Source organism: Bos grunniens, chromosome 9, assembly GCF_055505025.1.
Source record: "Bos grunniens cultivar Pamir isolate PY7600 chromosome 9, Bosgru_T2T1.0, whole genome shotgun sequence".
Taxonomy (NCBI): domain Eukaryota; kingdom Metazoa; phylum Chordata; class Mammalia; order Artiodactyla; family Bovidae; genus Bos; species Bos grunniens.
Window position 1 is genome coordinate 24813162 of NC_141173.1, and position 144179 is coordinate 24957340.

General features: G+C 39.4%; 3 protein-coding genes across 12 annotated transcripts; 2 read left to right on the forward strand and 1 right to left on the reverse strand.

Annotated features, from left to right (window-relative positions):
• Nucleotides 1–26396: 26396 nt before the first annotated feature.
• Nucleotides 26397–79522, forward strand: ECHDC1 (ethylmalonyl-CoA decarboxylase 1). Of its 9 annotated transcripts, none has more exons than XM_086316314.1 (7): nt 26397–26668; nt 48187–48405; nt 50888–50961; nt 53080–53222; nt 57895–57947; nt 62998–63078; nt 77888–79522. In XM_086316314.1, exons 4-7 carry the CDS (start codon nt 53085–53087, stop codon nt 78294–78296), a joined length of 681 nt encoding a protein of 226 aa, XP_086172440.1. In that variant the 5' UTR covers nt 26397–26668; nt 48187–48405; nt 50888–50961; nt 53080–53084; the 3' UTR covers nt 78297–79522. The 9 variants fall into 9 exon arrangements, with proteins under 9 accessions (XP_086172440.1, XP_086172444.1, XP_086172435.1 ...); XM_086316315.1 differs by lacking the exon at nt 26397–26668 and adding an exon at nt 36891–36939; XM_086316318.1 differs by lacking the exon at nt 62998–63078.
• Nucleotides 79523–79982: 460 nt separating this feature from the next.
• On the reverse strand, nt 79983–107267 carry RNF146 (ring finger protein 146). Of its 2 annotated transcripts, none has more exons than XM_086316308.1 (3): nt 107197–107267; nt 98853–98955; nt 79983–81693 (listed from the first exon to the last, which is right to left on the reverse strand). In XM_086316308.1, coding segments are annotated over exons 2-3 (1044 nt in total). In that variant the 5' UTR covers nt 98855–98955; nt 107197–107267; the 3' UTR covers nt 79983–80651. The 2 variants fall into 2 exon arrangements, with proteins under 2 accessions (XP_086172434.1, XP_086172433.1); XM_086316307.1 differs by having other exon boundaries at nt 98853–98960.
• LOC147365696 (uncharacterized) lies at nt 105572–107723 on the forward strand. The gene is made up of 2 exons (XM_086316319.1): nt 105572–107100; nt 107502–107723. Exon 1 carries the CDS (start codon nt 106567–106569, stop codon nt 107035–107037), a length of 471 nt encoding a protein of 156 aa, XP_086172445.1. The 5' UTR covers nt 105572–106566; the 3' UTR covers nt 107038–107100; nt 107502–107723.
• Nucleotides 107724–144179: the final 36456 nt, after the last annotated feature.

A 144179-nucleotide genomic window follows, 5' to 3' on the forward strand; every position in this document is an offset into this window, starting at 1 on the left:
CTAAACAATTTTGTTTACTTTTTCAACAAAGGTCTGTCTAGTCAAGGTTATGGTTTTTCCAGTAGTCATGTATGGATGTGAGAGTTGGACTATAAAGAAAGCTGAGTATCGAAGAATTGATGCTTTTGAACTGTGGTGTTGGAGAAGACTCTTGAGAGTCCCTTGGACTGCAAGAGATCCAACCAGTCCATCCTAAAGGAGATCAGCCCTGGGTGTTCATTGGAAGGATTGATGCTAAAGCAATACTTTGGCCATCTGATGTGAAGAACTGACTCATTGGAAAAGTCCCTGATGCTGGGAAAGATTGAAGGCAGGAGGACAAGGGGACGACAGAGGATGAGATGGTTGGATGGCATCACTGACTCAACTGACATGAGTCTGAGTAGGCTTCGGGAGTTGGTGATGGACAGGGAGGCCTGGCGTGCTGTGGTCCATGGGGTCGAAAAGATTTGGACATGACTGAGCGACTGAACTGAACTGAACTGAAACCATTTTTGGATACACAGCTTTTAAGTTATTTAGATTTTTCTTCACACCATTTTCTTTCACATCCAAAAGCTACATAAGCTGGAAATGACAAGTGTAGATGGATCCAGAAGCTTTATAACTATCATCCTCAAGCAGACTCTCTGTCCAGTGGGTGCATCCAAATGCCCAGTGTGTCCCCACTCCATCACACTGTGGGCTGCCCTTACCTCTGCTCAGGTTTCACAAGGCTCTAAGCAAATGGGGCCTGTTGCCTGTTTGTTCTCTTATAACAGATAGGCTTTGTTCACTCCTTCTGTGTTTCTATCACCCTGTCAACAACAGCTCCTGAATTTCTTCTCTCTAAAGCAGAGTATCTTTTCCAGATCCTTTACTCTGGCCAATGGGATGTGAGTAAATGTAAGACAGGAACCTGAAATGTGTTTGAGGAGGAAGATTTACCCTCTTGCATTTCCTGGATGGCGCAGTGGTAAAGAATCCACCTGCAATGCAGGAGATGTGTGTTCAACCCCTGTGTAGGGTAGATCTTCTGAAGAAGGAAATGGCAAGCCACTCCAGTATTCTGGCCTGGAGAATCCCCATGGACAAAGCAGCCTGGTGGGCTACACAGTCCATAGGGTTGTAAAGAGGTGGACATGACTGAGTAAACTCTTATTATGGGGGAGAGTTTCTCTTGGTCAGCTGCTGCCTCCTTTGCCTGGAACCCAGGATATGGACACAGGAAATGACACTACAGCATTTGATCCATGGATCCAGGAGTAAAGTAAATGTTTGTTGCTTTATGCTATTGAGACACTGCAGTTCGTTTTTCTATAGTGTTGTAGCAAAGGTTGGCTGACACTAGGGGAACCAACCCATAACACCTCTTTTTTCACCCTAATTTCAGAATCAATGGAAACAGAGAAAGAGGTAAATAGAGATAGAAAAGGAGGCTGAGACAGAAAGAGAGAGTATTACCGGGGTCCAGCCCCGGTTGGATCCAGGGATATCCTCAGGAGGATGGCGTTGACGAAAGGATAGTTAAAAGGAGAAAGAGACAGAGGCTTGATCTGACTGGTTTACATCGGAAACCAATAAAGTTCGTGACACCGAACTTGCTCTGACCGTGGAGGCCGCAGGAGCCCTCTAGAATAGCTGAAGGTGCCCCACCTTAGGCACCTTCTTGAGTGGGTCTTAGAAACCCAGGCAAGTAAGTGGTCTCAGAGAGCCCCCATGCTCCAAATCAGTCATCCTGAAGGAAGAACAGAGAAGAAAAGGAGAGAAAAGGAAGCAAGAACGACACGGGGAGACCAAGCCTGATGAGCAAGGCCTGAAGCTTTATTTTCAAAGGGAGCTTATATACCTTAAGTTGTGCATAGAGGATAATAGGGGGTGTAAAGTCATGCAAAGTCAGCAGTCTTTGATCCTTATCTAGACCAGGCTTTCTTTTCTGCAAACTTATCATATACAAACGCTTTAGGTGATTTACATCATCTTCTGGCCAGAAGGCCTATTAACATTTTATGACTCTTTGTTCCAATAAAGGTTAGTTAACCAGAAAACTTGTTTTTTCTAAGAGTAATTATTTTAAAGTTTGGCGCCATCCTTCGAAAGTGTTAGATAAAGTTGCATTCCTATAGGGCAAAGGTGCAGTGGGCTTACAACAAGGCAAGAATTTATTACCTTAATGGTCTAAAGTTGTTAGCACCAAGGCCACTATTTATGTTTTCTATATACCAACTATATTAATTAATATACTCCCAAAGACACAATACAGAAGATGTGGAAACTTGGCAGCAAGCATTGGCTCAACAATGAAATCTTCTACTAGTTCTATTCTAACAATTTCAAACTCCCCTAGAGGCTCTGTACTATTTGAAGTACAGAGTACTTAAGGGGAAGTACTTAAGCTTCCCGTGCCTCTCAGGTTGGGAGGCTGTAAACAATCGTATGCGTAGCTGTAGGAGTCCGGATAAACCTGTCAGGCAAGTTAGAGAGCCATCTGAGGGGTTTGGATTGAAACACTCCTATTATGCCCAGGAGGCTAATTAACTAGAGCTCTAAGTTGATTTTCTTCAAAGAAAAGGTGGTCAAGGATAGACCCCCGTTAATGTCAAAGGAGTTGGTGAAAGTCTTAAAATAGTAAAACAGACAGATTCTGGTTTGCGGGTAGATGCTTGAGCAGTTCCAGGGGGTCCCTTGAGTCCTGACTCGCCTTTGCATGTCAGGCCTCTCTGCATGACCTTTGTCATGGGTGGAAACTCCCATGCTGGCTCCCAGCAGAGTATGAAAATCAGTCAGACGGACTCACTTTGGAGGATGGGGCTTAGAAGTGCTTGAATCCTGGCTTCATAATACCAACCACTGAATCACACAGTGCTCCAGAGCCAGCTAAGGCAGATTTGGTACACAGAACTGTCTGTTCATTGAAACTCTGAAAGAAGGAGGAGGGCAGAAGGGCTGTGTTTGGAGGCAGATCCCCATAGCAGAAGGATAGGAAGGGGTAAGAAATGCAAACTTAGCTTCCACTTTTGGGAAATAGCAAGGGGTTGAATACAGAGATGAAGAAGACGGTCAATTATTCAACCCACCACTAAAATTCTCAACAATTGTAATCCAGAAAATAGAGAAATGCAGGCAGCTAAGTAGGCCTTGAAGTGTCTGTTATTATCCCCACTTTGACTAAAGAGCCTTATTTCCAGCTTGCTGCGTGAACCACACGGTTGCATACTTCCATATCTTTGCACACGCTGTTTCCTTCCTGTTCAAAATTCCTTTCTCTCCAACCTTTGAAATCCCTTTCTCTCCAAGCCTAGTAAAATATTACAAATCTCTCAAGACTTGGGTCACATGGCACCCCCAATTTTTAGTTTTCCATGATTTCCTACCTTGGAGTAATTTGTCCTTAAAAATCAATTTTCTTTACTACATTTGTAGCTCATAACACTTGGAAAGAAACTCCAATTCACAAGGTATTTTTACAGACTGTATTTCACTGTATCCCTACAAGCACTCTGTGAGAAAGTCCTAAGGTTAAAAGGGTCACAGAAATCTCAGCAACTTTGATTGTGTTGTCATTTAGCTTCATGAACCCACCAGTGTGAATTTATCCTGTAACTTACCCACTTGCATTTATCTGTAAGATACTCACCTTGTAAGTGTGTATACACACACACATGCACACATGCCCACTCTTAAATATACATTCTAACTAAAAAGAACCTGAATTGCCATCATCTATCATGTTCTGGGTATTCAAAAGTTTTTTGATGACTTTGTAAGTCAAAACAGTGAAAGTGAAAGTGAAGTCGCTCAGTCATGTCTGACTCTTTGCGACCCCATGGACTGTAGCCTACCAGGCTCCTCCGTCCATGGGATTTTCCAGGCATGAATACTGGAGTGGGTTGCCATTTCCTTCTCCAGAGGATTCTTCCTGACCCAGGGATCAAACCCAGGTCTCCTGCATTGTAGGCAGAGGCTTTACAATCTGAGCCACCAGAGAAGTCCAAAACAGAGCCAGGAGTTATTACATTACTTCAACACTTTAAATCTGTTCATATTTGTCTGGTTGTTATATTATGGTAAATATGTACTGGACACTCTCTTTAAAAGACAACTTTAATAACACTGCTGCTGCTACTGCCACCGCTGCTAAATCGCTTCAGTCATGCCCGACTCTGTGCGACCCCATAGACGGCAGCCCACCAGGTTCCCCGGTCCCTGGGATTCTCCAGGCAAGAACACTCGAGTGGGTTGCCATTTCCTTCTTCATTGCATGAAAGTGAAAAGTGAAGTTTCTCAGTCGTGTCTGACTCTTGGAGACCCCATGGATTGCAGCCTACCAGGCTCCTCCATCCATGGGATTTTCCAGGCAAGAGTACTGGAGTGGGGTGCCACTGCAAATAACACTACATAATATTAAATACTTTTTTTTGACTGTCCTTCAACTGCCTCATCCCTCCTGTTCTAAAAGGTGCCACATGAGGGCTTTTTGCATGTGCTATGCTATGGGTCTGCTGTTCTCTGGGCTATATACAGCTCACCTATTTCAATTTTGTGTGTATATAAGCATACCTTGGAAATACTATAGTGTTGTTTCTGGCCACCACAATAAAGTAAATGTCTCAATAAAATGAGTTACATGTATTTGTGGTTTCCCAGCACATATAAAAGTTATGTTTACTCTGTACTTGCAGTCTTTTAAGTGTGTAAAAGCATTTCCTGAAAAAAATGTACATACTTTAATTTAAAAATACTTCATTTCCTAAAAATACTTTTAGTGAATTATTTTGCAGTGACTAGAGATTTCTTATCATAGAACCCCATAACAAATATAATAATAATAATAATAATAATAATTAATAAGTTGGAAATATTGTGAGAATTAACAAAATGTGATACAGGGACACCAGGTGAGCAAAGGCTATTCGGAAATGGTGCCTATAGACTTGCTTCACACAGGGATGCCACCAACTTTCAATTTGTATGAAAACACAGTATTTTCTATGTGTAATAGAGGTGAAGCACAGTAAAAGAAGATGTGTCTGTATTTTAAATTTAGACAACAGCTGGAAGTATTTTTCCCCCTTACCCTAAATTGAGCATAAGAACATCCCAGAGTAGCATTTTAGATATATTCCTGACAGAAGAGAATTTGGATTCCAGAAGGATATTTAATGTTGTGCAGTTTCTTTATACAAAGAGATCGTTTCCAGCTCATTGTTTGTTGATGTTCACCAAATGATTGTGGCTTACTCAGTATTGCTTCACTTTCTCCCACTTAATTTTTGTAGGAACAGGCTGCCTTTTTCACAATCGTGGCCAGCAGAAGACTGAGTCGCATCTCCTTTCCTTCTCGCACCGTGAGGCCCTCCTGCTGCCCCTGTAACAATGGAAAAGGGAGCAGAGAGGATCCTGGGATCCTTGAAGAACCCAGAAGCACTGCTCACATTGTACTTCTGGAGAGACCACATGTGACTTTGAACTCTGACAAAGTAACATATCTTTTAAGATTTATGAAATTTTAAAATAAATTCTTCATCTCTTTCCTACTAAATTTGGTAAATAGTAATATCATTTCCAACTGTTTGAATCACTGGTGTGACTCAATCAAATTCAAATCATTTGACAGGTAAAAATGACAGAAAGAGATAAGTTCCATGTTAAAATAAAACTAGTTCAGTGCTCACTTGGTTTTCCTCAGGTCCTATAAAGCTATATCAGGTTAAGCTTTCTCTCGATCAGCTTCTTGAGTGAGTTTCATAAACTTTTTCTTTTTCCCTTTGGTACATTCAAGTAATCCACTCTCATTTTAATTATTTGGGCAGATGTTATTTGATTTTTGAACAAACTGACTTTTCTAGGTGCTGGAAAGATATGAGGACATGCCATCAAGTATAGCTTTGCTTTGTCTGTTAGCAGTTTATCTTATTCTTCCAAGGCAAGAATAAGAAATGAAGAGGTGACTGAGAAACTTTCAGGAGCGAAAAACTACCACACATCTTATCTATCCGTTCATTCAACAAATAATTATCAAGCACCTCTCATCTGGTGATCACAGCAATGCAGAGCTAAAGGAGACAGCCATGATCTCTGCCCTCAGAGTTTGGCTAAGAATACATTTATTAAATATATAATTACAAGCACACTGAACTTTGTCATGGAGTACAAAGTATATTGGGTATGTGTAAAGAGCTCATCAGGAAAACAAAAACCCCTTGAGTATTTAAAACAGTGGGAATTTATTGCAAAGGAATGGTGATAAAGGTGATGACAAACTGAGAAACCCAACAGAGAACTATGAGGCTATCAAGTCAGAGGCTGGAACAATAAGAACCCATTCTTCTCCCACTTCAGTCTGAAGGGACATAAAGGAAGAGGTGGCATTATGAGAACACAGGGGCCAAGGCCAAGGCCTCCTGGAAGCTGGAGTCTCATTAGGAAGCACAACTGCCACCGATTATGAAACCATGGGCCAGGAGATGGGGAAACACCATTGCTCCTAGCTTCTTCCCACCCTTTAGTTTGTCTACAGTAATCATCACTGGCAGTGAACCATCTCCTGTCATTATGTTTGTGTGTTTGAGTGCTCAGTCGTGTCCGACTTTTTGTGACCCCATGGACTGTAGCCCTCCAGGCTCCTCTGTCCATGAGATTTCCCAGGCAACAATACTGGAGTGGGTTGCCATTTCCTTCTCAGGCCTGCCATTATATACATCTCTAAATGATGCATCAGAAAATCTCCTTGCAACTGAGTCTTACAATTTCTCAGTCTCCACAGTTGCGAAACCTGTCTCCACTTCACCTCTGTCACAGTCTTACAGATCTAAATTGCTCCACATTGAAGATTAAATCCCAAGGCTCCACTTCTATCTAATCTTTCCTTCTTCTCATATTTGTTGCCACTACTCTTCAAGACCTCTGGTTTCCTTTCCCCTTCTGTATTCTTTTAGTACATTAGAGCCCCTTTTACTTCTCTTACTTTTATATTTAGCCTAATTTCATGCAAGCACATTTCAACTCTGCCCTTTTTTCATGCATGCAGATTTTAACTCTGACCTGTTTTTCCCAGTGCTTTTAAATCCTTAAACTCTAACCTTCCATCAACATACAAAATCAGGTCAAAAATCTTGATAACTGCCAGGCCCATACTCTTCTTTCCCTTAGAATGCTTGATGCTCCTGTATGTCAAAGATGATTCTAAATCATATGGATTCTTAATTTTCATCTCAGTTCCAGGAACCTTTTAATTCATTTCTTGTAGACTCAGAATCATATTTCCCAAGGTGACCTTAAAGACCATTTCTTGTCTATGATTTTCTAGCAACCCTGTGTGTGTGTGCGCTAAGTTGCTTTAGTTGTGTCCAACTCTTTGCGACCCTATGGACTGTAGCCCATGAGGCTCCTCTGCCCATGGGATTCTGCAGGCAAGAATACTGGAGTGGGTTGCTGTGCCCTCCTCCAGGGGATCTTTGCAACCCAGGGATCGAACCTGTGTCTTCTACATTGGCAGGTGACTCTTTACCACTAGTGCCACCTGGGAAGCCCTATAGCTACTCTGCTGCTGCTGCTGTTGCTAAGTCACTTCACTCTACCTGCACCAAAACATCTAAAAGAGTAGTTTCTAGCCTTTGCTTTCACTTCATTATCATCCTTTGAGTTTTTAATCAGTTGCACTGTTTCTTCCAACCTTAATGAAAACTGGTCTCTCAAAGGTAACCAATTTCAGGACTCCCACTTCTAGGATGGCAGCATGAGTTCTACGGGCCCATTCCCCAACCAAATAAGCATAATTAGTAAAAAACTGTTTTTAAAAGACAACCATTTAATGTGTGTGGAAATTGGCATAAGGACATGCAACAAATAAAGAAACATTTATTCAAGAAAACTACTAAGTGCAATAAGAACATTGAGAATCTGGGCCATTTGAATCACAACCTATTCCTCTGTCCCTTCCTCTGTTCCAGCTCAGCATGAAAGAAACTTCATTCCAGACAAATGCAGCCAAGAATATATAGTTCCCTCTCATCTTTAGTGCTATGCAAGGGACAGGCTGCCAGTGTTTATCAAACACCCCAGCTACCCTTTTTAGACGTTAAATTCCAGGTGACTGCAATAGAGGTCACAGGCTGTCTTCTTTCACCTAGCCTCAACTCATAGATCAGAGGCTCTACTACAAGCATGGTAGGCTGAAAAGATTAGGACCTTGATTTCTCCCATGCTAGCTCCTGTGGAAGTGAGAGTTCTACTATAGGCGAGGCAAGTCAAGGGGACCAGAGGCTGCTGCATACACCTTGCACCCTCCTCCTAAAGGAAGAGAAGTATGTAGAGAAGTCCCCAGCCTTTGTTCCATGGCTCAGAGATTTATTTTCTCCTCGGGAGGACAAGTAGGCCTTTAGAACAGAAAGTTCTGAAGCTCTACCAAATGGACTAACTTTATATGAATCAGAGTGCAGGCAAAGGTTGAACCTAAGTGTGCTCTTAGAAATAGTGGAGCTGTTTGTTGGGAGTGAGAAAGACGAGCTAAAAGATTGACCAACAAGTTTGTTAGAGGGAAACAGGGGAAAAGTTACCTAAGGAAATCACTCTTGGGGTCAGAGCAATCTTCATACGCTGGCTTCATACATTACCCTTGTAATGAGGCCTGGATTTAACTGCATCTAACTGTGGCGCAACTTATGCCCAAGGGCATTATAGAAAAATACCGCAGATCAGCCAGAAATTAAAGGAGTCTGACATCTGAGTGTGATCAGGGAAAGAGACAATCAAAGAGAGCCCTGCTAAAACCACTATTATCCCAGGAATTGTTTGCAGTACCATCTCCAGACAATATTAGAGTCTCCAAACTAAAATAGTAGCACCAGTAGCTAAAGAAATAAACAGGCAAACAATGAAAAGCACCAAATGGGTGGGGGCGAATCATATGCAGAGTTGCTACAGTATATTGTCTAAATGTAAAGTTCGGGACTTCCCTGGCAGCCCAGTGGTTAAGACTCTATGCTTCCAATGCAGGGGCACAGGTTTGATCCCTGGTCAGGGAACTAAAGTCCCACATGCCACACCACACTGACAAAAATAAATAAATAAATAAATAAATAAATAAATAGAATTTAAGACTAAAATGTAAATTTTAAAATAATGAGACATGCAAAGAAACTGTAAAATGTGACTCATACATTTTTTTTTTAAAGCAGACAATAGAAACTTTATTTGAAGGGGCCCAAATGTTGACAACTGTAAAGACTTCAAAGCAACTATCACAAATACCTTCAAAGAATCAAAGGACATCATCATGCCTAAGGAATTAAAGGAAGGTACAGTATTATGATACCTCATCAAAGAGAGAATATCTAAAATGAGAAGAAATTACAAAAAAGCAAGAGAAATTCTAAAATTGAAAATACAATAACCAAAAGAAAGAAAAATCACTACAGGGCTCAAATGCAGAACTGAACTGGCTGAAGGAAAAAGCAGCAAATAAAAATAAAGGTTGACAGAGATTATGCAATCTGAAAAAAACAGAGGGGACAAGAAGAATGAAGGAAAAATGAACAGAGCCTAAGAGAAATGCATAATACCACTGAGCTCACCAGCATACATGTAATAGGATTGTCAGAGCATGGAAAGGAGGGAAAGAAGCAAGCAAACAAAACTACAAAAATGTATTCAAAGAAATCATAACAATTTATTATATTTCATTAAAAAATTATCCAGGAGCCTCAACAAACTGCAAGTTGGAAAAACGCAAAGAGAGATTACCCAGAAACATGGCAGTTAAATGTTCAGATATTTTTGTCTAAAGGGAAAAATTTGAAAGCAGCACAATGGAGCTCTAATAAACACAATGCCAGATTAACAAAAACTGAAAAAGATTCATTGGAAGTCCATCCAACTAACATGAAATACTAGAAGAACTTCTTCAGCCTGTAAACAAGTGACCTCAGACAGTACTTAGAAATCATATAAAAAATAAAAGAAAAGTAAAAGATACTGGTAAGGATAATTAGGTAAGGAAAAAAACATTGAATCTGTATTGCTTCTCCTTTCTTCTCCTAGTTGACTTAAAAAGCAATTATGTAAAACAACATGTGTATCAGTTCAGTTCAGTTCAGTTCAGTTGCTCACTTGTGTCCGACTCTTTGTGACCCCATGAATTGCAGCACGCCGGGCCTCCCTGTCCATCACCAACTCCCGGAGTTCACTCAAACTCATGTCCATGGAGTCGGTGATGCCATCCAGCCATCTCATCCTCTGTTGTCTCCTTCTCCTCCTGCCCCCAATCCCTCCCAGCATCAGAGTCTTTTCCAATGAGTCAACTCTTCGCATGAGGTGGCCAAAGTACTGGAGTTTCAGCTTTAGCATCATTCCTTCCAAAGAAATCCCGGGGCTGATCTCCTTCAGAATGGACTGGTTGCATCTCCTTGCAGTCCAAGGGACTCTCAAGAGTCTTCTCCAACACCACAGTTCAAAAGCATCAATTCTTCGGCGCTCAGCTTTCTTCACAGTCCAACTTTCACATCCATACATGACTACTGGAAAAAACCATAGCCTTGACTAGATGAACCTTTGTTGGCAAAGTAATGTCTCTGCTTTTGAATATGCTATCTAGGTTGGTCATAACTTTCCTTCCAAGGAGTAAGCGTCTTTTAATTTCATGGCTGCAGTCACCATTTGCAGAGATTTTGGATCCCCCCCAAAATAAAGTCTGACACTTTCCACTGTTTCCCCATCTATTTCCCATGAAGTGATGGGACCAGATGCCCATGATCTTCGTTTTCTGAATGTTGAGCTTTAAGCCAACTTTTTCAATCTCCTCTTTCACTTTTATCAAGAGGCTTTTTAGTTCCTCTTCACTTTCTGCCATAAGGGTGGTGTCATCTGCATATCTGAGGTTATTGATATTTCTCCTGGCAATCTTGATTCCAGCTTGTGCTTCTTCCAGCCCAGCATTTCTCATGATGTACTCTGCATAGAGGTTAAATAAGCAGGGTGACAATATACAGTCTTGACGTACTCCTTTTCCTATTTGGAAGCAGTCTGTTATTCCATATCCAGTTCTAACTGTTGCTTCCTGACCTGCATATAGGTTTCTCAAGAGGCATGTCAGGTGGTCTGGTATTCCCATCTCTTTAGAATTTTCCACAGTTTATTGTGATCCACACAGTCATAAGTAGGTCTATAGCATATAGAAATGTAACATTTGCCAATGACAGCACAGAGGAGATAGGTGGGAGCAAAGCCACACTGGAATAAAGCTCAAATTTTGAAGACAGCCATAAATGATAAACATGGTTTATATAATAAGTGCTATAAGTATATATTTGTTCTTCTCTCTGTTTCTTTAAAAGATATACAACTATGTAAATTAACATGTATAACAACGTAATAGGGGTGTGTAACATTTGTAGATGAAATGTGTAATAATTATGGAACCAAAAGGCATAAAAAAAGGACTACATAGGAATAACATTTCTATACATTACTGGAATGAAGTTACTATAAATCTGAAGAAGATTCTGATAAGGTAAGATGCATATGGCAGATCCTAGAATGACCATTAAGAAAATAATCCCCAAATAATGAAAAAATTGTAAGCGGGAAAAAAAAAAATGTGACAAGAGAAAAACATTCATGAATGTAAAACTAAGAAGTGAAGGAAAAATGAAGAAAAAAAAAGACATGAGACAGAAAACAAAAGGTAAAATGACAAATGTAAATCAAATATATCAATAATAGCATTAAATGTGAGTAAATGAAACAATCCAATAAAAGGCAGAGATTGTGACACTGATTTAAAAAAGCAACAACCAAATATATGCTGCTAGAACAGACAAATTTAGACTTTCAGGTACAAATAAGTTGAAGGTAAAAAGATGGAAAATATGTATCATGTAAACAATAACAAGTAACCTAGACTGCTTATTCTAATATAAGGCAAATTGGACTTTCAGAAAAAATATTATAAGAGACAAAGAGGGATTTTTAAAAATGATAACAGTGTCATTCTTAGAACATTTGTAACCATGTTTATCTAAAATTAGAGCCAAAACTGCAGGAAAAATTCACAAAACTGAAGGGGGAAATAGACTTAGAAAAACACAAATTCAACAGTAATAATTCAATATTACCCCACTTCCTTCTCTGTCCCCAGATTTGTGGAAGTATATTGACAAATAAAATTCTATATACTTAAAGTACATAATGTGATGTTTTGATATATGTATACATTGTGATATGATTGCCACAGTCAAGCTAATTAACTTATCTATTACTTCATTCAGGTATGACTTAAATCAAATCCCTTATGATTATACAATGGAAGTGACAAAGAGATTCAAGGGATTAGATCCGATAGAGTGCCTGAAGAACTATGGAAGGAGGTTTGTGACATTGTACAGGAGGCAGGGGTCAAGACCATCTCCAAGAAAAAGAAATGCGAAAAGCCAAAATGGTTGTCTAAAGACCTTACAAATAGCTGAGAAAAAAAGAGAAGCAAAAGGCAAAGGAGAAAAGGAAAGATATACCCATTTGAATGCAGAGTTCCAAAGAATAGCACGGACAGAGAAAAAAGCCTTCCTCAATGATCATTGCAAAGAAATAGAGGAAAACAATAGAATGGGAAAGACTAGAGATCACTTCAAGAAAATTAGAGATATCAAGGAAATATTTCATGCAAAGATGGGCTCGATAAAGTACAGAAATGGTGTGGACCTAACAGAAGTAGCAGATTTTAAGAAGAGGTGGCAAGAATACACAGAAGAACTATACAAAAAAGATCTTAATGATCCAGATAACCATGATGGTGTGATTACTCACCTAGAGGCAGACATCCTGGAATGTGAAGTCAAGTGAGCCTTAGGAAGCATCACTACAAAAAAGCTAGCAGAGGTGATAGAATTCCAGTTGAGCTATTTCAAATCCTTAAAGATGATGCTGTAAAGGTGCTGCACCCAATATGCCAGCAAATTTGGAAAACTCAGCAGTGGCCACGGGACTGAAAAATGTCAGTTTTCATTTCAATTCCAAAGAAAGGCAATGCTAAAGAACGTTCAAACTACTGCACAATTGCACTTAACTCACATGCTAGTAAAGTAATGCTCAAAATTCTCCAAGCCAGGCTTCAACAGTATGTGAACCGTGTACTTCCAGATGTTCAAGCTGGATTTAGAAAAGGCAGAGGAACCAGAGATCAGATTGCCAACATCCTTTGGATCATCAGAAAAGCAAGAGAGTTCCAGAAAAACATCTACTTCTGCTTTATTGACTATGCCAAAGCCTTTGAATGTGTGGATCACGACAAACTGTGGAAAATTCTGAAAGATATGGGAATACCAGACCACCTGACCTCCCTCCTGAGAAATCTGTAAGCAGGTCAAGAAGTAACAGTTAGGATTGGACATGGAACAAACAATAGGCTGGTTCCAAATTGGGAAAGGAGTTGTCAAGGTTGTATATTGTAACCCTGCTTATTTAACTTATACGCAGAGTATATCATGAGAAATGCTGGGCTGGATGAAGCACAAGCTGGAATCAAGATTGCCAGGAGGAATATCAATAACCTCAGGTATGCAGATGACACCACACTTATGGCAGAAAGTGAAGAAGAACTAAAGAGCCTCTTGATGAAAGTAAAAGAAGAGAGTGAAAAAGTTGGCTTAAAACTCAACATTCAGAAAATGAAGATCATGGCATCTGGTCCCATCACTTCATGGGAAATAGATGGGGGAACAATGGAAACAGTGATAGACTTAATTTTGGGAGGCTCCAAAATCACTGCAGTTGGTGACTGCAGCAATGAAATTAAAAGACACTTGCTCCTTGGAAGAAAAGCTATGACCAACCTAGACAGCATATTTAAAAGCACAGACATTACTTTGCCAGCAAAGGTCTGTCAAAGCTATGTTTTTTCCAGTAGTCATGAATGGATGTGAAGAATTGGACCATAAAGAAAGCTGAGTACTGAAGAATTGATGCTTTTGAACTGTGGTGTTGGAGAAGTCTCTTGAGAGTCCCTTGAACTGCAAGGAGATCCAACCAGTCCATCCTAAAGGAGATTGGTCCTGAATATTCATTGGAAGGACTGATCCTGAAGCTGAAACTCCACTTTGGCCATTTGATGCAAAGAACTGACTCACTGATGCTGAGAAAGATTGAAGGCAGAAACAGAAGGGGATGACAGAGGATGAGATGGTTAGATGGCATCACTGACTGGATGAACATGAGTTTGAGCAAGCTTAGGGAGTTGGTGATGGACAGGGACGTCTATTGTGCTGCAGTCCATGGGGTCTCAGAGAGTCAGACACAACTGAACGACTGAACAGAACCGTTCTAAATCACTTCACAGTTATCTTGTGTGTGTGTGTGTTTGTGTGTGTGGTGAGAACACATAATATCTACTCTTTTAGCAAATTTCAACTATGCAACACAGTCATCATGCTATATGTTAGATCTCCAGGATTTAGTCATCCTACATTATTTAAATTTTGTATATTTTGACTAATATCTTCTCATTTTCCCCATCCCCCAACCCCTGGTAACCACCTTTCTAGTATCAGTTTCCATGAGTTTGACTTTTTTATATTTTACAAATAAGTGATTTTATGCAGTATTTATCTTTTTTGTCTAACATTTCACTTACCATATCCTTCAAGATCCATCCATATTGTAGCAAGTGGAATGACTCCTTTCATTCCTATGGCTGAAAAATATTCTTTTATACATCTGTATGTGTGTATATATATATGTCCATCAGGTATAGATGTTGCTATCTATAGAATATATTAATTTATATTTTTAGAATATGCTCATACATTGGCAATTTTCACTGTGTGATGTGACTAGGGAATGTTTTTGTTGCTTTTTAAAATTTGTCTTATGTGCACAGTAACATTTATTCCTAAGCAGAAAAAATAGTTACTTCTTTTTTTCTAAAGCCAGCAGAGAATTACACTGTTAAAAATAGATGGGAGAATACAAGGGAATATCTCTTGCTATCTTGGGAGCGATGAAGTGTCCGAATGAGAGAGAGGGAGAGGGAAAAGCATGGTCAAGAAAGAGGAGAGCAGAAAATGGCAAAGTAACAGAAGTTATAACCGATTGATGCCCCTCATATTTGATAAAAATATCTACATTTATTTCTCAATTGGGCTTCTCTTGGACATTCAGACTCGTTAGAAAGGGATGAATGGTGACTATTCAGATATAAAATTGGGTCAAAATGCTTTTTAAGGTTTCAAAAAGTCTTCTGGGATTGTTGTAAACACACACACAGAAAGTAATTAAGCGTGACATAGAAAAGAAAATTTTACGTGCCTCAAGAGTGAAAGCTATTTTGAGCGAATCTTTCAGAAGAGTAGACACTCAAAAGTCTTGACTGCAGAACATGAGATGGAGTAAAAGGAAGAAAGGCAGTTTAACAGCAAGTCAAGTGAAGGGGGATAAGAATAACTGGATAGGTATTTTATGAAAACTCAGACGACTGGGAAGCCTGATGGGCTGCTGTCTATGGGGTCGCACAGAGTCGGACATGACTGAAGCGACTTAGCAGCAGCAGCAGCAGCACAAGCAGCAGCAGGAAACAATAAAAGAAATAACAAACTAATATTTGCAGATTGAGCCAGCAGTTAAACGTGGACTAGGCACTGACTTTGGCCACCTGATGTGAAGAACTGACTCATTGGAAAAGATCCTGATTCTGGGAAAGATTGAAGGCAGGAGGAGAAGGGGAAGGCAGGAAGAGAAGGGGATGACAGGATGAGATGGTTGAATGGCATCACTGACTCGATGGACACAAGTTTGAGCAAGCTCAAGGAGTCGGTGATGGACAGGGAAGCCTAGCATGCTGCAGTCCATGAGGTCGCAAAGAGTTGGACACGGCTGAGCAACTGAACTGAACTGAACTGAGGCACTGACATGGTAATATTACAGAGCATTAGTTTTTCAGTTTGTGGTTTGGAACAAAGGTTATTGTTATGAAAGGTATATTTACACTAAGTTATATGTAAAGATACACTGAAACGGTATGAGCAAACAGAACACTACTGGAAAACAAAAGAATGAGAAAGACTAGGTCTTGGAATAGAAAGCTTTATCCTACAGGATATGAGAAGCAAGTATCAGATATCCTGGAGTCAGCCTTCCCAGCTCCCACCTTCCTGTCCTTTCAGGACAGTTAAATTCTTTTCTGTGGTTTAGACTCAAAGTAGATCCCAATTTATCAAGGCTAATTACCTGGTGGCTTAGTTGGTGATGAATCTCCCTGCAATACAGAACACCCAGGTTCAATCCCTGAGTGTCACTGCATCACCACACTGACATGTCACTGCAGATTCTCATCTTTTCCAATTACATGCTTATATCTGTGGGTGAAGAGGAACTTCTGTGTGTGAAGCATAATAAGAGAAAAGAAATGCTGGCTAATCTCTTAGCATATTAGTTACAGAGCTGAAATGCTTATGTGTCATCTGTGCTACTTCCCATGATCTTCACTTGTTGCCAGCACAACTGGCCAAACTCCTAAGTGCTTTGGACCCCTTTTGATTATGTATATAATTTTATAACCATATATATTAATACATGTATGAAACTTTACATATTTTATCTCCTCAATTTGACGCTAAATTCTTTGAGAACTGGCAAGTAACCAAATACTCACAGAAAAGATAAGATATCGGATAGACTCATCCTTAAATGAGATGCGTTAAGAAAGAAAGATGCTATCAGGGATCTACACAAGCTGCTGAAGCTGCCAACCTTGGAAAAATGCAATATCCTGTATTAATACACAAAGCTGGTGCAATACCACATGTCCTATACAAATTCATGACACAAACCAGACATCTAGTTACTCCCATTCATTATGCAAACTAGTTAGTGCTCCTGAATCACCTTTAAATCAAGTGAATATTTTGTTCAACAGTGTATAATGGTCCAAGTTGCCCATTTCATATTTACAAGTGTGTGCTCAGTCATGTCTCTTTGTGAGCCCCATGGACTGTAGTCCGCCAGGTTCCTCTGTCCATGGGATTTTCCAGGCAAGAATATTGGAGTGGGTTGTCATTTCCTCCTTCAGGAGATCTTCCCAACCCAGGGATCAAACACATGCCTCCTGCATCTCCTGCATTGCAGGCAGATTCTTTTACTGTTGAACCACTGGGGAAGCCCCCCCCCCCATTTCATATTGCTAGATAGGAATTTACTCATGAGCAAGGAGAGGTGGCCTAGCGGAAAGGGATACAAGGTGACCTTTAAATTCCACCCAGGTACTCCCAGGAGAGCTCACAGATATGCTACAAAAATAATCACAGAGACTTTTCCAACTCCTGCACAGGTGCCCTAAACACACAGAGGATACAAACTAACCACAGCGGCTTCCTCAAGGAACTATAGGCAGCCAGGAGCCAATTAAGGGCTCATAAATAATCTATACATATACACATCTGATTAGAACAGACTAAATTATGGGAAGACATACACAACTGAGCCTGTTGTTATATAACTTGAAATTGTCAATTGGCCTTGAATATATGCCCATCTGCATCTCCTTTCTTGACTGGTGGTGGATATAAGCTCTATTTTGCATAGGGCACAACCAAAAGTAGGCTACGGGAAGTATGAAAAGGGGGATGCCAAGAGGGAGTATGAAGACTATGACTCCTTCAGAGTTGGCCTGCCCTGCTCATGTCTTAGGAAAGGTCTGAGGAAAGATCGGTCTGTTTGAGTTGAACTGTACTGTGACTTGTTTATTGCTTCAACCTCTTTAGTCTGTCATTCCAAAATCTCTGTTGTGATAAGAACCAAGGAAGAGACATGAAATGATCCAATCATATTAAATAGAAATGAAATACTTCCAATAAGAACTTCTTCCTATTGGTTCAATCTTGTTTGCCACTTCCTCCTTATTGTACACATCTTGTTTATCAACCCTGTATTTACTGAGACCCACCTTCAGTTCCTCCTCCTTGACAGTTCAGTTGCTTAGTCATGCCAGACTCTTTGTGACCCCATGAACTGCGGCACACTAGGCTTCCCTGTCCATCACCAACTCCCAGAGCTTACTCAAAATCATGTCATGTCCATCTAATCTGTGATGCCATCCAACTATCTTATCCTATGTCTTCCTCTTCTCCTCCTGCCTTCAATCTTTCCCAGCATCAGGGTCTTTTCCAATGAGTCAGTTCTTCACATCAGGTGATCAAAGTATTGGAGTTTCAGCTTCAACATCAGTCTTTCCAATGAATATTCAGGACTGATCTCCTTTAGGATGGACTGGTTGGATCTCCTTGCAGTCCAAGGGACTCTCAAGAGTCTTATCCAACACCACAGTTCAAAAGCATCAATTCTTTGACACTCAGCTTTCTTTTATAGTCCAAGTCTCACATCCATACAAGACATCACATCCATCCATCTTCTTTGACAAAACAATCCCAAATCCCATTCCTGGAGAAACATAAGCCTCCTTTCAGCCACCTTTCAAAGCATCTCTGATTGGCAAATAACTGTAAGCTTGTTGAGCAGTATACAAACTGCCAACATCCGTTGGATCATCAAAAAAAGCAAGAGAGTTCCAGAAAAACATCTACTTCTGCCTTATTGACTATGCCAAAGCTTTTGACTGTGTGGATCACCACAAACCATGGAAAATTCTGAAAGAGATGGGAATACTAGACGACCTGACCTGCCTCCTGAGAAATCTGTATGCAGGTCAGGAAGCAACAGCTAGAACTGGATATGGAACAACAGACTGCTTCGAAATTGGGAAAAGAGTTTGTCAAGGTTGTATATTGTCACCCTACTTATTTAACTTATATGCAGAGTACATCTTGAGAAACGCTGGGCTGGACGAAGCACAAGCTGGAATCAAGATTGCCCGGAGGAATATCAGTAACCTCAGATATGCAGATGACACCACACCCATGGCAGAAAGCGAAGAAGAACTAAAGAGCCTCTTGATGAAAGTAAATGATGAGAGTGAAAATGTTGGCTTAAAACTCAACATCCAGAAAACGAAGATCATGGCATCCCATCACTTCATGGCAAATAGATGGGGAAACTGTGGAAAGAGTGGCAGACTATTTTGGGGGGCTCCAAAATCACTGCAGATGGTGACTGGAGCCATGGAATTAAAAGATGCTTACTTCTTGGAAGAAAAGCTATGACCACCCCAGACAGCATATTTAAAAGCAGAGACATTGTTTTGTCAACAAAGGTCCATCTAGTCAAAGCTATGGTTTTTCCAGTAGTCATGTATGGATATGACAGTTGCATTATAAAGAAGGCTGAGTGCTGAAGAATTGATTCTTTTGAACTGTGGTGTTGGAAAAGACTCTTGAGAGTCCCTTGGATAGCAAGGAGATCCAACTAGTCCATCCTAAAAGAAATCAGTCCTGAATATTCATTGTTAGGACTGATGCTGAAGCTGAAACTCTAATACTTTGGCTACTTGGTGCAAAGAACTCATTGGTAAAGACCCTGATGCTGGGAAAGGTTGAAGGCAGGAAGAGAAGGAGAGGACAGAGGATGAGATGGTTGGATGACGTCACTGACTCAATGGACATGAGTTTGAATAAGATCTGGGAGTTGGTGATGGACAGGGAGGCCTGGCATGCTGCAATCCATGGGGTTGCCAAGAGTCAGAGAGGACTGAGTGACTGAACTGAACTGAGCAGTATAATGAAGCTTCCTGGTGGCTCAGACTACAAAAAATCTTCCTTCAATGCAGGAGACTCAGGTTTGATCCCCTGGGTCCAGAAGATGCCCTGAAGGGAATGGCAATGGATTCCAGTATTCTTGCCTAGAGAATTAGATGGACAGAGGAGCCTGGCGGGCTACAGTCCATGGGGTCACAGAGTTGGACATGACTGTCTAGTACAGACACACACACAGACAGAGAGACAGACAGATACACACACACACACACACACAATGTCCCTATCACATGTGGTATATATGCTGTCTTTAACAAATCAAAGACAAAAAAACCTCTCTCTGCTCAAGAACGCAGAAAAGATGTTTAAGAAGGTACACTAGTACAGCCACTATAGAGAACAGTGTGGAGATTCCTTAAAAAACTGGTAATAGAACTGCCTTATGACCCAGCAATCCCACTGCTGGGCATACACACCAAGGAAACCAGAATTGAAAGAGACACGCGAACCCCAATGTTCATTGCAGCACTGCTTATAATAGCCAGGACATGGAAGCAACCTAGATGTCCATCAGCAAATGAATGGATAAGAAAGCTGTGGTACATATACACAATGGAGTATTACTCAGCCATTAAAAAGAATACATTTGAATCAGTTCTAATGAGGTGGATGAAACTGGAGCCTATTATACAGAGTGAAGTAAGCCAGAAAGGAAAACACTAATACAGTATCAGATCAGATCAGATCAGTCGCTCAGTCATGTCTGACTCTTTGTGACCCCAAGAATTGCAGCACGCCAGGCCTCCCTGTCCATCACCAACTCCCGGAGTTCACTCAGACTCACATCCATCGAGTCAGTGATGCCATCCAGCCATCTCATCCTCTCTCGTCCCCTTCTCCTCCTGCCCCCAGTCCCTCCTAGCATCAGAGTCTTTTCCAATGAGTCAACTCTTTGCATGAGGTGGCCAAAGTACTGGCGTTTCAGCTTTAGCATCATTCCTTCCAAAGAAATCCCGGGGCTGATCTCCTTCAGAATGGACCAGTTGGATCTCCTTGCAGTCCAAGGGACTCTCAAGACTACTTCTCCAACACTACAGTTCAAAAGCATCAATTCTTCGGCGCTCAGCCTTCCTCACAGTCCAACTCTCACATCCATACATGACCACAAGAAAAACCATAGCCTTGACTAGATGAACCTTTGTTGGCAAAGTAATGTCTCTGCTTTTTAATATGCTATCTAGGTTGGTCATAACTTTCCTTCCAAGGAGTAAGTGTCTTTTAATTTCATGGCTGCAGTCACCATCTGTAGTGATTTTGGAGCCCAGAAAAATAAAGTCTGACACTGTTTCCACTCTTTCCCCATCTATTTCCCATGAAGTGGTGGGACCGGAGGCCATGATCTTCGTTTTCTGAATGTTGAGCTTTAAGCCAACTTTTTGAGTCTCCACTTTCACTTTTATCAAGAGGCTTTTGAGTTCCTCTTCACTTTCTGCCATAAGGGTGGTGTCATCTGCATATCTGAGGTTACTGATATTTCTCCTGGCAATCTTGATTCCAGTTTGTGTTTCTTCCAGTCCAACGTTTCTCATGATGTACTCTGCATATAAGTTAAATAAATAGGGTGATAATATACAGCCTTGACGAACTCCTTTTCCTATTTGGAACCAGTCTGTTGTTTCATGTCCAGTTCTAACTGTTGCTTCCTGACCTGCATACAAATTTCTCAAGAGGCAGATCAGGTGGTCTGGTATTCCCATCTGTTTCAGAATTTTCCAGTTTATTGTGATCCACACAGTCAAAGGCTTTGGCATAGTCAATAAAGCAGAAATAGATGTTTTTCTGGAACTCTCTTGCTTTTTCTATGATCCAGCAGATGTTGGCAATTTGATCTCTGGTTCCTCTGCCTTTTCTAAAACCAGCTTGAACATCAGGAAGTTCACGGTTCACATATTGCTGAAGCCTGGCTTGGAGAATTTTGAGCATTACTTTACTAGCGTGTGAGATGAGTGCAATAGCGCAGGCGGCTGCAACATGGCACGCCATAGCGCGGCCAAGAGGAGCCACCCCACGTCCGAGGTCAGGGGCAGAAGCTGGGAGGACCCTATGCCTGAAGGGCAGCGGCCAAGAGGAGTTACCCCACGTCCGAGGTCAGGGGCAGCGGCCGAGAGTACCAGACTGCGACAGCGCAGGAACAGCCGAGAGGAGCTAGCCTGCGTCCAAGGTCGGGGCGGCGGCCGGGAGGAACTACCCCACACCCCCATGCCTGAGGCCAGGGGCAGCGACCAGAGGAGCTACCCCATGCCCAAGGTAAGAGAAACCCAAGTAAGATGGTAGGTGTTGCAAGAGGGCATCAGAGGGCAAACACACTGAAATCATACTCACTGAAAACTAGTCAATCTAATCACACTAGGACCACAGCCTTGTCTAACTCAATGAAACTAAGCCATGCCCGTGGGGCAAACCAAGACGGGGGGGGGGGGGGTCATGGTGGAGAGATTTGACAGAATGTGGTCCACTGGAGAAGGGAATGGCAAACCACTTCAGTATTCTTGCCTTGAGAACCCCATGAAGAGTATGAAAAGGCAAAATGATAGGATACTGAAAGAGAAACTCCCCAGGTCAGTAGGTGCGCAATATGTTACTGGAGATCAGTGGAGAAATAACTCCAGAATGAATGAAGGGATGGAGCCAAAGCAAAAACAATACCCAACTGTGGATGTGACTGGTGATAGAAGCAAGGTCCGATGCTGTAAAGAGCAATATTGCATAGGAACCTGGAATGTTAGGTCCATGAATCAAGGCAAATTGGAAGTGGTCAAACAAGAGATGGCAAGAGTGAATGTTGACATTCTAGGAATCAGCGAACTGAAATGGACTAGAATGGGTGAATTTAACTCAGATGACCCTTGTATCTACTACTGCGGGCAGGAATCCCTCAGAAGAAATGGAGTGGCCATCATGGTCAACAAAAGAGTCCGAAATGCAGTACTTGGATGCAAGCTCAAAAACGACAGAATGATCTCTGTTCATTTCCAAGGCAAACCATTCAATATCACAGTAATCCAAGTCTCTGCCCCAACGAGTAATGCTGAAGAAGCTGAAGTTGAACGGTTCTATGAAGACCTACAAGACCTTTTAGAACTAACACCCAAAAAAGATGTCCTTTTCATTACAGGGGACTGGAATGCAAAAGTAGGAAATCAAGAAACACCTGGAGTAACAGTCAAATTTGGCCTTGGAATACGGAATGAAGCAGGGCAAAGACTAATAGAGTTTTGCCAAGAAAATGCACTGGTCATAACAGACAACCTCTTCCAACAACACAAGAGAAGACTCTACACATGGACATCACCAGATGGTCAACACTGAAATCAGATTGATTATATTCTTTGCAGCCAAAGATGGAGAAGCTCTATACAGTCAGCAAAAACAAGACCAGGAGCTGACTGTGGCTCAGATCATGAACTCCTTATTGCCAAATTCAGACTGAAATTGAAGAAAGTAGGGAAAACCACTAGACCATTCAGGTATGACCTAAATCAAATCCCTTATGATTATACAGTGGAAGTGAGAAATAGATTTAAGGGCCTAGATATGATAAATAGAGTGCCTGATGAACTATGGAATGAGGTTCGTGACATTGTACAGGAGACAGGGATCAAGACCATTCCCACAGAAAAGAAATGCAAAAAAGCAAAATGGCTGTCTGGGGAGGCCTTACAAAATAGCTGTGAAAAGAAGAGAAGTGAAAAGCAAAGGAGAAAAGGAAAGATATAAGCATCTGAATGCAGAGTTCCAAAGAATAGCAAGAAGAGATAAGAAAGCCTTCTTCAGCAATCAATGCAAAGAAATAGAGGAAAACAACAGAATGGGAAAGACTAGGGATCTCTTCAAGAAAATCAGAGATACCAAAGGAACATTTCATGCAAAGATGGGCTTAATAAAGGACAGAAATGGTATGGACCTAATAGAAGCAGACGATATTAAGAAGAGATGGCAAGAATACACAGAAGAACTGTACAAAAAAGATCTTCATGACCCAGATAATCACGATGGTGTGACCACTGACCTAGAGCCAGACATCCTGGAATGTGAAGTCAAGTGGGCCTTAGAAAGCATCACTACGAACAAAGCTAGGGGAGGTGATGGAATTCCAGTTGAGCTATTGCAAATCCTGAAAGATGATGCTGTGAAAGTGCTGCACTCAATATGCCAGCAAATTTGGAAAACTCAGCAGTGGCCACAGGACTGGAAAAAGTCAGTTTTCATGCCAATCCCAAAGAAAGGCAATGCCAAAGAATACTCAAACTACCATACCGCATAATACAGTATACTAACACATATATATGGAATTTAGAAAGATGGTAATGATAACCCTGTATGTGAGACAGCAAAAGAGACACAGATGTATATAACAGTCTTTTATTTTTATTTTTTTAATTTTATTTTATTTTTAAACTTTACATAATTGTATTAGTTTTGCCAAATATCAAAATGAATCCGCCACAGGTATACATGTGTTCCCCATCCTGAATCCTCCTCCCTCCTCCCTCCCCATACCATCCCTCTGGGTCGTCCCAGTGCACTAGCCCCAAGCATCCAGTATCGTGCATCGAACCTGGACTGGCAACTCGTTTCTTACATGATATTTTACATGTTTCCATGTCATTCTCCCAAATCTTCCCACCCTCTCCCTCTCCCACAGAGTCCATAAGACTGTTCTATACATCAGTGTCTCTTTTCCTGTCTCGTACACTGGGTTATTGTTACCATCTTTCTAAATTCCATATATATGTGTTAGTATACTGTATTTATGTTTTTCCTTCTGGCTTACTTCACTCTGTATAATAGGCTCCAGTTTCATCCACCTCATTAGAACTGATTCAAATGTATTCTTTTTAATGGCTGAGTAATACTCCATTGTGTATATGTACCACCGCTTTCTTATCCATTCATCTGCTGATGGACATCTAGGTTGCTTCCATGTCCTGGCTATTATAAACAGTGCTGCGATGAACATTGGGGTACACGTGTCTCTTTCCCTTCTGGTTTCCTCAGTGTGTGTGCCCAGCAGTGGGATTGCTGGATCATAAGGCAGTTCTATTACCAGTTTTTTAAGGAATCTCCACACTGTTCCTCATAGTGGCTGTACTAGTTTGCATTCCCACCAACAGTGTAAGAGGGTTCCCTTTTCTCCACACCCTCTCCAGCATTTATTATTTGTAGACTTTTGGATCGCAGCCATTCTGACTGGTGTGAAATGGTACCTCATAGTGGTTTTGATTTGCATTTCTCTGATAATGAGTGATGTTGAGCATCTTTTCATGTGTTTGTTAGCCATCTGTATGTCTTCTTTGGAGAAATGTCTATTTAGTTCTTTGGCCCATTTTTTGATTGGGTCATTTATTTTTCTGGAGTTGAGCTGTAGGAGTTGCTTGTATATTTTTGAGATTAGTTGTTTGTCCATTGCTTCATTTGCTATTATTTTCTCCCATTCTGAAGGCTGTCTTTTCACCTTGCTAATAGTTTCCTTTGATGTGCAGAAGCTTTTAAGGTTAATTAGGTCCCATTTGTTTATTTTTGATTTTATTTCCAATATTCTGGGAGGTGGGTCATAGAGGATCCTGCTGTGATGTGTGTCAGAGAGTGTTTTGCCTATGTTCTCCTCTAGGAGTTTTATAGTTTCTGGTCTTACGTTTAGATCTTTAATCCATTTTGAGTTTATTTTTGTGTATGGTGTTAGAAAGTGTTCTAGTTTCATTCTTTTACAAGTGGTTGACCAGATTTCCCAGCACCACTTGTTAAAGAGATTGTCTTTAATCCATTGTATATTCTTGCCTCCTTTGTCAAAGATAAGGTGTCCATATGTGCGTGGATTTATCTCTGGGCTCGAATAGCCAAAGTGATCTTGAGAAAGAAGAATGGAACTGGAGGAATCAACCTACCTGACTTCAGGCTCTACTACAAAGCCACAGTTATCAAGACAGTATGGTACTGGCACAAAGACAGAAATATAGATCAATGGAATAAAATATAACAGTCTTTTAGACTCTGTGGGAGAGGGAAAGGTTGGGATGATTTGGGAGAATGGCACTGAAACATGTATAATATCATATAAGAAATGAATCTCCAGTACAGGTTCAATGCAGGTTACAGGATGCTTGGGGCTGGTGAACTGGGATGACCCAGAGGGATGGTACCGGGAGGGAGGTGGGAGGGGGGTTCAGGATGGGGAACACGTGTACCCCCGTGGTGGATTCATGTTGATGTATGGCAAAACCAATACAATATTGTAAAATAATTAGCCTCCAATTACAATAAATAAATTTAAATTAAAAAAAGAAAAGGTACAGCCTTGGTAACTTCTCTCCCCTCCCCTTTGGAAATTCTCCTGGACTGTCTTTCTTCTCCACGTTTACATGGAAGCCTGAAAAAAAGCAGGACTGCAGGATTTCAGAGCTTAGGGGCCCCAGCCCTGCATAGCGAAGCTCGGGCCCAGAGACCCGCTTTCCGAGATCGCTTACTACACGAGCACCTGCAGGCACCTGGCAGAGAGCGGGGCGCTCCGCGTCCGGTGCTCCTGGGTCTGGGGTGCCCGCCGAGGAGCGGAAAACCCAGACGCCCAGAGAAGGAGCAGACATTTAACATAGGAACCTGGAAGCAGCGGGCCAGAGAGAGGGCGGCCGGCGCGTCCGGGACGGAGTGGAAAAGCGGAAGGGAAGCCGGACGGACCGGAAGAGGGGCACGTCGGGGCGGAAGAAGGGCGCAACGGGGCGGAAGAGGGGCGCAGAAGAGGGGGAAGGGGGCGTCGTCGCCAGTGCTGTCTTCAGGTCCCTGTGTCTGCGGGAGCTGCACTTCAAGGAGCGTGTCTTGGCGAACCCTAGCAGTCACTGTGTAATGGACTTTAGCGCTTCTTCACTAGAATTCCAGACGACGACCCGCGGGGCTTCGGCGGCGCTGTCCGTATGAGGCCATGCGCAGGCCCACTGCCCTGTGCGGGGCGCAGGTATCCTGTGCAGAGCGACGCAGAGCCCTTTAAGGGAAGGTGATGGGAAAAGGTCAGTGGAACTTTCCTGTGAAGGTGAAGAAATAGCTGATGTTGACATTTTCAAAAGGATAAAGATTTCAGTGCTGAATTTATTTAAATTTCATTCAAATGCTGAATACTTTCTTATTCCTGTACTCAGTTGTTGTTGTTCAGTGGCCAAGTCGTGTCAGACTCTCTGGGACCCTGTGAGCTGCAGCACCCCAGGCTTCCCGGTCCTTGAGTATCTAACTGAGTTTGCACAATCTCACGTCCATTGAGTTTGTGATGCCATCCAACCATCTCATCCTCTGTCCGCGGCTTTCTCCCCTTGCCCTCAATCTTTCTCAGTAGTGTTAAAAAAAAAAAAAAAAAAAAAGACGAAAGAAGATACTTTAGGTGATACATTTAAGTTCACACTGCCATGAAGTGGGCAGCCTCCTTTTGGAGAACTGCAGAATAAAGTGGAAGGCATGAAGCTTTCAAGATAAAAATAAAATATCCAGTTCTTTTACCAGCAAAATGGGCTTATTTGGGTGTAGCCAAGGAATTGGAGTTGGGACAAGCGAACTATAGCAAAAGCCATAGGTAAGTTCAACAAAGGAGAGGCCCATTATGTTAAAGAGAAGAAGGAGGAAGTTGAAAGGAGTTGTTTTGAAGAAAGTCCCTGGGTTGAGGTGAGAGTTCAGGTAGTGATGGTTTCTCATAGGCTAAGTAGCTAGGTACACAGGAAATGTTCCCTTCTAGTGGGTCTGTGAGTGATGCTCTCTTGTTGGGGTATGTTATTAACAAGGAGTAATTGATGCCTTCTTTGGTAGTGTGTCCTTCCAACTATTTTAAATGATTTTTTTTTTTTTATTCAGTTCGACGTTTTCTACTTTTTTCTGAAAGCATCGCTGATGAAGAGGCAGGTTTTCTAGTTTCAGTGGCCTTTGTCCTTCGGTGCCAAGAAGGACTTCTTGCTGGGTGTTGTGCCCCACCTTGGCGGGAAAATGCACCGATTGGAAACCTATTGAGAAAACCTAACAAGGAGAAGTAGGAGGGAGAAATTGCGATCTTAAGATCTTAAATCGTTTGAGATCGTTCTGATCATTTTGAAATGTGGAGCAGGCCTCATCTTGTTGGACAAACTGGTTGTACAAAGATTTGACAGGCAACAAAATACAGAACTTAAAATAGTTATACAGAGTTAGAAGTTTAGAACCAAATTGTGTGATGGTTCTAAACAAAGACCTTAAGCCTGAGAGTAGCCGATAGAAGAAATCATGTTGGGAAAGGGGGAGTGTCAGGTGACTCTGTTGGAAGTGGTCTTTCTCTCTGATTCTTCTATGCAATTGAGTTTCTGCTTCTCTAATCATGTTTTGTTTGACATTTACTCAGACCCAAGGGAAAAAAGGCTCTTCCTACTGAGCCAAACCTGGAGTCAGGTATGCTTCCTGGAAGTTCCCACTCAAGGTGACCATGCATGCATACTAATTCGTTTGAGTTGTCTCTGACTCTTTGTGACCCTATGGACTGTAGCCTGCCAGGTTCTTCTGTCTATATGATTGTTCTGACAAGAATAGTGGAGTGGGTTGCCATGCCCTCCTCCAGGGGATCCTCCCCACCCAGGGATCTAACCCACATTTCTTACATCTCCTTCACTGGCAGGTTCTTTATTACTAACACCACCTGGGAAGGCCATTAAAATAGTATTGTTATTTCAAAAGAACTGTTTAGAACCAAATGTATTACCCAATAATACAGGCCGTAAGGTTGCAAATTCAGAAGCCATGAATCTAGGTAAGAATCCAGAATAGTTAATAGTCCAGACAAAGAAAAACTTAAGTGAATTCTGAACCTTCTAACTCAAAAAAGAAAAACAAACAAACAAAAAAACTGGCAAGTGAAAAGATTAATTTGTCATGGAGATTCTGAAAAGCCATAATCAAAAGAAGAAGTTGTCCCCTTTCACTATAATTTGAGAAATACCAGTAGGTATGTTGGGTGTTGTCTTTCCGTGAAAGAGAGAAAGGGTGTTGTCTTTCCGTGAAAGAGAAAAGCAACAGTGACTAAACGGGTATACAAGACTGGTCAGGTCATCTTTGGAAAGCTGTCTGCCTCAGTTATTAGCTGCTTCTTTTCCTAGTCAGTTTGATTTAGGCGTTTCCAGTGTTTGTACTGGAGAAGGCAATGGCACCCCACTCCAGTACTCCTGCCTGGAAAATCCCGTGGATGGAGGAGCCTGGTAGGCTGCAGTCCATGGGGTCGCTGAGGGTCGGGCACCACTTGAGCGACTTCACTTTCACTTTTCACTTTCATGCATTGGAGAAGGAAATGGCAGCCCACTCTGGTGTTCTTGCCTGGAGAATCCCAGGGATGGGGGAGCCTGGTGGGCTGCCGTCTATGGGGTCACACACAGTTGGACATGACTGCAGTGACTTAGCAGCAGCAGCAGCAGTGTTTGTACAGGACCAGCTGTCAGGTGCAGTCTTCTTTAGCTGTGAGATGTGTACTCAAGTTTCAAGTCCTTGAAGTTTGGTTACCTTCCAGGTCGTGAGGAGGACCTGGTATAGACTGTTCTAAGGAAATTCAAGAGCAGTCTTTTTTTTCTTACTGATTTCAAACCAGAAAAGTGGAAGAAAATTGAAAACATTAGTTTGAAGAGGAGTAGCCAGACATGTAAGGATAGGAAAAATATTTGACCAAAGAGTTACTTTGGCTACCTGCTGCCAAGAGCTGGCTCATTGGGAAAGACCCTGATTCTAGGAAAGACTGAGGACAGGATGAGAATGGGGCGACAGAAGTTGAGATGGTTGGGTTGAATCACTGACTCAATGGACATGAGTTTAAGCAAACTCTGGGAGGTAATGAAGGATGGAGAAGCCTGGTGTGCTGCAGTACATGGGGTCACAAAGAGTCAGACATGGCTGAACAACAACAGCAGAAAAATTTGGAATCCAGTCCAGCATATAGGTATGTAACAAAACCTTGAAGATCATTGGTAGGACTAGAATTTAATATCTGTGTAAGTGAAAATATGATTTCTTTCTCCCATGTTTATCCTTTTATTAAAGACACTCATAGTAAAACTAACTTGTTGGTATTGAACTTGTTTTGATTATTTACATAAATGCCATGAGAATAGTGACTGACCATATAAGCTCTTTTTCAAGTTTGTTTTGCTTGAACCTTGTAAACAAGGTATCTGGCCAGTTTATTTATTTATTTTTCTTGAGTAGGTCCTTAAAGCTGTCTGGTCACATCTGAGTCTATGTACACCTTTCCTGAGTATGATAATACAGCCAAAACTGTGGTAATATAGCCAGTATTTCCAGTGGTGTCTTGTTATGAGGAGAACAGATTCCCAGTGAATTTATGCAAATATACATATTGTCACGAAGAAAAAAAAAAAAAACTTAGGTTTTCAAATTCTGGAGGAATCAGGAAGGGAGGAAAAAAAATAAATGTTTTAACCCTTGTTGTAAGATACATTTTCTTAAAGGAGAGGAAAAAAAGGGTCCTTTAAATCCAGTTCTGTGCAATATCTTAAATTTATCTAATACTTTCATCCTAGAGTGTTTGCCAGGATCTTTTCCATGAATTTCTTTGAAGATAAATACACTTGCAAAAGCCTCGGCGTATGAACAATAATTGTGTATAAATGACAAAAGACTTAAAAATAGTAATAATTAAAGATGAAGGTTCAATTTAATGTAATCGACAAATCTGTTTGGTCATTTCTTTGACCACATCTTTAAAACCATGGCTGTATATCGTCAGCCTGTTTATTTAACTTATGTGTAGGGTACGTCATGAGAAATGCTGGGCTGGATGAAGCACAAGCTAGAATCAAGATTGCTGGGAGAAATATAAATAACCTCAATTATGCAGATGACACCACCCTTATGGCAGAAAGTGAAGAAGAACTAAAGAGCCTCTTGATGAAAGTGAAAGAGGAGAGTGAAAAAGTTGGCTTAAAATTCAGCATTCAGAAAACTAAGATCATGGCTTCTGGTCCCATCACTTCATGGCAAATAGATGGGCAAACAGTGGAAACAGTGACAGACTTTATTTTTCTGGGCTCCAAAATCACTGCAGATGGAGGCTGCAGCCTTGAAATTAAAACCACTTGCTCCTTGAAAGAAAAGGCATGACAAACCTAGACAGCATATTTAAAAGCAGAGACATTACTTTGCCAACAAAGGTCCATCTAGTCAAAGCTATGGTTTTTCCAGTAGTCATGTATGAAGGTAAGAGTTGCATTATTAAAGAAAGCTGAGTGCTGAAGAATTGATTTCTTTTGAACTGTGGTGTTGGAAAAGACTCTTGAGAGTCCCTTGGACTGCAAGGAGATCAACCAGTCCATCCTAAAGGCGATCAGTCCTGAATATTCATTGTTAGGACTGATGTTGAAGCTGAAACTCCAATACTTTGGCCACTTGATGCGAAGAACTGACTCATTGGAAAAGACCCTAATGCTGGGAATGGTTGAAGGCGGAAGGAGAAGGGGATAACAGAGGATGAGATGGTTGGATGGCATCACTGACTTGATGGACATGAGTTTGAGAAAGCTCCGGGAGTTGGTGATGGACAGGGAGGCCTGGCGTGCTGCAGTCCATGGGGGTCTCAAAGAGTTGGACATGACTGAATGACTGAACTAAACTGATAACATTATACTAGAACACATGAGAATTGTCAGAATTTTCATACAATATCTAAAATTTCATACAATATCTAGATATTTCATACAATATCTAGATATTTCATACAATATCTAGATATCTACAATATCTAATATTTAAATAACATTCATGTATACAAGATAACCTAAGAAAGTTTATTATAATTTCTTTGACAAAGCTTCCCATAAAATTTGACATATCAAATAAACCTAATTACCATCTCCTTTTATAAGAAGAGAGAACATGTTCTTTAAGAAGTTCTAGGGGCCCCTAAGTTAGAGTTTGAATTTTGGGGGGAAGTTTTTCAAAAATATCAAAAGGTTTTGGACAATTCAACAAATAGGATTACAGAAGATTACAAAACACTAAGTATCTGTTTAATCAAAATGACAAAAAGATTTCAGAAGATAAATAGAGAAGGTTACATAGCTGCAAAACAAAAAAGCCAAACCAAACCCTTAGCTCTTCTTTATAAAAAAGACAATTTTTAACTTAAAGCACCTGAAATAAATTTGATTAATGTTTTGCCAAAAGTTTTCACTTTTGTCTCGGTTCAAAGGGTTTGTTAACCTAATAAGCCACTCATTCTATACAAACTAAATAATACCAATATTTATTAGAGAGTTTTCTAGCTTACTTTCAATATGCAGTAACATTGAAGAGAGAAATAGAAATAGCAGAGGATACGTCATCAAATTGGGTTTTAACCAACATCCAGACTCAAACAGCGCTGGGAAGTCCCATGACACAGCACATCTGGAGTCCTAATTGGGAAAAGGTCCTAGGTAGCACGTCCACTCTGTGGAAGAGACTTCAAAGACTGCACTTCAGGGTTCCCGCTTATAATCCTAGGACACAAACTGATATCATCAACCTGTGAGCAAATTGCAGCTCTGAGTTCCTGTTTATCCTTTAAACTTGGAATGTTGTTAAGCCCGGGGCTTGACTGGCCACCCTGTCTTGAGGGGCTCAACAGTCTCAAGATTCGTCCCCTGTCTTACCTATGGTGCTGCAATTCTTACAGTCATAGCTGTCACTCACAGCCAGGGCAGTGTCCAGGCAGGTTAGAAGCAAGGTCATAGGTCTGCTCTGCTGTGTCTCTGAAGCCTAAACAAAACTAATTTCTCTAACAATGAAATGGTCTCTGAGGAAAATGAGAGATACCAAGGGAACATTCCATGCAAAGATGGGCACAATAAAGGACAGAAATGGTATGGACCTAACAGAAGCAGAAAATATTAAGAAGAGGTGGCAAGAATACACAGAAGAACTATACAAAAAAAATCTTAATGACCCAGATAACCACGATGGTGTGGTCACTGACCTAGAGCCAGACATCCTGGAGTGTGAAGTCAAGTGGGCCTTATGAACTATCACTATGAACAGAGCTAGTGCAGGTGATGGAATTCCAGCTGAGCTATTTCAAATCCTAAAAGACGATGCTGTTAAAGTGCTGCATTCAATATACCAGCAAATTTGGAAAACTCAGCAGTGGCCACAGGACTGGAAAAGGTCAGTTTTCATTCCAATCCCAAAGGCAATGCCAAAGAATGCTCAAGCTACCACACAATTGCACTCATCTCACACGCTAGCAAAGTAATGCTCAAAATTCTCCAAGCCAGGCTTCAGCAATATGTGAACCATGAACTTCCAGATGTTCAAGCTGGATTTAGAAAAGGCAGAGGAACCAGAGATCAAATTGCCAACATCCGTTATGTAGAAAAAGCAAGAGAATTCCAGAAGAACATCTTCTGTTTCATTGAATATGCTGAAGCCTTTGACTGTGTGGATCACAACAAACCATGGAAAATTCTTCAAAGATGGGAATTCCAGACCACCTGACCTGCCTCCTGAGCAACCTGTGTGCAGGTCATGAAGCAACAGTTAGCACCGGACATGGCACAACAGACTGGTGCCAAATTGGGAAGGGAGTATGTCAAAGTTATATATTGTCACCTTGTTTATTTAACTTATGTGCAAAGTACATCATGTGAAATGCCAGACTAGATGAAGCACAAGCTAAAAACAAGATTGCCGGGAGAAATATCAGTGCACCTCAGTGGTGCAGATAACACCACTCTAATGGGAGAAAGCCAAGAGGAACAAAAGAGCCTCTTGATGAAGGTGAAATAGAGTAAAAAGCCTGGCTTAAAACTCAACATTCAAAAAACTTAAGATCATAGCATCCGGTCCCAACACTTCATGGCAAATACATGGTAAACAATGGAAATGGTGAGAGACTTTATTTTGGGGGGCTCCAAAATCACTGCAGATGGTGACTGCAGCCATGAAATTAAAAGATGCTTGCTCCTTGGAAGAAAAACTATGACCAGTCTAGACAGGCTATTAAAAGCAGCGACAAAGGATGAAACAGAAGTGTTTAGAAAAGACACATGTAGGTGGGAAATTAGTGTGTATGATAAAAACAATTCTAGTCAATCATGTAATTTATCTTGCAAAACTCTGACATTTTAAGTTACCTCAAAAGATTTCAGTATGCTATTTTAAGTACATATATCGTAAAATATAATTGTTGCACCTAAAAACTCTTATCCCATTTTCATCTATCTGAATTATTTGTTCCCAACATTTATGTTTAAGTTACTCACAAAAACTTAATGAGTCATTAGACAAAGTCTGCCATCATCTCAAGCAAATTTTTTTTCTGACAGATTTGCAGCAGAGATAATGTGAATTTATCTGACTAGTAAACGCATGTGGGATTAAAGTATTCAGTGCTGATGACACTAAAGACGTGCCTGTTTCAGTTAGACTAACAAATTTAAACTATCACATTAACCACAAAAGCATTCGTGTGAGTTGCTCTTATATTTCTGATAATTTATTTAAGTAATATTTTTAGACCAATTAAATGGAGCTCTTTTTATAAATTAATTTTGGCAGTACCATCTGGCAGTATAAAAATAAGACATACCTGTGACATAACATACAGCCATACACAGAGATCTTTTAGCATGGTACAAAACTCAAAGGAGAATATTTAGATACAAATTGTACTTCTGACAGATAAACTAAGTTAAGCCTACCTGTTTATTTGCATGCTATAAGGACCCTCTTGGAGCTCTTTTCAGACTCATCTTGTCTTTTTAGAAATTTCTGCATACCAATAAAAGAAAGCATTCCATGGTCTTTGAGATCAGGTGCCCCAAATATCAAACCTGAGTTTGAGCAAAACTACAGTTGTTTTGAAGATTTATATCCCCTTGAGGCCAAATGTTTTAAAAGGTAGGTGCTGTCTTCCTATGAAGAAATTGAGAAATTTCGGGGGGGTGGGGGTGGGGTGGGAGAGAAACAGATTATTTACATAGTATAACAGAGTAGAGAATAGAAGACTTTATCGAAAAATTTGATCTCCATAGGAATGGATGTCAGTAGCATGTAGAAGTTGGGAACAATCAAGTGTCAAGGGATAACAGTGTTATTTATTGCCCCGAGGTTCTGAGCAAACCTATCCCTCTGGCCTTGGGTTTTCTCACGGGGAAAATAGATGTGTTACAGGGAATGCGTTTATTGCTTTGAAAGATATTTATCTACTATCAAGTTCTGGAATTATTATTTCCTTTTTGGGGGAGAAAGAAATCCCAGGATGATAACTTTTCTAAAAAGTCTTGGCTGGATCATCGAAAAAGCAAGAGAGTTCCAGAAAAACATCTATTTCTGCTTTATTGACTATGCTAAGGCCTTTGTGTGGATCACAATAAACTGTGGAAAATTCTTAGAGATGGGAATACCAGACCACCTGACCTGCCTCTTGAGAAACCTATATGCAGGTCAGGAAGCAACAGTTAGAACTGGACATGGAACAACAGACTGGTTCCAAATAGGAAAAGGAGTGTGTCAAGGCTGTATATTGTCACCTTGCTTATTTAACTTATATACAGAGTACGTCATGAGAAATGCTGGGCTGGAAGAAGCACAAGCTGGAATCAAGATTGCCGGGAGAAATACCAATAACCTCAGATATGCAGATGACACCATCCTTATGGCAGAAAGTGAAGAGGAACTAAAAAGCCTCTAGATGAAAGTGAAAGAGGAGAGTGAAAAAGTTGGCTTAAAGCTCAACATTCAGAAAACGAAGATCGTGGCATCTGGTCCCATCACTTCATGGGAAATAGATGGTGAAAGAGTGGAAACAGTGTCAGACTTTATTTTTCTGGGCTCCAAAAATCACTGCAGATGGTGACTGCAGCCATGAAATTAAAAGACGCTTACTCCTTGGAAGGAAAGTTATGACCAACTTAGATAGCATATTCAAAAGCAGAGACATTACTTTGCCAACAAAGATCCGTCTAGTCAAGGCTGTGGTTTTTTCTGTGGTCATGTATGGATGTGAGAGTTGGACTGTGAAGAAAGCTGAGTGCTGAAGAATTGATGCTTTTGAACTGTAGTGTTGGAGAAGACTCTTGAGAGTCCCTTGGACTGCAAGGAGATCCAACCAGTCCATTCTAAAGGAGATCCAGTCCATTCTAAAGGAGATCAGCCCTGGGATTTCTTTGGAAGGAGTGATGCTAAAGCTGAAACTCCAGTACTTTGGCCACCTCATGCGAAGAGTTGACTCATTGGAAAAGACTCTGATACTGGGAGGGATTGGGGGCAGGAGGAGAAGGGGACGACAAAGGACGAGATGGCTGGATGGCATCACCGACTCGATGGACGTGAGTCTGAGTGAACTCTGGGAGTTGGTGATGGACAGGGAGGCCTGGCGTGCTGCAATTCATAGGGTCGCAAAGAGTTGGACACGACTGAGCGACTGAACTGACTGAACTGTGGTCCTAGTGTGATTAGATTGAATAGTTTTCTGTGATTATGGTTTCAGTGTGTCTGTCCTCTGATGCCCTCTTGCAACACCTACCATCTTACTTGGGTTTCTTTTACCTTGAATGTGGGGTATCTCTTCGCGGCTGCTCCAGCAAAGGAAATAGTGAAGGACAAGGAAGCCTGGCTTGCTGCAGTCCATGGGGTCACAAAGAGTTGGACACGACTGAGTGACTGAACAGCAACAACAGAGTCCCTGAAAGGGGAAAATTCCTAAACAAATTGCAGGTCATAGCCCAGCACAGTTCCAGTGGGAACAGCTTAATTTCAAAGGAGTTGGGCCAAATGCTAAATGCATGAGTGCTCACAGGAAGGATAAAGCCTTTAATACAGAAAGTTATCTACTGGAGGTTGTGTCAGTTTGGATTTGCTGAGGAGGCAGCCCTGGCAGCAGTAGCTGTATTTTGTGCCTAGAAATTGATTCCAACCGTCAGTCATGTTCTCTGGGAACTCTATAATTGTCCTTCTTGCTGCCCATATTAAGTTATCTTAAGTAAAATTTGCATCATTGATTTCATGCAGCCAGCTTTTCAACAACAAAAATGAAAAACTCATTTTTGGTAAATGTTCTTTCATTCTAGTATTCTTTTTGAGCCTCAAAATTCTTTTAATACTACACACACACATGTAATTGTGAAATCAGCTGGGGGAGGGAGGAGCATAGTAATAAAACAGCTGATCTTTTCTTGATAGTTTATTGGTCTGACCTGAAAGATGAGTAGATCTTAGTTAGCTGGTGAGTTGGCAGTGATAAGCATTCCAAGAAGAGAGACCAGCTTGCATAGAAGAGTGGAACTGAAACAAGGTAAGTGGTGGGATTAATGAACAGGGTAGGTGGAGTTGACTTGTGGAAAGATTCTTTAGCCTGTCTCGTGTTGTGGATTCTCAAGCCTTGTGTGCCAAATTGTTATTGGCAAATATTATTTGTCAAGTACTGTACCAGGCATTCGGAGAAGGCAATGGCACCCCACTCCAGTACTCTTGCCTGGAAAATCCCATGGACAGAGGAGCCTGGTAGGCTGCAGTCCATGCTAAGGGTCGGACACGACTGAGCGACTTCACTTTCACTTTTCACTTCCATGCATTGGAGAAGGAAATGGCAACCCACTCCAGTGTTCTTGCCTGGAGAATCCCACGGACGGGGGAGCCTGGTGGGCTGCCGTCTATGGGGTCGCACAGAGTCGGACACGACTGAAGTGACTTAGCAGCAGCAGCAGCAGCAGTACCAGGCATTGCCAATGTCCTCTTGCAGCTGAATCTAGTGGGAAGATTTGGTTAAAGGAATAGTTACAGCAAAGTTTGAGTGAAGGTTAATGAAGGATCTAAACATTGTGAGAGCAGACAGAGTATTTTCTGTAGTTGAGGGTATTAGAGGAGTTGATTTGGAGTTGCTTTGAGGAAGAAAAAACTGTAATGGGGGATCACATACTCAGAGGGTTGGAATGAATAGAACAACTGAAGGATATGAACAACTGAAAGAAGTTCATTTTGGCTGGCAGGAAAAGTATATGTGGCATACTCAGTACATACACAGTATAGTGTATGACTCAAGTAGTGAAACTTGAAAGTTAATTAAGAAAGAAAGAAAGTGAAGTTGCTCAGTCTTGTCTGACTGTTTGTGACCTCATGGACTGTAGCCTACCATGCTCCTCCCTCCATGGGATTTTCCAGGCAAGAGTACTGGAGTTGGTTGCCATTTCCTTCTCCAGAAGATCTTCCCAACCCAGGGGTCGAACCCGGGTCTCCCGTGTTGTAGGCAGACGCTTTACCGTCTGAGCCACCAGGGAAGTGAAGTGTTAATTAATGACAGCCTAAAACCAAATTCAAATGCCAAAAACGAGTCATATGCTGACAGTCTGAAACGGAATAGTTCTGATTTTTTTGTTTACTCCGTGCCTTATGCTTATTTTTTTCTTGCTCAGTATGTGTTTGTGTTTACTTTCTGGATATTTCCAGCACCTGATGAAACAGGTTACAGCTTCTGAGAGAACAGAGAGCTTAGTCTCTGTGTAGGGAAGGGAGCTTACTTGTTTGCCTTTGAAAAAGTTAGAAAACATGGAGAGAGTGAAACCTTTGATCTCGGACTTCTTCTCTTTCCCCTTTCTGATGGCATGGTTATGAGCTTGTTCAGCTGGGCTGAATCTGGTTGTGGTAGGACAGCAAAGCAACCAGCAGGATGGATTAGCAACCCTGACAGGCTACAGTCCTTGGGGTCACAAAGAGTCAGACATGACCAAGCAACTGAACTGAACTGATCCATATGATTTGTGGTAAGTTGCTCAGTCGTGTCCAACTCTCTGCAGCCCCAAGGACTGTAGCCTGTCAGGTTCCTCTGTCCGTGGGGATTCTCAAGGCAAGATACTGGAGTGGGTTGCCCTGCCATTCTCCAGAAAGTATTCATAATAGGCTCTCATCCAGTGTCAAGGATTAGACCCCTAATCTTGGAACTGGCAAACTTGAGAGGCTTAGCATTGTACTTGAGTTTCTCAGGTACTACTCTTTGCCACAAACAAGGGGATCTGAGGAGAGAAAAGAAGGGAGAGTTAGTGGAAGGAGGACAGGAGTTTGGGGGGCCAAAAAATGGAATCAATAGAGGAAAGGATCCATGAGGTTTTTATTATGAGGTTTCCATGGAAAAATGAGTATATCAAAGATGTCCAATGAGGCAAAAATATTAGTGACATAATGTTGAAATTTGGTAATGATTTAAGTGTAAAAAGGTACATCTGATGATGTCTACACTGATTGCCCTTGTTTTGGATATTGGAGTGGGGTGCCATGCTAAGTCACTTCAGTCATGTCTGACTCTTTGCAACCCTATGGACTGTAGCCCCAGCAGGCTCCTCTGTCTGTGGGATTCTCCAGACAAGAATACTGGAATGGGTTGCTGTTTCCTTCTCCAAGGGATCTTCCCGACCTCGCGTCTCTTAGATCTCCTGCATTGGCAGGCGGATTCCTTTACCACTAGCGCCACCTGGGAAGCTTCATTGGAAGTGGTGGGCGGGGAGGGGGATGTATGTGAAGACAAAACAGACAGACTCCTTACAATGAGAAAAGATATGTTGTTTATTGATTCTATTATCCCTGCATAATAATTAAAATTCTAATGATTTTATAAGTCTTACTCCTTATTTTCTATTTTAACTATTTTTTTATTTTCCCTAAACAGAATACTGTGGAAAACATAGGCAACTTTTTTCTTTTTTTAAATAGCCATCTAAGTTCTCATCAAGTTTCTTTGGCACAGTTCTCTTACATTAAAGTCACGGTCAACGTGGAAAAGACCTCACCCCCAAATGAATTTTACATTTAATGGTCTCTTTTATATATGACTATATATGACTTATCACTCGGGGCAAAATGTGCAGAGAGCATATTCTAGGCAAAAGCCAGCTTGGTCATGTTGTGTTTGGCTCTCTCTGTGTAGGCCCCTCAGTTTTGTGAACTGATTTGGCCAGTGACCTTGAGAGCTTATTTTTCCTAGACTAGAAGCAGGCCTAAAGGAACCCTGAGCCCTACAGCTTTAATCTTCTTCAAATGCCTTCCCAAGATAAAGGCAGCCCCTGGTTCCATGTCCCACACAAGCTGAGAGGCAGAGAGGGGAGCATGAGAGAGAAGGCAGTAGAGATGAAAATGACAAAAGAAGGGAAATTAGAACAAAGAAAATTTAAAGCGGCAGCAGTACCAGTGGAAATAGTTTCACTCTGTTGCCTTCTACGGAAAGCTGTAGTGCTGTGACTGAATTACTTATCTTGGCTCAAAACCAATAGTTTTGTTCTTTGGAAGAAGGACTGGGGAAAGTAGATCAAGTCATGGGTTCTCCACTTAAGTTTGCCGCTAACAGTTACTAGGTCTTAGGCTCAGTACTCCCTGGGTAAAATGCCTCTGATTCTGAGAAAGTCAGAGAACGTAACTGCCTCGCTCTAACCCTTGTGATAGAAATTGTTATATAGTTAAAATATGAAGTACACTACTAACCAAATCCTTGTAAAATGTGAATCACTAACCACAGACATTATAAGTAGGTAATGTCTTATTATCTATAACGTAACCTCATTTCTTAAAAAGTGTCAGTATTTTTATTAATGATGTGGTAAAGATTGTGTTGTATGCAAACCTGATTTGTATACCTGAAAAAAAAAAAAAAATCAGACCCACAGCTCTTATCCTTCTTGTGAAGAGGGGTAGGGACTCCTAAGCTGGGAATGATAGTGGAGTGGTGGTTCTGCATCAAACTGACCAGGGGCCAATGAAAGGGAGACCTTCTTCTCTGGCTGACTCTAATACCCTTAAGCACTTAGAGCTACATATTCTGGACTTGGAATTCCTAAAATCCCCACAATGAAATAAACTTTTTCTGTCTGGCAGATAGAGATCTTTTATTTAGTTTGGGAAATGATGGTTAAGTATACAGTAATCACTGGGCTTCCTGGGTGGCTCTAGGGGTAAAGAAGCCCCTGCCACTGCAGGAGATGCTGGTTTGGTCCCTGGATGGGCAAGACTCTCTGGAGGAGGAAGTGGCAACCTACTTCAGTATTCTTGCCTGGAAAATTCCATGAACAGAGGAGCCTGGAGGGCTAATAGTCCGTGGGTCACAAAGAGTTGGACATGACTGACCATACAACAATAACAACTATAGTAATCCCTATACAGTAATAACCACATTAGGTGTCATTTAGTACCACAAATGTTAAATGTAAAAACTCTGTGCGCTAAAACCATGAGTAAGATGTGGTCCCTGCCAATAGGGAGTTTTTAAATTTACTGGAGGCAGGAGCATCATTATGAGTCGTCATAATTTACTGGAGGCAGGAGTGTCTCTAATTCTTTCTTACCTGGTTTCTGGTCATACATCAAGTTTTAAGAAATATTATTACCTTTAATGAGGACACTTCTTAGTTTTCAGAACTGCCAGAGACTGCAGATACCTATGTGGCCACCTATAGCAATATGTGTGTTCTTTATTAAATATCTTCTATGCAAAAAACAGAATACTTACAAAAATTAGTTTTGAAATTAGTGTTTTAGAAGATTGGGAGAGATTATTGGTAAAGGCAGAGACATCTCTCCATTCCACATTTGAAATGGTATCCTTTAATAAAAAAAAAAAAGTTTAATGAGAAATGTAGCATACTTGCACATAGTTTCAAAGCATAAGAAGAGTTTAAAGAACAGCAACAACAAAAATAAGTACCTGTTTATCCATTGTCTAGGTTAGGAAATACAACACACTCATTCTGAAACCTAACTTTTTCAAAAGTATGTTAGGTTAGCTTTCTTTATGTCTATGTTTATTTTCCTTCTAGCCACTGTACTGAAACCTGATTTCAAATTTAAGACAACAGTCTTTTATAGAAGTAATTTAGGAATAATAATATCACAGTTTCATAACATAAATATTTTTATTTCATCAGATACATATTTTATGTAAAATATATTCTTATCTGTTCAAAAGATTTGTGATTCTGGGCAGCTGTTTAGTTACTTGAAGTGATGCCTCAAGTTTTCAAGCTTTTTAATAAATTAATATTATGCTATAAAAATATATGTATTTATTTAGAGAAAAAGAGGAAGAACTTTGAGGTCTTTCCTATTGCTTCAGAATTTGACAGTAAGTAGGTGACTCCCTAGAGGAAAGCTTCACATATAGGTAAGCTTTCATTACTTATGAAATGGAAATGTGGGCCTTGTTTCTTGTTTTCTTAGATTTGTTTTGGAAGGGGAGTGAGGCTGTATCATTTTCATTCTAATTGATTAGTGCTAATTTGGCTGTGTGGATCACAGTAAACTGTGGAAAATTCTCAAAGAGATGGGAATACCAGACCACCCGACCTGCCTCTTGAGAAACCTATATGCAGGTCAGGAAGCAACAGTTAGAACTGGACATGGAACAACAGACTGGTTCCAAATAGGAAAAGGAGTACGTCAAGGCTGTATATTGTCACCCTGCTTATTTAACTTATATGCAGAGTACATCATGAGAAACGCTGGACTGGAAGAAGCACAACTGGAATCAAGATTGCCAGGAGAAATATCAATAACCTCAGATATGCAGATGACACCACCCTTATGGCAGAAAGTGAAGAGGAACTCAAAAGCCTCGACGAAAGTGAAAGTGGAGAGTGAAAAAGTTGGCTTAAAACTCAACATTCAGAAAACGAAGATCATGGCATCTGGTCCCATCACTTCATGGGAACTAGATGGGGAAACAGTGGAAACAGTGTCAGACTTTATTTTTTGGGGCTCCAAAATCACTGCTGATGGTGACTGCAGCCATGAAATTAAAAGACGCTTACTCCTTGGAAGGAAAGTTATGACCAACCTAGATAGCATATTCAAAAGCAGAGACATTAGTTTGCCAACAGAGGTCCGTCTAGTCAAGACTATGGTTTTTCCAGTGGTCATGTATGGATGTGAGAGTTGGACTGTGAAGAAAGCTGAGTGCCAAAGAATTGATGCTTTTGAACTGTGGTGTTGGAGAAGACTCTTGAGAGTCCCTTGGACTGCAAGGAGATCCAGCCAGTCCATCCTAAAGGAGATCAATCCTGGGTGTTCATTGGAAGGACTGATGCTGAAGCTGAAACTCCAGTACTTTGGCCACCTCATGCGAAGAGTTGACTCACTGGAAAAGACCCTGATGCTGGGAAGGATTGAGGGCAGGAGGAGAAGGGGACGACAGAGGATAAGATGGCTGGATGGCATCACCGACTCAATGGACATGAGTTTGGGTAAACTCTGGGAGTTGCTGATGTACAAGGAGGACTGAATATAGTTAGGTGAAGAACGGATACTCTGAAAGTATATAAGATGAGAGTTTCTTAAAGGTAGCCCCCTCTGCCAACATTTTGGCCACAAGACACTGTAGAGAAAAGCTAATCTGAGTTTACTTTTTCCTTTCCTTACTCCCCAGCAAATTAGGATGGTGCTTAATTTTTGTTCTACTTCTGCCTAAAATGTTAAAACTTGGAAAGAACGAAGGGAAGTTAAATATCATAATCCTATGCACTGATTTAGTATCTTCAGGTCCCTTTCTGCCTATAGAAAATTCTCAGACTTCATGATAAAAGTTTACTGGTGAAGAAAGGGGAAAAAAATCAGGTCTCTAATAAAGCTTAATAAAAGGAGGAATTTTGTTCTATTTTCAATTAGAGAATTGAGTTATTTTTGCTTAGTAAATACTTCATTTCTTTGATAAAACTGAAAATTTGTTGAGGGTAAAATTTTTTTTTCCTGAAATAGCTAGTTGATAGAGGGGAGATGACTAATAAGAACTCAGTTAATTTCCACTGAACTGTTACCAATTATATCTTACCAAATGCACATGTGTTTATATACTAGGATCCCAGTCCTATGAATTTCTTGACTATAAAAACCTACATGTAGTGTGTAATTTACTTACTGGGTCTTAAGCACAGAAACTCTTCAACCCACTTTTTATTCTTAGAATGAAACTATTATCTATTTTAAATAATCCAATAAAGAATCCTGACCTGTTTTAAAAGATTTATCTTAATTGCTAATCTAGTCGTTATGTATATTTCTCAAATTTTGTCTTCAAAAAGCAAAAAGGCTTCCAAACTCATTTTGAAATGATGTACAGTAATTTGATCTATTTCTTTATTTTTCCCACAAACATTGATCACTGAACTTGAATCTGGGGATAGTGAAAGGGGAGATGAAAAAGAAAGAACAGTGTTTGAGGTCGAGATGGATTTTTTATGCACATGGCTGGAGTTGTGAGCTTATGTATGTTGCAGGAAAGGGTCTGCAGGAAGGGAGATGCCGTCCAGGGTCCAAGAGTAGGCTCTTGTCTAACATTTAGAAATGAATTGTTCCAGATGATAAATGTGTTGACAAAGAGTGGCTCCCAGATGAAGAGCAGCAAGGTAAGGGAACCCAGAGCTGCTCTGCCACATGGCTTGCAGTGTTGGTTTTATGATAATGGAGTTAGTTTCTGGGTTGTCTCTGGCTAATCATTCTGACTCAGGTTCCTTCCTGGTGGCCTGCGCATTGCTCAGCCAAGATGGATTCCAGTGAGAAGGATTTTGGGAGGTTGGCAGGACCTATGAATTGGTGTCGCACTCCTTTTGACTTTTCCCGAGTTCTTCCAGTTGGTGGTAGCTTCCGTGTTCCCTACCAAGGTCTCCTGTTGTAAGATAACTCATGCAAGGGGTTACTGTCGACCCTGGCCAGGGTAGGTGGTTTTGGGCAGTGGTTCTCCTATGTATATAGGCATGAGAATATAAGTTTTGTTTGCTAATTTAATTTGTTTCGAGCTCCATTGCTTGTCATTTCTCAACAACTCCTGAAATTTTTAGTGTAGATTTCCTCTGCTAGCTAAGAGAATCTTGAGAAAACTTGATATTTACATTTAGCAAATAATTTAGAAAGCCTCTAAAATCCTTTATTTTTTCATAGCTATTTCATATTTTAATTAGTAAAAATACTATATTTTTGAACTTCACCTTCCATTTCCAATAGACCTAAGTTTATCAACCTTTATCACTTTATTTTTTCTTCATGTTCATTTAGGTTCATGCTCAAGTCCTGAGAAGTCACCCTATTTTAAATCTTTTCAGTTTCTTTGAAAATGTATTTGTAGATTTGTGCTTTTAGGAGCATACAGTATAAAGGTAGCTCTGATTTTAAGGAGTAGTGTGAAACTAATGGTGGCCATTGTATTCATCCAGAGACATAGGTTTGAACTTTGTTGTAGGGGAAATAAAGGATTGGAAAAATAAAAAAGGTAGGTTGTACATGAGATATCAAGGAGGGGAAGGAGATTGGGAGATTGGGTTTTCTACTCTGGCTTTCTCTGTGGTTGATACTACAGATAGTTAAGGGAAGGAATAAAGTAGTTACAGGTTTTAGTAGATTTAAACTGATTTTGAGAAGCCTGTGGTACATCTAGAGGTGAGGAATATGGAAGTAGATTTTTGTTTGATTTAGGAGTACACAGGCATTTCCAATGGAGATGGAAATGCAGGATTTATTGTCATAAGAATTTTAATAAAAGCTGTAGGCAAACGAATAAAAGAATTTCTACAAGGTAGTAGTAAAAGGTTCAGTTCAGTGCCGTGCAGTGCAGTCGCTCAGTCATGTCCAACTCTGCAACCCCATGAGCTGCAACACGCCAGGCCTCCCTGTCCAACACCAACTCCTGGAGTCCACCCAAACTCATATCCATTGAGTCGGTGATGCCATCCAGCCATCTCATTCTCTGTCGTTCCCTTCTCCTCCTGCCCTCAATCCCTTCCAGCATCAGTCTTTTCCAGTGAGTCAACTGTTCGCATGAGGTGGCCAAAGTACTTGAGTTTCAGCTTTAGCATCAGTCCTTCCAAAGAACACTCAGGACTGATCTCCTTTAGAATGGACCAGTTGGATCTCCTTGCAGTCCAAAAGATTATCAAGAGTCTTCTCCAACATCACAGTTTAAAAGCATCAATTCTTCGGCACTCAGCTTTCTTCACAGTCCAACTCTCACATCCATACATGACCACTGGAAAAACCATAACCTTGACTAGACGCACCTTTGTTGGCAAAGTAATGTCTCTGCTTTTTAATATGCTATCTAGGTTGGTCGTAACTTTCCTTCCAAGGAGTAAGCGTCTTTTAATTTCATGGCTGCAGTCACCATCTGCAGTGATTTTGGGGCCCCCAAAAATAAAGTCTGACACTGTTTCCACTCTTTCCCCATCTATTTCCCATGAAGTGATGGGACTGGATGCCATGATCTTCGTTTTCTGAATGTTGAGCTTTAAGCCAACTTTTTGAGTCTCCTCTTTCACTTTCATCAAGAGGCTTTTTAGTTCCTCTTCACTTTCTGCCATAAGGGTGGTGTCATCTGCATATCTGAGGTTATTGATATTTCTCCCGGCCATCTTGATTCCAGCTTGTGCTGGAATAAAAGGTAAATAAATAGAAAAAATGGGTAAAAAAACTTGGAAGAGGCACTTTACAATAGATGATATACAAATAACAAATTAGCGTATGAAAATGGAGTTTCACTTCATTAGATGTCATAGAAATGCAAAGTAATACCACAATGACTGTATCACTATCTAGAATACCTAAAATGGAAAGAAAGGAAATAAAAAGACATTAGCAAATGATTAATAAGATCATGGAGCAACTGGAATGTTCACTGTCTTTGGGTATGAAAACTCTTATTAGCCAATATCTCTTAAAGTGGAACAAATGAACTGGTATGATCATTATGACCAGCCCTTGGAAAATGGCAAATGGCAGTGTGTGTGTGATATGTGTGAGTGTGAGAAGGAGAGAGAGATTGATATGTAGAGTTTGCTGATACTTTTCACCATGAGTAATTTCTGTGGGAAATAAAGCCCACTGGCCCAGACTGAAAGAGGAACTTGGAGACACTAGGTGCAGCTAGAAGAGAGGCTTTATGACGGTCTTGCAAGGTCTGGTGTCTGGTGGGCAGGCATACCCAGTGTCATTAAAACAAGCAGTTTTATCCCCTAGCATTCAAGCCCTTCCCCCGGTTCCTTCTTGGCTGAGTACTGTGTGATGAACAGTCTTCCTGGATGTTGCCTAGGTTTGTTCCCTCTCTCTATATGGGCTTGCCCCTCCCTGACATCTTGTTTCTTCCTTTCCTGTGCACTCATTCCTGTTTTCTGTTTTGAATTCACTAGTAGAATGAGCCTCCATGAAAATCCTAGACATTCCACTCTCCCTTTGTTTGCCCGGACTTTCCAGTTTTATAACCCTTATGGTTACTGTGTCAGTAAGCTGTTAGGCCACTTTGGCTGGTAGTAATTTTTCCACCCAAAGTCAGCACCCTTGAAAATGGACCATTTTACGTTTTTTTATTTCTTATAATTTCAAGCTACCAGTGGTTTAAAAAAAACAACTTGCAAAATTCTTCACTGTTTAACAATCAGTTTTAGCCAGCTGCTGCCTGATCCACTACTTCTATTTTTAGATATAGCCAACAGAAGTGCATATGTGTTGACCCAAAGACAGATACTAAAATGTTCACAGCAGCTCAACTTGTAATGCCAAAACCCAGAAACAACCCTAATGTCTGTTTACATTGGAATTGATGAATGGTGGTATATTCATATAATGAAATACAACAATGAAAAGAATGGACTATTTAGAATTTCATTACACATAATAATAGTAATAGGTGTCACAAACATAGTTGAAACCAGACAAAAGACGATATACCGTATTTTTCAATTTGTATAATGTTCAATAGCAGGCCAACTAATCTTGAGTGTTAGAAGTCAAGATAGTTGTTATCCTTATTTGGAGTCATGACCAAAAAGTGGCACAATGAATGGTGGACCTTATAAGGTTCATGTTCTGTTTCTTGATCTGAGTGCTATTTACTTGAATGTATTTGCCTTGTGAAAATTCATTGAACTGTAACTTATGATTTGTATCATTTCTGAGTGTATTTTTTATGTCAGCAAAAATACTTACAAAAAAGCATTTGAACAAATAGGTGATTACCCGGAGATGAGATATGTAAAATGAGAAGAGTTGACAGAACTTTGGGGGATGCAGAAACCTTACATATGTGTTCCTACTTCTTTCCCTATTTTCCTTGGGACTCCTTCCAGATGTTTCTGTGAGAGCATTACATAAGATAAGGATAATACCAAGAATACTGCTCTGTTGCATTTCTGCCTAGAGGTTGTTTCCAAAGGGACTTTTGGACTGAATTTTTTCTTAGATTTAGAGTTAGAAGAAGAACTGCCATCATGAAGAAGACTCCCTGAAGGCAGGAGATGGTGCAAACTACAGAATAGCAAGTTTTCTAAACCCTCCTAGTGTGTTGGATCTCAGTAAATGTCCTGTAACTGTGTCATCATCTCCTAGTGATGTACTGAAATCATGTACTTTGGGAATTGTTTGGTTTGAGAAGCTGGGAAAAGGGAAGTAATCCGGTACTTAGAGTGCTTTGAGAAGTAGGGAAGTCCTTTCAGTAAACAGAAAGGTTCCTCGCTAAAGCCTATTAATGTGTTATATTAGAAAAGTGTCTGTTTAGCTAGACTACTGCCTACTTCTCTCTTTTTTCCAGAAATGGCAAGTCTTTTGAAGACATCGCCTAACGCTGTAAAGAAAAGATTGTTGCATCAGATAGGATTGTCACTTTATAATACTTCTCATGGCTTCCATGAAGAAGAAGTGAAAAAAAAACTTGAACAGTTTCCTGGTGGATCCATTGACCTTCAGAAGGAAAACAATGGCATTGGCATTCTTACTCTGAACAATCCAAGCAAAATGAACGCCTTCTCAGGTATAGAGATCTTTCTTATGTTAAAGAATGATACTAAATCTAACCTGCTATCTTGTGATTTTTATTCTTAAACTCTGTAGACAGAATTCTTGAAAGTCATGGTACTCTTTGTAGAACATGTAAAAATGAAAAGCTGTCACATGAACCAGGAATATTTTTAAAATTTATTTATTTTTAATTGGAGGATAACTATGTTGTAATATTGTTTTGGTTTCTGCCATACATCAGTCAGTCATAGGTATACATATGGCCCCTTCCTCCTGAACCCCCCCTTCCACCTCCCACCTGATCCCTTCTATGTTGCCACAGAGCACTGGTTTGAGCTCCCTGCATCATACAGAAAATTCCTACTGGCTATCTGTTTTACATATGGTAGTGTATCTGTTTCCATGCTCCTCTCTAAATCTCCCCCAGCTTCTCCTTCCCTCACCGTGTCCACAAGTCTGTTCTCTATGTCTGTGTCTCCATTGCTGCCCTGCAAATAGGTTCATCAGTTCCATTGTTCTAGATTCCATGTATATGTGTTAATATATGATACTTGTTTTTCTCCTTCTGACATAACTTCACTCTGAATATTAGGCTTTAGTTTCATCCACCTCATTAGAACTGAACTGACTCAAATGCATTCCTTTTTATGACTGAGTAATATTTCATTGTATATGTGTACCACATCTTCTTTATCCATTCACCTATTGATGGGCATCTAGGTTGCTTCCATGTCCTAGGTCTTGTAATAGTGCTGCAGTGGACATTGGGGTACATGTGTCCTTTTCAGGTTTGGTTTTCTCAGAGTGTATGCCCAGTAGTACAATTGCTGGGTCATATGGTAGTTTTATTCCTAGTTTTTTAAGGAATCTCCATACTATGCCCCATAGTGGCTGTACCAGTTTACATTCCCACCAACAGTGCTAGAGGCTTTCCTTTTCTCCACACCCTCTCTTAACATTTATTTTTTGTAGTTTTTTGATGATGGCCATTCTGACCTGTGTGAGGTGATACCTTGTGATTTTGATTTGCATTTCTCTAATAATGAGCTGTCGACATTGAGCATCTTTTCATATGTTTATTAGCTATCTGTATTCTTTGGAGAAATGTCTGTTTAGGTCTTCTGCTCACTGTTTGACTGAGTTGTTTGTTTTTCTGGTATTGAGCTTCATGAACTGCGTATCTATTTTGGAGATTAATCCTTTGTTAGTTGTTTCATTAGCTGTTATTTTCTCCCATTCTGAGGGTTGTCTTTTGTTGTCTTTATACCTTGTTTATAGTTTCCTTTGCTATGCAAAAACTTTTAAGTTTTTAAGGTTCCCTTTGTTTGTTTTTATTTCCCTTAATCTAGAAGGTGGGTCATAGAGGATCTTGCTATGGTTTATGCCAAAGAGTATTCTGCCTATGTTTTCCTCTTAAGAGTTCTATAGTTTCTCATCTTATATTTAGTTCTTTAATCCATTGTGAGTTTATCTTTGTGTATGGTGTTAGGAAGTGTTCTAATTTCATTCTTTCATATGCGACTGTCCAGTTTTCCCACCACCACTTATTGAAGAGACTATCTTTTCTTCATTGTATATTCTTGCCTCCTTTGTCAAAGATAAGGTGCCCATAGGTATGTGGGTTTATCTCTGAGCTTTCTATCTTGCTCCATTGGTCTGTATTTCTGTTTTTGTGGCCATACCATACTGTCTTAATGACTATAGCTTTGTAGTATAGTCTGAAGTCAAGAAGGTTGATTCCTCCAGCTCTATACTTTCTCAAGACTGTTTTGGCTACTCAGGGTCTTTTGTGTTTCCATACAAATTGTGAGATTTTTTTTTGTTCTAGTTCTGTGAAAAACGCCATTGGTACTTTGATAGGGATGCATTGAATCTGTAGATTGCTTTGGGTAGTATAGTCATTTTCACAGTATTGACTCTTCCAATCCAAAAACATGGTATATCTCTCCATCTGTTTATGTTGTCTTTGATTTTTTTCATCAGTGTCTTACAGTTTTCTGTATACAGCTGTTTTGTCCCCTTTAGGTAGATTTATTCCTAGGTATTTTATTGTTGCAGTGGTAAATAGGATTGATTCCTTAATTTCTCTTTCTGAAGGAATGCAAATAATTTCTGTGTATTGATTGATTTTGAATCCTGTGACTTTACTAAATTCACTGATTGACTCTAGTAATTTTCTGATAATATCTTTGGGATTTTCTATGTATAGTATCATGTCGTCTGTAAGCAGTAAGAGTTTTACTACTTCTTTTCTTGGATCCCTTTTATTTCTTTTTCTTCTCTGATTGCTGTGACAAGTACTTCTAGAACTCTGTTGAATAATAGTGGCGAGAGTGGGCACCATTGTCTTGTTTGAACTAGGAGCATTTTTACTAATTGTGTGTTTTAATTATTTTTAAATATATGAATACAGATATTGATAAAATTAATCAAATTGAGCTTGATTATGTTTTCCATGGAAATTTTAAGTGCTTAATAACTTCATTTGTGTTCAGCTGTCACTAGGAGACAAAGGGAAGGATATTTCAAAGATTAAAAACTGAAGAGAAAAGCCTAAATTAAAAAAAAGGTTAGTTTAATTTTTTTGTGAACTAAAATAAGACTGTCATTTTAACCATGTAATTCTAATAATCAGTGAAAGCACTGCACTTGCCTATTTGCTGCCCCTTTTCTAACTCTGAGATACAGGTAAATACCTTCTATTGCTAGGCAACACTCTTGGCACATAAGAATTTTACATTTAAGAGACCTCAACGTCCAGGACCTGGATAATTTGTAATTTTTTGCCAAAGCTCAAATTTGAGTTATTCTACCATGATGTAATACAGAAGGCAATGAATAACCTTGCTGACTACCCAGCACTCATGTTTCAAGGTGATTTTGGCAGTCTCTGTTTATCAGTTATATGCTTCATGGAGGGAGGGGGTTGTGAATTATATTTTGTAGTAGCATTTGAAATATTGGGTTCAAAAATATCCCAATAAAGTTTTATGTGTCTTTACATAATCATAACTATAGACATAATTCGATAGACTGTAAACTTTGTAAATTATCAATGATGTCTTTCAACACAAGATGACTTTTCTTTACACTCAGCAGAATTCAGAGATATCTCTTGCTATTAATGTTAACGAATAGAAATATAATGCAGGATACAAGTGTCAGCTATATATATCATTTAAAATTTTCTGGTAGCCCTATTTTTAAAAGGAAAAAAAAGGGTTAATTTTAATAACATTGTGTTTAATCAGTGTATTCAGAATATTGCAACTTGTGATTGATATTAAAAGTATCAATGAGATATTTTCCTCTTTTTCATACCAAGTCTTTGAAATCTGCTATGTATTTTACACTACTGTTAGTGAAGTGAGTCTGGCTGCTTGCTACTCAAAAATCAGCATTCAAAACAAGTGTTATTAGGAAAGAAAGTTGCTTTTAGTCAGAATGCTGGCAATTTGGGGAGATGGTGGACTCAGTGTCCCACAAAAACCACCTCTGAAGATTCTGCTCAGCCATGAAAGTTTTAAGGGAAAAAGGGGACATAATCTCAGTCACCGGGATAAGGTGTCTGAGTCATTGCCATCCCCCACTGTGTGCTGGCTTGTTGACTTCTTGTAATTTTTCTTTAGATGCTCTCATTCACACAGTTTGCACGGATTTGTTCTTGAGATTTCTGAAGAAGAAGCTAGGGAAGAGATCAAGTCCTCTGTTACTTATTCTTCATCTCTACTTATCTGATCTATGGAAAGAACCAACATGTTAGGCGATGTATTGTGTCATCCAGAGATCTGATAGTTGTGCCTAAGGCCAGAGATGAGTAGAGGATGGGGTTGCCTGGCCTAAGGTTAGTGACAAGACAGGGGCTTCCTGTCGAGAGCTCTTTCCTGCCAAAAACTGTTTACACTACTGCACATCTCAGTTTAGACTAGCCATATTTCAGGTGCTCAGTGACTTCATGTGGGTGGTGGCTACTTCATTGGACAGTGCAGCTCCATACCTTCAGTTGGTTCAGAGAATAAAAGGCAACTTTTATATGAGCCTAGAAAAAAATAAAATTAGAAAGGTAAGACTGTTCTAGAGATTTTAGACTAGCTAGCTACTAATTTTAACTAACTACTGAATAGCTGTACTTTATGATTTATATCAGTAAAGCTTTTTATTCAAATGGAAACAAGTATTAATTTGATGCCTAGTGTTTAAAACTAATACAAGCAGAGCTACTTTGATTAGAGTGATGGGGTTGGTTTGGGTTGAGAGATGATGAATGAGCCCTACACTCAGAACTCTCAGGTCTTTGCCTGAAGATCACCCAAGCAGATACTCTTCATGGTCCATTTCATCTCATGTTTATTTCACAGAGTCAATAAGATTAGTTTAACTACTGGTATAGGTTTCTCATACTCAGTGCCAGCTTTTTTTTCCTACCTAACCACATATTTATGTGGTGTCTTAATTAAGGGGGAGATAAAGAGAGATCACTAACAAATTGTAAATTTTTAAAGCAGAGAAACTGTCATGCTTTTCTTCTTCGTATGTACTCAGTACCAACATTATAGGCATTTGATAGACATTCAGTATTTGTAAAATTTGTAATCTAAGAGTCTTGTTTGACACCTTACAGTTACTAAATTATTTCTATTTGTCCAATATTTTATGTGTATGTGATTCCCCCTCCCCTCTTCGGCAGGTGTTATGATGCTACAACTTCTGGAAAAAGTGATTGAATTGGAAAATTGGACAGAGGGGAAAGGCCTCATCATCCGTGGGGCAAAAAATACTTTTTCCTCAGGATCTGATCTGAATGCTGTGAAAGCACTAGGAACTCCAGAGGCAAGTATTGTATGAATTATGCAGTAGATACTACACGTTTGTCAGCCATCTATGGCTAAGATATTTATATTCTACTTATATGGTTATTATGATGACAGCTATTCTCTAATAGCTTTCCAAAGATCAGAGTTTTTGTTTTTGCATCTTAAAGATTAGCTTGTAATAGTGTGAAGTGATGGGGAAAAAATGAAGGACAGGAAGGTTAGCAATAAAACGTCCACTATTAAAACCAGCAAGGATGTGAAGCCCTATAGCATCTCATGATATGGAGTTTTGCATGAGGTACATATATAAAATACCTAGCATGGCTTTGGCACTTGATAGGCTCCAACAAACGCTGGGAGTTGAAACATTTGCTTCTGAATTATGGTGACAGAAAAGCAGTCTGAATCATCTCTCAGTATTTGTCCTCCATGGAAGCTGTTTTTCTTGAATTCACCCCTCCACTAACATCCCCTAGGCAGGAAAAAAAAAAAAAAAAGCAGATGAGAGAGAGAGGAAAAAGGGAGAAAAATGTATCTGTTACCATTTAATGATAGATGTGAACTGTATGTAGGTAATAATGTTTTAATGTTATTGGACAGCTCTTGCACTACTCTATGTAGTATAAGGATTTCAATTTGCATAATATCTATGAGGAAAGATCTCTCTTTCATAGTATCTCTTTCACAGTATCTTTCATAGTATCTCTTTCTTTCACAGTATCTCTTTCTCTTTCACAGTATCTCATAACCCTGAGAAATCGCTCTGAGGCTGTGAAGGGGAGCCAAGATATATGGGTGTGTTTGCAACAAAGGGCAAGTAGTCAGGAAATTATTGTTAATTAAAGAAAGCCAGACATTGAAGTTAAGGAATTCAGCACTTTTCTGTGTATGGGTAGATTCAAGAGTCTGGGCTCACTGAAATCGTTTCCTTTGGTATGTACCTCAGCTGTAGGGGCCAGTATCCTGTTTTCTCATCCTGAGTTCCCTCAAGCTGCACTGTTGGGAGTGGCTACAGTCTAATGACTGCTCGATGGGGGTGCATTCCTTGTTTCAGTTCTAAGCTCCCTTAGGGTTCACCATCAGGGTTGACTGTGATCGCTGATGACTGCTTCATCCTTTGTTTACCTATAGGATAGGCAGTATTTTATTTTTCAGACTAATATGTTGAAACCCTCCTGTACTCAGAATCGACAATCATCAGCATTGTATTTGCTTATCTATCGGTAGTTTTTTTCTTTTTTTCTTTAGGACCTGGTCTCAAGAGGTTGGTTTCATTTTGATACCCTTTTTTTAATGAGCAGGGAAAAAAGCTCTCATTGTTCCTAGTGAAAGAAAGTGAAAGTCACTCAATCATGTCCGACTCTTTGCCACCCCTATGGACTATACAGTCCATGGAATTCTCCGGGTCAGAATACTGGAGTGGGTAGCTGTCCCCTTCTCCAGGGGATCTTCCCAACCCAGGAATCGAACCCAGGTCTCTCGCATTGCGGGTGGATTCTTTACCATCTGGGCTACCAGGGAAGTCCCTAATTGTTCCTATTAGACAGTTAATCCTTCATTAAGATGGTCCAAGCAGAGAGATGAATTAGCCCTGAAAAGCATTAGCCTTGAAAAGTTTTGGAACAGAAAAAAAGAATAAAAGAGGAAAAAAATCTAGTGCAATATTAACCCATTTCTAAGATGTGACTTGATGCTGCAGATGTTCTGCAGACTCTGAGAAGTCTTTTTTCAGAGGACAGAAATAATAAGAGTCCAGTTGAAGCTTTAAGATAGGGGGAAATAAAAACCTTCTTACTCTGCAGTGAATGGGTTTGATGCCTCGAGGAAAAGTTTGGCCTTTTAGAAACCTGTATATTTCTCTATGTTCCTTGAAGATAGTATCCTCCTTTGTTCAGTGACTTCCCTTGTTAAGTTTCTGGCCAGTCTGTTGCCCCCTATTTCTCTGTGGCCTAAATTTTCGCAGTTTTTATCAAAGAGCCTCAAAGTTCTTGTCTAACTTCTTTGCTTTTGCTGTGCTTATTGTACAGTTCCATTGTAACCTTATTGATTTGTAGACAAGCTGTTATAAATTTCTCAAAACACTTCTGTGTATTTTGAGGAAATTAGTAAATTCATACAACAGGCACTTAGGGAAAAAAAGGAAGGCCCATTTATGGTTCTCTTACTGGAAGGGGGACCGCTTCCAGGGCCCAAGAGTGGGCTCCTGTCTAACACTCGGAAATGAATTGTCCAGGGAGACACATACTGACAAAGCAAAATGCTTTATTGGGAAGGGATGCCCAGGCAGAGAACAGCAGGGTAAAGGAACCCAGGAGAACTGCTCTGCCACATGGCTCTTGGTCTCAGGTTTTATTGTAACTGGGAGTTAGCTTTCCAGGTTATCTCCGGCCAGTCATCTTGCTTATATCCATATTTGGTCCGATTCCTGGCAGCACATACATCTCTCAGTCTCAATGGTGTCCAGCAAAAGGATTTCTGGGAGGTTGGCAGAATATATTATGGGCTGGCATCTCCTCCCTCCTTTTGGCTCTTCCCAAATTCTTCCCAGCTGTATCATACTGGATTTACTACTCATTGATTGCCTTTATTTTGTGAAACAACGTAGTTCTCCATCTCAAATTCATCTGAGTCAGTTAACTTCAACAAGCACATACTATATGCAGAACGTTGATTACACTGCTAGCTTCTGAGGATAAAGAATGCGTTTTGTCAGCCTCAAATTATCTAGCAAATGCCATCTCCTCTTCTCCTCTGTAAAGCCTCCTCAACTACTCCAACCCAGTGAATCGTTTCTTATTTGCCACTATTCTCAGCTTGTTTAAGCATTTCTCAGAATACTTAATGTGTACCTTGATGCATGATGCATTTCTTTTTTCTCACAAGACTTTTGAAGACTGGGAACCAGGGCCACATTCTACTGATCATGTTCCCTATCTTTATCTTGTATAGATGATGTGACTAATAATAAATCTAAACACAATGTATACAATCTATAAATTCTCTAGTTAAGTTAGAAAAAGGAAAATACTACAGAAACACAAAAGGAAAAAGTTGTTACTCTGGGATTTAGAAAATCTTGTTGAAAAAATGTTTGATTCAGGCATTCCTTGAAATAGGTAGAGACAAGGACCAGCTGTTCCAAATAGTGGGAATGACGTGAGCCAAGACATAGAACAACAATAAATGTAAGGTGTTAAAGGAATGGCAAATAGTTTGTTGCATAAGAAGTTAGGATGCTTTACTGAAGGGTACAGTAGTCAATAAAGTTGGTAAAATAGTTTGGGATCAATCCTTCCCAAGGAATTCTGACCTTATTTTATTGGTGATATGAAATTATCCTGTAAGAAGGTTTTTCAGGCAGGATGCAAGATACATTACAGAGGAAAGAGAAATTAAATACAGAGAGGCCAGTTAGGAAACAAGGCTGTTACAATAATCTAACCATGAGTAACACAAGTTCAAACTTGTGAAAATAGAAGACAAAGGGATTTAAATTAGAAATATTTCAAAAGAAGGATTGAGGGGACATGCTTGGTAACTCAGCAAACACAAGAAAACTGAAATGGAGGAGTTAAAGATAATGCCAAGAATTCTGAACCTCTTGGACTAGAGAAACCGTTCCTGTTAATTCAGAACTCTGTGATCTATTACAAAGCATCTAGGTACATTTTCATCTTTCTAACCATTCTTTAAATCAAATGGAACAAGTCTTTAAAATTTTTTGTTCCTTCCTTATTGTGTAAGAAAACTGAAGTTCATTGTTATGACTTGCTCAAGTTTATGTTTTTATTATGTGGTGATACTCGTGTTAAAAGTAAGCTTTTTCATAACTAGTTGGTTTTGTCATGCCAAATTTGAAATGTTGGCAGAATGTGAAATTTCTTAGCAGGTTTTGGGACTCTTAAAGGAAACACTAGTTGAAGCAATGGGAATGGATGACACTTCCAAGGAAGAAATTATAGATAAGGTAGAGAAAGAGAATCATGGATTGGATTTTTGGTAACATGTATTTAGCTGAATAAAAAAGAGACAAGAAAACTAGAATATAGTAATCAAAGAAATAGGAAGAGAATTGGGAGTTGAAGTGTCGCTAGAAACGGAGACTATCAAAATGAAAAAATTGATCAAAGGAAGATGCTACGTATGTTATGGGGATACAGAAGGAGATGAGAATAAGGAAAAGCTATTTAATTTAACAAATAGGAGATTGTTAGAAACCTTTGAGGAAAGTTTTTTGAGAGAAGGCTGAAGACCCCATTATACTTGGTTTAAGAAAGTATATGAGGGTAAAAAGAAGAGGCAATGAGTTTATACTACTATTAAGAAATTTGTTTTTTATATGTTTATATTCATAGGGGATCAGAGTTTGGGATAATAGGTGGGTATGTCTTATGCCTGGTCCTTCCAAATTACCCTGAGTAGATCTCTACACTTTTCTGAGACCTGACTCTTACACCTAAGTCCATGGTAATACCTCATACAAAGCTGAATTCAAAAAACCCTTGAAGATCAACACAATAAATACACTATAATTTGCATTTCAGACAGCTTCAAAGAGTTTTTAAATGAAAACCTCATTTTAAAAATTTCATTATTTTTGGCTCTACTTTCTAAATCCTAAAAGTGTTTTTCTTTTTAAATTTCTTATGTAAAACATTTACATTGTATCTTTGTGTTTATTCTTAAAGGATGGAATGGCCGTATGCATGTTCATGCAAAACACCTTAACACGATTTATGAGGTAATGTATCTTTGTTTTTAAAACATGATTTCTATGCTTTCTTCTCTGTAACCACCCTCTGTGTTTTTTCAGTCTTCTAACTTTATTGAGGCTTTCCGTGGCTAAGTCAAAGATCTCTCTTGGTAAATGTCACATGGTACTTGAAAATACATGGGTTATTTTCAAATATCTTTTGATACTGATTTTTAGCATCATTCCACAGTGGTAAGAGAACAGACTCTGATTTCTATACCTTTAGACCATGAAATTTTTGCATCTTGTTTTATGTCCCTGGATATGTTCCAGGGCCTCCTAGTTTATAGTCTATGAGAACTTGAATAGAATTTGTATCCTCCTATTGTATGAAAATTGTATAAATCTTAATTATGTTGAATTGGTTCATGGTACCTTTCAGGTCTACTGTATCCTTCTACTTTTTTGTATGTTCAGTCCATTAATTTTTGAGAGTTTGATATTGAAACTCCAACTAAAAATCTTTATTAAAAAAATAATTGTAATATATAGTGGAACTGTATGTAACTTTGTTCTGTATTTTCCAAGTCTCCTATAAATGTGTTATATTTTCATAATTTAAAAAATAAAAAAGGCAATAATTAAAAAAAGAACACAATTTCTAAAAAAAACCCAAATAACTCTTTATTAGTCTGTGCTTTGCACTAGTTAAAAAATAGTCACTGATACTCTATTCATATTTAGAATATATGAATCCAATATTCATATATTCTGGTTCATATTTATTCTAATGATGAACTGTTTATTTTTGCCATCAAGGACAGTCATATAATTAGGTGTTAGTGAAGTACATACAAATATTTAAAAAATAAGAGCCTTGAGAGGTAAAAAGAGTTTAAGACTTAGCTCTTTTCCCTAAAGAGTTTGTATTTAGTTATAAGCTGGCTATATTTAAGTATAGTTAAATACTGATACTAGAGCAGAAAAGATGCATAAAGATAACCTAATATTCAAAATTAGTAGAATGAATAGGAGAAGGCAATGGCACCCCACTCCAGTACTCTTGCCTGGAAGATCCCATGGATGGAGGAGCCTGTTAGGCTGCAGTCCATGGGGTCGCGAAGAGTCGTACTGGACTGAGCGATTTCACTTTCACTTTTCACTTTCATGCGTTGGAGAAGGCAATGGCAACCCACTCCAGTGTTCTTGCCTGGAGAGTCCCAGGGACGGGGGGGGGCCTGGTGGGCTGCCGTCTATGGGGTCGCGCAGAGTTGGACACGACTGAAACGACTTGGCAGCAGCATAGTAAAGTGGTCTGTATCCACAAGGAGAGAGAAGAAGAGTTACCAGTTGGAGAAAGCTTTTACATATGTCTGAGAAAGATGGATTCACTTTGCACCTAGAAGAGGAAGAAAAGGGAAAAAATTTGGGTCCTGTCATTATGCATTTGGGGTTACAAACTATGACATGATTGGGGTGATTAGCTTTCTACTTCCATATTCTGAATGTAAAAAAAGTTAAAATTCGGGGAAACTAAGGAAATTCATACTTGTTTAGCACACTTATTTATTGGACATGAATGTATTTTTGTTACTCTTTATATATGAGAGTCTAGAAAGAGTGATCTTCATTGTATTAGTTCCTATTCATCACATTTGACCTTTTCTTAAGTAAATCTTAGAAGTTTTTTTCTTTAGATAATCCTTTTTATTTGGAAGCAGTGTGTGTTAAGAAATGTGTAATTTCTTAAGACCTGTATCTTTTCATTTTGGTTAGACCTACAAAAAAATTTATATTTTTGAAACATTTTAAATTCACCTTTTAATACACAGTTCTGCAAACTGTGTCTTTGCAAACATGTCTTTTCATGTCTTTGCAAACATGAAAGGTGAAGACTATTTTTACTTCAGAACCATTCTTTTATGTAGGATCAGTCTCTGGGTCATTTCAATGAGGAATGAAAAGATTTTTGGTAGGAACCTTCCATACCACATTTCTTCCTTTTTGATACAGCCTTAATTTTCCCATCTATAATTTGATATCAACAAAAATGGACTAAGACTATAGCACACCGAATAATTCCCAATTGTCAGGTGCTTAGAAATTCCAGGAGCTCTCTACAAGCTTGTTAGTCAGTCACTCAGTCATGTCTAACTGTTTGGACCCCATGAACTATACCCCACCAGGCTTCTCTGTCCATGGAATTCTCCAGGCAAGAATACTGGAGTGGGTGCCATTCCTTCTCCAGAGGATTGTCCCGACGCAGGGATCAAACCTGGGTCTGCTGCATTGCAGGCACATTCTTTACCATGTGAGCCACCAGGGAAGCCTGTATACAGGCTTACCTCGGAGATATTGCAGGTTGGGTACCACACCACCACAACAAAATGGTAGCAAAATAAAGCAAGTCACAGAATTTTTTGGTTTCCCAGTGCATATGAAAGTTAATTTATACTCTACTGTAGTCTGTTAAGTATGTGATAGCATTATGTCTTTAAAAATGTATGTATTAATTTAGAAACACTTTATTGCTGAAAAATGCCAATCATCATCTGAACCTTCAGTGAATCTTAGTCTCTTTGTTGGTGCAGGGTCAGTATTGATGGCTGCTAACTGATCAAGGTGGTAGTCACTGAAGGTTGGGGTAGCTGTGGAAATTTCTTGAAATAAGACAACAGTGAAGTTTTCAGCTTCATTTGACTCTTTCTTTCATGAACAGTTTCTCTGTAACATCCAGTGCTGTTTGACAGCATTTTTACCCACAGAGGAACTTCTTTCAAAATTGGAGTCAATCCTCTCAAACCCTGTGGCAGCTTTATCAAATACGTTTATTTAATATTTAAAATCTTTTGTTGTCATTCCAATAGTCATCACAACATCTTCACCAGGAATAGATTCCATCTCAAGAAACCACTCTCTTTGCTCATCCATGAGAAGCAACTCCTCATCTGTTAAAGTTTATCATGAGATTGCAGCAAAATCAGTCACAGTTTCAAGCTCCACTTCTTATTCTCTTGCTGTTTCCACCACATCTGCAGTTACTTTCTCTTTCTCTAATGTCTTGAACCCCTCAAAGTCATCCAAGAGGTTTGGAATCAGCTTCTTCCAAACTCCTGTTAATGATGTTTTGAGTTCTTCCGATTAATCACAGATGTTTTTAATAGTGTCACCAGGCTCCTCTGCCCATGGAATTTTGCAGGCAAGAATACTGGTGTTGGTTGCCATTTCTTCCTCCAGGGGATCTTCCCGACCCAGGGATCGAACTCCAGTCTCCTGGGTCTCCTGCATCACAGGCAGATTCTTCATCTGCTAAGCCATTGGAGAAGCCCCAACAGCATCTCAAATGGTGAATCCTTTCCAGAAGGTTTTCAATTTACTTTGCCCAGATCCATCAGAAGAATCACTCTCTGTGGAAGCTAAAGACTAATGAATTATATTTCTTAAATAATGAGACTTGAAAGTTAAAATTACTACTTGATCCACAGGCTGCAGAATGGATGTTGTATTAGCAGGCATGAAAAACAGCTTTTATTTCACTGTATACCTTCATTGGAGCTCTTGGGTGATCAGGTGCATTTCATTGTCAATGGGCAGTAATAGTTTGCAAGAAATCTATTTTTTCTGAGCAGTAAATCAGCAGTGGACTTAAAATATTCAGTAAACTACGTTGTAAACCAATGTGCTCACCCAGCCTTTGTTGTTCTATTTATATAACACTGAGTAGATTGAGCATAATTCTTAAGAGCCCTAGGATTTTCAGAGTGGTAAATGAGCATTTAGTTTCAACTAGTAACAGGCTGCCCCTAAAACGAGAGTTAGCCTGCCCTTTGAAGCTTTGAAGCCAGGCATTGATGTCTCTCTAGCTGTGAATGTCCTAGATGGCATCTTCTTCTAATATAAGGTTGTTTTGTCTGCGTCCTCACCTTCATGAATTATGTTAGATCTTCAGGATAACTTGCTGCAGCTGGCATCTGATCTGCATCAACACTTGCTGCCTCACCTAGCACATTTATGTTATGGAGACGACTTCTTTCCTGAATCCTCATAAACCAACCTCTGCTAGCTTCACACTTTTCTTCTATGTCTTCCACATCTCTCTCAGCCTTCATAGAACTGAAGAGAGTTAGGACCTTGCTCTGGATTAGGCTTTGGCTTAAGGAAATGTGGGTAATTTGATCTAATATCTGGACCAATAAGACTTTCTTCCTATTAGCAATAAAGTTGTTTTGCTTTCTTATCTTTCATGTGTTTACTGGAGGAGCACTTTTCATTTCTTTCAAGAACTTTTACTTTGCATTCACAACTTGGCTAACTGTTAGCCAAAGCTTAATCCAGCACAATAAGTGAAAGTGAAAGTTGCTCAGTCGTGTCCAACTCTTTGCAACCTCATGGACTGTATGCAGTCCATGGATTTCTCCAGGCCAGAATACTGGAGAGGGTAGCCTTTTCCTTCTCCAGGAGATCTTCCCAACCCAGAGTTTGAACCCAGGTTTCGCACATTGCTGGCGGATTCTTTACCAGCTGAGCCACCAGGGAAGCCCAATAAAATGAAGCACAAAAAAATGAGGTGTGCTTGCATTATACAGAAGCAACTGTTTATTTGGAAGAAAGTTAATATGCCTATAGTTTAAATAATGATTTGGGGAGGTATGTTGATCAGTTTGGGGCTTCCCTGGTGGTTCAGAACAGTAAAGATGGCAATGTAGGAGACCCAGGTTCGATCCCTGGATCAGGAAGTTCCCCTGAAGAAGGGAATGGCTACCCACTCCAGCATTCTTGCCTGGAGAATTCCATGGACAGAAGCTGGCAGGCTACAGTCCATGGGGTGGCACAGAGTCGGATACAACTTAGCTACAAACACCTTCACTTTGATAAGTTTGCATAGCATTTAGTATGAATTATTATATCTTCATTATTATACTGTTTTGCTTCTCATGATTTACAGGCTAATGAGTACTGTACCTTGAGGTGTGCTTGTTTTTTAAACATAGGTCAATAATTTTGTTTCTACTGTATTTCAAGTTTTTAACATATTTGTAGATTAATATCAGAATTTAAAATATTAACATCCATTTGTCCTTCTTCCTTCAATATACAGACTTCCTTTAATAAGTGTTGCACTGGTTCAAGGTCGGGCATTGGGTGGAGGAGCAGAAGTTACTACAGCATGTGATTTCAGGTAGGGTAAAAATTGTATTACTCCTCACACAAATATAATTAACGTGTGAAATTTATTTCTTTGCCTGAATTATAAGTATTTAATATATTTTAAAATAGGATGATTGATGAGGAAATATTTTCTTTCTGCCAATCATATCATTAAAGTAGATAATGAGTCTAATATAACTCCATAATTACTTCATTGCTGTACATTTCAAAAAGTTAAAATGATTTTGAAAAAAATCCATATTAACAAAGTCCCCAGGGAATGAAGCCAAGGAAATACAAGCCAAGAGTCACAAGAATTATACAAGAAAAGAATAAATACAAGCCAAGGAAATACAAGCGAAGAGTCACAAGAATTATACAAGAAAAGAATTAAAAAAAAAAAAACCAAAGAAATAGAATGGGGAAAGGGTCTGCTTGGGTCTTCTTCTTACTAATGACAAAAGGTTTTCTGAGACCCTGTCTCTACTGTGATTTGTAGAAACTTTGTGGGGATTTTGAGCTGATTAGAGAATTCATTTAGAGAAAATTATTTGGTATCAATTAACCCTTTAATCCAGAGAAGGCAATGGCACCCCACTCCAGTACTCTTGCCTGGAAAATCCCATGGATGGAGGAGCCTGGTAGGCTGCAGACCATGGGGTCGCTAAGAGTCGGAAACGACTGAGCGACTTCACTTTCACTTTTCACTTTCATGCATTGGAGAAGGAAATGGCAACCCACTCCAGTGTTCTTGCCTGGAGAATCCCAGGGACGGCGGAGTCTGGTGGGCGGCTGTCTATGGGGTCGCACAGAGTCAGACACGACTGAAGCGACTTAGCAGTAGCAGCAGCAGCAGCAACCCTTTAATCCTAGAATTCTTTTTAGTATTGGATAGCTGTACTTTTGGAGAAGGGAATGGCAGTCCACTCCAGTGTTCTTGCCTGGAGAATTCCAGGGATGAAGAAGCCTGGCGGGCTACAGTTCGTGGGGTCGCAAAGAGTCAGACACGACTCAGTGACTAACACATGCAGCTGTACTTTATAGGAATGATACAGTTTTTGTAAGGCTTTCTGTATTTTGGTTTTGTGTGTATAAAACATAAATGTCAGTTTAATGACTTGCTACAAAATAGGAAGCTATGTAACCATCTTATAGGTCAAGAATTGAAACATTATCAGCATTCCTGAACTCCTTAAGTCATAACCCCTTCATTTCCATCTGTAAGAGAGTATTACCAGAAATTTTGTAATTACTTTCTCATTATCCTTTATAGTTTTATAAGTTAACCATTCTATAACCAATATATTCTATTTATTTTCCTTTTGAACTAAATATAAATAGCATACTAATAGAAATACTATGAGGAAAGATTCAGTTAGCTAATTCATGCAAAAGAGGTAACTTTTTAAAATTTATGACTCAGGTTTCAGTTTATAAGTTGAAATATGTCACTTTATATTCAAATAAATTGAGATTTTAAAATAGTTTGGGTGTATAAGACAAATTACAAAGATCCTAGTCTCTTTGAAAACTGTGTTAAAGTTGCTTCAGTTGTGTCTGACTCTCTGTGACCCTATGGACTGTAGCCTGCCAGGCTTCTCTGTCCGTGGGATTCTCCAGGCAAGAATACTGAAGTGGATTGCTATGCTCTACTCCAGGGGATCTTCCCGACCCAGGGATTGAACCTGTGGCTCCTATATCACACGCAGATTTTTTACCTTTGAGCCACTGCCCCCTGGGGAAGTCCCTTTGAAGACTACTGCTGCTGCTAAGTCGCTTCAGTCGTGTCCGAGTCTGTGCGACCCCATAGACGGCCGCCCACCAGGCTCCCCCGTCCCTGGGATTCTCCAGGCAAGAACACTGGATGGGTTGCCATTTCCTTCTCCAATGCATGAAAGTGAAAAGTGAGTGAAATCACTCAGTCGTGTCCGACTCCTCGCGACCCCATGGACTGCAGCCTACCAGGCTCCCCCGTCCCTGGGATTTTCCAGGCAAGAGTACTGGAGTGGGGTGCCATTGCCTTTTACTTGCTAATTGGGGAGCATTCTTGTATACAACAACTGGCCATTTCACACGACAGTGCCCTCTGCTGTCATCAGTGCAGATTGCATTCAGTTCAGTTGCTCAGTTGTGCTCGACTCTTTGAGACCCCATGGACTGCATGCAGCACACCAGGCTTCCTTGTCCATCACCAACTCCCGGAGCTTACTCAAACTCATGTCCATTGAGTCGGTGATGCCATCCAACCATTTCATCCTCTGTCGTCCCCTTCTCCTCCTGCCTTTGGTCTTTCCCAGCATCAGAGTCTTTTCCAAGGAGTCAGTTCTTCGCATCAGGTGGCCAAAGTATTGGAGTTTCAGCTTCAGCATCAGTCCTTCCCATGAATATTCAGGACTGATTTCCTTTAGGATGGATTGGTTTGATCTCCTTGCAGTCCAAGGGACTCACAAGTGTCTTCCTCAACACCACAGGTCAAAAGCATGAATTCTTCAATGCTCAGCTTTCTTTATGGTCCAACTCTCACATTCATACATTACTACTGGAAAAACTATAGCTTTGACTATATAGACCTAATTGCAGATTCTATCAGGAAGCTACATTTTCATTCTATGAGGAGGAAGCAGTTATATTGGCTTTATGGACGATATGAGACTAAATAGAAAATGTGTGTGAAAGGATTAAATGCTTTTCTCACTTTACCCTGAAATAAAGGTACTTATGAAATATATCATTTAAACATATATGATATATAAGTATAAAGTATATATTTAGATATAATGTAATATATCTAAAGAATCCTAAGCTATATGTAAATATACATTATTACACTTAAAAATCCTCTACATAAAAGTAAGTGAAAATTAAAACTTTATAGATGTACTCTGGACAAAATGTACCCTCTAACACAGAATGGTGTGCTCATCTTTAAGCATTTATTAGACTTTTCCTTCATCTTTTATACTCATTCCTGATCTGTGTTTGGGTGGAGTTAGGGTTTAGGACAAAAGGCAAAATCACAGAAAAAATAATTAAAGATTACTTAGTCCTTTAATACTACTAATTTACCTTTCTATGTTTTTCTGTAAATGAAGTGTCATATGTCCTAGAACCTCATAAAATACTGAGTTTTTTTGATTATGAGAAGTCTCAGGGTACTACCCTCATCAGATATATTCAGTATCATAAACTGATACAGTCACTTTTCCGTGAAGACATATTCATTTGTGGATCAATGACTTGGCTTGTATAGATCCTCATATTAAGCTGCATTCAGTAGAGTCATTCATTAAACATATATTTAGCACACATTTATGCTAGCTCGGGAAGCAACAGTTAGAACTAGACATGGAACAACAGACTGGTTCCAAATACGAAAAGGAGTACGTCAAGGCTGTATATTGTCACCCTGCTTATTGAACTTATATGCAGAGTATATCATGAGAAACGCTGGGCTGGAAGAAACACTAGCTGGAATCAAGATTGCTGGGAGAAATATCAATAACCTCAGATGTGCAGATAACACCACCCTTATGGCAGAAAGTGAAGAGGAACTAAAAAGCCTCTTGATAAAAATGAAAGAGGAGAGTGAAAAAGTTGGCCTAAAGCTCAACATTCAGAAAATGAAGATCATGGCATCTGGTCCCATCACTTCATGGGAAATAGATGGGTAAACAGTGGAAACAGTGTCAGACTTTATTTTTTGGGGCTCCAAAATCACTGCAGATGGTGATTCCAGCCAAGAAATTAAAAGACGCTTACTCCTGGAAAGGAAAGTTATGACCAACCTAGATAGCATTCAAAAGCAGAGACATTACTTTGCCAACAAAGGTCCATCTAGTCAAGGCTATGGTTTTTCCAGTAGTCATGTATGGATGTGAGAGTTGGACTGTGAAGAAAGCTGAGCGCCAAAGAATTGATGCTTTTGAACTGTAGTGTTGGAGAAGACTCTTGAGAGTCCCTTGGACTGCAAGGAGATCCAACCAGTCCATTCTAAAGGAGATCAGTCCTGGGTGTTCTTTGGAAGGACTGATGCAAAGAACTTTGCAGTACTTTGGCCACCTCATGCGAAGAGTTGACTCATTGGAAAAGACTCTGATGCTGGGAGGGATTGGGGGCAGGAGGAGAAGGGGACGACAGAGGATGAGATGGCTGGATGGCATCACCGACTCAATGGACATGAGTTTGAGTGAACTCCGGGAGTTGGTGATGGACAGGGAGGCCTGGCGTGCTGCAATTCATGGGATCGAAAAGAGTCGGACACGACTGAGTGACTGAACCGAGCTGAACTGACTGATGCTAGCTCAGCATTGCCATTCAAGAAAGTTGTGTGTCTTGGTTTTTCATTTAGTATTTTTAGTAATACAGTTTTATTACATTTTATAAAATCCTTGGTTCACAACTTATAAGAAGTTTTAAAAACATAGAGACTGATCCTTCACAGTAGAAGTGTGAAAAACACTCTCCTAGACTATTCAGCTCTTTTAAATGTACACACTCAATACAAGAGTTCTTAAAGGTAAAGCCTAATAGAAAGGCTTGTATAACTGAAGTACATTACTAACCACTAATTACAAGGTAGTGATAAACCAATATAAATTACTCTAGCTGATCTTCCACCTAACTTTACCATTGTTCTGTCGGATATTTTCTATAACAAACTGGAAACTATTTCTGGAGATGAGAGATACTTTTTTTTTGAGAAATATTTTTAATATGAATATTCCTGATAAGTGAGTGCATTACCCCACTCCCTGCCCTGAAACCCTTTAAGCACCAGCTGATAATACATGTAATGAATTAATATGTCAGAAACACTCAGGTCTACATAACATATATAGACTCTCAAACTGAATTGCCTTCAGTTGAGTCATCATTTTCATGTAAAACTTGCTTAGAGAAAATGGCTTTTAAAAAACATTTTCTAAAGTTGGTAACTTAAAAATTGTCATTCCACAGTGCTCAAAAACTAGTCATTCAAACATTATGTTTCTCTTTAGTGACAAAATTGATGAGGAAATAAAAAGGTAGAACCGTGATAAAATCATCTGCTTCTAACTTTTAAATTTGTCTTGATTAAATGAAACACAAATTAAGAAAATATGTATTTGAATATTAGTTTTCTATTGCAGCCATAACAAATCACCACAAATTTATTGGCTTATAACAGCACGTGTTCATCTCACAGATATATAGGTTGGAAGTCTGGCTGGGCTGAACTGCGTTCTCTAAACCTGGTCACGCAAGGCCCAAGTCAGTAGGTTGACCGGACTGAGCTCTAAGGACTCGGGGGAGCGTGCACTTCCAGGCTCATCCTGGTTACAGCTGGCAGAATCCAGTCCCATGCACTTGTAAGACTGAGGTCTCTGTTCTTCCATCAGCATGCCAGCCACGGGTTAGTCTTCACTCTTGGAAGATGCCTGTATTCCTTCTCATGTTTTCCATGTGACCCCCTTCAGCAGCGGTGGGTTAAGTTCCTTTCATACTTTAAATCTTTCTCACTTTTCCCTCTGCTGCATCTCTCTGACTCCAGCTGGAGAAAGTTTTCTGCTTTTAAGAGCTCACTGGTTAGAATGAGCCCACTCAGATAATCTGGGATAATGCCTCTGTTTTGAGATACACACACACACACACACACACACACATAACCTTAATTAGATCTGCACAGTCCCTTTTATCATGTAAAGTAACATATGCAGAGCTTCCTGGGATTAGGGCCTGGATGTCTTTGTGGGACCATTCTATCTCCATCACAAGGGCTTGTCATAGAGAATATAGTTGCCAGCTTTTTTTTTTTTGCTAACTTTTATATTCCGATCACCAATTAAAATTGGTAACTTTGTTACTCTAAGTTACCTTTGTGAACTGCATCTTTTTAAACTTGTTTAGATATACCAAATTGGTAAAGGTTCATTGATACAAAAATTACTTAATGTGTTGTTATATTATAGTTTCTTAGATTGGTTTCAAGCTCAAGATTCTAGAGTGTGCTTTAGGAGGTACTTAGAACACTCATTCCTTGATTCCCCTTGTCTTATGCCCTATCATTCAACAAAAGGAAGGGGGTGTGAGAGGGAAGGGGAAAGGAAGGAAAATCTCTCAGAAATATCCTAGAAAATAGAAAATTACAAACTCAAACTGCTTGAGTTTTCAGCATCAACTTTTGGCAGTCAGAAACATGTCAACAGTTTAATTCAGTTTTTGCTACTTAATTTGGTATAAGAGAGAAATTGGAATTGTGCTTTTGGTTTGAATTTACAGTCAGCTCTCTGTATCTGTGGGTTCCAAATTCAAGATTTCAACCAAGGATTGAAAATACTCTGGAAAAAAATTTCAGAAAATTTCAAAGCGCAAAACTTGAATTTGCCATGTGCTTGCAACTACTGATGTTCCTTTTACACTGAATTAGGTATAAGTAATCTGAAAGAAAAGTGAAAGTGAAGTCGCTCAGTCGTGTCGGACTCTTTGCAACCCCATGGACGGTAGCCTACCAGGCTCTGCCGTCTATGGGATTTTCCAGGCAAGAATACTGGAGTGGGCTGCCATTTCCTTCTCCAGGGGCTCTTCCCAAACCAGGGATCAAACCTGGGTCTCCTGCATTGCAGACAAACGCTTTACTGTCTGAGCCACCAGGGAAGCCCTGGTGGGTAATCTAGAGGGATTTAAACTATATGGGAGGATGTGTACAGGTTATATAAAAATACTACACCAATTTATATAAGGAAATTAAGCATCTGAGGATTTTGGTATCTGTGAGGGATCCTGGCACCAGCTGTGGAATGGACAAAGACTCCCTGCACCATATTATAATGTAACTTCACCAATTTTTAACATTTTGCTGTTCTGTTTTTCACCTCTTACGTGTGTGTGTATATGTATGTTTTATATATATACACACACATATATATGTAAAATAATTTTTTATGAGAAATTTGAGAGTAAGTTGCAAACATCTTACCCTTTTACTCCTTTATACACACACACACACACACACACATAAATATATATTCTTCTTTTAAGAACTAGTTGTTCAGTTGCTCAGTTGTGTCTGACTCTTTGCAACCCCATGGATTGCAGCATGCCAGGCTTCCCTGTCCATCACCAACTCCCGGAGTTTGCTCAAACTCATGTCCATTGAGTTAGTGATGCCATTCATACATCTCATCCTCTGTCTTCCCCTTCTCCTCCTGCCCTCAGTCTTTCCCAGCATCAGGGTCTTTTCCAATGAGTCGGCTTTTCACATCAGGTGGCCAAAGGATTGGAGCTTCAGCTTCAGCATCAGTCCTTCCGATGAATATTCACGGCTGATTTCCTTTAGGGCTGACTGGTTGTCTCCTTGCAGTCCAAAGGACTCTCAAGAGTCTTCTCCAGCACCATAGTTCAAAAGCATCAATTCTTCAGCGCTCAGCCTTTTTTATGGTCCAACTCTCACATCCATACATGACCACTGGAAAAACCATAGCTTTGACCAGATGGACCTTTGTCAGCAAGAGTCCATATAGTAACTGACTATACTGTAATGAAGAACTAGAGTGTTCTTTATATAACCACAGCACACAGTTGTCAAATGCAAGAAATTTAACATTGATGCCATACTTTATCTAATATACTATCCATATTGTAATTGTGTCAGTTTGGCAGTGATGTCCTTTATAGCACTCCTGACATTCCCTCTACTGCACAGTCGTGCACTGCACTTAGTTGGCAGAGCTCTTCATGTTCAGAACTGAGATAATGCTTATAAGCCACTAAGTTCGTGTGATAACATCAATAGAAAGTAACACAGATAATGATACTTTAAAAATGTTTATTGTGCTTTCTATTGTAAAAGGATATTTTGTGCATTCTGGGGAATATGAATCACCTGAGGATTTTGTTGAAATGCAGTTCTGATTTCATCTCAGGGGTGAAGCCTGAGTTGATGCTGATATTACTGGTTCACAGACCACTCATTGAATAGCAACGTTCTAGATTACTTTGTGTGTTGGTCATTCAGTCGTGTCCAACTCTTTGTGATCCCATGGACTATAGCCCGCCAGGCTCCTCTGTCCATGGGATTCTCCAGGCAAGAATGCTGGAGTGGGTAGCCATTCCCCTCTCCAGGAGATCTTTCCGACCCAGGGATCAAACCTGGGTCTCCCACACTGCAGGCATATTCTTTACCATATGAGCCACCAGGGAAGATTGTTTTGAAAATACTTACTTTGAACATATTGTAAATATTATAATAATAAAATATACCTTACTGTATATTAAATTTTAAGAATATAGAGTTAGCTATAGCATAAAAATTAAAGTTGCAGCCAAAGGTAATTAGCAGTAGCACTGCAGTGTGCTTTCTTCATATCTTTTTAAAATAGACATAATTTTCTATTTTTAAAAAATTAGGATCATATGACGTATATTTTATATTTAATGACAGTGTTCCCATATCACTTGTGTACTTGAAAAATATGAATTTAAAATTTTTTAAAAATCCCATCAGTTTGGATGTACTAAAATATCCTCTTTTGGCTGTTTCTAATTTTCCTCTATCATGATTAATGCTGTGATAACTGCCTTATATGTAAGGCTTTGTCATTTTGGATTATTTTCTTTAATTTATTCTATAAATCCTAACACTTACTAAGTATTTCAGGTACTTAGTCAAAGAATGTGAACATGTTTGAAAGTTTGGATATATAGTGCCAAGTTACCCTCCAGGAAAGATTCTGCTAGTTTATGCTACGACCAGCAGTATATGAGTGTCTATTTGAGAGCATCCTTTTTACAATAAGTATTACTCTTTTAAAAGCTCTCTTCTAACTTTGATAATCAAAAATTAAATTTTATTTTGTGTTTTTTAAAGTTTTGGTGAGGCATAAATTTTCATATATTCATTGATGTGTATCTGTGTGAATTGTGTGCATTTTCTTTTTGTTTTTCTTTGGAGTATCTTAAGATTTTGCTGTTTATACACTGGATGAAAAACACATTTTTATTCCGTCATCTCCCTAGAGGAATAAAATTCTCAATTATGCAATTTAGAGCCTGTTATTTAATTTGTTTTCAATCTTGAACATTGATTTTATGAATATAAATAACTCTCAGCCAAAGGTATTAGCATTTCCAGCTGCTACCTTTTAGTTCAAAGTATATTACAAAGAAAGGGAGCTGTAAACAGGCTTGTCCCAAGGGAGCTACTGTACATAGCCCTTTTCTTAAAATACTAACCTAATAAGTCAAACATGAAATACAACATAATATTCATACTTGCACAAATGTGCACACAAACACACACACACCCCCCAACCAACACATCCCAGAGTCATTAAAAAGCAAATTCCATTTTTGCTGTGGCAGTGCCTGTATTCTGAATATGAGATGTCCAGCTCAGGAAGCAGTCACATTTCCTGTGCATGTTGCTTTTTCTGTAGTTATCACTGTTTTATGTGAAAAGTCTTACTTCAGAGCCTGTGGTATCAAGAACATCCCCTTCTCTGAGCATGCTAGGATTACAACTGAATACTAAAATCAGACTTTATATTCCCCAAACATTCTCCTGTCGTTGCTCTCTCACTGTACCACCACCGTCACACACAAATGCGCACATGCACAAATAGAAAAAAACTTCATTCAACCACATACTTCTTACTCAAGCAGTCTCTTTACATAAAGTACATGGAGCCTCATGAGACCAATCAGCTAAGAGCAGGAAATCAGAAAGGTGAGATAAGGGGAGGATCTTTGAGATCTTTCCCTCTCTTTTCTGTAATTTGCCTGTGATGTGATAGACAACAGGAGGAAGAAAATGCCAGGAAGGTACGCACAAAAATAAATAAGTGTCTGTGTTCAAGGCATGATTCTAAAAAGTATTGTTTGTGGTCAGAGATGTTGCTGCTTATGTACCATATTTCTCACGTCACTACAGTTTGCTTTGTTGTATTTGGTTTGTTCTTAATGTCATGTAAACGACCAGCAATTTCTGACCCTAAAAGTTTATTTAAATCAATGATTCCGGACTTTAAATTTATGATATCATGTGATTTAATTTTATAACAGGACTGCTGTCTTTAAAATTTTAAATATTTATGCTTTTACTTATATTGCACAATATTCCTTAAGTTAGTCTTAGGTATATGTCTATTTCTATGTTTTTAAAAAAAAATCAACTTGGAATCTTCCACTTCAGTCATATCTATAACGGAACACAGTATTATTTCTACCTTTATTTGGAAATTAAGAATTGTATATAGTTTGTAGTCTCCATTAACAGATATTGAGGAAAGATAGTGTATCATTCAGAGAAGGCGATGGCATCCCACTCCAGTACTCTTGCCTGGAAAATCCCATGGATGGAGGAGCCTGGTGGGCTGCAGTCCATGGGGTCTCGAAGAGTGGGATAAGACTGAGCGACTTACTTTCACTTTTCACTTTCATGCATTGGAGAAGGAAATGGCAACCCACTCCAGTGTTCTTGCCTGGAGAATCCCAGGGACGGGGGAGCCTGGTGGACTGCTGTCTATGGGGTCGCACAGAGTCAGACACGACTGAAGTGACTTAGTAGCAGCAGCAGCAGCAGTGTATCATTATTTGCTGGGCTTCCAGTGCAAGTATAGTTCTTTTACATTTCAATACTTTAGGGATTGAATGACTTTAGTCCAGCAAAAAACTTTATAATGCCATTCTAGCAGAAACACTGCTATTATTTGTAGTGACTTACCTGTTAAGGCAACCAACTTGATAATAATGAAAGCTAGTACACAGAGAATGTAATACGTGTACTGTGAGGCTATAAAATACATAGTTTTTATATACCAAATAAAAGTATAAATAATACTGTGTTCTATAGATGTGGCAGAGGCAGAAAATTTCACACTTTTTTTTTTTTTGATGTGGACCATTTTTAAAGTCTTTATTGAATTGGTTACAATATTGCTTTTGTTTTATATTTTGATTTCTTGGCCAGGAGGCATGTTAGAATCTTAGCTCCCTAATGAGGGATCAAAGCCACATACCCTGCACTGAAAGGTGAAGTCTTAACCACTGAACTGCCAGGGAAGTCCCACACTGATTTTTTTTAAAATATATGTATAAGCAAGTTCCTCTAGGATTAACAGAATTGTGGTGTATATATGTCCTAAGTAACTTTCATATATTAACTCATTTATTGTAGTACTCATAGAAATTCTAAGGCATAAATACTATCTTTATATCTATTTGCTGGACAAGCATACAGAGGCCCAGGGATGTTAAATAATCTACTCTTGCTCCTCTTTATACCATTGAGTCTTTGGTCTCTGCTGTGTTTTACAAGGTGTAAAATGCAGCCGGTCTAGTGGTCAGGCCTGGTAGTCTGGCTTAAGTTATATTCTTCCCCAGTGCAGTTATCTATTTGTTTCTCATTTCTTTGCCATTTAGTTCATGAAAAGTACCTTTCTTTAATAATAAACATTTTTAACACTTAAAAAAAATAACTTTTAGGAAAAAGTTTCCTATTTTAATACAATTTGGTAATTGTTTTTCTTGAATAAGTTTGTTCAAAGTCCTGAAACTTACAGCTCAACTCATCAGAAATTAGTAGCACAATGAACAGTCTTTTCAGGTATCAACATTGACTTTGCAACACCTGTCAAAAGATACTCTCTTCCAAGTTATGGTTAGTTTTTCCTGATGTATCCATACCACAACACCAGGTATATCCAGGTTAGATTAATTTCCTCATCACCCCTCTCAGTGGGTGTCACAGGAGATTTTCAACCTTGCCAACGATAATGACACTAACAGTCAGAGGATACTTACAATTCTACTTGTCAAAATTCTAAGAGAGTTCATATGGTTTAATGAGTCTGCTATAGGGCTTCAGCGTCTTAAGATTTGGGTCTTCCAGTTTTCTACATAGATTAATAGATTATCACTTGCAGGAAACTACATTATACGTGGTGCCAGATAACTGCATCTAAACTAGCAGGAATTCGTGTATAATCCTGTAAGGGCTCTTAGGAAGAAGTTTCTAATTTTGGATACATCTTGTTGATGGGACATTTTCTTCATAAATTCTGATTATCACCATTGAAAATTTTATATTTAAACTTGAACTTTTAGATTAATAAAGAGTCTTGTGAAGGGTTATCATCTAAATGTCCCATATTTCTCTCATTGTTAAACTACTTTGTGTTCGTCACTAATAAAATTTTTGGTCTTATTTTCTAATGTAATATGCACTTCAGTTCACAAGTACACCCTAGGCATGACGTATAAAGAATGGATGTCAGAGTTTGATGACAACAGGTATTTATACAAGGACAGCCTCAGGATTTGTTAGCGTTCTTTACAAGTGATACCTCACCTTATAAAACGTGGCAAAAGGAAAACAACCAGTATAAAGATGATGTTATTCTTCAGGAGAAGTGAAGTCGCTCAGTCGTGTCCGACTCTTTGCGACCATGGACTATAGCCTACCAAGCTCCTCTGTCCATGGGATTTTCCAGGCAAGAGTACTGGAGTGTATTGCCATTTCCTTCTCCAGGGGATCTTCCTGACCCAGGGATCAAACCCGGGTCTCCCACATTGTGGGCAGATGCTTAACCATCTGAGCCACCAGGGAAGTGGCTTTAGAAGGCATTCTTTACAAGCAATTCCAAATATATATATGTTTTATACATAATAACTTTTGTTGTCATAAGTTCATCTGCATTAGCCCAACATCTAGGACTTTAACCAGCTTTTATGTTCAGATGATTTTAAGTGAATTTTTTCCTGACATAGTCCTTCTTTGTATTGTAGACATAGCTCTGAGCCATCAATGTCAGTTCCAGGGCATAATTAGGAATTGTGACAATTTTATCTGTGAAAAGCTTTATAGGATTTTCAACATTAATATTATTTCCCAGTTATTAGACATTACTGTAATTTCTACTTTCTTTTGACCTTGATTTCTGTTTAACGAAGCTGTTCTTCCCTCACAATTTGGGGCTAGTTCAGATTCTTAAGACACTTGGTTCCTTCTTCCTCCCATTTGAAAATTATTTATTGAAAACTACTACTTTCATGGCTGTTTGCTTCTAAAAACAGTGGTCCATAATTGAGGCAGATTTTCCCTCATAGGAATTCACAGCTGCCAAGGAGAACGTCTTCTTTCCCAGTGGGTTAGTAAATAGGCTTTCGTGAGAATTCTCTATTGGAATATTTCTCTTGATTAAAGGATCAGAGACTGAGAGTCTGTTGTTCTTGGTGCTGAACCAACCAACCACCTGCAGCTGGGCATTGAACACTTGGGAAATGCAGAACTAACTTAGTCTTCATTTTTGTAATGAGTAGCTTGAAAGCAATAATTTTTCTTAAAAAATTAAAATTCAGACATGACCTTTAAACCAAATTAGATTTTAATAGTGAATGCATAGAGGCATGCAGTCAAAATACTGATAGGCTGCATTCCCCAAACACTGTGGCTTTATGCAGCCTATTAATAACAGCATACACATATTTAACTGGTAAATGATTGCTGTGCCTACTAGTCTCCTTGTTTATTCCCTTTTATTGTTCCACTTGATTAATCATCCTGTACATAAAAGTCCCAATATTTGGGGAAAATGAATCCCTGCTGTAGGAAATCATCCCTCTCAAGTCCAACCCAAGCCACTGTCAGCTTTCTTACTAGCATCCCCGCTTCCACTCTCCCCTAGTTACCTATTGTATGTAGTGGAAGGTTTAGAGCATGCGTGGGGAAGCTAACTTGCTTGGATTTAAAATTCTGTCCCTGCTATAGCTGCATGGCCTTGGGTGTGCTATTTATTTCATCTGTTGCCTCTGTTTCCGTCTGCAAAATGAGCATATTACTATACCTCCAGGGTTGTTCCGAGGATGTTAACATAGAGTTCCTTAAATAGTTGGTGTGCTATTAAATGCTAAATAGGCAACTCTTACAAAATAAATCAGATACAACTCCTTTGGACGGTCTCCTCCTAAAGAGCCTCACACTTAAAAAATAAAATCTGACCTCCTATCCAAGTGCCTATAAGCTCGCTCTGATCTCATCCCCCATTTCTGTTCGCTGTATTCCTGCTACATAAGCCTGGTCCCCAGAGATACTAAGCAGTTCTGCTTCAAGGCCTTTGCACTTGTAATTCCCTCTTCCTGGAATTCCCTTCCAGAATTTTGCATTGCTCACTCACTTGGGTAGTTGCTCAAAAATTCAGAGGCCTTTTCCATATAAGATGGCACACACCCAACACATGTATCCTCATACTCTAGTCCCTTGCCCCGTTTTCTTTGTAGCATGTAGCACCACTGACATTATATTGTTGTTCAGTGTCTTTCTCTCCTAACAGGAATGTAAACTGAGCAGATTTTATTTTGGTTATTCCTGTAGTCCTGCATCGAGACCACCTGGCATTGATAGAGCTTAGTAAATACTTGTGGGAAGAGTGGAGCTAAAAAACAAGTCCCAAGTTAGAAAACAGTGTTTTTACCCTAAGGACTAATGACTTGAACTTATTATAATTTTTTTTTTATAGTATGTACCTAACATTTTCTACTCCCATATATTCACTTTAATCCAGGTTTTCTCATTAGGCTACCACTCACTTTAGATTGGGTTTTCAGAATAAACGTCAAGATTAGATTCATATATGCAAAGTAAAAGATAACACAAGATTGGTGACCTTGTTTTCAGACAGAAGCACTAAATGCCATGTAGTAAACTGAATTCTATACTTAGCCAGGTTTTTTGAACATTATTTTTAATGACACAGCTACCTATAAAGACCTATGAGATTTCAGGTCAGATTATGAATAGGTAGTACTTTGTGACTAAAGCATACATACTTTCAATTAGTTTTTTTTTTCTTTTTTTTTTTTTGCAGGTTAATGACTACAGAGAGTGAGATCAGATTTGTCCACAAGGAGATGGGCATAATACCAAGCTGGGGCGGTGCCACCCGGCTGGTTGAGATCATCGGCGGTAGACAAGCTCTCAAAGTATTAAGTGGGGCCCTTAAGCTGGATTCAGAAAAAGCATTAAATATAGGAATGGTGGACGACATCTTGCCGTCTTCAGATGAAACCGAATGTCTCAAAGAAGCACAAGAGTGGCTACAGCAGTTTATCAAAGGGCCACCAGAAGTAATCAGAGCTTTGAAAAAATCTGTTTCTTCATGCAAAGAGCTTTGTTTAGAGGAGGCATTACAGAGAGAGAGAGATCTTCTAGGAACAGTTTGGGGTGGACCAGCCAATTTAGAGGCTGTTGCTAGGAAGGGAAAGTTTAATAAATAAGTTTTAAAAATACATCAGATCAGATCAGATCAGATCAGTCGCTCAGTTGTGTCCGACTCTTTGAGACCCCGTGAATCGCAGCACGCCAGGCCTCCCTGTCCATCACCAGCTCCTGGAGTTCACTGAGACTCACGCCCATCGAGTCAGTGATGCCATCCAGCCATCTCATCCTCTGTCGTCCCCTTCTCCTCCTGCCCCCAATCCCTCCCAGCATCAGAGTCTTTTCCAATGAGTCAACGCGCAAGTTAAAACCCCAGTGATTAATATGGATAAAAGTTGAATGATACCAAATATGAATATCAAAACTACTTAGAAGGTAGTATTAGTATTTGTAGTATAACAGCTGTTTGACTACTTGAACTCAGTTGGCCTAGTTTTCAGTTTATTCAGGTAGTTGCTAAGTAATTCTGAACCTCTAACTAAAATACACAACACTTTGGGCTTAAACATAATCATTAATTCCCAGATTCCCATGATAGTTATTAGGCTATAACCAAAGACTAGTTTTTGAAAGGAAAAACTACACAAAACCTATTCCTGGTGTTCTTTCTCAAAAAGTCTTTGTCTTGTCTTAACCTGGAAATAACTTACAAAAATAATGTAATGAAGCTAAGAGAACAAAATTGTAAAGGGGTCAGGGGACAGGAAGATATGCAAAGTTATGATTCGTCCTTTTCTTCCCCTCCATGCAGCTGCATTAAAGAAGTCATGGACTGGCCCTTCTTTTAAGGATGCTCCTCACCCCACCCTTCTACGTATTTGGACCTTATTTGATGTTTCAAATAATTACTAATTTCTATTTTTGGTTATCTATGAAACAATGATGGCCACCATACAAAAAGTCTGTTGATTCTACAAAATTGGCCAGTTGATTTGTATGCACTAGAATTTCCAAGCTAGCAATTACTATAGTTTATGTAGTAATCAAATTTTCTTTGATCAGAGACTCATGAAGCATTGTGTTACACATGAATCAGATTTCTTTTTTTCCTAAGAAGTAGCCATCTTCTTTTATAACTAGCTATATTTAAAAGTAAATTTAATAATAATGGATGACAAACTTTTATGATCTTAGTAATACAGACTTAAAAAAAAATCTAAGTCAATTAAGTCCTAATCTAAGAGGTAAAAGGTGATTTTATTAATGCCAGTTTATACTTGCCATTGTAACATTCAATTCACATTTGATAAATTGTATTAAAGACAACTTGCATATGCTTCATCAACATGATCCTGCTGTTTTGATTTAGGAAAATACAGAAGATAAACTCATGTTACTTTTTTGCAGAATCAAATTCTGGATTACCAAGTTAACCCAACATTTCCAACCTTGCTGTAGATTCTACATTTTGTGTTGAGTGAGTTTGTGTCTACTAATGCTATTTAGAAATAAACCTATCATTTAATTCATGTAAGTGCTAGCCATTAATGAAGACTGGCAAGGAAAACCTAGTATATACATAGCCTCTACTACCAAGTTATTTAAGACAGGCTTTAGGTTTATTTCCACACATATTTATTCCATGAAAATTCCCTGGAGACTGTTTAAATATTCTCTATGAAGAAATCAAACTTTTCTGAGCAAGTGGCCATGTAAGCTGAATATACCAATTTAAATCACCACTTTTAGTGATCTTTGGCCACAAAATGTTTCCCATTCCCTTCCAGATTCAAACAAGAGACAGATTAATTTTGATAAATTCTAATATTTATTAAATTATAAAGTCTGTAATCAAAAAAAAAAATGTGGATCAAGAGAAACCTCTTAACTACAAGGACTAGACAGCAAAGCCTATGAGAACGCTATGAAGTGTGTTACAAACAAGATTCTGAAACATAAGTTATAAGCTGTTTCCTTTACATTTCCATTTCAGTAACTTTACTGTTAAGTAGTTATTTTAAAACCCCAAATTCACATTTGTTCTCACGTTATTTAAGCTTTCTGTTCATACTGATACCAGACATCTTGTAGGTGCCAAATTTTGGTAATGGTTTTACGTCAATCCATGCAGAAAAATATGAACCAAGGCAATAGTCAGATGAGGACCATTAATGCACAAATACACACACGCTGGCCAAAAGAACTGAAGGTATTTTAAAAAACTATAAAATAAACAGACCTCAAGAAAACTGCGTTATTACTAAACAGCTCTCAACTATTAACACCCAAGTTCTTTATATTAAATAAATTTCTCAACAGAGATGTGTTAGACATATTAATTACAAGTCTATCCTTCCCATACCCCTTCCCACCCCAACTCCCAAAATGCACTACTGGGGATGAGTATAATGTTACGTGGGCAAAAATTTACAGATAACCATTTTCATCTTGAGCATGGATCTGAAAACTTTTATTTAAACTTCCGTTACTGTGCACTGTCCATCAGGCCTTCGAGATCTGACACTCACTGTTCCACCCGCTGCCACTGATCGATCAGATACTGTCTGACTTGGATTAGGAACCAAAAGTCTCTGTTGGGTCAAGGAGTGTTGTGCAACAAGCGCAGATACATCCTCACTATCACTACTGGCATCGGATTCGGTTTCTTCAATCGAAGTGTCTGGTGCTGGTACCCTGCCTGAAGATGGTGACTCATGCTCTTCTTCTCCTTCCCCTCTATGACTCCTTTCCGCTATGCTGTCTCCACCAAGTTGTAAATGTGCAAAAGAGTCTTCCAGAGAAGTGCCTGCATCAGGGGATGGTGTGGCGGGGCTTGTTAGCTGACCGTCTACTGACGTCAGGGGCCTCACAGAAGACGACTGAACAGAAGCTCCGCTCTGAGCTGGTACACTGTCCGCTCCGTCAGCAGAGCTCTCTCTTGCCAGGTTTACAGTATTAGCATCACAGTCCAGCCTAAGTCCAGCTACTCCCTTCTTTGGTATATCTATTATATCCCGCTTGATCTTCCTGCGACGTCCATGTTCGTTTCTCCTATACTGTACCATATTTTCAAGATCGGCAACATACAGAAACCCGGCAATTAACATTTCAGTGCTCTTTTTACCTTTGGAAAAAGCATCTTCCAGCTCTCTGCTAGTGCGCTCGTCATACTGCCACCACCCATTTCTTCCTTCATAATACCAGGCATATTCACCATTTCCTCTACTTGCTGCCTTGAGTTCTTCTGGTGACAACAAGGTTGGCTTATCAAGGAAATCTTCGGGAATTTCTTGTCGACAGAGGGCACATCGCTTTCCAAGCCATGAAGCTCCCTTCACACACAGATAGCAGAAAACATGCTTACAAGGCAGACTGACTGGGTGAACACATGTCTGCAGACAAATGGCACATTCAGGGACAGTTAGAGAAGGTGCAGTATTAGAACAGGACTCATTTGCTTTCCTGTTTGTAGGAAGCATGTTTATAGAGTGATCAATTTCTCCACAGCCAGCCATCCTGAGAAAATGAGAGAAAATACATGTAATATTAAAATCTTGTTTTAACTCTTCCAAAATCTTAATTCAACATTCAGAAAACACTTATTAAGCACCAATTATATGCAAGTCAAGACAATGGGGACACAAAATTGAAAGCAGAGAAAAAACTTATGTAGAAAAATATTTTTGATTTGAATTTATTCTTATTTGTGGGCGGGAAATGAGGCACAAATAAAAAGGTACAACCAAAGTATAGATTTGAAATAAATATACCATTTCTATTCACAGAATAGAACTAAATGCTAAGATTTTAAAATGTACACTCCATCTACACTTTTAAAATCAGTCTGGACAGTAGAGAAAAACAAAAAAATGGTTAAAAATAATTCAGATTACAATCTCAGAAAGTAACAAATTTTATACCTTTTAGGATACCACTAAGTGCAATTCTGCAATACTTCCATGTATTAATGTACTTCTGGTACTTGACAAGTAGACCATGTAAAATGACTAGAGCTGAAATCCTAGAAACTCCGTTTCTCTGCTGTATAATCTTAAAAACACTGGTTAAACCAGTCATCTCATTCCCCCTCTGTGAAACAACTTTTCTTTTAATGGCCTTTTTATTGTTGAGGCTTGTTCTAAACCACACAAACGTTCCTCTTGCTGTACTCTTTCAAGATGATCTCATCTACGTTCATGGCTTCAATTTGTTACCAACTCCTAAAATGATAATCACCAGCCCGGGTTTTTCGTTTTAGCACTAGAACTATCTTTTAATTGCCTACTTTAGCTCTCTTCTTGGCTAAAAAACTGAATTTATGATCTGTTTCCTCCTTATTTACTTATTCCCTAAATGCCCCTCTGGAGACACCTCTATTCATTTGCTTTTCAAGCCAGAAATCCATCACTGAAGCTGTCCTCAGTTCGGTTCAGTTCAGTCGCTCAGTCATGTCCGACTCTTTGCGACCCCATGAATCGCAGCACGCCAGGCCTCCCTGTCCATCACCAACTCCCGGAGTTCACTCAGACTCATGTCCATCGAGTCAGTGATGCCATCCAGCCATCTCATCCTCTGTCGTCCCCTTCTCCTTCTGCCTCCAAACCCTCCCAGCATCAGAGTCTTTTCCAATGAGTCAACTCTTCGCATGAGGTGGCCAAAGTACTGGAGTTTCAGCTTTAGCATCAGTCCTTCCAAAGAAATCCCAGGGCTGATCTCCTTCAGAATGGACTGGTTGGATCTCCTTGCAGTCCAAGGGACTCTCAAGAGTCTTCTCCAACACTACAGTTCAAAAGCATCAATTCTTCAGCACTCAGCTTTCTTCACAGTCCAACTCTCACATCCATACGTGACCACAGGAAAAACCACAGCCTTGACTAGACGAACTTTTGTTGGCAAAGCAATGTCTCTGCTTTTGAATATGCTATCTAGGTTGGACATAAGTTTCCTTCCAAGGAGTAAGCGTCTTTTAATTTCATGGCTGCAGTCACCATCTGCAGTGATTTTGGAGCCCCGAAAAATAAAGTCTGACACTGTTTCCACTGTTTCCCCATCTATTTCCCATGAAGTGATGGGACCAGATGCCATGATCTTCGTTTTCTGAATGTTGAGCTTTAAGCCAACTTTTTCACTCTCCACTTTCACCTTCATCAAGAGGCTTTTTAGTTCCTCTTCACTTTCTACCATAAGGGTGGTGTCATCTGCATAGCTAAGGTTATTGATATTTCTCCCCGCAATCTTGATTCCAGCTTGTGTTTCTTCTAGTCCAGCGTTTCTCATGATATACTCTGCATATAAGTTCAATAAACAGGGTGACGATATACAGCCTTGATGTACTCCTTTTCCTATCTGTAACCAGTCTGTTGTTCCATGTCCAGTTCTAACTGTTGCTTCCTGACCTGCATATAGGTTTCTTAAAGAGGCAGGTCAGGTGGTCTGGTATTCCCATCTCTTTCAGAATTTTCCACAGTTTATTGTGATCCACACAGTCAAAGGCTTTGGCATAGTCAAGAAAGCAGAAATAGATGTTTTTTTTTGTTTGTTTGTTTTTTTAAAGTCTACAAGCAATAAATGCTGGAGAGGGTGTGGAGAAAAGGGAACTCTACAGCCACTATGGAGAACAGTGTGGAGATTCCTTAAAAAACTGGAAATAGAACTGCCTTATGATCCAGCAATCCCACTGCTGGGCATACACACTGAGGAAACCAGAAGGGAAAGAGACACGTGTACCCCAATGTTCATCGCAGCACTGTTTATAATAGCCAGGACATGGAAGCAACCTAGATGCCCATCAGCAGATGAATAGATAAGAAAGCTGTGGTACATATACACAATGGAGTATTACTCAGCCATTAAAAAGGATACATTTGAATCAGTTCTAATGAGGTGGATGAAACTGGAACCTATTATACAGAGTGAAGTAAGCCAGAAAGAAAAACACCAATACAGTATACTAACACATATATATGGAATTTAGAAAGATGGTAACAATAACCCTGTGTACGAGACAGCAAAAGAGACACTAATGCATAGATCAGTCTTATGGACTCTGTGGGAGAGGGAGAGGGTGGGGAGATTTGGGAGAATGGCATTGAATCATGTATAGTATCATGTATGAAACGAGTTGCCAGTCCAGGTTCGATGCACGATACTGGATGCTTGGGGCTGGTGCACTGGGACGACCTAGAGGGAGGGTATGGGGAGGGAGGAGGGACGAGGGTTCAGGATGGGGAGCACGGGTATACCTGTGGCAGATTCATTTTGATGTTTGGCAAAACTAATACAATATTGCAAAGTTTAAAAAAAAAACAAAAAAAAAACTATAGAAGGAAATTTCTGCTGCACCACAAAAAAAAAAAAGATGTTTTTCTGGAACTCTCTTGCTTTTTCCATGATCCAGCGGATGTTGGCAATTTGATCTCTGGTTCCTCTGCCTTTTCTAAAACCAGCTTGAACATCAGGAAGTTCACGGTTCACATATTGCTGAAGCCTGGCTTGGGGAATTTTGAGCATTACTTTACTAGCGTGTGAGATGAGTGCAATTATGCGGTAGTTTGAGCATTCTTTGGCATTGCCTTTCTTTGGGATCGGAATGAAAACTGACCTTTTCCAGTCCTGTGGCCACTGCTGAGTTTTCCAAATTTGCCGGCATATTGAGTGCAGCACTTTCACAGCATCATCTTTCAGGATTTGAAATAGCTCAACTGGAATTCCATCACCTCCACTAGCTTTGTTCATAGTGATGCTTTCTAAGGCCCACTTGACTTCACATTCCAGGATGTCTGGCTCTAGGTCAGTGATCACACCATCGTGATTATCTGGGTCGTGAAGATCTTTTTTGTACAGTTCTTCTGTGTATTCTTGCCACCTCTTCTTCATATCTTCTGCTTCTGTTAGGGTCATACCATTTTTGTCCTTTATCAAGCCCATCTTTGCATGAAATGTTCCCTTGGTATCTCTAATTTTTTTGAAGAGAACTCTAGTCTTTCCCATTCTGTTGTTTCCCTCTATTTCTTTGCATTGATCGCTGAAGAAGGCTTTCTTATCTTTTCTTGCTATTCTTTGGAACTCTGCATTGAGATGCTTGTATCTTTCCTTTTCTCCTTTGTTTTTTGCTTCTCTTCTTTTCACATGTATTTTGTAAGACCTCCCCAGACAGCCATTTTGCTTTTTTGCATTTCTTTTCCATGGGGATGGTCTTGATCCCTGTCTCCTGTACAATGTCACGAACCTCATTCCATAGCTCATCAGGCACTCTATCAGATCTCGTCCCTTAAATCTATTTCTCACTTCCACTGTATAATCATAAGGGATTTGATTTAGGTCATACCTGAATGGTCTAGTGGTTTTCCCTACTTTCTTCAATTTCAGTCTGAATTTGGTAACTTTAAGGAGTTCATGATCTGAGCCACAGTCAGCTCCTGGTCTTGTTTTTGTTGACTGTATAGAGCTTCTCCATCTTTGGCTTCTCCTAACCCCTCCCCATTCAAAACATTAGCAAGTCCTACATTTTATCTCCTAAATATCCCCTAAATCCAACTACAGCCCATCTCTGCCCTTCCAAGTCATCAAGTAAACAATATTTATTAAATTACTGCATATGCCTTTTAATGGGTCCAGCCTTGTGTCTTGTTAAAAACTTGGTTTCAGGTTAGAGACCAGGATCTATATGCCCTGCACAGTCTGTCTGGACGCCAGCTCTCATGCCAGCTTCATCTCACAGCATGCTTCTTGGACTTCAGTTTTCTTATCAGTAAAATGGGGAAAATTCATGTTTTGACTCAATTCCCTTTTCTAAGATATCTAATACACACTACATAATAAATACTTGATAAACTGAATTTAGCTCCTCTCTTTTCTGTTTATTGGCAAAAGCAGATTGATTATATTCTTTGCAGCCAAAGATGGAGAAGCTCTATACAGTCAGCAAAAACAAGACCAGGAGCTGACTGTGGCTCAGACCATGAACTCCTTATTGCCAAATTCAGACTGAAATTGAAGAAAGTAGGGAAAACCACTAGACCATTCAGGTATGACCTAAATCAAATCCCTTATGATTATACAGTGGAAGTGAGAAATAGATTTAAGGGACGAGATCTGATAGATAGAGTGCCTGATGAGCTATGGAATGAGGTTCGTGACATTGTACAGGAGACAGGGATCAAGACCATCCCCATGGAAAAGAAATGCAAAAAAGCAAAATGGCTGTCTGGGGAGGCCTTACAAATAGCTGTGAAAAGAAGAGAAGCGAAAAGCAAAGGAGAAAAGGAAAGATATAAACATCTGAATGCAGAGTTCCAAAGAATAGCAAGAAGAGATAAGAAAGCCTTCTTCAGCGATCAATGCAAAGAAACAGAGGAAAACAACAGAATGGGAAAGACTAGAGATCTCTTCAAGAAAATCGGAGACCAAAGGAACATTTCATGCAAAGATGGGCTCAATAAAGGACAGAAATGGTATGGGACCTAAAAGAAGCAGAAGATATTAAGAAGAGATGGCAAGAATACACAGAAGAACTGTACAAAAAAGATCTTCCGACCCAGATAATCACAATGGTGTGATCACTGACCTAGAGCCAGACATCTTGGAATGTGGAGTCAAGTGGGCCTTAGAAAGCATCACTATGAACAAAGCTAGTGGAGGTGATGGAATTCCAGTTGAGCTATTCCAAATTCTGAAAGATGATGCTGTGAAAGTGCTACACTCAGTATGCCAGCAAATTTGGAAAACTCAGCAGTGGCCACAAGACTGGAAAAGGTCAGTTTTCATTCCGATCCCAAAGAAAGGCAATGCCAAAGAATGCTCAAACTACCGCATAATTGCACTCATCTCACATGCTAGTAAAGTAATGCTCAAAATTCCCCAAGCCAGGCTTCAGCAATATGTGAACCGTGAACTTCCTGATGTTCAAGCTGGTTTTAGAAAAGGCAGAGGAACCAGAGATCAAATTGCCAACATCCGCTGGATCATGGAAAAAGCAAGAGAGTTCCAGAAAAACATCTATTTCTGCTTTATTGACTATGCCAAAGCCTTTGACTTGTGGATCACAATAAACTGTGGAAAATTCTGAAAGAGATGGGAATACCAGACCACCTGACCTGCCTCTTAAGAAACCTATATGCAGGTCAGGAAGCAACAGTTAGAACTGGACATGGAACAACAGACTGGTTCCAAATAGGAAAAGGAGTACATCAAGGCTGTATATTGTCACCCTGTTTATTTAACTTATATGCAGAGTACATCATGAGAAATGCTGGACTGGAAGAAACACAAGCTGGAATCAAGATTGCCGGGAGAAATATCAATAACCTCAGATATGCAGATGACACCATCCTTATGGCAGAAAGTGAAGAGGAACTAAAAAGCTTCTTGATGAAGGTGAAAGTGGAGAGTGAAAAAGTTGGCTTAAAGCTCAACATTCAGAAAACGAAGATCATGGCATCTGGTCCCATCACTTCATGGGAAATAGATGGGGAAACAGTGGAAACAGTGTCAGACTTTATTTTTCGGGGCTCCAAAATCACTGCAGATGGTGACTGCAGCCATGAAATTAAAAGACGCTTACTCCTTGGAAGGAAACTTATGTCCAACCTAGATAGCATATTCAAAAGCAGAGACATTACTTTGCCAACAAAAGTTCGTCTAGTCAAGGCTATGGTTTTTCCTGTGGTCATGTATGGATGTGAGAGTTGGACTGTGAAGAAGGCTGAGCACCGAAGAATTGGTGCTGTTGAACTGTGGTGTTGGAGAAGACTCTTGAGAGTCCCTTGGACTGCAAGGAGATCTAACCAGTCCATTCTGAAGGAGATCAGCCCTGGGATTTCTTTGGAAGGACTGATGCTAAAGCTGAAACTCCAGTACTTTGGCCACCTCATGCGAAGAGTTGACTCATTGGAAAAGACTCTGATGCTGGGAGGGATTGGGGGCAAGAGGAGAAGAGGACGACAGAGGATGAGATGGCTAGATGGCATCACCGACTCGATGGACATGAGTCTGAGTGAACGCCAGGAGTTGGTGATGGACAGGGAGGCCTGGTGTGTTGCGGTTCATGGGGTCGCAAAGAGTCGGACAGCACTGAGCGACTGATCTGATCTGATCTGATATATATATTGTTCTCAGGAAAAAACAACTGAAAACAGTTGTAAGGCACTAACTAGGTTTCATTCATCAGGTCCTATTGCTACATTTAAATCATAGAATAACTTGAAACATTGTACTAACAGAAAGAACTAAAATTAGCTAGAGAAAGGGTGAACAATATCATCTTTTGTCCCTTTCAATTAAAAAAAATTCACTGTCAATGAAATTCTGAAAAAAAATTTTTAATTTCCACATTTAAGGCCCAATTAAAAATAATGAAGTCCTTCATCCACAAGTAATAATTTAACTGAGTAAGAGAGATGTTTGATTCTATTTGTAAGACAAAATGTTTAAATGAGCTACTGATCACCACTACTTTGGAAAAACAATAGCAACATCTCATATACACCTAAATGATCTAGGTGCCTTGTGGACAAAAGAAAGGCCAATAAATTTAAAAATTTTAAGAAGAAAAATAGAAGTCTACTAAAATGTAAATTAAGTATCTAACAGTGCAACTTGGATGAATGCCATACTTTTAAAAGATACACAGTCTCAGACCCTGTTGTATTATAAATAAAATTAACCCCAAATATCAATTTTCCATTAGATGCAGTTACCTTATCTATGAAAAAGAAGTTTTCAACCTAAAAGCATTACTCTCCATCCTGACCAATACTTTATATGAATCTTACTCTTGCATGCATAAATAAATGTAAACATATAATTAACAAATTAAAAAAAAAAATGATAGACATCCCAGGGGAAGATATGAACTGTGAAAATAACATACTAGGAAAGGCAAAACAATTCTTTTTGGGCAGGTATTCTGGTTCCCTCATTAGAATGAGATAAAACTGGGTAAACATCATCAGAAAACAGGTAGAAGATAGTTAAAGCTTCATTATTTTACCTAAAGAACTTTCAACGTTCAGTTCAGTGGCTCAGTCATGTCTGACTCTTTGCGACCCCATGAATTGCAGCACGCCAGGCCTCCGTGTCCATCACCAACTCCCGGAGTCCACCCAGACCCATGTCCATTGAGTTGGTGATGCCATCCAACCATCTTATCCTCTGTCGTCCCCTTTTCCTCCTGTCTTCAATCTTTCCCAGCATCAGGGTCTTTTCAAATGAGTCAGCTCTCCACATCAGGTAGCCAAAGTATTGGAGTTTCAGCTTCAACATCAGTCCCTCCAATGAACAACCAAGACTTATTTCCTTTAAGATGGACTGGATGGATCTCCTTGCAGTCCAAGGGACTCTCAACAGTCTTCTCCAACACCACAGTTCAAAAGCATCAATTCCTCGGCACTCAGCTTTCTTTATAGTCCAACTCTCACATCCATACATGACTACTGGAAAAACCACAGCCTTGACTAGATGGACCTTTGTTGGCAAAGTAATGTCTCTGCTTTTTAGTATGCTCTCTAGGTTGGTCTGGAGAAGGCAATGGCAACCCACTCCAGTACTCTTGCCAGCAAAATCCCTTGGGGGGAGGAGCCTGGTAGGCTGCAGCCCATGGGGTCTCAAAAAGTCAGACACGACTGAGTGGCTTCACTTTCACTTTCATGCATTGGAGAAGGAAATGGCAACCCACTCCAGTGTTCTCACCTGGAGAATCCCAGGGATAGGGGAGCCTGGTGGGCTGCCATCTATGGGGTCGCACAGAGTCAACTTCACATGACTGAAGCGACTTAGCAGCAGCAGCAGCAACAACTAGGTTGGTCATAACTTTGCTACCAAGGAGCAAGCGTCTTTTAATTTCATGGCTGCAATCACCATCTGCAGTGATTTTGGAGCCCCAAAAAATAGCCACTGTTTCAACTGTTTCCCCATCTATTTGCCATGAAGTGATGGGACCAGATGCCATGGTCTTAGTTTTCTGAATCCTGAGCTTTAAGCCAACTTTTTCACTCTCAGTTTCATCAAGAGGCTCTTTAGTTCTTCTTCACTTTCTGCCATAAGGGTGGTGTCATCTGCATAGCTAAGGTTATTGATATTTCTCCTGGCAATCTTGATTCCAGCTTGTGCTTCCTCCAGCCAAGCATTTCTCATGATGTACTCTGCATTTAAGTTAAATAACCAGGGTGACAATATACAGCCTTGATGTACTCCTTTTCCTATTTGGAACCAGTCTGTTGTTCCATGTCCAGTTCTAACTGTTGCTTCCTAACCTGTATACAGGTTTCTCAAGAGGCACATCAGGTGGTCTGGTATACCCATCTCTTTCAGAATTTTCCACAGTTTGTTGTGATCCACACAGTCAAAGGCTTTGGCACAGTCAAGAAAGCAGAAATAGATATTTTTCTGGAACTCTTGCTTTTTCCATGATCCAGCGGATGTTGGCAATTTGATCTCTGGTTCCTCTGCCTTTTCTAAAACCAGCTTGAACATCTGGAAGTTCAAAGTTCACATACTGCCGAAGCCTGGGTTGGAAGAATTTTGAGCATTACTTGACTAGCGTGTGAGGTGAGTGCAACTGTGCGGTAGTTTGAGCATTCTTTGGCATTGCCTTTCTTTGGGATCGGAATGAAAACTGACCTTTTCCAGTCCTGTGGCCACTGCTGAGTTTTCCAAATTTGCTGACATATTGAGTGCAGCACTTTCACAGAATCATCTTTTAGGATTTGAAATAGCTCAACTGGAATTCCATCACCTCCACTACCTTTGTTCGAAGTGATGCTTCCTAAGGCCCACCTGACTTCACATTCCAGCATGTCCAGCTCTAGTGAGTGTGAGTGATCAAACCTTAGTCATTATCTGGGTCGTGAAGATCTTTTTTGTACAGTTCTTCCGTGTATTCTTGCCACCTCTTCTTAATATCTTCTGCTTCTCTTAGGTCCATACCATTTCTGTCCTTTATCAAGCTGATCTTTGCATGAAATGTTCCCTTGGTAACTCTAATTTTCTTGCAGAGATCTCTAGTCTTTCCCATTCTATTGTTTTCCTCTATTTCTTTGCAATGATTGCTGAGGAAGGCTTTATCTCTCCTTGCTATTCTTTGGAACTCTGCATTCAGATGCTTATACCTTTCCTTTTCTCTTTGGCTTTTGGCTTCTCTTCTTTTCACAGCTATTTGTAAGGCCACCTATCAAGATCTCTTCAAAAAGTTGAAGGTATCAAGGGAACATTTCATGCAAGGACAAGCATGAAGGGCAGAAACACTAAGGACCTAAGAGAACAGATCAAAAAGATGTGACAAGAATACACAGAATTAGAGAAAAAAAAGTCTTAATGACCTGGATAACCACAATGGTGTGGTCACTCACCTAGAGCCGGACAACCTGGAATGTGAAATCAAGTGGGTCATACATAGGAAGCATTACTACGAACAAAGCTAGTGGAGGTGGTGGAATTCCAGCTGAGCTATTTCAAATCCTAAAGCTGATGCTGTTAAAAGTGCTGCACTCAGTATGTCAGCAAATTTGGAAGACTCAGCAATGGCCACAGGACTGGAAAAGGTCAGTTTTCATTCCAATCCCAAAGAAGGGAAATGCCAAAGACTGTTCAAACTGCCATACAATTCTGCTCACTTCATATGCGAGCAAAATTTTGCTCAAAATCCTTCAAGCTAGACTTCAATAGTAAGTGAACCGAGAACTTCCAGATGTACAAGCTGGGTTTCGAAGAGGCAGAGGAACCAGAGATCAAATTGCCAATATGTGCTGGATCACGGAGAAAGCAAGAGAATTCCAGAAAAAAATCTACTTCTGCTTCACAGACTACGCTAAAGCCTTGGCTGTGTGGATCACAACAAATTGTGGAAATTCATAAAGAGATGGGAATTCCAGACCATCTTACCTGTCTCCCGGGAAACCTGTATCCAGGTTAGAACTGGACATGGAACAACAGACTGGTTCAAAATTGGGAAAGGATCACGTCAAGGCTGTATATTGTCATTTTGCTTATTTAATTCTGTGCAGAGTACATCACATGAAATGCAGGGCTGGATGAATCACAAGATGGAATCAAGAATGCCAAGAGAAAGATCAATAACCTCAGATATGCAGATGATACTGATCTAAAGGCAGAAAGTGAAGAGGAACTAAAGAGCCTCTTGATGAGGGTCAAAGAAGACAATAAAAAAGCTGGCTTGAAAGTCTACATTCAAGAAAAGAGATCATGGCATCCAGTCCCATCACTTCGTGGCAAATAGAAGGGGAAACAATGGAAACAGTGACAGATTTTATTTTCTTGGGACTCCGAAAATCACTGTGGATGGTGACTGCAGCCATGAAATTAAAAGATGCTTGCTTGGAAGGAAAGCTATAACAAACCCAGACAGTGTATTAAAAAACTGAGACATAATTTTGTCAACAACATCTGTATAGTTAAAGCTATGGTTTTTCCAGTAGTCATGTACGGATATGAGTGTTGGACCATGAAGGCGGCTGAGCACTAAAGAATTGATGCTTTCAAATAGTGGTGCTGGGGAAGACTTGAGATTCCCTTGGACAGCAAGGAGATCAAACCAGTCAATCTTAAAGGAAATCAACACTGAATACTCTTTGAAAGGACCGTTGCTGGGTAAGATGAAGGCAAAAGAAGAAGGGAGCAGAGGATGAGATGGTTAGATAGCATCACCGACTCAATGGACATGAATTTGAGCAAACTCTGGGAGCGAGTAGAGGACAGGAAAGCCTGGTGTGCTGTAGTCCATGGGGTCACAAAGAGTCAGATATGACTTAGGGACTGAACAACAACAACTTTCAACTATCAATTTGCCATAGCAAATACCAAATTATGATTCTGTGTAGCTCACCAAGTATACTCCTAGTGTATCCCAAGTAAGACATGAGGAGGAAAAACTTTAAGTACTTTTTACATAATTCTGTATTAAGTACATGCAGTAGACAAGATACCATTATGATATGTAAGAAGATAAAGACATAGCAACCCAAACCACTAGCCTGCCCATCTGTAAGACACACTCCATGCACGTGTGCTGTTGCTTCAGTTGTGTCCAACTCTGTGACACTATGGACTGTAGCTTGTGAGCCTCCTCTGTCCGTGGGATTTTCTAGGCAAGAATACTGGAGTGGGTTGCCAAGCCCTCCTCCAGGGGATCTTCCGGACCCAGGGATCAAACCTGCATCTCTTAGGTCACCTGCATTGGTGGGCAGGTTCTTTACCACTAGCGCCACCTGGGAAGCCTTCGATGATCTTCAAATAGGCTGAAGGCTAAACTTGTGCAGAGGATCATACAAATATGTAAGTAAGAAATGTTTTTATTTCTTTCCCTTTTGTAGAGTAAGGATTTGACAAAGAGAGTGCTAATTAAATAGAAATATTCCCTAAGTAATAAATTTCTTAGGAAACTTTAGAGATCATTTTAAAAAAGGAAATTTATTTCCTGGTTACTAAATTAATATGTAGAAATTTGGAATGAAGTTGGTCCAACTCTACTGAAGAACACAAATGTATCACTCACTTCCCAAGACATTTTTTTTTTTTTTGCCAACTGAACCCTTAATGGGCTATTATTACTTTTACACATAAATTCCATTCTTCTAAACGATGTAAAATATTTCTGGAAGACGAAAAAATGTCTATCAATGCTAGTTAAGACTTCTCTGCAACAAGACCAAATACAGAGGGATATAGGCAAATTCAGTGGAAATCTGTAAGTATTCAGATTTTGTCTAATCTTCTTAAAGACATCTAATCAAAAGAAAGGTAAAATTACTATAAATGAGAAAGATCTTTAGCTTACTAATATTGAGGAACTTTCTGACACCAATAAAAACTACAAATACTGAAAAACCGATTTTTTTAAAGTATGGGCTCAGAACCCAATTAAAAGCATGAAAGAGAACAAAGAATAAAGTACTACAAGCTCTTTTGTGGAGACCTATCAAAAAAGAACGTCATCTTCCTTCCCAAAATTTTGTTTTTTTGTTTTTTAATTCCTCAAATCTTTACTTCTGTTGGAATATAAAGCGTTTGAACTTTAATACAAGTTAAAAAATTTAACATTAAAATTTTCACAATGACCATTCCTAAGTCCTTAAGACAAAATTCTTAACTTTTCCTATTGCACAGTGTCTTGTAATTGGTGGTGGTCGTGGTTTAGTTGCTAAGTCGTGTCTGACTTTTGCAACCCCATGGACTGTAGCCTGCCAGCCTCCTCTGCTCGTGGGATTCTCTAGGCAAGAATACCGGAGTGGGTTGCCATTTCCTTCTCCAGGAGATCTTCCTGATCTAGGAATTGAACCCGGGTCTCCTGCATTGCAGGCAGATTCTTTACCAACTGAGCTACAACGGAAGTAATTTCATTTCTGTTGGATGCCTATTGATGTATGTTTTATTATAGTAAACTATTTAACAACTAACAATTACTGATTGCATAATATGTGGCAGATATTTTGTGAAATACTTTAATCCTCCTATCACCCTACGAACTGGGTCTGTTATTTTCCTTTTTACAGATGAGGAAACTGAGGTACAAAAAGCTCAGATAATATACCCAAAGTCATAGTTCATTAAGTGATTGAGCCAGCCTCAAATCTAGGTTCCATAACCCAGATGATCTGACTTCAGAGTCTTTACTCTTAACTGCTACATATTGTTTCTAAAACAACCATGTCTATCCAAATATAAGAACCACCATCAGTAATTTTAGGAAAGATAAGGCTTCAGGAAGTTACAAGAAATTTCACAGACTGATAGAAGAATGGCATCTTATCACCTGCTGCAAGAGCTGTCATGTATTTCTCCTTATTCCTTTTCAACTTTGAACAGAGAACACATGTGAGCATCTACCATGCCCATGGCACTAGGAAAGGAAATGCATAATAAAGTCTGCCATCAAAGTTAAAGAACACTGCATTACCTAATGATTTTTTGATAAGTGTAACAGACACCAGGGAGTACAAAGGAAGAAATGGTAACTAGCAAGGAGGGGATAGATACATATGAATAGATGAAAAGTACTGTGCAAAGAAGTACAGCAGAGACCTTCTATATTATGGAATCTTAATAAAGTTTAAACATTTTAAATGCAAACGGTTCGTAAACACTTCTGGTCACAGCCTTATTAAAAATTTAGGGAAATCTTACATATAATTTAAGGAGTTCAAGGATCTCTATGAAGTTGGTCCTTATACTAACTCCTAAGGAGTCAACAGGAATTCACTGAAAGGTTATGTTAGGAAGTGACAAGTTGGTTTACTAGTTTATCAAGACCAGCTGGACAGAAGTTTGGAGGAAGACTTGGCAGGATGAGGCCAAAAGGAAACTAGAATTTATAATAATCCAGGTAAAAAAGATAATGGGAAGGAAGGGACAGATGTAAGGTTCTAACAGTAGAACATAAGAAATACTAAGGAAACAGAAATGAAAGCATTTAGTTACTGATGGATGATCAAGATTCAGAATCTGAGGTGAGTTCTGACATTGTAACTTTAAGATATTTATAAAGTCTTCAAATGAAGACAGGCAGATGACAGTTGAGTTAACTGGACAGGTACGCTCAAGAAATCTAAGCAGAAAGAAGTGTCTTGAGCCACCAACACATACATGATTACTGACACATGAAAATGGATGGATGCCCAAATTAAATCTGCACACACAGCACACAAAAGGGCTAATCACAGAACCTTGGATTACTCCAACATTTGTAAGTGAGGCAGTGGACAAGAAGAATGGCAGAGAAGGATGGGGAATAAAGTGAGACTACTCCCTCAAAAGCCACAAGGAGAGACATTTGCCAAAAAAAAAAAAAAAGATCAAGCAAGGAGCAAAGTTACAAAAGTTACTCAACTTATGAAAATTTCCACAATTGTAGTGAAATACATGGTGCAAAATATGTGAACATCACACACTGATTAGCTATTTTGAGTTCCCAGAACCCATTGTGCCTGGTATCAATTACTTTTTACTTAACCAAGACACCTTTCTTTCCTTATTGTCCCAAAGACTATTATAAAAGTTTCCCAACCTCTTAGTTAAGAGATATCCTGAACCCTCAAATTAAGAAATTAGGTATGAATGACTCCTCAAAATTTATCTTTATCTTCATTCTATCTTATTCCTCTTGGCTCAGGATGGAGTACTGGTAGCTTTCCAAGCTAAACCATCCCAATTCCTCCAAGATTTCAATTAATATTCTATTGCTAAATTTCAAAATCAACTAACATGCTAAGTCTAATGATCTCTTTCAGTCTTATCTATTTGATTCCATTGCATTAAATCATATTAACCACAGACTCTATCTAAAAATTTATATTATTCATTTCCATGATGGTACTCTCTCCCAGTTATCATTTCCCCATCTCCCCCCCCCCACCTTCTTTAGTTTCCCTGAAATACCAGGATTCCTCACAGAGGCTCTGAGTGACAAAATTTTCAATATTACATTTTATGCCTAGACAATCTACAGGATATTCCAAATTTATATGTATGAATGTAAATCTCATATCCCCAAAATGTAGTATCTGGAACTGTTCTGGATTCCTAAGAGCTGTATTTCCAATTCTGTATTCAAAAGGTCTACCTCAATATTCTCCAGTCACCTGAAATCAAACATGACTAAAATAAAAATTAACTCCTTTAAATCCACATCCTTTTCTCTTGGTCTCTATCTTGGATAAAACTTAGGAGTCATCCTCAGCACTCCCCTATTCCTTGGCTACTTTGCTTTTCTGCAACAAAAACCTTTATAGAATGTGTCCCCTTTGTTACTAAAGCCTGTGACCTTAATTTTGGCCTCCTGGGCACACTCTTATACAAAATACTGACCTCTCAAGTGGCCTTCCTGACCTCTCAGTCTTTTCTTCCTCTCATCTTTCCTCAGTTTAATTATCTAATTAGTCTTTCCTCCACTCAGTCTTCAGTAGTTTTCTATTGCCTACATAATGGAGAAGGCAATGGCACCCCACTCCAGTACTCTTGCCTGGAAAATCCCATGGACGGAGGAGCCTGGTGGGCTGCAGCCCATGGGGTCGCTAAGAGTCAGACACGACTGAAGCGACTTAGCAGGAGCAGCAGCACTGCCTACATAACGTCATCAAAATTGCTAAGCACTAACTTTCAAGTACACTGACACAGACTTCAGAGTAAAACAAGACTTAGTTAAAAATCCGTCATTTATTCTTACTATGTTGACCTAGAACAGTGTTTCCCAAACTTCTCCAAAGATAAGAATTAGCTGATGTGCTATCTCTTGGAAATTTGGACTCATCTGCATTAAGAGTCTAAAAATCTGTTTTCAGTAAGTGCCCTAGCAGATAATTCTGAGAAATTTGGTAAACAATGACCCAGGGAAAATGAGTTTTATCTGTTTCTTCATTAGTAAATAAGGCTACTACAATCTTATGACTGAGTTCAATAATCCAAGTAAAACATCCAGTAAGCACCAGGCAATAAGTAGGTACAAATAAACACACTCATTCCCTTTACTAACTGTGAAGTCTCTGTTTCCCACTGACCTTCACACACAGGATTGCTCCCTGAGTCCTCTAAGATGCCTGGATATTTAGGCAGCTGTGCCCTTCCCCATTCCCTTGGCTTGAAAAATAATTCCTAATTTTCTGATTGTTAAGATTCTATTCATTCTTTAAGACCGAACCAAAAGTTCCCCTGTTCACTCTGAACTCTTCAGATGGAATACACTCTCTCAGTTCTGAAAGTGTTTTACTGGTGTCTCAATATAGTATTTCTTCCACTGTATTAATTATATATGTGTCTTACTTACTAAACTACAGTCTAATTCCTTGATGGCAGGGATAGTCTGATGGTCAGACTATCTGACCTACAGGATTAAAAAATATACAGAAGTATATAAACAGACAGATAACATGTAAACAGGGTTAAATTAAAACTATATTTGCCCCAATTTTAAAGAAAAATGCTTACTGGTTTCATTTGTCTTTTATTAAAATTCTCAACACTAAAAATGATATGGTAATACTTTTAATGGGAGTATATAATCAAAGCATCACACTAGAAAAGTAGATAACAACAGTTACATGTCAAATGGGGAGAACATATGAAGTAGTATCTATAAGGGTTACTCTTTGGTCAAGTATTTTAACTACTGTAATCACCAAAAACTGTCAACTTGCAAGATGGCAATATGATGTTCATTGTGTAAAAAAGTTTCATCAATAACAGACTAAAGTTCAATATGGCCAAGACAGAGGTAGTGTTAACATTTTAAAGCATATTTCACAAAGAGAAACTGATAGGAAAATAGAAGTAGTAAAACTGGGGACTAGAGTGACTCCAATAAGAATTAAAATGCAATAATGTACTTAAAAAAAAATAAATTAACTTTGTTTATTTAAATAAATTACTATGTAAAGAATAAGTAGAACCTAAAAGACCTGGAGATCCTTCCAGTTTTTTAGCCTTCTATGTGCAAATTTCTCTATCTTCCGTTTCACTTTTATAGGGATTATTCCCTATGAAGAGATTTTTTTTGGAAGCCTATATTAATAGTAATATGTGAAGAAACTTGTCAATTCAATTAAAGATCTAAAAGTCAATATAAAACATTCATTTTGTTTGATTAAAACTAACTGATACTCGATTTATTACATTTTATACCAGTCATTTAACTTGTTGCAGCTTTGTAAAAACCATGATGCCATACTTACATTTCTATTACAGACCCCACAGATGCCTGCCACAAAAATAAAATCTTATCTTCATGAGTAATCAGCCAGTTTGCAGAATTTTCTCCTCCATTGCTGGATCATCCTGTGCTGCAAAAGAAAAATTTCAACATCAACTTCTCAACAAAATTAGTCAATTATGTATGATTCTTTGATTTAATAAAATTCAGTGGCAAATTTTATCTCGAAGAGGAAAAATTTCTAGACAAGGATGCCAGCTTTCCCCACTGCTATTCAACACTTCACTGGAAGTTTTAGCCGGAGCAATCAGATCAGAAAAAGATATGAAAGGCATACAAATTGGTAAAGAAAAAGTAAAACCAGATCTATTTGCAGAGATAGTAAAATTTTCTCTGTTCTCTATACAGAAAATTCCAGAGAATCCCGAAGAAAGCTGCTAAACCTAAAACAAATTTAGCATAGGTGCACTTTATAAGTTCAATGCACAAAAAGTCAGTTCTGTTTCTATATCAACAATTCAAACAAGGAATCAAGAAAGCATTCCCACTTATAATAGCATCTGAAGGAATGAAATACCTTGACCAAGGAGGTGAAAGACTTACACGCTGAAAAACTACAAGGCACGGCTTAAAGAGATTCAGAGCAAAATAATGGAAACACAACTGGTGTTCATAGACTGGAAAACTATGAAGACGACAAAACTATCCAAAGTGATCTACAGATTCAACATAATTCTTATCAAAATCCCAATAGTTTTTTTTTCCTGTTTTTCAGAAATGAAGAAACTCATCTTCCAATTCATATGGAATTGAAAGGGGCCCCAAATAGCCAACACAATTTTGAAAAGGAACAAAGATGGTGAATTCACACTTAAAGATTTCAAAACTTATTACAAAGCTACAATAATATACGTGTGGTTTTGGCGTAAGAATAGACAAATACGCCAACAAAAGAGAGAGTGCAGAAATAAACCCATCTCTATGGCCAACTGATTATATTTTACAAGAAAAAAGAATTGTTTTTTAAGTGAAACAAGTTCTATATGGACATGATATGTATTTCACAGCCTCTGCCTTCCTACAGGAGGTAATGCACGGGAAGGCAAGGTCATCACATTAACTAGGACCTCCTGGTACCTATATGAATGTCCCAGTTTACAACCATTAAGATGGTTCCTGGACAGCAGGCATCTTGAGGCACCAACCAAAACATCATCTCAGTCATTAGTCCTCTTTCTTCACAGTTAGTGTTACCTCCATCCACTTCATGCCCACTACAGGAGGCTCATTTACTGCAAAGAACATACATGATGATGACAGAGACAGGCTCTACAGTAACAAGACAGAAGAGACAGCTATTCTTTCAGTTCCATGCACCTCTTACAGTGTGGGAATCTATCTCCCTAAAAAACTTGGAATTTTATTTAGTGTTTAAGATTTTTTAGATAAATGCCCTTTTAAGATAAGCCAGCATATCTCACCAAATGTTTAACAGAACAGACCAAACAATATGTAATCTATCTCAAAACTGAAGACCTTTCAAAGTAACTGACTAAAAGTGTTTATAAACAACTTGACTTTTTGTTTTACTCTGACTTCAGAACCTAGTCTTTCCATGACAAGGACTCCAGTGTCCTGACTTCCCTCCACAACCCTTTCACTTTACTAAGTGCCTACAACTTCAGTGGCACCAAAGAGGACTCCATCATTCACTTCCCTCCTAGAGTCTACTCAAAATATTAGAAACCACCCACTTTCACACACAGGACAATAGGAAACATTCTACTATTCTAATATCATTACTCTTAAACACAAAACAAACAAACCCCCACTTATTTTTCGAAGTCTCTAACCATTGGCTGTAATCCCCTAAAGCTATTCTCTTAACCCTTAAAATACTGACAATCTATCTACTCGCTACTGGTCATCCAATTCATTATAATTCCTGACACCTGACTATGAATTTATTAAATATCCTTGAGAATAAACCATTCAACACCTAACTCAGAGGTTCTTGAACTTCCCCAGAGACACACATCCTCAGACTCTAACTCGAGATACTATAGGCCAGTAGACATGGGTTTCAGCCCAAGAATCTCACCTCAAGTGATGCTGATGCAGGTAGTCCCATGAAATACAATTTGGGAAACACTGTCCTTATTTTTCAATTCCTAAATTCAACAAACTTCACCCTCTGCCCCAACAAAATATGATGGCCACCTAAAACTGCTCTCTCTCTAAAATCTTAAACTCACTCTCAGACCACAAGGTCTGGTTCTTCCAGCTCACTCACTCATTCTTACACCCGTTCTTTAATTCCAAGTGCCTCTTCAGTCTCTTGCCCACCTCCTTTCCTTTCTCCAATACCTGATTCCATTTCCTTTTCTGCCCAATCTGGAGTCCAGCGATTTTAACTTCTTGAGAGAATGCTTGGCTCTCTCACATCTCTGTCTCTCATCTACACATACTCTACACACCCCCATCTCCGCATGTATCTTACAACGTGACATCTCGGCTTCTGTGCCTTAACCAGAAGTGCCAATGGAGAAATACAAAATTATTTTTCTCACTGCCCTTTCAACATGTTACATCAAACTGTCAACTTTTAGCCCTAACACCTTTGGAATCTATCCTCCATTCTCTTGTCATTGCTAGTGCCCTAGTTCAGACTTTTACCATCATTGGACTACTGCTCCATCTGATTATTTGGCTTCAGTATCACCCCTTAAATTAAGTCTCCGAATGTGATACACTTAAAAAGAAAAATGAATCCTCCATACGTGAAGCCCTATATGGGCTCTCCAGCCTACACAATAAAGTAAAGCTCCTCAGACAATATTCAACAGCCTTAAAGACCTGAAACCTAAATAACTCTCTCCCACAACCACTCTCATAGATTAATACTCTAGTTACACCAAATTACTCAGTTCTCCAAATTTCTTTTTGTAATTCTGTATTTCCTCCTACCTGTATAGTCTTTCTTTTAAGGTTTATGAATGCTACTATCTTTCTCTGATTGCCTCTGGAAAAGCTGTTCCTTCCCCTTTATTTTGTAATTTTTCTATTATTGAATTTACCATATGCATTGCAAATATCTGTTTGCTTCTGACTCTTCCAGTAAACCATGGGACCCCTGAGATAAGGATTACTTATATCTCTAAGTGGCTAGTCAACTGCCAATCAGTTGTTGCTGTCTTAAGCTGGTATTCCTTGGATGAATGAAAAACTAAATGCATTTAATCACCTAACACAATATTTACATTCTAATTGTGAACAGGCACCTAGCCACAAAAGCTATAAAGGTATACAACTTTCAATCCTTTCTTTAAACAACTTAAAATCCAACAGAGGGAGTTACCACATTTACAAATTATAAAATTGATGCCATCTTTATATCTTTTGACAAGTATATAATTTACCCAGCTATTCTTCACTGGCAGTGAATTCTCCAGAATGCAGATTAAAATCCAGGAATAAAACAGACTTTAGTAAATCTTGTCAGCTACAGGGACCTTTCCAATTACTATCTCCCGTGGCTAAAATTTCAAAGCTGACTGTAAATGGATAATAGCTGAGGGGAGAAAAATGAACTAAAACCTATATAGTAATCTAGACTTCCAGATATGACAACTGTGGTCCTCAACCAGCAGTATTACCTGAAAATTCTTTACAAACAAATATCCAAAGCCCCACTCTCTGCCAAGAGAATCAGATCTCCAGGTATTTCATATGCATACTGAAGGTCACTAAGTAGATGCATTATATCACTGAATCCTCAAAATGACTCTGTGAGAAATTTTATAAATGAGGAAACCCAAGCCCACAAGGATTTAGCCCCAATTCACAAAGCTATCAATACTGGGAGATGAGATTCAAACTCAAGTATATCCTTAAAAAAATATTTTCCTCAATGTGCTGTATCTCAAAGAATATCATTATCTAACAGAAATACCACGCAAGCCACATAGGTAATTTCACATTTTCTATTAATGACAATAAGAAACAATCAAATTTAGAGAGTATATTTCATTTAACCCAATATATTCAAACCGTTACCATTTCCACATGTACTTTATATAAATTATTAATGTGGTATTTTATACTTCTGTGTGTGTACACTCCTTGAAATCTGATACACGTTTTACTTTATAGCACAACTCAGTTCAGACTAGCCACACAGCTTACTCAATAGCTCCATGTGGCAAGTGGCTAGCATGCTCACGATGCAGGTTTAGAATGTCTTGCATACCAACAGTCTTAAAAAAAAAAAAAAAGAACCTGCAATTTAGTGCAAGAATTGTTGAATAAAGAAAACGAACTCCATGTTCCTTTACTCACACCTTTGCTTGCATAGATTAAAAAAAAATCGTATATTCTACTGTGATCAAAACTGACTGGTTTAGGTATCCCAATTCTACCAATTAGATCCATCAACTCTAGCCTCTGAGAATTGTAATGCCAACTGGGCACAACATATGGTGTGGCGTGTAATATTCAGAATAGTCATGTGTAATATTCAGAATAGTTGAGTGGCTCTCAGAAAACTTATACATTTGAAATCAAAGAATTTTTTTAAGGGAGGGAGGGGGAGTCTTTTACTTTTAACCAAAGATAAAAGAATAGTGTAATTCTAACTGCAGACCACAAATAATTTGGCAAACATAAATAACTCAAACATACGTAATTCATTCTGCAATGAATGATTTGTAAATTATCACCAAACTAAATACAATTTATGAATTATTCAGTAAAATTTACCATTATATTTTGGCATGCATCTATCAACTAGTTAATGAGTTAAGTTTCCTTCTTAAGGTGCAAATTTATACAGAAACAAACTATTAGGAAGGTAACATAAAAAGAGAAAAGATTTGAAACTCATCAGTTATTTCTGCACCTTAATTCTAAAGGGAAAAAGTGGCAGACTATTTTTTTAAATATATATAAGTTTAGAGATTATCATTTACCCATTCAACCAATCAAGTTTAACTGAAAATGAATATTGTATTATTTGTAATTTTGTGACCACTCAACAAATTCATGCGCCTATTATCTGCACCCACTGTTATTTTCTCTGAAAATATTTAGGATTAATTACGATTCTACTTTTTAAATCAGTCATGGACTAAGTTTTTTTTTAGATAATAGATTCAAATAAATGATTATCTTTTTAAAAAAATCAAAGAAAAGATAAGCATGTTGACAGTTAAAATATCGAATTATAAAGATCTGAAGATTTCCTGTATTTTTCCAATTATTAACAGCCAGTGTTTAATAAAAGTTATTACTCTTTATTCAAAATACACATAATGTTCTACATAAAATATTCTACATAAAAGAGATCAGTGACAGAAAAGAAAAATATTACATATCTTACAACTTTTGTTATAGTCAAAAAAGAAAAAGGAAAAAAAAAAATTAAGGACCAGTAAAAGGAACAGAGATAGAGTGGGTGTAATTTAGCAGATACATCTTAATATGCAAGAGAGAGTCCCAGATTGAGAGATGTAACTAAATGCCCTAACGTTTTTCCATTTTTAGCTTTCCTTCTCCTCTCCTGTTAAAACAGCTTACAGAAAGCACAAGTCATACTAGGAAACAAAAGTCTTCAGTCAAAACTCACTTCTACTAAATGGGGTCCAATATTTTACACTACTCTGTGTTAAAGAATTATATTTCCACCACTTCATTTAATATTTCCCATTAAAAAAAGTTACTGTATGACAATCTCTGGGCTTCACAATCTTCATATCCAAGCATTAAACCTTTACTTTACACTTCTCACCCAAAAATGTGGGCTTTGCATTTTAACATTAAATGTGAACAGGTAAACATTTGCAGAATTATTTTCATTTAGCTCACAATTTACATTACAATTTACATTGGCCCATTTGAAACAAAATTCTAAATCAAAGACTGAGCTTAACAAACGCTCCAATTTAAGATGTACAAGCAAAAGCAAACACATCCAAAATCTATTTTTAGAGTGGGCTTTCACTCTTCCGGTTTGCTCTTTAAAATTAGATATTTTGGGACATATTTTCATGTTTTGTTAGCGCACTTCACAGACTCCCAGACACTCAACACAAACAATATTTGCTGGTCACAAAAACAGCAAAGCCAACATCATAAATCCCGTTACTTGAGCAGGTGATTTTCTTCCTGTGTCCTATACGCCAGGTCTTTTAAAAGTATGAATATAGAATCACTTATTAAAAAACAAAATAGCCTTAAGTATTCCAATTTCTGGAAACGTATATTGCTTTCAATGACATATTTTCAAACCCTGTTTTAAAAGGACACACATTGTAAGCACTTCCACTTACCACATCACAGCTTGACCACCCAAACTGTATATAATTATTTTATAGTTAAGTTAATCATGTTCCCATTATGGCCTGCAATTGTAATTATCTTTTATCTTGCCATTGATTGTGAAAACTGATAACATCTTTCACTATTGTGATTATATAACTATTACTCACTTATTATTATTTATATTGATCAACAGAAAAATAATAGAACTCAGTATCACCAAAACTATGATTTAATAGAAAAACCTGTATCACTTTTTAATATCCAGATGCATATCCGAATTATCTTGAAATTTTTTGAAAAACATAAATGCCCAGGTATTGCTTTTCTCCAGAGTTCCAGATATGTTTCTAATGAGCAGTCATGTTTAAAAACAACTGGACTATATGACGATCTTTTACTTTTATCTAGTTTGTTTCACTTTTTCTATTTCATATTTAGTGCTCCCATTTCATTTATATTTTCCAATTCTCCATCTTTTCTTTCTGATGTTCTCAAATCTTTATCAAGCACAGTAGAAAAGCTTTGTATACATATATACAATATGCACATTTTAGAAAACTTGTGACTTTTTAGGACATTTGATTCCACTTGCTTGACTCACTATGAATAGAATGCGGATTTCTAATTTAAAAAAATAAATACGCAACAATCAACAAAAACTTACTGTATAGCACAGGAAACTACAGTCAATATCTTGTAATAACCTATAATGGGAAATAACTTCAAAAATAATGTATGTATAACTGAATCACCTTCCTGTGCACCTGAAACAGCGTAAGTCAACTATACTTCAATAAAATATGTTAAGTGAAAAAAAAAGTAATCAAAAAAGAAAAGTACACACTTTGGAGGGGCACCTGAAAATATCAATCACAAAGACAATGCGTTTTTCTACCATTTCTTGGCTTTCTTCTCTCAATTCCAGTTTCACTATTACTTAACAAACAAAATGTACCCACTTTAGAAACTTGAGAAATAAGTGCTCAGTAAAATGGCACTTAGGGAACAGAAAGAAAGCCGTACTAAATCTGACATCGAGAAAAAGATCTAGTTGCCAGAAGTACGTATAAACTCAAAACAATTTTTCTGCCTTTCTCTAGGTGCCCACAGAAAACAAAAAATAGCGGCCACAATGGAACATCCATTTACCCTTTCAGACGGGATGCGGGGGGAGGTGGAGGGGTGGTAGGGAGAGAACTCCGCACCCAACATCCAAAAGAACAAAGCAACAGCCTCGTCTTTTAAGATGCACTGAGGTTTTGGAGACTCAGCGGGTACGGAGACACCTCTCAGTGGTTCTGATGCTTTAACGACAGTGCTGAGCTTTAACCCGGACAAGACGAGGGACTGGACTGCTCGTCGGATTAGGCAAGACTCAGGAACTGAGCAGGAGGAGGAGGGAGAGAGGGGAGAGAAAGATGCCAAAGACACTCCGGAAAAACAAAATGCAGGAACTGTACGTCCGGACCCAAGGCCCGAGTGGACGCCTCCGCACGGGATGCTGGGGGCGGGGGGATTACCCCTCCAACCATCGCCGCCCCTACATCTTGAGGCCCATAAAGTCCCCTAGTAGAGGCCTGACACCTGCGAAGGGGACAGGAAAGGGACCTGGCTGCCACCGAAGGCAGCTACGAGGACCCCGGCGGAAGAGGCTGCGCAGTAATGGCCGCTGCTCCGCCTCTCGCACCCCGACCGTGACCAGCTCCGGGCTCTCGCCCAGGGCAGCGGCTGCGGCGGCCACGGGCTACGCGGCGTCCGTCACAGTCTTCCTGCTTCTGACAGCAGCCAAGCTAGGGGCGGCGGAAAGGGCTGAGCTGTGCCACGCCGGCTCGGTTCCACTGCCGCGGCCGCGCCGGCCCAAGGGCGTCCACCCGCGTCCCAGCCCCTGACCCCGCCGCCGCCCCTCTCAGGCCCGGAGAACAGGGCCGACCCGGGGAGTGCCGCGCTTGGAGGTGACGCCGCGGGCCATCACTCCTCTCCCCGAGTAGGACCCAGAAGTGGCTTCACTTTCACCCTGCCCCTCGAGTGGGCTTCGCCCCGACTCCCACCTCTGTGGCCACAACCGAAGCCGCCTCGCCGTCTTTTCTCTTCGGCCTCCGAGCCTGCAGCGGCCGGGAACGCGCGCGCGGGCGCGCGGCCGTCACGTGACGGCCGATCGCGTCGCGGGGGCGGGGCCACGAGAGGCGGAAGCAGCGCCGCTCCAAGGGAGCTCGCGCCGGCCCCGCCCCCGCCTTATTTCCCCACGCCCCGTCCCTGAAGCCCGAGCGGCTGATCTTCTCGGATCTCTGGTGATGTGTAGTTTCGCGGCTTGGGTCTTTCTAACTACATTATATTTTGCTGTGCTTGTAATTAGGTGCCGAAGAATTATGAAAGACTGCAAGTCCACCAGAGAGAGAGAGAGATCGGGGGCCGAGGAAGTAGGACGCGTGTAGGGCCAGCAGGTGGTGCTGCTCAGAAACCCGGCTTCCGTACCCAGGAGAACCTTTTGGGCACCTAGCTGGATTTGAGGTTGAAGAGTCTGTGGCAACACTGCGCGTTCTCGTTCAAAAAAAGTCCAGTTTATTCCTCTTTTGAACCATTGAGCAATTAATTTAATCGGCAAAAAAAGAATTACTTTCCTTTTGGGCCCCTTTTTCTTAGACTGGCTCACATGTGGTCAGTCGTGTCCGACTCTTTGCGACCTAATGGACTGTAGCCCGCCAGGCTCCTCTGTCCCTGAAATTCTCCAGGCAAGAATAGTGGAGTGGGTTGCGAGTTCTTCTTCCAGGGGATCTTCCAAACCCAAGGATCCGACCCAGGTGTCCCGCATTGCAGGGGGATTCTTTACCGTCTGAGCTACCAGAGAAATGCAGAAGCTGGAAAAAGATTAATCAGTATACAAATCTAAAAACTAAAGAAATGGCTTAATTTGTTGGACATGTGTGATTTTAAACATCAAACTCTTGGCTGTATCCTCCATTTCATTTGAGCCTGTACGTTGTCTTTTTTGAAACTGTACTTTCTTAATTCTTAGTAAAATGAAGGTGGAAGAGCATGGTTTCTTACCTTTAAAAGAGCAGTATATATTTCAAATTCTTTGCCAGTATCTTCTTACTTGCAGTCCTGTCGAATTTCCAACTCTCATTAACTGTTTAGTCAAGGTTCAAAAATTTTCATTTCTTATATGTAGAGAAATCAGTGCATTTTATTTTATTCTGTTTATCTGTCTGCTGATTTATCCATCTGCACGCAGAAATGGAATTCGTCTACAGGAATCTCACTAAAATGCCCTTGTGGGCTTCAAGCTCTGTCTCAGTTGCACTCGTAGTGTTAATCATGTCAGTGAATAGCTCTATCTTTCCTTGTTCAAGCTGAGGCAGGATGTAGCTGCCCCAGGGCTCCTAAGGTAAAGGGATTGGTGAGTCATTCCCTGTGGTTGAAACTCCAAGAGAATTTTGTTGTTGTTCAGTCCCTCAGTCATGTCCGACTCTTTGTGACCCCATGAACTGCAGCATGCCAGGCTTCCCTGTCCTTCACCCATCTCCAGGAGCTTGCTCAAGGTCACAGCCATTGAGTTGGTGTTGCCATCCATCTGGTCGTCCTCTGTTGTCCCCTTCTCCTCCTGCCTTCAGTCCTTCCCAGCAGCAGGGTCTTTTCCAATGAGTCAGCTCTTCCCATCAGGTGGCCAAAGTATTGGAGCTTTACCTTCAGGATCAGTCCTGCTAATGAATATTCAGGGTTGATTTCCTGAGAAATAACTTTGGCCAAGATGAGAATAGCAGGACAACTGAGAGAGGAGGCTGGGGCCTGCCCAGACACCGTATTAATAATGCTCATTCTTTAAGTCAGGAGACCTCCCTGACCACAGGCAGAAAGGCTCTTTGAAGGTGAAAGGGCTATGATGGGAAGAAATGCTATACCCAGAGGCCTCTTTAGTAGAATCCTTTTCAGCGAAGAGATTCGAGTGCACACAAGGGAGGAGCCTGAGATATAACAAATATGGACTCTGAACCAGGCAAGTCAAAATGACTGACCAAAGGAAAATCAGAAGAAATGACTCATAAAAGTAATTCAGATTGCCATGAAGTTTCGACTCAGAAACTCTTGAGTCTGCCCATGTGTCTATCCACACGTGCTATACTCTTTTTCCTCCCAATAAATACTGGCTTCACTACATTCCATCTTTGTGGGAATTCTTTTCTGCAAAGCCAAAAAGCCAGGGCCCTTGTCACTGACCACTGGTCCAGTGGTTAGGATTTGCTGCTCTCACTGCCACGACCCAGCCTCTATCTCTACTTGGGAAGACAAGCCACTCTTCAAGTCATTGCAGGCTGAGGCCATCCGAAATCAAAACCTATCTTTAATTTCTCTCTTTCTCTTATGCTCGTATCCACTTTGCAAATAATCTGTTGGCTCTTCCTTCAAAACACATTCAGAATCGGACTCCTGACCTCCTCTGCTACAACCTACCTTATCTCTTTTAAATGGTTTACTGAAAGAGATTAAATCAGAGTCCAACAGATTCAAGATATTTTTGTAATAATGTTATTATCATTGGCATTCTATTTTGCTTCATTGAATCAGGGAGAAAGGAGTGGCAACAGAATGCTAGGATCTGCTCAGTATTCATAACTCTTTCCCCCAAGAATATGAAATGTGTTCATAAATACCACATATCTCAGGCACCCCTTCTTCCCCATACTATCCCCCCAACATATAAAAATGTTTGATGTTGTTAGTTTAGTGATCAAAACATTCTGTTTGGTTAATTCTGAAGACATCCATGAAAATGTGCTTGAGAAAATTATATGTGTTTCAGTGGAAAATGCGTTGAAAACCATTGCTGTAACTAGTTTAGGGCAGTGGTTTTCAGAGTGTTTCCTAGTGTTCCCTGGGGGTTGTTCAGATCCTATCAGAGGGTCCTAGAGGTAAAAAATTATCTGGATAATAATACATACAAAAACTCTAGCTGCCTTGTTTCTCTTTCTCTCTCTTTCTCCCACTCCTCTCCTTTAACTTTACCACGGTGGAGTTTTCCAGAGGTCACATGATGTGTGACCATCTGTGTGGCCAACAGATTGAATGTAGAAGCAGATTCTAGAATTTACCTATATTAATTAGGCCAGGCACTAAATAAATTTGTAAAACTTAAGATAATACTGTTCTTTTTCATTGTTAACTTTGCTTTGAAAAATATAGTTATTTTTCAGGAAATATTTATGTACTTACTTTAACATTATGGATTATTATTTTAAATGACTTAATTTTAATTGACGAATTTTAATGAATGTAAAGTATTCATGAATATTTTAAACTGTTTTCAGTTTTAGTTTTGTAACTATTGATAGATTAACATATATAAAACAGTTCTTTTGAGGCTTCTATAATTTTTAGGACTATTAAAAGTTCCCAAGACCAAGAACTTTGAGAACTCTAGCTCTAGAATAGTCTGGGACCATTTTGTGCACCAGCCCTGAGCTAGATTTCTTCCCACATGCCAGCAATCATCTGATAACTGTGGACACAACTTTCTCATGTGTTTGGAACCAGAACAAACCAGATTCAGGAATGCACCCAGTCATTATTGCTAGCAGATGAATAGAAATAAAGCCAAGAGGAAGTTTTGGAAAGCAAACTTTTCCATTTCCAGTTGAAGATTTTGCTTCAAGAGCTGATATATAGCTTGATCTCTGTCCTACTATTTGACATGTTGTTCAGTAATCAAAAATATCTACTCTTTGAGTAGAGTTCCTTTGTAAATAGCAGACTGGACAGTTTTGCTTGTGCTCATCCTTCACCTAACATGATAACCAGTGCTCTTCCTTTGGCTCACTCTTAGTGTTTCTACAGCAGCCCTGGAAGCTACAGCTGAGTTCTGACAATTTTATGCTTGGGAAATAGCCCAACACAAAACAGTCCCTGAGTAAGATGTTATAGTTTGACTGTAAGGGCAAGCACACCTTTCCTAACCTTAACTGTATGTGTACATTATATACATATTAGTTTTTAGATGTTTTATATTGACAACATTAGCTATTATCTCCAAAGTTCATATTTCCTTCATTGGACATGACCTCATTGAGCATTATGTTGAATAACTACTCTATTTTATTTATTGGCAGAATTGCTTATTATTTTAAAGCTAGATCATTATTTTAATAGAACTGACACAGTGTACCCTATTGCATAAAGGAAATAGCTCACAGTCATAAGGGAAGCAAATATGTTTTGCAATGCCACATTTTCCTCCAAATGGTTAGGATTTAGGAAAGCAATGTCAAATAGTTTTATAATTATGCATATTTGAATTTTTATTTATTTATTTAGGAATTATATACATATCAATGATCAGTTTAATGCAATTATAACCTAGAAGCTTGAAATATTTTTCCCAGTGGTATATTCATTAGGGTCCTGTTTGAAAAACTGACACCACTGTAAGTATTTAGAACAAAGGGACTTTAATGCAGTGAATTGGCTGCAATATATTATGAAACTGGAAGACCCAGAGAAGGAAGATGAGGATACCCTGAAATCACTAACTGCGGACACTCACAAGCTCTCCTAAGGATGGAGGAGCAAAATTTTCATTGATGTTTCCAAGAGCCTATTCATATTCTCCCATAGGCTGTTCAAGCACCCCTGTATGAACTGCTGTAGGAGGAAGCCAGGACTCATAAGCTCACTAAGCCTACAGGAACTCATGGTGATTAGCAGTCGCCTACCCCACCACTGCCAGAGCCAGGAATAAGAAAAGAATCACATTCTCCCTCCCCCTTCTTCTATTTCATATAAGTTCCTTGCATTACTAGAACCACATAGGAAACCAGTGGTCAGTGGCTTCTGGGAAATAACTTTTCCAGATCCCTTTGATATAAAACAGAATATGCAAGTGCCAATGAGAGGCTGGGCATCAGCAGACAAGGAATTTGCTGCTACTCTGACTAGAATTGAGTTCCCCCTTTTGTCCCCTGATATCCATATCGGCCCATGAGATTCTGGGTAATATGACTTCATTCTTGTAAATGGAGAATGTAAACTAGATGAAGTCATTGAGGATACATGAACCCCTGGCTAATGACTGTAAGATGTGGACATTTGACCCAAGATGGTGCTATCATCTGAAATTTGAGGACATTTACAGAGAGTTTGAGGATAGGGAGCCTCTGCTTCTTCAGAGGGCATCAAGTGCAGGTGTGACGCCTGACCTGCCTCATCCATGTTGATATCCTGAGGAAAACCAGCCCGAAGGGGAAACTAATAGATAGAAGACAGAAGGGCTCGCAGAACGGCAAAGGCCTCACCGAAGCATGCAGAAAAGCTGTCCTTTCTCCTGACTTCTCAATTTTCAGAGTTCATAGGTAGCCCTTATGTTGTTTATCAATTTGAGTTTGTTTTTCATGTAGTATTTGCAACAAAAAACGATCTAATAAAATGATTCCGTTCCTGAATCTAGCAAAAAATGGTTGCATACTTGAGCTATAAACTTTCATATTTCTGGCTGTCACACTTTCATAATCCTTCTAAACTGTTAGAAGTGTAAGACAAGTGTGGGAAAAAAAAAACCGTTTTGCACAACTGATTCATCTTTCAACCTTCCACAAAATACACAGGAAAAAAGAAGATAATGATAAGGAGAAATTGCATGATCATTTAAGTCTGAATCAATGGATATATAATAAACTTTATATCTATGAGAAGATATACCTTATATTCAGATGGCCATGTAATAATTACTAAACAAAGAAAGAAGAAAAAAACTCATGAACTCATTTACAAATATTTCAATAAATTTCTCAATGCTTTATTGGGCTGTATTTTTTCTGATTAGCAATGTAGTTAAACTTGATATTAATAAGAAACTATTAAATGGGAAAAAATCCGGTATCATTTCAAAATTCCAAGTCTCTAAACCTTGGACCAATAATAAAATTAGTATTGTAATCTGAGACAATCTTAAAACAAGAATAACAAGAACATAATATATTAGCACTTCTTGAACATGGGCAAGACTAAACTCAGAGAAAATCTCATAGACTTAAAATGTTTTATTGCTCAAAATAAAGAATAAAACTAGGAATTTTTAAAAGGACACAAGAATAGAGAAATAAAATTGTAGGTATAAAAATCAAAGAAGGATCAATAATCCAAAAGTTTTCTTTGATTTAGAAATAAATGCACAATATAACAGATAAATTTAGACAAATTTTATTAAGAAGAGATATAAAGTACAAATAAGCATTATTATTCAGAATAAGAAAAAGAGCCACATATAATGGGAGAAGTTAGCATCATTAGACAACAGTATACTAATAAATCTAAAACTTCCAGTGACTTGAGTAACTTGGAACATACCAATCTCTGTGTGCACAGAAATTTTTCCTACATTTTGAACTAACTGTGTCTTCTACATAAAATCTTGCTATGGTCTGAATATTTGTGCATAGCCAAAATTCAGACTGAAATCCTAAATTCACAAAGGCAATGATATTAGTAGATGGGGGCTTTGAGGTCTTGAGGATAGAGCTCTCTTAAATGGGATTAGCACTCGTATAAGAGACCTTGAAGAGCTCCCTAGAGCCAGCTATGCTGGAGTGCACAGTTAAGTGGGCCTTAGGAAGCACCACGACTAACAAAGCTAGTGGAAGTTATGGAATTCCAGCTGAGCTATTTCAAATCCTAAAATGCAATGCTGTTAAAGTGCTGTACTCAATCTGCCATCAAATTTGGAAAACTCAGCAGTGGCCACAGGACTGGAAAAGGTGAGTTTTCATTCCAATTCCAAATAAAGGCAATGCCAAAGAATGTTCAAACTACTGCACAGTTGCACTCACTTTACATGCTAGCGTTCAAGCTGGTTTTAGAAAAGGCAGAGGAACTTGAGATCAATTTGCCAACATCTGCTGGATCATCAAAAAAGCAAGAGAGTTCCAGAAAAACATCTATTTCTGCTTTATTGACTATGCCAATAAAGCCTTTGACTGAGTGCATCACAATAAACTGTGGAAAATTCTGAAAGAGGTGGGAATATCAGACCACCTGAACTGCCTCTTGAGAAACCTGTATACAGGTCAGGAAGCAACAGTTAGAACTGGACATGGAACAACAGACTGGTTCCAAATAGGAAAAGGAGCACATCAAGACTATATTATCACCCTGCTTATTTAACTTATATGCAGAATACATCATAAGAAATGCTCAGCTGGATGAAGCACAAGCTGGAATCAAGATTGCCGGGAGAAATATCAATAACCTCAGACATACAGATGACACCACCCTTATGGCAGAAAGCAAAGAGCAACAAAAAAAGCCTCTTGATGAAGGTGAAAGAGGAAAGTGAAAAAGCTGACTTAAAACTCAGCATTCAAAAACCGAAGATCATGGCATCTAGTCCCATCACTTCCCATCTATAGCATCTAGTCCCATCTATAGCAAATAGATGGGAAAGCAATGAAAATAGTGAAAGACTTAATTTTCTTGGGCTCCAAAATCACTGCAGATGGTGATTGCAGCCATGAAATTAAAAGACGCTTGCTCCTTGGGAGAAAAGCTATGACCAACCTAGACAGCATATTAAAAAGCAGAGACGTTACTTAGCTGACAAATGTCCATGTAGTCAAAACTATTGTTTTTCCAGTAATCATGTATGGATGTGAGAGTTGGACTATAAAGAAAGTTGAGCACTAAAGAATTGATGCTTTTGAACTGTGGTGTTGGAGAAGACTCTTGAGAGTCCCTTGGACTGCAAAGAGATCAAATTAGTCAATCCTAAAGGAAATCAGTCCTGAATATTCATTGGAAGGACAGATACTGAAGCTGAAACTCCAATACTTTGGCTACCTGATGTGAAGAAGTGACTCACTGGAAAAGACCCTGATGCTGGGAAAGATTGAAGGAAGAAGGAGAAGTGGATGACAGAGGAGGAGATGGTTGGATGCATTACCAACTCAACGGACATGAGTTTGAGCAAGTTTCTGGAGATGGTGAAGGACGGGGAAGCCTGGTGTGCTGCAGTCCATGAGGTTGCAAAGACTGGGACATGACTGAGCGACTGAACAACAGAGCTCCTTAGCCCTTCCACCTAGGGGGCTTCGAGGGAGAGGTTTACAGCCTGTTAGAAGGCTCTCACCCAGTCATGCTGGCACCCTAATCTTGGACTTACAGCCTCCAGAACTGTGGGTGTAGGTTTCTGTTGCATATAAGCTACCCAGTCTGTGGTATTTTGGTATAGCAGCCCAGATGTGTTCAGTTGCTAAGTTGTGCCCTACTCTTCGTGACCCCATGGACTGCAGCATCCCAGGCTCCTCTATGTCTATAGAGATAGAGGCTTCTCTATCTCTATAGTTCTTCACTATCTCCCAAGGATTGCTCAAATTCATGTCCATTGAGTTGTTGATGCTATCTAACCATCTCATTTTCTGCCACCCTCTTCTCCTTTTGCCTTCAATCTTTCCCAGCATCAGGGTCTTTTTCAATTAGTCGGCTATTCACACTCGGTGTCCAAAGTATTAGAGCTTCAGCTTCACCATCAGTCCTTCCAATGAATGTTCAGGATTGATTTCCCTTAGGATTGATTGGTTTGATCTCCTTCCAGCCCAAATGGACTAAGACAAATGTCTTTCCATTGATTTTTGCTGGTTCTTTCTTGTCAATGATGTCTTAGCCTTAAATGTCACTTGCTCATAGACGCTTTCTTCTGACTCTTCAAAATTTTTCAGCATCCCTCAGCGTCATTCCCTATCATATCACATCCTTAATTTCACCAAAATATTTTTGTTAACTTGATATTTAAACCTTTTTATCTTAATTTATTATGCTTTTTCTTCTGAGAATGTAAGTCTTTTGAGATTAGGAACCTTGTAAACCTTTATTGCCCAAAGCTCATAGAACAGAGGCACAGAGCTTCTATCAATAAAAGTCTTAAATAATTAAAGTCATTTTTAGGAAAGTAAAAAATGATAAGAATCACAAAATATACATACAATAATCATGGTATTACTTTAAAAAATAGTTTCAAGGCATTACAGTGTTAATATTGAACTCTTTAAATATTCAATAAATAGAAACTCTCTGTGTTATATAACATGTTTGATAGCCCAGAAAATTATGACCATTTATTCAGCTATACATTTAGAAAACCCAAAAAAATAAATTTCAAAATACTTAGAACTAGAAAAAAATTAAGTCAAATATTTAGATATAGAATAGATTATAAAAAATTAAAATTTTATTAAAATAGCAAAAAGAAATGTTATTTATTTTATAAATATTGTTTGAATTAATAATGATTTACTCTGAAATTAAAATTTCAAAATCAAAATCAAAATCTGAAAGGATGTTGTTGGACATGAACAAGTTAGTCTTCAGTTCAGTTCAGTTCAGTCATTCAGTCATGTCCGATTCTTTGCAACCCCATAAATTGCAGCACACCAGGCCTCCCTGTCCATCACCAACTCCCGGAGTTCACTCAAACTCACGTCCATCGAGTCAGTGATGCCATCCAGCCATCTCATCCTCTGTTGTCCCTTTCTCCTCCTGCTCCCAATCCCTCCCAGCATCGGAGTCTTTTCCAATGAGTCAACTCTTCTCATGAGGTGGCCAAAGTATTGGAGTTTCAGCTTTAGCATCATTCCTTCCAAAGAAGACCCGGGACTGATCTCCTTTAGAATGGACTGGTTGGATCTCCTTGCAGTCCAAGGGACTCTCAAGAGTCTTCTCCAACACCACAGTTCAACAGCATCAATTCTTCGGTGCTTTGCTTTCTTCACAATCCAACTCTCACATCCACACATGACTACTGGAAAAACCATAGCCTTGACTAGACGAACTTTTGTTGGCAAAGCAATGTCTCTGCTTTTGAATATGCTATCTAGGTTGGTCATAATTTTCCTTCCAAGGAGTAAGCTTCTTTTAATTTCATGGCTGCAATCACCATCTGCAGTGATTTTGGAGCCCCAAAAAATAAAGTCTGACACTGTTTCCACTGTTTCTCCATCTATTTGCCATGAAGTGATGGGACCAGATGCCATGATCTTTGTTTTCTGAATGTTGAGCTTTAGGCCAACTTTTTCACTCTCCTCTTTCACTTTCATCAAGAGGCTTTTTAGTTCCTCTTCACTTTCTGCCATAAGGGTGGTGTCATCTGCATATCTGAGGTGATTGATATTTCTCCCGGCAATCTTGATTCCAGCTTGTGCTTCTTCCAGCCCAGCGTTTCTCATGATGTACTCTGCATAGAAGATAAATAAGTAGGGTGACAATATACAGCCTTGACGTACTCCTTTTCTTATTTGGAACCAGTCTGTTGTTCCATGTCCAGTTCTAACTGTTGCTTCCTGACCTGCATATAGGTTTCTTAAGAGGCAGGTCAGGTGGTCTGGTATTCCCATCTCTTTCAGAATTTTTCACAGTTTATTGTGATCCACACAGTCAAAGGCTTTGGCATAGTCAATAAAGCAGAAATAGATGTTTTTCTGTTAGTCTTAAATTTACCCCAATATGCTGGTAGCTCAGCTGGTAAAGAATCTGCCTGCAATGCAGGAGACCTGGGTTTCTCTCCCTGGGTTGGGAAGATCCCCTGGAGGAGGGCGTGGCAACCTACTCCAGTATTCTCCTCTGGAGAATCCCCATGGACAGAGGAGCCTGGTGGGCTGCAGTCCATGGGGTCGCAAAGAGTGAGACACGACTGAGCAACTAAGCATGCATGCACGCAGTAAATAATAGACAGTGGCTAGTAAACAAGTGTACAGTGTGTGATGAAGCACGAAAAAGATCTTAAGAAAGTCTATGTTTTCAGCAATCAGTTTGGGGGGAAAATTGTGTACTTGAAGAAAAAATATCTTCTCTCCATCTCTTATACTGTAAAATCAAGTTTACAAACTGGCCACCCTTTTGCCATAATTGGGCCACAAATGTATATGTTTATTGCATTGTATTTTAAAAATCAGAAAATCTTACATCAAAATATAAAAGTTAAAAAAAAAAAAAACAGCTTGGGAAGAAAAAGCAAATGGGAAGATAGAGCGAGGCTGAACCCACATTTCCAGATGGCACTAATTGGCAGGAACAGAGGAGTGGCAGCCCTCCTGGTGCTCAGCAATTTGGCACAACTCTTCCTGCCTCCTGTGCTATGCCAGCTTGCCTCACGTGTTTATTTGAGTGGCTCCAGTCCTGTAGCCATTTGAGATGAAAAACGCCAGATGGATCAAGAGTTAGATGTGAAAGATGAAACCATGAAATAAATTAGATGAAAACACAGGTGGATATTTAACTGGTTCTCGTGAGCTGGACTAACTCTTTGATTATTCTTGTTAATGAATGGTAGGCTCCAGCAGTTAGGGGTGAGTGAGGATTAAGTATTTCCTCACAACTCTGTATCAGATTCTAGAGAAAGCAATCTTCACACCAAATTCTTCCCCACAAGCAGCCATTTATCCAGCAGTTTTTATGAAAAAGTTGGCAAAACATCTCATCAGGATAAATGCTGTGCTGTACTTAGTGGCTCAGTCATGTCTGACTCTTTGCGACCCCATGGACTGCAGCCTGCCAGGCTCCTCTGTCCATGAGGATTCGCCAGGTGGAATGCTGGAGTGGGTTGCCATGCCCTCCTTCAGGGCATTAGGATATTTAGGGCTTCCTAAATTCTTATATAGATGCTTCCCAGGTGGCTCAAGGATAAAGAATTCACCTGCCAATACAGGAGACATGGATTCGATCACTCAGTCTAGAAGATCCCCTGGAGGAGGAAATGGCAACCTACTCCAGTATTCTTGTTACTCCAGTAACAGAGGAGCCTGACAGGCGATAGTCCATGGGGTTGCAGAGTTGGATATGACTTAGCAACTGAACAAGCAAATTCTTATATGCTAATTAAACAAGAGTAGGAAGTGTCTCTGAAATTTTTTATCCAATGTGCATATCTCAAATGCCATTAATTTCACCAATGAGTTCACCAATAAGAACTCATCTCACCAACAAAAACCCTTTTCCACAATTTGTATATTGATTAGCCAAAGCTCTAGCAGTAGCAGTATTAGAGACAAACTCGCTGAAGCATTCAGAGTCTTTGGAGTGTGGCCTTTCTGATTGAGTGCTAGTTAATCACCATTTGGATGGGAAATTCTAATTAGGACAAATAGTTACACATAAGGAGTAGCTTAAGCCAAGGAGCGTGTACCTCGTAGCACACTGTCTACGCTCACGTTCTTCAAAGTGAAGTATACTGGCATTTTGCCGAAAAAGCCCTTTCCAAGTATAAAAGAAATGGAAGAAATTACAAGAGAAAAGAAAATATTTAATGCCACAAAAATGACGAGTTTCTGTACATTAAAATACCTTAAATTAAAAGGGGAATGAAAAACTGCTGGGATTATTAGGAGCAGTTATTTCTTAAGTGAAATACACATTTACATGTTACACACGTGTGTGTGTTTCTAGTTTCCTCTTTGTCTTTTTGTATGAATCTCATTGTGCAAAAAATGGTTACATGAATTTTCACTAAATGCTTGCTTCGGACTAAGCAGTTTCCTTCACTCCAGCATTCTCATCTGGCTTCTATGCTATATTGCTGCTGCTGATTCTCTTGAGTGTTACTCTGCTGGCCACAAACCATCTATTGGTCACTGTTGAGGAAACCCCTTCCTGATCTTAAACAAAGAAAAAACTCCTGCAGTCCAAATGACTGCAGTTTTCCTTTTTTTTTTTTTGGAGAGAACAGTTTTGGGGGAATGTGTTTATTTTGTTTTCAGAGTTTGTTTTTTTTTTTTTTTTGCCATGCACCAGTTATCACTGACCTGGTGGACATAAGTTGGAGCAAGCTCTGGAAGTTGGTGATGGACAGGGAAGCCTGGTGTGCTGCAGTCCATGGGGTCACAAAGAGTTGGACACGACTGCAACTGAACTGAGTTATTATTCAGAGGTGCCTTCCATGACACAGAAGAATTCTACAACCATGAAAAGCTCCAGAAAATAGCTTATCTTTCTTCACTGTTGCTATTGCACCTCACACAGCACACGGAGATTCCCAGAAGCCACCCTAGGCAGAAGTAGTTCTAGGATAACATCTTGGTGTCATCATGATGCATTCAGCTCCAGAGAGTGAAGAAAGACCCTTTTTCTCCCAGATAGAGGCCCATCTCAATTCCTACTCTAGTATTAACCACTTCCTGGAATGACTGATCTTGAAAAATCCTTTCTCTTACTAAAAAATATCATGGTCACGCACCAAGGTTCAACTTGCATCACAGTGTTGTTCTATATTGGTACAATTCCCAAAACCTGTGTTATTCAGTCATGCACTGGACATCTGTTGTTAAAGGCTGCCAAAAATCCACTTCCCCTTCTTTTGAAATGGTGCCCTGAACTTAACATTGGGAAAACTACTCCTTTACTATTAGTTGCAACCCTGGAACGATCAATCGAGATGTCCCCATTTCCCCTGGCCAAGGGATGGACACGTGAACCAAGCTACACCAACCAGATCCTTTCTCTCCTTGGAATCTGAAGCTCATGTGGAATGTGGGGAAAGGTGGAAAAAGCAGTTGGAGTGGATCCACTCCATCTGGCTGTGACTTTTCATTCCTTTTAGTTTTTGCCATAGAAACTTTGGCTTCTGGCTTTTCCAGGACTGACTCTGAAGTTGTGTAAAGATGTCCCATGTTCCTCAATCCTCCAATATATTCCTCTATGGTTTTTCCTTACACCTAAAATTCTAAGTAATACAAGTTCTACTCATGATTGTATTTTTATGTAAGTGTGCTTTTTCTCTAAACTTCCTGTTGTGTGTGTGTGTTAGTCTCCCATTCGTGTCCGAAGCTTTGTGATACCGTGGACTGTAGCTCACCAGGTAACTCTGTCCATGGAATTCTGCAGACAAGAATACTGGAGTGGGTTGCCATTCCCTTCTCTATGGGATCTTCTCAACCCAGTGATCAAACCCTGGTCTCCTGTCCAATCCTAAGGGGATTCTTTACCATCTGAGCCACCAGAGAAGCCCAACTTCCTGTTACTCAGCTGCATCTATCAGGATGGAATTCTACATTGGTCTTACCAACTCCATTCACCCATCTGGTCTACTTTTCTCTTGAGATGTTGGATCTATCCCAGCATGAGATCAAGATCAGGTCATTCCTGGAATGTGGTTGGTAAGGTAAAATAACTCTCAGGATGCATTTTCAAATAATAATACTTTCATTTTTGCTTTTCTATTGCTTCAAATCAAAAGCACTCTTTGAGTCCATGACTGAAAGAGAAGAAAAGAATGGAAATAATGACCAGAGATGTGCAAGGTCTTTCCCCTGTCCTTGCCACTTGGCAGGAATGAATAGGTCAATGCAAGTGTAATCAGAACTGAGGCTTATGAGTTCCGGGTGAAAATTTGAGTTTATCTTTGGGCAAGACAATCCCTTGTTTTGTATTAGACTTCTTAAAAATGTCTCTCTAAGTATTTCTCTAATCTCTTTGGTGGTGGTGGCCTAAAAGTTAAAGTGAAAGTGTTAGTAGCTCAGTCGTGTCCAACTCTTTGCTATTCCATGGGCTGTAGACTGCCAGGCTCCTCTGTCCATGGGATTCTCCAGGCAAGAATACTGGAGTGGGTTTCCATTTCCTTCTCTAGGGCATCTTCTTAACCCAGGGATCAAACCCGGGTCTCCTGCACTGCAGGCAGATTTCTTACCACCTGAGTCACCAGGGATGCCCCGGTGGTGGTCTAATGGCTAAGTCATATCTGACTCTTTGAGACCCCAATGACTGTAGACCACCAGGCTCCTCTGTCCATAGGATTTCCCAGGCAAGAATACTGGAGTGGGTTGCCATTTTGTACTCCAGGGGATCTTCCTGACCCAGAGATTGAACCCATGTCTCTTGCATCACAGGTGGTCTCCTGCATTGCAGACAGATTCTTCACCGTTGAGCCGCCAGGGAAGCCCTAACTGCTTTAATCACAGTTATAAAGCAAAAATCTGTCTGTAAGATAATAGAAAAAAATTAAGCGTGTTTGTGGGTCTGTCTTGGGTTCCTGGCACAAAGCTCCTAAAATTCTTGTAACTTCCTAAGTGATGATGGAACTAGGAGTATCCTTTGTTCTAATATTTGGTGTTTGACCTTATTCCGAACTCAGGGTTCCTAAATCCCTTGGAATCTCCTGGGTGATAACAGTGTCTTTCACTCTAATGAGGTGACTCCTGACAGGCTCTTCAACGTGTTAGTGATGATCGTGTCTACATGATGAAGCCTTCATAAAGATCCCAAAGATACTAGGTTCAGGGATCTTCTGGGCTGCTAAACAAAGTGGAAGTGCTGGGAAAGTGGTGTGCCTCAGAAAGCTTAGATGCCCCACACTACTTCCCACATGCCTTTCCTTCTGTATCTCTTCCATCTGGCTGTTCTTCTGTATTCTTTGTTATATTCTTTTAAAATAAACTGGTAAATAGTAATTAAGCTCTTTTCCTGACTTCTGTTAAAAGCTATAGAAAATGAATTGAACCTGTGGAGGTGGTTACAGGAACTCTGATTTATAGCTGATCAGTCAGAAGTATAGGTAACAGCCTGGACTCTGGACTTGCTGTTAGTGTCTGAGGATGTGGGCAGCTTCGTGAGACTGAGCCCTTACCTTGCGGCATAAGATGCTCTTAGTAGATAGTGTCAGAATTGAATTCAATTGTAGGACACACAGATGGTGTCACAGAATTGCTTGGTGTTTGGAAAACCCCCACACATCTGGTGTCAGACGTATTGTGAGTCTCATGCATACTTCCCAATATTCACTGCAGCATTATTTACAATAGCCAGGACATGAAAGCAACTAAACGTCCATCCACAGAGCAATTGTTTGTTACAGAGAAGAACTGATTCTGACTCCATGTTGGAACTGTTTCTTTGATTTGCCTTTTGTTGCTGTTATTATAATCATATATAATGCACTGCCTCAAAAGACCCTGCCCTCTGCCTGACTTAAAGTGCCTTTGTTCAGCTCACAGAGAGATAATCTGACCCTGCCCACCTGTGAATAGAAGGGATTACCACACCCCTTCTAAAGGCTGGCCCTTCCCAAAGATGTTGTGCAAGACTGCAGACCCTTTTTACTTTACCTCCTCACTGCCTCTTCCTCTCTATTCTGCCCTTTGACTTTAGTTCTGCATTGCTTCTCGAATCTCTAGTTCTACGAAAGGACCTGCATCCAGACCCAGACAAGATGATTACTTTGAGGCTTTAGTCTGCCGTCTTCTTGGTCAGCCAGCTTTCCAAATAATGTATTCTTTGCGTCAACGCCTCTGTCTCTTGGATTCATTGGCCTGTCACGTGGTGAGCAGAGCAAACTTGGACTTGGTAAAAGAATGGATAAAGAAGATGTGATGCATATATACAATGGGATGTTCAGTTCAGTTCAGTCGCTCAGTCGTGTCCGACTCTTTGCGACCCCATGAATCACAGCACTTAAGGCCTCCCTGTCCATAACCAACTCCCAGAGTTCACTCACACTCACATCCATCGAGTCAGTGATGCCATCCAGCCATCTCATCCTCTGTCGTTCCCTTCTCCTCCTGCCCCCAATCCCTCCCAGCATCAGAGTCTTTTCCAATGAGTCAGCTCTTCACATGAGGTGGCCAAAGTACTGGAGTTTCAGCTTTAGCATCATTCCTTTCAAAGAAATCCCAGGGCTGATCTCCTTCAGAATGGACTGGTTGGCTCTCCTTGCAGTCCAAGGGACTCTCAAGAGTCTTCTCCAACACCACAGTTCAAAAGCATCAATTCTTCGGCACTCAGCTTTCTTCACAGTACAACTGTCACATCCATACATGACCACTGGAAAAACCATAGCCTTGACTAGACAGACCTTTGTTGGCAAAGTAATGTCTCTGCTTTTCAATATGCTATCTACGTTGGTCATAACTTTCCTTCCAAGGAGTAAGCGTCTTTTAATTTCATGGCTGCAGTCACCATTTGCAGAGATTTTGGAGCCCCCAAAAATAAAGTCTGACACTGTTTCCACTGTTTCCCCATCTATTTCCCATGAAGTGATGGGACCAGATTCCATGATCTTCGTTTTCTGAATGTTGAGATTTAAGCCAACTTTTTCACTCTCCTCTTTCACTTTCATCAAGAGGCTTTCTAGTTCCTCTTCACTTTCTGCCATAAGGGTGGTGTCATCTGCATATCTGAGGTTACTGACATTTCTTCCGGCAATCTTGATTCCAGCTTGTGCTTCTTCCAGCCCAGCGTTTCTCATGATGTACTCTGCATAGAAGTTAAATAAGCAGGGTGACAATATACAGCCTTGACGTACTCCTTTTCCTATTTGGAATGGTTACTTGGCCATAAAAAGAATGAAATAATGCCATTTACAGCAACATGGATGGATCTAGAGATTTTGTACTGAGTGAAATAGACAAGAAATATACTGAGCAAAAAGACAAGTATGTGATATCACCTATATGTGGAATCTAAAAAAAAAAAATGATACGAATGAACTTGTTTACAAAACAGAAATAGAGTCACTGATGTAAAAAACAAACTTATGGTGCAGGGGAGGGATAAATTGGGAGATTGGGATTGTCATATACAGACTACTATATATAAAATAGATGACTAAAAAGGAAGGACCTACTGTGTAGCATAGGGAACCCAACTCAATACTCTGTAATGACCTATATGGGAAAAGAACCTAAAGAAGGGTTGATTTATGTGTGTGCATAACTGATTCACTTTGCTATAGAGCAGAAACTACAGAGCATTGTAAATCAACTATACTCTAATAAAAATTTTAAAATGTGAAATATTGTGAGTCTGATAGTAATATGAGAGTAAAGGAGAAACACAGGAATAGTATAGATTTTCTTTACATTATCCATTATTCTTAGAAAAACCATGTTCGTATTTAATATATTGCATGTTTTACTCCTCCATATGATTTTTAGGATTATTTCTAAATTTAATTTAAAACCTGTTGGGATTATTTTGGATCATACTGGATCAATAGATGAATATATTATAGAGTTACCTAGTAAAATCCAAGATGTTCAGTTAAATTTGAAGTTCAGATAATCAAAATATATGTATATATTTGTATAATTGTTGTATGTATATAATTTTGTAGTATAAGTACAGTCCATATAGGGCTTCCATGTTGACTCAGGTGGTAAAGAATCTACCTACAATGCAGGAGACCCAGGTTTGATCCCTGGGCCAGGAAAATCCCTTGGAGAAGGGATTGGCTACCCACTCCAGTATTCTTGGCTGGAGAATTCCATGGACAGAGGAGCCTGGCAGGCTACAGTCCATGGGATCACAAATAGTATAATACTTGGGACATATTTATACAAAAGAGCCTTTTGTTATTCATTTGAAATTGAAATTTAACTATTTTCTATTCTAATTTGATAACTCTGGCAATGTAATCTGGGAAGAAATGACATCTTTAAAATACTGTCATCATTTTCACAAATACTATATCCTTTTCATCTATTTAGTGTTTGTATCACTAAATCATTGGTGTATATCTGTCTCATTTTGTTAGATTTATTCCTAGGTGACTTAAAATTTTTCAAGTTATTTTATTTTATTTTTTTTTAATTTTTTTATTTTTTTGGAATTATGTTTTTATTCAGCATTAAAACTCCTCAACAACTCCACACTGCTTACAGGACAGGGACCCAAATCCTCGGCTTGGCACGTAACACCCTCTATGAGCCGCAGCTGCCCGTGCCTCCAACTTTATCACTCACTCGATGACCTGATGACCCACTTAATGACCCAGTGACAGAGCTGCTGGCTGTCCCAGAGTGCGCCCAATAGTTGTGGCTCATGGGCTTAGTTGCCCTATGACGTGCGGGATCTTCCCAGACTAGGGATCGAACCAATGTCTCCTGCATTGGCTGGTGGATTATTTACCACTGAGCCACCGGGGAAGCTCCAGTTTGTGTTTTTAGAAAGATCCCTCTGCTGTGTGATAAGAGTTTGAAGGGAGACTAGTTTGCATATCAAATAAGGTTGGAATTATGAAGAACTAAACTGCAGCTATGGAGATGGAGAGGTATAAATAGATACTGAGCTAATTATCACGAGGCTTAGCCCTGTGCTTTTGACGTGGAACACATTTCTTCCCTCATCTGTCTGATGAACTAAGCGTCTTTGGGAAAACTTGAAGGAAAGCAAAGGCAGAGGTAGATGATACTTCCTCCGTTTAGCCTTAGAAACTTACCTGTACTTTTATTATAATGTTATTATGCATAGAAGTTATATTTGATTTTGAACTTATAGGCTTTGAGACAGGTAAAATGTTAATAGATTTTCTAAAATTTTATAAGGCGTGGATGGTTGTCAAAGATAGGCCACCATAACTTTGGCTTATGGCTGAAGTCTTGTAACAGCCTCGTGGACCTATGAGAGATAAGGTTAAGTTTCCTATGAAGAATGGTTCTTATAAATACTAGAACTTGATTAAACAAGGTATGAGTGGGGAACATTCCTCTGTGTGTGTGTGTGTGTGTGTGTGTGTGTTCACATCTCCACAGAAGGGACAACCTCAGAGCATGAGTCCTCCCTTTGGTATCTCTTCTAATTGTCTGTTTTTAGTTACCTAGAGATTAAGTACACTGGAGAAAGCAGGGGCCTTTAGCAAAGGAACCTTACAAAGGACAGCAATGAATTCTTCATTTACATGGTCTTATTCATCTCTGAACCCCTAGCATCTAGGGAAATGCCTGGTGACCTAAAAGAAGTTCCATGAAAATATGCTCTTCAAGGAGTTGATGTTTTATGAACACAAGATGCTTCAGAGATGTTTCCTATCCAAAATCTGCCAACATATTCAAGTTATTTTAAATGAGAAAATTTGTTACTGTCCAGAAATTCTATTAATTTTTGTTTAGTGATCTCATATTTAGCAGTCTTATTGAACTTTATTAATACATTTGCCTATAAACTATCCTGAATTTTTGTATTTACAATGCTGCTGCTGCTGCTGCTGCTGCTAAGTCGCTTCAGTCGTGTCCGACTCTGTGCGACCCCATAGACGGCAGCCCCACCAGTCTCCACCACCTCTGGGATTCTCCAGGCAAGAACACTGGAGTGAATTGCCATTTCTTTTTCCAATGCATGAAAGTGAAAAGTGAAAGTGAAGTCGCTCCCTTGTGTCTGACTCTTCGTGACCCCATAGACTGCAGCCCACCAGGCTCCTCGGTCCATGGGATTTCCCAGGCAAGAGTACTGGAGTGGGGTGCCATTGCCTTATCCATGTATTTACAATAACATCACTTAAAAAGAATGAGCTTTGTTTACTTCTTTCTAATCCATATTTTTTTATCATGTTTAAAAAAATATATATATATATTTTAAAATTTGGCTATACTGGGTCTGAATTGTGGCACACATGTTGCAGCATGTGAACTCTTAGTTGCAGTTTCCAAACTCTAAGTTTCAGCATGTGTGACCTAGTCCCCTGACCAGGTATTGAACCCAGGCCCCCTGCATTGGAAGCTCTAAGTTTTAGCCACTGGACCACTATATTAGTCCCTAATCCATACCGTTTTTTGTTTTTGTTTTTTTTTAACTGCACAGAAAGGATCTCCAGTACAATGCTGGGAAGAAGTGGTAATAGCAGGTATCTTTGTCTTGTTTCAATTAAAAAAAAACATGTCTATAATTTTATCAAACTTTTATGTTTATTGAAGGTCTTTAATAGATAATTCCTATCAGGCTAAAATTTTTCTATTTCTAGTTTGCTAAGAGTTAATCATTATTACAGTGAACGGGTATTTAAACATCAAAAATATTTTTGTATCGATAGAGATCATCATATGGTAGTTTTCCCCTTTAATTTCTCAATGTGGTAAATATAGTAACAGATTTCCAGATATTCTCAACTTAGTCATCAGTTCAGTTCAGTCACTCAGTCGTGTCTGACTCTTTGCGACCCTATGAATCGCAGCACGCCAGGCCTCCCTGTCCATCACCAACTCCCAGAGTTCACTCAGACTCACGTCCATCGAGTCGGTGATGCCATCCAGCCATCTCATCCTCTGTCGTCCCCTTCTCCTCCTGCCCCAATCCCTCCCAGCATCAGAATCTTTTCCAATGAGTCAACTCTTCACATGAGGTGGCCAAAGTATTGGAGTTTCAGCTTTAGCATCATTCCTTTCAAAGAAATCCCAGGGCTGAGTCAAGGCATACACAGAAACAAACACACATAAACACTGGTGGATTCCATTCGTTAATACTTTGTTTAGAGGGTTTTTATCCCACGTGACGTCAGCTTATACTTTTTCTTTCTTGTAGTATTTGTATCTGACTTTGGAGTGAAGGCTTTCTTGGCTTTCTAAAATGAAGTCATTAGAGAGGGGTTTCTGTTTTTACTGTCCTTTAAAATAGTGTGTATAATTTTAGATTGATCTTTTCCTTGAAACAAAATTCTCAAACTTCAGCCTGCCTTGTGTACAGACTCATCAGCTCTCACGTGGGATTGCTCATTTAGTAGGTGTGAAGTGGAACTTGAGAATTTGTGGGTCTGACAAGTTCTCAGGTGATGCTCATGCTCATGTTCTAAGGGCTCAACTTCAAAAACAACTGCTGTAAGTATTTGGTAAAATTTATTCATAAAATCTGATGGGCCAAGTTGTTCAGTTTTGTTTTCTTAAGTAATGAGTGCATTTGAAACTGTTAATTCATTATAGATCTAATTCTAGTCTAGTTTTCTTTTGAGTCCGTTTGGAAAGGTATAGCTCTCTAAGAAATTGTCCACAATTTCACTTATGTCGATAGAATTATTCAGGATATTCTCTTATAATGTTTTAAGTCTTGGAGCATTGTGCTCTAGTTTTCAATTCTAATAATATGTGTTTGTGACTTTTCTCCAGTGGTGTCCTGGAGCTGGTTTGTGCCAGCTGCCCAGAACCATTTATATGGTCTCTTCCTAATGTGTACAGTGACATCATGTCAGTAGATTAAAATCAGCAGAAGTGCAAATATTTACATAATAGGGATCAGAAATCTTACAACTTAGAGTCTACCTCCACCCCAGAGAGAGCTGATTAACCAGCATAACTCCCTCTCTCTTTCTTTGCCTACTCTTTTTCTCCCCTTTTCCCTCTCGTCTTCTCTCTTTTCCATCAAACTTATTATATATTTTTCTGTTTTATTCAGTTCAGTTCAGTTCAGTCGCTCAGTCATGTCCGACTCTTTGCAACCCCATGAATCTCAGCACGCAAGGCCTCCGTGTCCATCACCAACTCCTGGAGTTCACTCAAACTCATGTCCATCGAGTCAGTGATGCCATCCAGCCATCTCATTCTCTGTCGTCCCCTTCTCCTCCTGCCCCTAATCCCTCCCAGCATCAGAGTCTTTTCCAATGAGTCAACACTTTGCATGAAGTAGCCAAAGTACTGGAGTTTCAGCTTTAGCATCAGTCCTTCCAAAGAACACCCAGGACTGATCTCCTTTAGAATGGACTGGTTGGATCTCCTTGCAGTCCAAGGGACTCTCAAGAGTCTCCTCCAACACCACAGTTCAAAAGCATCAATTCTTCGGCGCTCAGCTTTCTTCACAGTACAACTGTCACATCCATACATGACTACTGGAAAAACCATAGCCTTGACTAGACAGACCTTTGTTGGCAAAGTAATGTCTCTGTTTTTGAATATGTTATCTAGGTTGGTCACAACTTTCCTTCCAAGGAGTAAGTGTCTTTTAATTTCATGTGCAGTCACCATCTGCAGTGATTTTGGAGCCCAAAAAAATAAAGTCTAACACTGTTTCCACTGTTTCCCCATCTATTTCCCATGAAGTAATGGGACCAGATTCCATGATCTTTGTTTTCTGAATGTTGAGCTTTAAGCCAACTTTTTCACTCTCTTCTTTCACTTTCATCAAGAGGCTTTTTAGTTCCTCTTCACTTTCTGCCATAAAGGTGGTGTCATCTGCATATCTGAGGTTATTGATATTTCTCCCGGCAATCTTGATTCCAGCTTGTGCTTCCTCCAGCCCAGCGTTTCTCATGATGTACTCTGCATAGAAGTTAAATAAGCAGGATGACAGTATACAGCCTTGACACACTCCTTTTCCTATTTGGAACCAGTCTGTTGTTCCATGTCCAGTTCTAACTGTTGCTTCCTGACCTGCATATAGGTTTCTCAAGAGGCAGCTCAGGTGGTCTGGTATTCCCATCTCCTTCAGAATTTTCCACAGTTTATTGTGATCCACACAGTCAAAGGCTAGTTTTGTCAAAAAATAATTTTTGATTATTTAATTCTCTGGTTTGTATCTTTGTTTCTTAGAGTAATAGATATTTGATCTTAGTTATAATTCTCCTTATCTATTTTTAGGATTTATCTTATTATTTTTCTAAGTTCTTAGATGGATGATTGACTCATTCATTTTTAGTTTCTCTTGTTTTGTAACATATTTTTCCTCTGAAAACTATTTAGATGGAACTCCACCAGTTTTGCTTTATGGGAGTCTAGTCGTAATTCATGACCTAATATTTGATAATAAACACAGTCCATTATGATTTCTTCCTTGACTCATGAGTTATCTAGGCTCCTGCTCATTTAAATGCCCAGATATTTGTTACTGTGATTTTTATTTGTTTATTTTTTAGGCTGTACATATTGGTTTTTCATTTTGTAGCAGAGTAGTTATGGAACACAGTGTACGTTATTCATTTTGGGGCATTTGTTGAGACTACTTTGTTGTCTGGAACCTAGTCAGCATTTGAAAATGTCTCATTTGAGCTTGAAAAGAATGTGCATCCACCAGTACACTAATTTAGTACCTTCACTAAGTTATTAATTTTGTTGCTCACATCTTTAAAAAAATGTTTTAAAATTAACTATCAGTAGTAGTAGTGTTAAGTCGCTCAGTATTGTCTGACTCTGTGATCTTTTGGACTGTAGCCTGCCAGGCTCCTCTGTCCATGCAATTCTCCAGCAAGAATACTGGAGTGGGTTGCCATGCCCTTTTCCAGGGAATCTTCCTGACTCAGGAACTGAATCCAGGAGTCCTGCATTGAAGACAGATTCTTTATTGTCCGAGCTACCAGTGAAGCCCTAACCATCAGTAACTATGCGTAACTGTCAGTTTCTTGGAGACAGGTATGAAAATACTTGTTTCCATTGTGCAGATACCTTGTCACACTTCAATTTTCCTTTCTGCCTGTGAATTCCAGCCCCTACGGATATATCTGGTTGAATACTCCATGAGCTGAAACCTAGCTTCACCTTTGTTCTCTACTATTGCTTTGTGTCTATGTTTATGGCTCCTGGAGTTTTCCTGTCTTCTTTTCAAGCTGAAAGTTGTACTAAGCCATTGAAAAAATATTTCATTCAGAATTTTCTTTATTGTCAGAGGGAAACCATCTATATTAGCTAGGTTTGCTGTGTTTGTTCCTGCTTTACATCTGCTTTCCAATTCTGCCTTGAATTTCAACTAAGATAAATATTCCAACGTTTGTGTTTATTAATTCCTCTCACTGTGTCTCCCTTATTTTCACTTACTGCATTCTTTTTTCTAATTTCTTGGATTGGACTCCTTGTTTTCTTGTCATTATTTTGTACTAATTTTGTAAAAGCACTCAAGAATTTTGTAAAAGCACTCAAAAAAAACTACAATTTCCTAAAATTTTATTTGAGCTTTTTCACATAATCCCAATTGACATCCTATGCTATAGTTAGACAAATGTTGTACTGTGTAATTTAACCAAAGAGGGTATTCTGGCTGGACTTTAAAAGAATATCCATTTCTATAAAATTCAAACCTTGATATACTTGCATTTGCAATGAAAAAATACTTTCTATATAATAAAAGCCTAACGTGTAACTGATTTCTCTTCAAGATCAGCACCAGTCTTTTCAGAGATTGTATTTGTTTGTTTGCTTGGCCTTACTAAAGTGATACAGAGACCAAAGAAATTTTAGGAGCACTGTCTCACATAGTATCAGATACTTTACAGATAATGGTATCAAAAACATAAGTTTTCAAATGAGAGGGTCAGAGTAAGGGAAACCACCTGACTTCTGCTATTTTGGAGGAAAGAATTTGGAGGATGAATAGATAGCTGTCGTTTAAAAGCTGCTTTTGAGGCTTAAGGCATAGAGCAGAGTCACAGAATACTGGTCTGCGTTATTAGCCTAAGGAAAAAAAAAAAAAAGAATTTTGATTTCTCCATGAAGAATGTTTTAAGGAGAGGCATATGCCTTGAATATCATTTTCTTAGTTTTCATTTGTAGCATTGGTTTTTGTTCCTCTGCATTATAAACCTATCTTTCAGTTTTGAACAGGATACTATGGTGAAGATAGTGGTAGAGAGCAATCTATTTGGCGCTGTTGAACAAGAGGTCTGAGTTTATTTTAATCTAGAGATATATGATGACAAGAATGCTGCAAGGCAAAATTGAGAAAAAATAGGAAACACTGCCAAGAAATATCACATACATCTATTTAAAAAAAAAAAAAAACCTTTTTGGGGAGTATAGTTGATTTACAATGTTGTTAGTTTCAGATGTACAGCAGATTTAACCTGCTGTACATATACATATATCCACTCTTTCTTAGCTTCTTTTCCCACGTAGGCTCTTGCACAGTGTTGAGAAGAGCTCCTTGTGCTATTCAGCAGGCCATTATTAGTTACCTATCCTACATATAGTAGTGTGTATATATCAATCCCAGTGTTCTAAATTATCCTTACTTCCTGTTACTCCTGGTAACCATAAGTTTATTTTCTATATCTGTAATTCTGTGTCTGTTTTGCATTTGTAGACTTTTTTTCTTAAAGATACCATGTGTAAGTGATATCATATGATATTTGTCTTTCTCTGTCTGACTTCCTTCACTCGGTAAGACGATCTATTATTTTGTTCTTTCTTATGGCTGAGGAAATTTTCTATTGTATATACATACCACATCTTCTGTATCTATTCCTCCATGTTGATGGACATAGAGGAGTGGATAAATGTTGATGGACATTTAGGTTGCTTCTATGTCTTGGTTATTGCAAATAATGTTGCAAATTGAGATGCATGTATCTTTTCAAATTATGGGTTTCTTTGGATATATGCCAAGGAGTGGGATTGGTGGATCATATGGTAGCTCTATCTTTAGTTTTTAAAGGAACCTCCATACTTTTCTCCCTAGTGATTGTACCAGTTTACATTCCTACCAACAGTGTAGGAGGGTTCCCTTTTCTTCAAACCCTCTCCAGCACTATTGTCTGTAGATTTTTTTGATGATGGCCATTCTGACGTGTGAGGTGATACATCACTGTAGTTTTGATTTGCATTTCTCCAATGATTAGTTATGTTGAGCATCTTTTCATGTGTTTTTTGGCCATCTGTATGTCTTCTTTGGAGAAATGTTTATTTAGCTCTTCCTCCAATTTTTTGATTGATTTTTTTTTTTTTTTTTTGGATATTGAGCTGTATGAGCTGTTTGCATGTTTTGGAGCTTAATCCCTTGTCAGTTGCCTCATTTATAAATGAAATATCACATAAATCTTGATGAAAATCAAGTTTCCAGAGTTTCAAAGTAAATCTTTAAGATTTGTACTTCATACATCTATAAATTCTCAGACTTTAAAAGGGAAAATTAGCTTTTATTTATATTTAAAAAACTTTGTGAGCACATAATTTTTTTAAAATACAATTTAAAATTTTTAACTAGAACTTTCTCTTCCAGTCACAATGAACGAATAGAGAGCAGATTGCCTTCAAGACCAGAAACCCACCCCCGTTGCCTTAAACAACTAGAAAAAGTGACACATGAGAAATACATGGTTTTGGACACTGGACAGCAAATAGCACAGGACTATGACTCCTGAGAGAAGGGAAATAAACAGTGCAAGACTTACGTTTTTACCAGTTTATTCTCACAGATAGTTTTCATGCTGCAATATAGTTCGAGGAAACTGAATTACCAAGGCCTTACTAAATTGAAGAGAAAAAAAAAATAAGAGTTTGGGAGCCTGAATTGACTAGAATTTGCTGCTAAAATTTCTGAAGAGATAAAAAGCTGCACAAAAAGAGTTCCAGAGATTTTTCAGAGGGATCTCTTGAGTTTTTAGCTGAAAAGCAACCTACACATAAATAAGAAAAACTATCAGAGGATCATAGAAAGAACTGTCATGAAGAAGTAAGCAGAATAATTCCTAGAGATCACTCACAGTTTGGAATTGTTCATGTTCTTACCACCAAATGTGTGAATACCATACAATACAAAGTTCATCAGATGACATCTTCCGAAGAGCATCACGTTAGTGGGACTACTTTAGTTCTAGACTGAAGGGTACTTTGGACATTGTTCTGATGACCTCCTATTTAGCCTGTTGATGAAGGAAGATGACTTCACCTTAAATAGTATTAAGTGGCCAAACACATGACACTCAACAATGGACAGAGGAGACTGGCCGAGGTTTACTGTCCACATACTCTCCCAGCTTGGGAGTGGACACGTGTGCATGCCAAGTTGCTTCAGTTGTGTCTGACTCTTTGCAATGCTATGGATGTGTAGCCCACCAGGCTCCTCTGTCCATGGGTTTCTCTAGACAAGAATACTGGAATGGATTCCTCTCCTCCAGGGGATCTTCCCAACCCAGGGACTGAACCCAAGTCTCTGTATACCATATAGGAATACATGGAAGGGGGGAGCATGTGGGGGCAAAGTAATCCCAAAGGGCCAGGGGAAGCAGTTTCCAGGCTGTGGAGAGGGAGGAAGTTGTTAAATTGAAAGACGTCAATCACCAAAGCTCACTCAAGCAGGAACAGATAATTTGAATGCTCCTACATCTGTTAAAGAGATAACAATTATATAACTTATATAATTATATAACAATTATATAACTTCCCACAAAGATAGTAAAGCTACCACTAAAGTGATACCAAAACCAAGCAAAGTTGTGCAAAGAAACAAAAGAAAACAAATAAGAAAACTATGGATCAACATGCCTCATAAGCATCTATAAAAAACTCCGAACAAAAGTTTAGCAAATTGAGCCCCTAAATATATTGAATGGATAATATATCATAATGAAATGGGTTTTAGCCTAGGAATAGAAAGCTTGTTTTACAGAAAATAAAACAATGCATTCACTGAATTACAAGTTAAAAAAGAAAAATCATATCGAAAACATCTCAACAAATGGAAAGAATGCTTGACAAAATTACATCTATTCCTCGTAAAAATACTAGCAAAGAAATAATAGAAGCATACTCCCACAACCTGAAAAAGGAAATCTGTAAAAACAAAAGCAAAAACAAAAACCTACAGCTGATGTAATACTTAATGGTAAAAGAAAGAACAAATGTTTTTCCTCTAAGGGCAGGAACAAGACATAAATGTTGGCTCTTCCTAAATTCATCATTGGGAGGAAGGGCTACATCATGACAGAGTTGCATATCTGAAGTGAAATTTCCCTTGTTTATATCTGTAAGAATACATGCAAGTGCCTAACTGTTTATTTCTCAGTGATAGAATGAATAGGGAGGTCACGAATAGGGAGGTCACGAATAGGGATGTCACGAATAGGGAGGTCACATATAGGAGGATTCCTTCCCAGAAGCCAAAAGAATACAACCTTTCCATGCTTTTTAAGAATTTTTGGTTAACCTGACAATTTTTAACAAATGATGATTTTATTTTCAGTCCCAAATTCTACCTCACATTGATTCAATTTGAATTCAATTCAATCCAAATTCTACATAGTATTAGCCCAAAGTTTTTTTGGTTTGCTTAAGAGGAGATTTTTTTTTTAGGGAGGTTACGCTGAAAAAAAAAAAACAAAAAAACAACAAAACACTGGTCTGGAAACAAAAGTTCTGATTGTGATCTTGGTTCTGCCATTTAGGCAATTACCTCATCCCTTCTTAGCCTCCATTTCTCATCCAATAAATAAGTAAAAGACTAGACTCAAAAGATTCTCTAACTCTCTTCCAGCATAGAGTTTTTCTTTTCTTTTTTTTTTAAAAAAGAAGTATTTAGCAGTGTCTTTCATACTTAAACAAGCAACGAAATCACCCAGTGAATTTGTTAAAACATAGATTCCTGATTTCTGCATTGAGAATTTCTGATTCAGTGGATCTGTGGTAAAGCCAGATACTTTGCATTTTTCACAAATTCTGAGGTCAAGATGCTATTGTGGTCTTCAGACTATACTTGGAGTAACACTGGTCTAAACTCTAGAAATTATAGTTGCAATTCTGTTTCAAGACACTAGATGATAAATTTTTGGATTAAAACTAGTCAGAAATACTCCAGTAAGGACAGTGTTTTGAAGAGTTCATCATAAAAATATTTCTGTTGCTATAGAAAGCCAATATTTATTGTTTTATATTATCATCTGGTTCTGGTTGGTTAATGAAGTACATGCCTAGCTTATGTGTATGCTTTAGCAAATTTAATCCCTTTTATTGAATAACTTTTATGTACAAAGATTCTTGACTTGTATTTTGGGCTGTATTTTGAGCATAGGTTAATGTCTTTAATCTTTCATGAACTCATTAGTAAGTGAGGGAGGCAGGCAGAAAACAAACAACTTTATATAAAGCATCAAATAAAAATGTTAAAATAAGTTCTTTAAAAAACACAACATATCCCCTTTAAAAACAGAGGAGGATGAAGAAGAGATTAATTCTAACTGAAGTGTACAGAGAACAGCTAACAAATAATATGTTACAACCTGGTGACCAGATCCCGGTCATAGAGGAAGTAGAAAATTCTAGTGTAAGGGAACCTATAAAATAGATATGGGGAGGCCTGTTTTATTTTTTAATATTTGCTTGACTTTATCGGGTCCTAGTTGCGGCACATGGGGTCTGTGTTAGGGCACACAGCATCTTTCATTGCAGAGCAGGGGCTCAGTAGTTGCTCTGTCGCACGTTCCCCAACCAGGCATTGAACCTTCATCTCCTGCATTGCAAGGCAGATTTTTAACCACTAGCCCACCAAAGAAGTCCCTATAGGGACCTATTTTAAATTCTCTTCCATATTAGAAGACTCACTTTTTGGAGTCTTTCTTTTGTAGTGCTACACACATTTTTCAAGAGTATTCCTTTTAAATATACTGGGGATGATTCAGAAATAATCCATCAAGCAGTCATTATGATTTTAAAAAGTCATTTTTAAATCTATTGCTTCTCATTAACAGTAATATCTTCTACATTTTCATGTTAATGAAGAATGGATAATCAAATAGATAATCAGTGAAATCATACACTAGTCAAATCAAATTTGCAATAGAATGAACAATATTTCTAAAAATAAATTTTGGTAAAAAACTTCAATGTAATGTGTTTTCTGATTTAAGGAGAGTACATAATCATATGAGTTATACGTATAAACTATCTGCATGATATTCATGTAATTATATGAGTTGAACTATAAAATAAGTAAAATATTAGAAATTAAAGTTCCAGAGGCGAAGAGGTTTAACTGGATCCAAGGGCTACACCTGTAGGTTTTATTCTTTTATTCTAGTTCCCTACTTGCATTGTGATATTGAGCTGTTATGGTATTCATAATGATTGGTACAATATGTTGAATGACTATTATGTGCTATCCACATAACATGCATTTTCTTGAATAATCCCAACAATCTTAGAAAATAAATATTACTAACTTCACATTAAATACAAAATTAGAAAGTTACCTTTCAAATGGCATGGTAGATTTATACTTGACTCCAGGGTGAGTACTTTGCCCATACCACTTACTTTGTTTTGAATTATTCTATTTTCACCTTGGAAGTAGAAAATCCTGCTGATTTAATTACTAATTGGCCAGTACTATCAGCTTCCCTGGTGGCTCAGTGGTAAAGACTCCACCTGCCAATGCAGGAGACACAAGAGATGCAGGTTTGATCCCTGAGTCATTAAGATCCCCTGAGCAAAAAATGACAACCTACTCCAGAACTATTGCCTGGAAAATTCCATCGACAGAGGAGCCTGGCAGGTTACAACTACAGTTCATGGGGTTGCAAAAAGTTGGACATGACTGAACAACAATGCTGTTATCAGGCATGTATCCACTTTGTGTGTGACTTAAAAAAAAATATATTATCTTTATTTGTTTGGCTGCACCAGGTCTTAGTTGAGGCATGCAGGATCTAGTCCTCAAGCCAGGGCCCGAACTCCAGCCCCTGCACTGGGGGCAAGGAGTCTCAGCCCCAACCACTGGACCAACCACCAAGAAGTCCTTGTCTGCGTCTTCCGATTAACAAATCAAGTAGGGACAGGGGGAATAAGGGGGTGGAGGAATCGGTGGATGTGGAGTACATCCCTCTCCTTGGATACATCAGGACCAAATCAAGCAGAAGAGTTATCCTGATGGTGCTATATGTGGGTGGGTGCATGCATGCTAAGTCTCTTCAGTCGTGTCTGACTCTCTGCGACGCTATGGACTGTAGCCAGCCAGGTTCCTCTGTCCATGGGGTTCTCCAAGCAAGAATACTGGGGTGGGTAGCCATGCCCTTCTCCAGGGGATCTTCCTGACTCAGGGACCGAATCTGGGTCTCCTGCATTGCAGGCAAATTCTTTACTGTCTGAGCCACCAGGGAAGCCCCAATGGTTCCTTTCAAATCACATCAACAAAGCCAGTCCTGCCTAGATAAAGGTTTCTTTGCCTGAATTCCAGTTCCCAGTCTCCTTTAGTGGCCCATCATCCCATTCTTCCTGAGTTCTGCTTGTTTATGTGTATGTATGCTCTTTCCTGTTTCTGTTTGTGTATTGATCTGTCTTTATAAAATGTACTTTATAAAGTACATGCCTCTTTCATATGTGTGGATCTCTCTTTGTGATTGTGTTACCGTATGAATTTTTTAATATCAATTTCCCGTTGCCTCTCTGGGATGTGTTTGTGCTTCTCTCTGTTCATACCTTCTTGCCCAATCCTTTATCTTTATGTACGGGTCAGTTTTTACATGTTTAATTCACTTTCTCTTTTTTTCCTTTTCTGTCTCTGCCACTTTCTACTTACTTCTCTCACTGTCTCCCAGGGCAGGTAGTACAGCAGAGTGGGTTAGAGCACACGCATTGGTCAGATTGCCTGGGACCAGACCTCAGCTCTGCCACAGACTGTGAGATGACTTTGGACAAATATCTTCACATCTCAGAGTTGCAGTTTTCCCATTTGAAGTATGCTGATGATAATAGAGCCCAATAAACACACAGACACAGACAAACTTCGAGATGGTCTGTCAAAAACTGTTTAGGACTCCAAGTTCACCCACAGAACCATCCTTCCTGGAATGCCATCTTGTCAGAGGTGTCACTCCAAAAGAAAGCTTGTAATCCCTCCACAATTAAGCCTAGATGGAGAATCTTTTTAACATATTCAGTCTTTCTGCCTTGGAAGAGAGAAAAATGTTTATCAGTTTCTCTTCTATTCGAGATAACATATAGTCTTAGGCCAAGTTTCTGAGAAGCACGGGAGCCCGCAGGTTCATGATTCGTAAAGGAAGTGCTCAGAGACCACAGGAAGGGAGCCATGTTAGCAGGACAGGGAAGCGAAAGAAACCAGGGAGGAGCCTCAGCCTGATTTGAGGGAATGTCACATTCTCCAGAATGTGAATTTCACCTCACCATTTGTCCTGACTGGAGAGGGAAAGAACTGGGCTTTCATATTTCTATGTCAGTAGTTATAAGAGCTGGGACCATGGCAGGTACATAAGCTCTCAGGTGCCTTTGCTTCTTTGCTCCAAGTCTACAGGCAAACAGCTTCAGGTGGCCTTAGGCAGTTTTCTGAGGAGACTCAGGGACAGGCTAGAAATGGGCAGAGGGCCATTCAGAGAAGGTAATGGGGCCCCAAGGAGCTCTAGGCAGAACACTGAGAACATCCCCAGCCCTACACATATCAAAATGCAGGATGAATTGACAACATTTTAGGAATAAAATTTGAATAGGTTCAAATTTACTTTAAAATTTTAGTCCTTCATAAGCATTGGTGCTTTAACACAGGTGGTATTTTCCACATCTGGTGTTCTTCTTCTTGAGTCATGACAACACTTACCTAGATTAGACACTAGTTCCATTTTTTTTTTTTTTTTAAGAATAGTAACTATAGTCTGTCTGAAACTTAATTCAGACTCACTTTTCTTATAATTATACTTACAAGTTGGCACAAGTGATAATGATGTAGAAAGAGAAGAGATTTTCCAAGGTTAACACATATCACAGGCTCATTAACATTTTCAGGTGAAGAAGTCTTCTAAATGAGGGTGTGGTGGTGGTTTATTCACTAAGTTGTGTCCGACTCTTGTGACTCCATGGACTGTAGCCTGCCAGGCTCCTCTGTCCATGGAATTCTCCAGGTAAGAATACTGGAGTGGGTTGTCATTTCCTTCTCCAGGGGATCATCCCGACCCAGGGATCAAACCCAGGTCTCCCACATTGCAGGAAGATTGTTTACCCACTGAGCTACGAGGGAAGCCCAAATGAGGGGGCAAGAGGTAACTTCTAATGACTGTGCTGGGCTCTCTGACAGGAGCCAGGCCACCACAAAACAATGGAAGTTAAGGCAGATGCCATCTCTTACTGATTCTTTGATTTCAAATGTACCAAATGGATCATTCAGTTCACTCCTAGGCCCTGCAAAGCCTTTCCCCACCTCATTCCAAAGGCCCAGAAAAGGCCAAGCAATGAGGCAGTAAAGTTTATACTTGGCAGCCTCAGTCTCTCTTTTCTGAGCCTTTTTTTTTTTTTTTTTTTCCCTTAGCTGGGGCTCCTGAGAATTTATCCTCAACCAATACAGAAGCAAACTGAGTTTTAACTATGTTTAACCTCTTTGGTGTTGTGTGCGAAGCTGTTAAATAGACACATCTTCAACTGCTATGGTCTGTGTTGACATAGGGCATATCATATATGATACTCATGTTTTAATCAACATCTAAGTTTTTATCAACCCATTTGGAGATAACCCATCTTACCAATGTCTACAGAACATTTCTCTCTGAGAACTTTCTTTTTTTCTTCCTTTCTTTCTTTCTGTTTTCTTCCCTCCCTCCTTCTCTCCCTTCTTTCCTATCCATCCACTATCCATCCATCCATCCATCTATCCATCCAGGGAAGAAACAGATAGGAGAAAGAGAGAGAGAGAGAGAGGGAGGGAGGGAAGGAGAGGGGAAAGGAGAGAGAGAAGGTGCATTTCAAGGTTAAGAAGTAAAGCAGGCTGAAAGCATTTTATAGAACAAATTAGAGGAATCAACTCTCCATAGGAATCAACTGGTAGTGGAATCTAAGCATGTAGATAGAAAAAATGAAGATACTCTGAAAATAGTAACGAGGGCTTTCAAATAAGAAATACACAAATCCCAATGTAGGTGGCCTGATAAAACTATCACAGCCATAGAAGAGAATATAAGATAATTACAGATTGAAGCAGTATATGTACTATGTATTCTCATCTACACTGACTAAAATGCTCTCATAAGCTCCCCAGTAAAAAAGAACTAAACATGTAGTTTAGAAGTATATCAGTCATGTCTGACTCTTGTGACCCCATGTGCTGTAGCCCACCAGGCTCCACTGTGCAGGGGATTTCCCAGGCAAGGATACTGCAGTGGGTAGCCATTTCCTTCTCCAGGGTCTCATCCTGACCCAGGGATGGAACCTGCATCTCATATGTCTCCTGCGTTGTAAATGATCTCCTACATTGCAGGCAGATGCTTTACTGCTGAGCCACCAAGCACAGCTGTAGAAAAGTATATGAGTGTGTGAGTGTGCATATATACATATGTGTGAACTGCAACTGACTTTTATAGAAAGAGACATGGTTAGCCAAGATAGAACACTTTAGTTCTACTCTTAACAGGTGAAAGTGAAAGTGACTCAGTCGTGTACAACTCTTTGTGACCCCATGGACTGTAGCCTGCCAGGCTCCTCTGTCCATGGAATTCTCCAGCCAGAATACTGGCATGGGTAGCCGTTTCCTTCTTCAGGGGATCTTCCCAACCCAGGTCTCCCACATTGCAGGTGGATTCTTTACTATCTGAATCACCAGGGAAGCCCAAGAATACTAGAGTGGATAGCTTATCCCTTCTCCAGTGGATCTTCCCTACCCAGGAATCGAACCAGAGTCTCCTGCATTGCAGGCGGATTCTTTCCAAGCTGAGTACCCTACCCATAAAACAAAAACAAAAACCCCCAAGCCATGCACAGAAAAAACAAACAGAGGAACACTTTCATTATCTGGTGTTGGTTCCAAAGTCCCATGGGGATCTTCAGTGGCTGGGCTAGCCTAGACCATACACTAATTCTTTTGACTTGGCCGATTGGTCATAAGTGGCGTAGGACCGAGTCCAGAGGAAGACTTTCTTGTTTTCTTTGCTTCTAGTTTAAGGTTTAAATCTGAATTCTGAATATCAGTACTCAAGGAAAGCACATCATCTAGCAACAAACAGGAAGAAAGCACAAAAATCAAGAAAGTATTTGGCTCAAGGCATAGGGCAAAGCTGGTTGGATTCCCTCCTTCTCCATTTTTTTTTGGGTTGTCTGGAAGATGAACTCAGTGAAGATCCCTTGGCTTTTCTTATGCAGCTGGGTGGAAGAATTATCCAGGGCTATGCAACATAGATCAGACGAAAGCCCCGTTCAGTTATATGAGGCCAGAAATATGAAGTGTCTGAAAATAGTTTGCTTTCTATAAAACTAAGCAAAATGAACCTGTTCTCTTAATCAAGAATACTCTTTGTTATCACAAGAGAATGACTCTTTGTGACCCCAGGAACTATACAGTCCAAGGAATTCTCCAAGCCAGAATACTAGAGTGGGTAGCGTTTCCCGTCTCCAGGAGATCTTCCCAACCCAGGGATCGAACCCAGGTCTCCCACATTGCAGGCAGATTCTGTACCAGCTGAGCCACAAGGGAAGCTCAAAGGGGTCTTACTCTTCAAATTATTCCTGAAGAAATATTAAAATTCTAAAATATGTACAGAACGGTCTATACTCTTTCAGCCTCTCACTCTGCTGTTAAAACCAATGCATAGGACTTTCAACACTGTAGTATATCAGCTCCAAGTCTAGCAAGTTTTGTTGAGTTTATTTGCTCAGCTGTTTTCTTGCTTCTTCATGTACAGCTCCCATTTACTCCTGTTTTCATTTGTTTGGTTCACTTGGGGGCTGACAGTGATTGGTCCATTGATGGTAATATTTCCCAGAATGGGCAAATCAGTCTCTTTCTAGGAATTTAATCTCTTTCTATCTTCTGTCTGGTCAGAAACTATAGGATGTAAGTAAATAGTCAGGAAGCATTCTACATATTGACCAGAACGAGAAATCCAGGAAAATAAAGCTAATTCCCACCCCTCAAAACAGAGATGAGAAGTAGAGAGAAAGTCTTGAGAATATTACCATATACAGAAGAGTCCTTCAGTATTGATTTATTCTTGAGGATAGTTCAACACCCATTCTTCCAAAGTCTTGATTGTTTTCTAAGTTCTGAACATTAGACAAATATCCTTCCAATAAAATTTCCCCTTTCGCTTAAGCTAGTTCAAGGTGGGTTTCTGTCACTTATATGTGATAGAATCTTGACTAATACATCAAGACTTTCAATTGTTCTATTTTTTCTAACATAAAAGTGGCTGAATTTCCTTGGTGGTCCAGTGGTTAAGAATCCACCTGCCAATGCAGAGGACATGGGTTTGATCCCTGGTCCGGGAAAATTCCACATGCTTCAGGGCTGCTAAGCCCATGCACCATAAGTACTGAAGCTGGCATGCCCTAAAGTCTGAATGAAAAGCCCATGCATGCACCGCAGTTAGAGGAAGCCTGCATGCAGTAACTGACCCAGTGCAGTTCCCCCCAAATTGCCATATGAGTCCTCACTGGCTTCAACCTTTAGATTCTGTACTGAGAATGCTAGTTGACGGTGCTGGCCCAGGTAGAGCACCCCTATTGTCTAGACCAAGTTAGCCTGAGTGACCAAAACAAAACTGGCCAAAAGGGGAGGACTTTGCCTCCCAAAGTCCAATAGTCCTTTGGACTATTCCACCCAAACTCATGCCTTGGCTTAGACCTCATGGCAGAGACTGCTAGTTGCCACTCCACTTTTCATTCCCAGTTTCTTCCTTGTGATGAAAACT

Coding starts and splice junctions, on each gene's coding strand:
- LOC147365696 (XM_086316319.1), top strand. CDS start 106,567: ATGCCAAAGACACTCCGGAAAAACAAAATGCAGGAACTGTACGTCCGG.
- ECHDC1 (XM_086316309.1), top strand. Junction 57,948..62,997: donor ACCTTAACACGATTTATGAG/GTAATGTATCTT, acceptor TTCAATATACAG/ACTTCCTTTAATAAGTGTTG. Junction 63,079..77,887: donor ACTACAGCATGTGATTTCAG/GTAGGGTAAAAA, acceptor TTTTTTTTGCAG/GTTAATGACTACAGAGAGTG.